This window comes from Podarcis pityusensis (assembly GCF_964106645.2).
Source record: "Podarcis pityusensis genome assembly, chromosome: 10".
Taxonomy (NCBI): Eukaryota; Metazoa; Chordata; class Lepidosauria; order Squamata; family Lacertidae; genus Podarcis; species Podarcis pityusensis.
The window spans coordinates 67,094,626-67,216,521 of record NC_138035.1 but is presented as its reverse complement, the minus strand read 5'-3'; the positions used below and the strand labels follow the sequence as shown (position 1 = coordinate 67,216,521).

At 43.6% G+C, this 121,896-nt stretch overlaps 1 protein-coding gene and 2 long non-coding RNA genes across 12 annotated transcripts in view; 2 read left to right on the top strand and 1 right to left on the bottom strand.

The window, feature by feature from the left end:
- Positions 1-5,847: 5,847 nt before the first annotated feature.
- Positions 5,848-9,345, bottom strand: LOC308486724. 3 transcript variants are annotated; one of them, XR_013991217.1, is made up of 3 exons: positions 8,865-9,311; positions 7,494-7,844; positions 5,848-6,279 (listed from the first exon to the last, which is right to left on the bottom strand). It is a non-coding gene; the product is annotated as an uncharacterized lncRNA (long non-coding RNA). The 3 variants fall into 3 exon arrangements; XR_013991215.1 differs by having other exon boundaries at positions 5,848-7,844; positions 8,865-9,345; XR_013991216.1 differs by having other exon boundaries at positions 5,848-7,844; positions 9,143-9,345.
- A 234-nt stretch (positions 9,346-9,579) lies between these two features.
- Positions 9,580-70,647, top strand: CPNE8 (copine 8). 6 transcript variants are annotated; one of them, XM_081023675.1, is made up of 21 exons: positions 9,581-9,753; positions 27,822-27,862; positions 28,773-28,819; positions 32,490-32,593; positions 33,630-33,669; positions 34,477-34,553; positions 35,327-35,398; positions 37,261-37,324; positions 39,548-39,651; positions 42,339-42,443; positions 45,960-46,001; positions 46,582-46,657; positions 49,638-49,691; positions 50,947-51,008; positions 59,375-59,421; positions 60,241-60,422; positions 60,743-60,870; positions 63,256-63,358; positions 67,015-67,072; positions 67,604-67,677; positions 68,912-70,647. In XM_081023675.1, the coding sequence occupies exons 1-21, from the start codon at positions 9,620-9,622 to the stop codon at positions 69,098-69,100; spliced, it is 1,803 nt and encodes a 600-aa protein (XP_080879801.1). In that variant the 5' UTR covers positions 9,581-9,619; the 3' UTR covers positions 69,101-70,647. The 6 variants fall into 6 exon arrangements, with proteins under 6 accessions (XP_080879804.1, XP_080879801.1, XP_080879802.1 ...); XM_081023677.1 differs by lacking the exon at positions 9,581-9,753 and adding an exon at positions 26,465-26,614; XM_081023676.1 differs by lacking the exon at positions 35,327-35,398 and having other exon boundaries at positions 9,583-9,753.
- Positions 70,648-117,997: 47,350 nt separating this feature from the next.
- Positions 117,998-121,896, top strand: part of LOC308486718 — a 48,242-nt gene continuing 44,343 nt past the window's right edge. The window contains exons 1-2 of one of the 3 annotated variants that reach the window (XR_013991198.1): positions 117,998-118,490; positions 118,633-118,750. This is a non-coding gene — a long non-coding RNA (uncharacterized lncRNA). The remainder of the gene's footprint in view (positions 118,491-118,632; positions 118,751-121,896) is intronic. The other 2 variants (XR_013991199.1, XR_013991200.1) reach the window with 2 other exon arrangements.

Here is a 121,896-nt window from a genome sequence, read left to right as displayed (position 1 = left end):
ACTTCTCCACCAGCGACAGAGGCAGCGGGGCAGGCAGGGTGCTGGCAGGGGAGCCACCTTGGGGGTTCTGCCACCTGAGTCAGTGGCCTCAACCCACCTAATAGCTTGGCCAGCCCTGATAATAATAATAATAATAATAATAATAATAATATATTTATACCCTCCCCTCCCCGGCCAAGGGCGACTAATCTCCCCTCCCCGGCCAGGGCGACTAACACCAAATATAAATTACAACAAACATAATAGAAGAAAAACACACACACACACACACACAAGTTAATTAAAATACGGCTTAAAATACAGCTTAAAATGCAGCCTCATTTTAGTAGTAGCCCATAGATCAAGACCATAAAGGGAGGAAACATCAGATATTCACCCGAGCCAGCTATCCATGCTGGTCCTACATGGGCCAGCAAAAAAAGCCAAGGGAAAATTTATATACCAAATCCCATATAAGGGGTCAGAGTGATTCTATGCCGAAGGCCAGGTGGAACAGCTCCGTCTTGCAGGCCCTGCGGAAAGATGTCAAATCCCGCAGGGCCCTGGTCTCTTGTGACAAAGCATTCCACCAAGTTGGGGCCAGGGCTGAAAGGCCCTGGCCCTAGTTGGGACCAATCTAACCTTGAGGTTCGGGACCTCCAAAAGGTTGTTATTTATGGACCTTAAGGTCATCCAGGAGAGGCGGTCCCATAGGTACGAGGGTCCTAGGCCGCATAGGGCTTTAAAGGTCAAAACCAGCACCTTACACCTGACCCTGATGTGTCTATATAAAAACAAGTGAATTGTTTCTTCAGGAGCACAGGTCACAAACAGGGATGGAGCCATAATGGCTCCTCCTATCATTTGTTTCTACTCCTGACATCCCATGAAGTTCTGATGCTCTAATGTATTTGGCAACTAGCTGCTGACATTGCTGGAAGAAAGTATGAAACCTTTCTATAATTAACTGTTAAAGCAATCTATATCAGTTTAGCATTCCAGTTTTTAAATAAGCAAACCTAATGTGCTTCTAAATATCATTACAACAGACTGAGAAATCATTAAAAACGATTAAAGTACTTTAAGTATAAATGTAAGTACATTAAACTGTAAGCCGTATTTTAGCTTAAATTCACATGCATCTCTTCCTCACAAATCAGATGGCTTTTCATTTTTATTGCTGGAATCATGCAGTTTTATGCTCAAATAAGAAAAAAAACCCCCAAATCTTCCGAGTGAAATAGAGAATTTTAAGTTCTGCTCTAAATGTAATAGAACATTCTTTCTGTAGTTTTGTTTTATTCAAGTTTATGGCAATGCTTGGAACTTTTGTTTCTTCCCAGATGTGCTTGGGGTTACATCATTAACCAAATATCATATATTGGCAAAGGTTCCAAAGCCAAAAAAAGGCAATAGTGAAGCAAACTCTCATTGGATAATCTATCATAAAACCAAGTCAGAGAAACCCAAGCTGATTTTGAAAATACTTGTGAACCGTTCTTACTGATATATTAATAATTCCTAAGTGAAACATGGATTGATGAAAAGCATCTGTATCCTTGGCTGCAGTAGTTTGGATACTGAACAGCTGGAGTTCAAGTGAGTTTTAATTTCACCATCCCTTATTAACAGATAGTTTGTGTCGCAGTGTAAACTTCATCTCCGAGTTCAGCTTTTTAAAATACTCTTTTGCAGGCTGGCTTACTCATGAAAGGTTTAAGGCAAGGATGGCCAACCTTTTGTGCCTGTGGGCAGATTTGAAAACCAGAGAAGCTATCACGGGCTCCACAGCTAAACACAAACTGCAACCATTCTATTGTCTCTAACGGAATGCTTCTTCTAAGCCTTATTCCATGGAGACAGAGGACTATGTGGGCATCAAGAGAGTGTCTATATACCAACGGATGCCACCTTGGCTTAGGGGAAGAGCTTGCAGCTTCAAATTGATTCTTTGGTGGCCAACTCTTAGAACTGCAGCTAGGGGTGCTCTGATGAGCTTGCAAGACAGTGCATGTCCTGATTCCCTGCCCCCATGCAGTTTGAAAGCATGCCGGTGCAAGTAGATGAATAGGTACCACTGTGGTGGGAAGGTATACAGCATTTCCATGTGCTCTGGTTTCTGTTACGGTGTTCCGCTGTGCCAGAAGCAGTTTAGTTGTGCTGGCCTCATGACCTAGAAAGCTGTCTGTAGACAAACGCTGGCTCCCTCGGCCTGAAAGCGAGATGAGCGCTACAACCCCATAGTTGCCTTTGACTGAACTTCACTGTCCAGGGGTTCTTTACCTTTTTTTTATTATTATCTTTTGCTCCTTGCACAGGCATATTTAATTGTTCATAAAAACAGCTGTTCGTAGAAGTGCTATTGAATAAGTACATGTGGTACAAAAACATGTTTGTGTTTTTACGGATTAGTATACTCCTGCCGACCTAACAGTTCGAAAGCACATCAAAGTGCAAGTAGATAAATAGGTACCGCTCCGGCGGGAAGGTAAATGGCGTTTCCGTGCGCTGCTCTGGTTCGCCAGAAGCGACTTAGTCATGCTGGCCAAATGACCCGGAAGCTGTACAGTGGCTCCCTTGGCCAATAAAGCGAGATGAGCGCCGCAACCCCAGAGTCGGCCACGACTGGACCTAATGGTCAGGGGTCCCTTTACCCTTTATCCCAGTGCTGAAACTAAGGGTATATAGCCAGGAATTGTGCTCAGGATGAAGCCCCCAGAGGGTGCTATTGACTCTCTCAACCCGTCAGCCAATCCACGATAAGCCTGGACTGCCCAGCCACTCCCTCTATAACTCCGAAGTGGTTTTGCTTTTGTCTTTGTTGGCTCATCCAACTTTGCCCGGGACAGACGCCCCTTCCTTCTTTCTCCCCTCACCTTGCCTATTCCAAAGGGAAGAGTCTCCCATCTCTATAAGCAGAGTTTATTGTATTTAATCGTAACTCTGTAAAAGCTTTCCGAAGTTGTGCAAAAGTCAATTCATTAAAATAAGATGTATGTTCATTGGCCTCTCTAAGTTTAAAATATAAGGGAAGAGTCCCCTCTGTGCCTGTGGAATGCCCAGGACAGCTGTGTTGAGCTGCTCTTCCCTCCCTCCCCTCATGTGCCTCTGCGCTCCTTTGTAGTGGACAGTTCCCTTTGTCCCTCCAGGACTCCCCAGCTGGGGCAGCTGTTCCCCCACCCCCTGAACATGGCCGCTCTGATCTGTAAGTCTTTAAAGAGACACGAGAAGCTTCTTTTGCACAATCCTGTGCTAAAGTTGTCAATTTGTGTGTTTGCTTTTTCACAATTCAGATCTTAGTTCCCCTGCTACTTCTTGTGGGGTGGGGTGGGGAGAAGAGGGAAATTAGACGCGAAGAACTAAAAGCAGACCGAGAAGCAAAGAACCCTGTGCTGTGGAAAAGGGAGTGAGGCAATTTCTTATCCTAGTAGGATAAGAAGGATTTGCAGTGTTTACTCATGAGTTCAGAAGTAAACCCTGGTGACTAGTGCAATGCCTATGCATGCTCTACTCAGAAGTAAGAATCGCCGAGTTCAAGAATAAGCTGTAGTGAGTTCAAGTTGCCACTGTTTATAATGGGAACGATGTCAAAGTGGTGTAGTGGTTAAGAGCGATGGACTCGTAATCTGGTGAACCGGGTTCGCATCCCAGCTTCTCCACATGCAGCTGCTGGGTGACCTTGGGCCAGTCACACTTCTTTGAAGTCTCTCAGCCCCACTCACCTCACAGAGTGTTTGTTGTCGGGAAGGAAGGGAAAGGAGAATGTTAGCCGCTTTGAGACTCCTTAGGGTAGTGATAAAGCGGGATATCAAATCCAAACTCTTCTTCTTCTTCTTCTTCTTCTCAGAAGCCAAATATTGGAAGAGAGCAAAGATGTGTGTACAAACATGCATACCCCATGTATGTATGTATGTGCTGAACTGAGTCTTTGACCTGGGTGATAGAAAGCCTAGTTTCACCACTGAAGCATGCTGCAAACCAGCCCTGTGTTCTGCTTGTTGTTCTAACCAAACAATGGCAACACTGGGTTTCTGCTTCTTAAACATTGGCAAAGAGGGTTAGGGATGAGCATTAATCTCAAAGTTTTCCACCGTGCCCTTTGGTACAATGGATTTCAGAAGTGGTCATTACTGTTCAGAGCAAGCAGTTGTCTGTTTATTCTAGTGTGTTACCCTAAAAGGGGTTCCAGCTCCAATGTCAAATGGTTTTACACTACCATGAGATCCAACTGTGCAACAGCGATGTTGCCAGAGAAAGTACTGTGCTTAAAAGCTTTAGAGAAGAATGACTTTTAGTCTGGAATGCAAAATTCATGAATGTTAGCAGAGCTTAGAAAGCAGAAGAGAATCATCTATATTGCATTATGCTTGTGGCAATGAAGCCTGTGGTGCTGATTGGCTGAACTGCTAATGGTGGCTCAGAATCTTTGTTCTTGACGGAACTGAACAACCTGCTGTCCAGATTCTGTGGTGGAAGGGGAAATTGTTAGTTTGGCTGGGACTGGAACCTGACTTCACACTGGATGGCTGAGGACTGAAATGAAGCCCTAGGAGGCAGGGAGACTAAGGAAAAGGGATCTTAGAGGCAATGACACTCAAGGAATGGTGTTTAAGAAATATAGCAATAAAAGGAACATAAAGGAAATGTAGGAAGTAAATGAAGTTTAAGGAAAAGAGGAGATAAGAAACTGAGGCATGAAGCTGCTAATAAGAGGGGAAGTGAAGAAATTTTATAACACTGGGGCTGTCTGCTGTGGCAGGGAGAGAAGAATGATAAGGAGGCTAGTCAAGAAACAAAGTGGTTAAAGGAAGCAGGACCAATTAGGCAGTAGTCTGAAAAACAGGGACCTAGGAAACAAGGGATGATGAAGACAACTGGAAAGTTGGACTGGAGCTGTGTACTACTGGCAGGGAGGAAGTGAGCAGATGGAGAGGGGAGCCGGAGAGGTCATAGGATTGCCAGAGTAGTCTGGAATTCTGCCAGTTGTGGCTTTCATTGTAGAACTGTGGCATCCCCGAGAGAGTAACATGGCGAAAGAAGCAGTGTGGTGATGGAGAGGCTGTATTTCACATTGATTTGAACTAATCAAGTCATTTTTTAATCGCAGGCCCCAAATTTCAAATTGAATGTACGCATGTATGTATATTGTCATGTGTGAATGACTGCATTTGACGTTCTCTCATATAAACATGAATATGGTGCAGAAAGCAGAACCAAGCCACTTTGAAATCAATTGCATGTTCTGGCTGATGTAGATGTCAGGACATCTTCATATATACTACTAAAAAGCACCTCTGACTCTCAAATTTGTTAATACGTACCAAGTGCATCTGCCATTAATGGGCTAATCACTAGTTACATGTAAAATGACCTTTCATATGAATTACAGTGAATTTCACAAAATAAAAGATCTGGAGGAGAGATGGAAGTAGGTGGGGGCAGCGATGGAAGCTAAAAAGATGGGATAAATAAGAGAAACAGGTGGTTCCCAGAAGAGACCTGAAGGCACATGAACTGCTGAAACAAATTGGGAGTAGCAGTGACTCCTGATTCATGTGGCTGTATGGCATATGGGATATGAGCTTTAAGGATGATAGGCAGGATGGAATGTGGAGTGTTCCTGTTCACTGTTCCAGCCAGAATATTCTATAATATTCCACTGTATTCCTGCCCCCACAAACGCAGCTTTCCATTCTCCCTCCCCAACATCATCCCATGCCCACTGTACTCAGCCCTCATTATACGCTCTGAGGGAGGTTCTCTTTTAGGGTCCCCACCCCCACCCCGCTGTCTAAAGTTCCCCCAAGCCTGCCAATTCCTTCCCTCTTTTGCAAGGATGGTATCATTTTGGCTACATAAGGACCAACAAACGGTTCTGAACTTTTTATTTCAGGCAAATCTCACAAAGCGGTTTACATAGAAATATCAAAACTATAATAAAGCAGTAAAGACAAGAAAGTAAAGAAAAAAACCAGATTCTCTCCTCCCATAGCAAGATGGTTCCTGAGAAGCACTCTGGTGGGGCCTGGGGGAGGAAAACGCCACCAGCTGAACATTGGGAACTTAAATGGGCAGAGATCCAGGCTGCTCTGTCTTCTGGTTGTTCTTGCTAAAAATGTCAAGACACACGCTAGTGCTAAAAGAGACGTCTCTCTTCTGCTTCTTCACAAATGCATATTGGATGGACCCAAGTAGTAAAACTGATCAGTTGTAGTTAGAGCTTCATTCCATATTATGAAGATTGTACATAGCAAGCATTTCCATGAAGGAACTTCAGAAGCCGAGGGAACAAGTGAAGCCCTGTAACAAAATGTCACAGTGTATCCCATGCATTTGTGTGTGTTATCTGAGGCTATGGCTGATGTGGATGGGAAAAGTTGTTGTTGTTAAAAAAAAGCTAGCTCAAAGACTGGAATCCCTGCTCTCAGAAGAGCTCTCCTACCTACCGCAGGGGTATAACTGTGAACTACACAGCAGAATTGTTTAATACAATTCTCTAACTTTTAATATGGGGATAAAAGCAATGGATAACCTGGCAGAAGTGCAAGCTACTGTTTTAGCCCAACTTGCATGTCCTAAAGTGTTTGGACAACACTGCAGGACTACCTTAACTTCTCTCCACTACAACCCCTTCTAACCTGCAATTGGAGAACAATGAACTGCATTTCCTTAGGAATTTGCATTACCAGGGTTATTTTTCAAATGTTTCACACTAATAACTCTGTTAGAGCAGAGTTAAACACCTCTCTAGTTTTCTTGGTGACAGGGATAAACACATTGGTGCCTAATACCAGCTACGTTACCATTTAGGATTTCCCCACTCATTTTTCTGAGTATTGCCTTCGGGGGAGGGGTGTCAGTGAAAAATAGCATCCCAGTGTGAACCAGGAATTGACCTCTCAACCACTCAATATTCTGTGTTGGTTGGTTATCATGGGGCTGCAGATTATTTTTGTACTTATGCATACCTCAGGGTTAAACCCCCTCCCTTCCATTTTGGCTACCTAAGAATGACCATGGGAAGATTAACTGGCATGATTATTAAATACTTCATCTAATAGTGACAGTGAGGCAGTAATCCTATGAATGCATTCAGCAAAGCAAACTCTGTGTGTGTGTCATCTTATTTCCAAATGCAGATGCACAGAAATAATTTATCAGATTTCTGTAGTAGGCTGTTACCCCTTCAAACCTTGAATAGGCTATAAAGCTCAATAAATAAAACAGGAGCAAGCAATTTTGGCTACTTTCCTGTGCCCACTTACCACTGAAGTCAATGGGACAGGCTTCTGAATAGACATGTAGGGAAACCATATTACTTGTGAAAATGGTCTTATTAATTCCAGCAGGCTCTGAAGTTGGTAACTATCGGGCTTGGGAATGGAGGTGCTTTTCTGGACACCAGCACCATATTGTTCAGGAAAAACAGGAGCAACTGCGTGGCATTTCAAAATTCAGTGGTGTCGTTAGGGCATGTTAAGACTCTGGACTTAAAAGCACATTACTTCACTTACTTCAAAACGTGGAAACCCACTCCTGCTGTGCTTGCCCCACCCGTCTGCTGAATGGGCCTGTGTTCTGTTCTGACGGCTCCTCTGTTTACATTTGAGGCGAGTCTCCTGAATAGATGCGGTGTGTGACGAAAACGGACGGCCTCCTTCCTTTCCTATCCCAGCGCTTTCGGGAAACCGATGCAGCACATTTTGTCTTTGGCAAGCAGCAGAGGAATTCCCACTGTCGATCCTGCCGCTCTCTGTTGTGCAAGCCACCCCCGCGCCGTCGTTTCTACACTCGTCCCCTGGGCCTCGCTGAACTCTCTGGGGTTATTGCGTCACACTGTTTCAGACGTCCACGTGTTCTCTTTGCTAAAAGGCAGAGAAAAGCCATTCCTTTACCATCAATGATGACTTGAATCCGGTTTTGCTGTATTTCGCACACACGCGATGCCCCTCTCCGCCCCCGTCTCATTTGGAAGCTACTCTGGAAACAACGATGCCAACAACTTCCTGAGAATGCATTTGCTCTTTAACGTGCTATTTCTATACTTTTTCTAAATTAACGTGAGATGACTCACGCATTAGGAGGTGGGGAGGAGAGCCTGCTTTTTTTCTCGGGCTAGCCCATGTTACTCTTCTGTTGTGCAATCTTTTACTGCGCTGATGCCAACTCCCCTTCATAAAGGGGGGGAATTGCACAAAAACTCCCGCGATCTGTCGGAATTTCCGCTGCGATTCCATTGACACGTGCAACAATTTCGCAACCCTCTTCGTAATGGGGGGGGGGGTGTGCATTTATTCCAAAGGGCATTTCCTGCCAAGCTGTTGGGTTCCGGCGTATCCGGGCCAAACACAAGCCAGTCCCGCGCAATGCAATCCTACGCGTGTCTACTCGGAAGTAAGCGCCCTGAGGTTCAGTGGGACTTGGGAGTATAGCGCTGCTCCCTGACTTTCGTGGGCAGCGCAGCAGCTGCTACTGCGGGTGGGGGGACACGGCACACGTGCGTGGCGGTGGGCTCTCGCAGATGCGTGTACGACGCGTGTCTGCTCGCGGAAGGCATCTACAGACGCGCGCTGAAACTCTGACGGGAAGAAATGACCGTGGCCAGTTTTAAGGTGTCACCCTCGTCGCGAACTTTAGACCTCCAACTCCTCTCTTCTTACCCAACGTTAAATGCGTTTATTCATCCTACCAAAAAAAAAAAACACCACCCCATCCCCACGCACAAATGGTAAGGCAGGTTCTGGGTTCGAATCAAACCCTGCCTCCGTTTTCGCTCGGGCTTAGGGTTCCTCTTCTCTACCGCCAAGCCTTCCTCTGAGGGGAAACCAAAGTAGGGCGTCTCTAGATCTCCGCCTAAAGCGCTCCACAGCCCAGTCAACACGCACGTGTGAGCGCAGCTCGCGGGGACAGACTGAGGAGCGAAGCGTGGTGCGCGCGTAAGCGCAGGTCTGCAAGCCTAGCTACTACGACACGGAGGAGAGCCCTTCGGGCAGGCGAAATAAAGACTGCCGTAATATTTCGCTGAGGCGAAATTTCTGTCAGGCGCGGAAGAGAACAAACTCTCCGCGCTTCTCTTCCTTTCTTCAGCGCGGATGTTTTTAGGGCGCCCTTTCGCCTGCCTTTGCTCGTGCCAGGCACCGGAAAACACAATGTGGAACTTTACGGGGAAGTGGCGGCGGCGGCGGCGGCGGCGGCGGCTTCTCCTCCTCCTCCTCCTCGCCTGAGGAAAACAAGCCTCGCGCCGCCCTCGGGGACCGTTAGGAGGAACTCCCGGTTCCAACGGTCACCGTCGCGAGGTGAGGGGGGGCTGGGGGTGTCACGCGCGGCAACCCCCCCCCAGAGTGACGTCACACACAAAACACACACACTCTCTCTCTCTCTCTCTCTCTCTCGCCCCAGCGCGCGCGCGCGCTCTTCCCGCTCGCTCGCTCGCTTCCCGCCAGTCGGCAGTCGGCGTTCCTCGTCTCCCGCCCGCTCCCTCAGAGCCGCTTCGCTCGGCCCCTCCGGTCCCCTCCCTCCTTCTCTCTCTCCGGCTTCTCCGCCCTGCCTCGCCTCGCCTCGCCTCGCCTCGCCCTGCCCGGGAAATTCCGTTAGCGCCACCTCCTTCCCCGCCTTTCTTCGTCTTCTTTTTTGTTGCCCCATGTTCGGTCCGGACAAACTCTTGGGGCAGCTGTCCAAGCTGGACAGATACGGGAACATGGCGTCCGTGGGGGATTTTAACCCGCTCAGCGCTAGCGTCCCGGCTACCCGAGTGGAGGTGTCGGTGTCCTGCAGGTGAGGGGAGATAAACAAAGATTTTTTTTTTGAGGGGGGAGGCGGTGTCTCTGTGGATATTCCTCGGTGGGAGGACAGGGAAGTGGAAGGGTCGGAGCGCGTGAGGGAAAACGCTGCTGTTTGAGGCGTGGGCGGACGAACGTGTGAACGGGGAACCATGGTTTAGTCTCGTGTTGTTGACCCCCTCCCCCCCCCTTGGCGAGAAGTGCGAGTGTGTGGGAGCGAAAGGCGTGTCGGTGGGGGAGGCGAGATCCCTCCCTGCCGTGGTGCCCCCCTGGATGTGGAATTCCCCCATGGCACGTAGGGAAGGAGCGCGGACACGTTTCTCTCCTGCTACCCCCCCCTCCCGTGTTTGGAAATCGCACTGCCCCACGAGCAACCCGGGCCTCCGTGGGATCCTGAGGGTCTGGTTTGTCTGAAAACGTGTCTCCTCCGTGCAATATGGGGGGAAACGTGGGTGCCTGCGATGAATAGCGTCTCTGCGTTGTGCCCGGGGCCCTGGAAACGGACCACGACGAAAAGAGTCCGCTTAAAATAAACATGGATCGCGACAGTAATTAAGGACAACATCCCTCTTGCAGAGGGTTGGACTAGATGACCCTCGGAGCACTTTGCAATTCTGTGATTCTTACTTGCTCTGGGAGTAGAAGGCTATCACATCTTGATCTACCTGTGGCACCTTCCCCTTCCAGAAAACGGTTATATTTTCTTAGTGCGACACACACATGCACTGTGATGAAAAGTTGTGTCCTGTCTTTCCTCTGTGCAATTATGTGGCAAAGGAAAAAGAATACGCCAGCATAATATTTCCCTTCTCTGGATGTGGTAAGGCTAAGCTGTAACTTCTTGTTCTACCTGAGGTGGCACTTGCCTTGGTGCCATATATCCTCTCCTGTTGATGATGTAGGTGTTAGACTTGCAGTGGGTGTGTAATTCCTTCGCGTTCTAGACCAGAAATTTTTCTGTTGGTGGTGTTCTCTGTGTAACTCGGGCAAGAAACTGTTCTGCCTGTCTTCCCCCACAATTTTATTTCACCAGGCTTGCTCTTCCTTGGGTGTAAGACAAGATCACATTAGGAGACAGCTCTGTACCTCTTCACCACAGTATTTCCTAGAGGTGCGTGAAATGCAGAATTTCCATTGGTGATCTCCTGGGATCGGATGGGATGACAATTCCCATCTCTTTGTAGTGGATCAATGTGGAAAATCCCTTTTCCTTTCTGAATAAAATGAATTGGATAAGGATCTGAAACATATCTGCCTCTGCAGACAACCCCCCTTCCCAGTTTGAATGAGATTAAAAAAGAGGGACAGTATTTTTCCTTGTGCTGGAGTGAATTGAGGAAGATGATGGAATTAGTGTTTGCTTTTCTTCATGCACTAGCCCCATGTGATTTATTTGCAGTGCCCTTTTGCATAATTTGTGAGCTTGCTAAAGAGCTTCCTGCTCTTGCTTTGGTAATGGGTCAGTTGAGAATTTGTAAATCAGGGTACAAGAAGACTGAATGCTATCTGTTACAGTAAGAAGTAAATTGCAGGGAAATGTTTACTGGATTATCTCAGTGCAAACATGAGAAGTGTATTGTATGCTCCTGTTACTTACTTCTGGAGACAGATTTCTTAATCACATTTATCCTGAAGTAATTGGTTTGAAATCTTGTTAAGGAGCAGGCCATTCAAACAGCTTTCTCCACACCCACCCATATCCTTTTTCCTGTAGCCAAAAATGAAATGTTAGCCCTTTAAAATACAGTCATTGTGGCATTTCAGGCAAGAGAATAGTTGAATCAAAATACTATTGAGAGAGAAAATTGAAATTGGTAGTGCATATTATGAAGTCAGCATCCTTTGTCTTTTATGGTTGCCTCTTTTTTATTTTAATAGGAATCTTTACAGAGTCTCCTATCTTGGAGCTCAAACAAAGATTCGTAACTTATTTCTCATATAACTCTTTTAATTGAAGAATATGTAAATTATTCATGTTCAGAAACATGGAAAATTCTTTTGGCTTTGATTTTTTTCTTGAATGATTATGCCTGGAGTACAATTCATTTATAGCTTCTATACATTTTCAAAGGCCTTCATCAAGAAAATCAGATGAAACGGAGTAGTCCTTTCTTATTCAGGAGTATTTTCTAGGTTTTGTAGCATTTATTTTTGAATGTTTAATGATAAAATAAACCAGGAGCTTTGTGTGTTGGTTTGCAACACAGAGGTATATTTGTCATGTCACCAAAAATAGTTAAAGACCAGTATCAAATGTTGGCAAAACATGGTGTGATCTGGTTTTTACTAGTTCTTTGGAGGAGAGTTGTCATGGAAGTCCTGGTGAAAGGCAACAGTCTCGTCTCTTTCTTTTCATGGTTGCATTTCCGCGAAAACATAATTTGATGTTCTTTAAAAATCACTCCCCCACCAAGCCTGCTTCTATAGATGTAATTTGTTTAGATTTAGAATCATGGCACTGGAAGAAAATTGAAATTCATCTGTGTCTTATACAACATTAACCCAGAATGAATACCACCTCCTATACACAGCTGCAATCACCAACTCAAGGTTAGGATTCTGTTTTCACCTGTAGCTGATTTTTTAGGTTGAAAGCTACATTTTTTACCCATTGGCATCTTGCTTGTAAGTACAAGGTATTTTCTGCTTTACATAGCCCCTACAGTGCAGGTCTCGCTGCAAATGTGTCTTGAAAACTCTTCCGTTCCAGACTGCCTTTCCTTGGCAATGTCTATGCCACTGAATCAGACTCCCTGCTTCCATCAACATTTTTTTTACTTCACAGTATACGTTAATGTATCTCATCTCATGCCAACTGTGAAACACTTAAAATACATAAATTTGACAGTATTAAGAGAATTTAATATAGATCAGTTATCTTGAGTATGTGTCTCTAGTATATGGTAACTCCTGTACTCTGGCAGCTTCCACCATGTTTGATACCTCTAACAGACTGGTACATGCATAAGGAGAAAACAGGAGGTGCTACAGTATTTTAATAAATAAGCATAGGTGCTTCCAGGATTGGGAAGATTTGTAGGGAACTTGACTCAAATATTAAAAACCAAGCAAACAGCCCATCCTTCAGAAGATAGGAGTTACCGGTCCTTTACCATTACTGTACCTTTTACCTGTACCAAATCCCAGAGTGATTGTTTTGATCTAAGTTCATAAGTTATCTGCCTGTATTTAGTTTTATTATATCTGCTGCCACTTTCTGTGGCTACTTTATTGTGACTTTAAGTTTTGTTGGCCTTAATACAGTACTGCTGAAACAGACATGACAGAGGAAATCAGTGAAGACCTCCCAATACTTAGTTTGGAATGAACTGCTATATTCTGATTTAGCACTCTCAGTGGTGAACCTTGAATAAGCAGATATTTCAGATTTATTACCAAGTATACATGGAAAGTAACAGGGAACAAGTAACAGGGAAAAGTTAATCCATTTAAGTAGCCTGAACTGTCTAGTTCTTTGATAATAAAAGTCCATAATAAGAATCTCCATGTAAATTTCTGATTAGCTACATTGGCCATTTATATCAGAGATGCAGCTTCTTTTACCATTGATACAAAAACCAATCTGTGAAGATTCTGATTTTTACTGGTCTCAGACAGTGGTGTGGGGGCCCCAGAAGGACACTTGCCCCAGGCACAAAATTCTGAAGGGCACAACCAGGTGCTCCCACAACAGGCTCCCTCATCAAGGCCGTGTGGCTGAGCTGCTGCCACAGTCCAGAGATGTGGGGAGGCAAGCTGCACCCAAGCTGGGCCTTTGGGATTGGGGCAGCAGTGGTGCCTCCCCGTGGCTGTCAAAGGGACGCCTGAGCACATCCCCCACCCTAGACCGGCCAAGAGGCGAGGTTGGGCTGGCTCAGCCAGCCTTTCACTCGGTCACACGCGCTCCCGCAGCATGCAGGCATCTCACTTTCTCAGCCTTGGCTTCACCTCCATCCAGTGGGTGACAAGCAGAGAGAAACTGAGAGAGGTAGTCTCACTCAGCTCAGTTACTTGGAAGCCCCGCTCGCATTAGGTACCTGCCATGCCAAGGTGTGGTGCAGCCTAGCTCTGAGGCAGTGTCCCAGCCACTGAAGAAACAACAACAGAGTGCTCTTCTTGCCTTTTGCTGTTGGGCAGACAGGGAAGGGGGGTGGGGAGCCAGCAGCAAAGGCAGTGCTTTGGGGCTATTGCTCCAGTTAAGCAACAGTTGCTTGGGGCTTTACTCTGAGGGAGGCTGGGTGAGGAGGGCGGCAGGGGCTGGAGGGCGGCAGGGGTGGCCTCTGGTATTTCAGGGTGTAGGAGAATAAGCAGCCCTTCAACATGGCACGCAGCAGTGGCAGAGACCTCCACAAGGGCAAGTACTTGGTGCTGCACACTGCCTTGCCGTGCACCTCCTCAGCCACTGCTATTGTGCTCTTGGCCAGCTCACCCAGCATCTCCAATACTGACCCACTGCCCCAGCCTGTCCCCTCTGCTGGATTGAGACTCTCTTACACTACCTTTTCCTCTCCCCACTTCTTCTTTCTTGCCCCCCCCCCCCATACTTTACACACTTAATGGTTTACGGGGTGCAATACTTGTCTTGCCCTGGGCACTGGCAACACACCCTCCACCACGGGTCTCAGATTCCCATAAAAATGTAGAACTTCATTCTTAGAGTTGGTCTACTTGTGGTTTAATGTCAGTTGACTGGCATAGTCGCTGCCATGCCCACAGCTCTGCAGCTTGCAGCAGCTTGGGGTGTGTGATGAAGAAGAATGCAGCTTTGCAATGGCAGCTCCCAGGCCAACACAGTGAAGCAGTCGAGCTTGGACCTGTCGTCACTTGCCAATGGTAGGACTGGCAGTTAATTAAAATACGGCTTAAAATACAGCTTAAAATGCAGCCTCGTTTTAGTAGCAGACCATAAATCAAGACCATAAAGGGGGAAACATCAGATATTCACCCGAGCCAGCTATCCATTCTGGTCCTACATGGGCCAAGGGAAAATTTATATACCAAATCCCATATAAGGGGCCAGAGTGAGTCAAAGGCCAGGTGGAACAGCTCCATCTTGCAGGCCCTGCGGAAAGATGTCAAATCCCGCAGGGCCCTGGTCTCTTGTGACAAAGCGTTCCACCAAGTCGGGGCCAGGGCTGAAAAGGCCGTGGCCCTAGTTGAGACCAATCTAACCTCCTTGAGGCTCGAGACCCCCAAAGTGGTGTTATTTATGGACCTTAAGGTCCTCTGCGGGGCATACCAGGAGAGGCGGTCCCGTAGGTATGAGGGTCCTAGGCCGCATAGGACTTTAAAGGACAAAACCAGCACCTTAAACCTAACCCTGTACTCCACCGGGAGCCGGTGCAGCTGGCTGGATGAATGTGATCCCACGACAAGGACCCTGTAAGGAGCCTCACTGTGGCATTTTGCACCTGCTGGAGTTTCTGGTTCAGCTTCAAGGGCAGCCCCGCGTAGAGCGAGTTACAATAATCAAGCCTGGAGATGACTGTTGCATGGATCACTGGGGCCAGATCAGGGCAAGAAAGGTAAGGGACCAACTGCTTAATACGGCGGAGATGGAAAAGTGCCACCTTTGCTGTGGCTGCAACCTGCGCCTCCATAGAAAGGGAGGCGTCAAAAGTTACACCCAAACTCTTGACAGATGGCACTGACACTAATTGAGCCCCCGCAGAGATGGGAGTTGGCCCCCAAACCCATGTCGTCCCAACCCAGCCAGAGGACCTCTGTCTTTGAAGGGTTTAACTTCAACCGGCTCCCACGCAGCCATCCAGCCACAGCTTCCAAGTGTCTGGTCAGAGTCAGGGCGGCCGTCCATCAACAGAAAAAGTTGGGTGTCATCAGCATATTGATGACAACCCAGCCCAAAACTCCAGACAATCTAGGCAAGGGGGCACATAAAGATATTGAATAGCATCGGGGGAAGGATTGCACCCTGTGGCACTCCACACACCAAGGAGTGCCGCGACGACAACTCCTTCCCTAGCGCCTGTTAAACCAGGTTCAGTCCCATTGCTCTTTTTCTGCTGATAGCAACATTTCCTGGTTTAGCAACTTGGGAATTAAGCATAAAAAATGGGCCTTTAATTTCTTTCAAGACAGGTGCCTGTTGTACTATATCAGCAAGAGGGAACCTGTTCAGTATTAATAGCACATTTGCCATAATAGCAAGTGTGCACATGTTATGTGATTTATGATTCACATAAAAATTAATTATCACTGGAGATGTACAAGCTCCATTGCATCAAGCTCAATCTTGTTAGGTCCAGTCGCGGACGACTCTGGGGTTGCGGCGCTCATCTCGCTTTATTGGCCTAGGGAGCCAGCGTACAGCTTCCAGGTCATGTGGCCAGCATGACTAAGTCGCTTCTGGTGAACCAGAGCAGCGCACGGAAACGCCGTTTGCCTTCCTGCCGGAGCGGTACCTATTTATCTACTTGCACTTTGACAGGCTTTCGAACTGCTAGATTGGCAGGAGCAAGGACCAAGCAACGGGAGCTCACCCCGTTGCGGGGATTCGAACCGCCGACCTTCTGATCGGCAAGTCCTAGGCTCTGATTTAACCCACAGCACCACCCGTGTCCCCATGATAACCCATAGATAATGCAAAATAAAACCATGGCTCCGGTTTGCTAGCCAGTCACAAAAATGGCTGCCAATTCAGACATTGCTGTAAACCAAAATTAGCCTTCTTAACCATAGTTTGGTATGTTTTTTGACTTGAGCCAATGAAGCAAATTTCTCATGGTAAACAGACTGCCCCCATGTGTTTGTTTTTCGAAAGCAAGAAAGCTAGAAATCCATAGTAAACATAAAATGAGGCTCTGAGTTTTATGCCATTCTTGGAAACATGTATTTAGAGCAACATACTTATATTTGACTCCAGAAACATAATGATTGAGTGGCTACTTGAATTAATTGTCTATTTCAAGGTAAATGCATTCAAATGTCAAAAATGGATCAGTTGCAGTATTTTACGTGGGTAATATTCTTAAGGTTTTGTTCAAATGTGTAATGCATGGCACTTGAGGTTTTGGTAAACACATGTTGAGATACATATTCACATTCAGCTGGCTTTTAGCTAAGGAAATAAAAATATATCTAAATAACTTTTCAGTATGATAGGCTAAGTTACACAAAGCAGAAGAAATTTAGTCTAGTGACACATTAAATACTGATTTATTTTATTGTTGCATAAGTTTTTGTGAGCCTGACACCATTTTACAAGGTACATGAAGAATTCTGTGTGTGTGTGTGTGTGTCTATACAGTATATCTATATAAAATATTTGCACACACTGAATATTTGTATCCCATCCTGGAAAGAAGTATTAAATACATGTCCCCTCTTTTCCCACCACACATTTTATCTTCATAGCAATTCCATGAAGTAGGTTAGACTGAGAGAGAGTGACAGGCTAGGATCACCCAATGACCTTAATGTCTGGTTGAGATTTAAACCTGGGTCTTATAAATCTTCCCATATACAGCACATACCCTTTTTATAGGCAGTTCTTTCAAGAACGTATGTGAATATTCTAGAAAAATATTTCATGTTTGACCTGGTCTTCCACAATTTAGTGACGGTAAGACTCCTAAATATTAGAAGAGGTTTTCTGGTTTAGACCAAAAGTGCATCTCACCACACTGATTTTATACTGTCAACATACTGGTCCATCTAGTCCAATATTGTCTACTCTAAGGGTTGCCAAGTTTTTTAAATCAGAAGGCGCATTTTGAATTTTGAGAAAGTGCTGTGGGCGCCAGCCACAAAATGGCTACCATGGTCATGTGGCATAACACAGAGTCCGAAGAAATACAGTCATTGCTCCTCTCCCTTACTGGATATCCTTATACTTGTTATGGGAGGTCACCTATGTCCTGCTGATCCTGATTGTGGAAATTTCACTATTTTGATCCCTGCCCATTACTTTTGCTGTAATAACGGAACATTTCCCAGTACCAGGAAAAAATATACAGGATGGCCACACTTTCTCTCATTCAAATACACATTCATTGCACTTGTACAAACCAGACACACATACATCTCTCTCTCTCTCTCTCTCTCTCCCTCTCCCTCTCCCTCTCCCTCTCCCTACACATATATGTGAACACACACTTCACATATATACAGTCACACATGCCTAACTGCATTTCCATCAAAACACAGAGTATACTTGAGCACCCCTACATGCTCACACATTCTAAAAAGCCCCTCCATGAGTGAAGGAACTGCTTGCTGTTAAAATAATAATAATTGTAATGTAACTGGCTCATTTAGCCACATGTGGTTATTTGGCAATGCCCCAAAGCTGGGCTGGCCCACCCCTGAGGCAAGGTGAGGTAGCCGCCTCAGGCAGCAGAATTCACTGGCACAGCAGATCCCAATGTTGATCTTTTTTTCCTGTTCCTAATGTAGAGCTTCCCTCATCCCTTCTTCAGACATCCTTCCTCCTCATTCTCAAAAAAGAAAAAAAAGAAAAAAGGGTTAAGAGCAGATATCATCCATAGTGAATATCAATCAAAAGAAGTCTTTCCTGCTACTTATCATTCATCATGTCCATCTTGTCCAACCACTTCCTTGGTTAGCTTCCTGCTTATGATGTATATATAAAAAAGATTTATCCACCACCATGTTGAATCACAGAAACGAAACAGCTTTACATACCTATTGTCTACAGTAATGTAGATTTGGCAACCGTTTTGGTTTGTTGGGTATGACCCTAAAGCCATTTTTACATTGCAAGTTAACTTCCTTTTACAGCTGTTCTTTTCCTCATTCTAGTACCCCTGTATCATTAGTTTGTTCTGAGCCAGTTCCCCTGTGCCTAGGTTTGCATGTAGAAAACGGAGTGATTCTGGATAAATCAGCAGTGTGAGGAGAGATGTATAAATAGACACCTCTCAGGTTGCCTCTGGTAAGTTGCTCCAAGCAAGCAGTCAAGGAAGCTTTAGAAAAAATGGTGTGGGTGTTTCTCTTAGGTTACAAATGTCTAACATAAATATGTTGAATAACAAAGTTGGTAGCAACTTTTATGCAGTTACTTTCATGACTGCTACCTCTGTTTAGTTTTGTAACCTGGCATCAAAGTAGTATTGTGCTGTGTTCAACTAAGTAGTTATGTTAACAGAAACTAGCACAATTCCTGCTAGTGCAATGGAACTTCCCCATTATTCTCTCCCCTGCCCCCCATTCCCCTATGCCCTCCCCAGATCTATCCCAGAGGGTTGGGACAATGCCTTTTTGCAAGGGGTGAGAGGGGAGATCATTCTATCAGACCAGCAGAAATGCTTATACTTACAGGACAATTTCTTTAGTGCCATATTGAATACAATGCAATCACCATAACAAGCAAAACACTTTAAAGAATTTGTAATATTAACTTTATTTTATGGCTATAAACAGTGATCATAGTGTGTCTTTTTCAAAGTTCAGCTGTTTGACTACAGTCCAGTCGAAAAAACCATAGCTACAGAAAACATTATTAATATACAATTTTTAATGGTGTCTTTTATCCCTAGTTGAGATTTTGGGGACTTAATGCTAAACTGTAGTTTATCATTGCATGAATGAGTCTCAGCAGGAACCGGGCTCACACCATCCCTTCTTCCCCCCTCTGACACAACTATGTGGAAGAGATTGGATGTTTCCATGTTTAAGCTAACTAGAGTTCCTGATTAAGATCCAAATTTGGGGAACTTTGGTTAGTTTTAAACAAGCCAGGATCAAACTCTGGTTTATGATCTGGTTGGTTCTCAAACCGTAGTTTGAATCGGCCTTCCTTGCATTTGAACTGATAGGAGTGATAGAAAAACTGGACAGACCTCTATATTCTGTGAAAAGCGGGATGTGAATGAAGAAACCACTCAATCCAGACAAGACAGATCCACTAATAATTAGGAATTCAGGGTCTGAGGAAGTGGTACACAGCCTTTTCTAGATGAGGTTGGCACTTCCTCTTAAAGAGCAGGTTTGTAGTTCAGAAGTACTGTTAAGTTTGGCTGTTAACGCTGAATGTTCACATTTCTTCTGGGGGAGAAAGCTCTTGTGTGCCAGCTACAAGTTTATTACCATGATCTATGTTCTTGTAAGATCCAGGGTAAATGATCTGCAGTGCATTAGGCTCAAAACTGTTTGAAAACTTCAGCTGCATCAGAACATGGCATCTAGATAACTGTCCACAACAAGTTAGTCTGAACATATTTTACCTGTAGTAAAAGGACTTCCCATTTAAGCATCCAAATAAAATAAACATTTTTCTGTAATTGGTCAGTATTTTATCAGCTTCATTCATATATATATTGCCCTTAGAAATGAACATGGATGTTAAGTGTGTGTGTGTGTGTGTGTGTGTGTGTGTGTGTGTGTTTATTCCACCCTCTGTATACAGCAACTTATAAAAGTTGTTGTATACAGTTGTTGTATATAAAAGTAATTCAGCTATCCCAGCAATCCTCTGGCCGCCAAGCCACTCTGCTTTCCTTTCAGGTCTTCTTCCTTCCTCCTTGATCCTCTTCCACTTCTGTTGCCTTCTCCTGGCTGTCCATCGCAATCTCCAGTCGTGGGCCCTTCAACCATATAGCCAGCTCCTAGCCATATATACACTTATTCTAGCCACTCTAGTCCAAACCCAGCCAAATTCAAAACTTGTACCCACCAATCAGAACATGCGGAACTTCTCATAGGTTTGATTGCATCATAGGTAGAAACCTAGTTTGGAACTACATTGAATGAAAGCTTAAATTAGGAGAAATTGTACTTCCTTTATACTTTCTTTATACTTTCCAACATTTTGTTATAGAAAGGTTGTCCTTTTCAAGTGAGCCATTATGATAATACCCTTGTTCTCACACCAAAGTTCACTGCCCTAGTGCCTCTGTCTTCCCCATAGCTGTCAAGTGTCCCTTATTTGAAGGGACAGTCCCTTATTCCAGCGCCATGTCCCGCTGCTGTCCCTTATTGATGGATGTCCCTTAAATGATGTCCCTTAAATTTCAAAGGAAGCAGCTCCTCTCCCTCCCTCCCTCCCTGCCAGCCAGGGAGGACGGAGGCTCCAACTGTGTTGCTTGGCTGTGTTGCTCACCCAATAAGAAGTCTAAGAATGACTGGGGGTTGGAGCTTGCATGCCTTGTGTGTGGCTAGTTAATGCAAGCTGAGGGGGGTTTTGAATGCTGGACGCCATTTTGTTGCACGTGCTGCTGCAAACTTTGCAGTGCAAAGCCAGGCCGGGGAGCCATCTTAAGTTGAGGCTGCATAGGCCTTGTGGTGCATGTGATTCAGATTCTATTCAGTTGAACCTCTGGTTACAAAGTTTGTTGGACAGTGTTCTCGAAGCTACCAGCATGAGTTTGACCAGACTGCAGAAGGACAGGAAGACTGGAGTGCCTGGAACAGGTGAGGCTGTAGGTCCCTTATTCTGGCTGCCGGTCCCTTATTTTCAAGGCTGCTGGTCCCTTATTTTCAAATCTGTAAGTTGACAGCTATGGTCTTCCCTTGTGTGTCATACATTGCTTGAAGACTTTATCTACCCACTTTATTTCTTTACTCAGCAAGATATTGTCTACCATAAAACTTTTATTGTTGTCATCCTCCTGCCTTGAGACCTTGTGGTGAAGGGTGGGTAAGGAATATAATTAAATAAAGAAACTGATTGCAGGGGGAAGGGAAGCTGACAAGAGCCGAGGAGGCTCTGGTTTCGATTATATCTTCCCCATGGGATGAAGGTGAAAAAAATAATGAGTATTCAAATTGGGAAGAGGTAGAATTTAGCATTGACATATGCTACAGATTTAGAGAGGCTAGAGCGCTATAGGCTAAAGTTCAAGTACCAAGGACACTTGGTGAAAGATACTACAGTATATATAAGTGTTTATTTGCTAATGCTAGAAGCTGCTGAGTCAAGATAAATGAACTGGAGTGCTTTGTCTGAGAGGACAACATAGATATGATGGGCATAACATAAGCCTGATGGAATATATTAATTATAGTTGATCCTCTAGAGACCGACAACAAAAGTAAAATAGCTGGTGTCTGTTTTTAAAAGGTGAGGCTAGCACACAGAGAGCCCCAGTAGCAGAATATTAAGTCCCATCATTAGGCAGATTAATGAAGCACAGGAATAGGCTATTAAACCTTATTTATTCTGTTTGTTCAGCTGCATAAGGCAGCTGACCCCCTTTAACTCCCTTTTCAATAAATACACTACACACTGCAAAGTAAGTTTGAAATGCTTTACTTACAGTTTCTTAGTCTCAGACATGCATTTTCCTTACACAGCAGCAATAAAATAATGCATGTAAAACACTCTTAGTAGAAATACAGCAATTATAGCTTCAGAGCCTGGAACAGGGGTCAGCAAACTTTTTCAGCAGGGGGCTGGTCCATTATCCCTCAGACCTTGTGGGGGGCCGGACTATTTTTTTTGGGGGGGGGATGAACAAATTCCTATGCCCCACAAGTAATCCATAGATGCATTTTAAATAAAAGCACACATTCTACTCATGTAAAAACACGCTGATTCCCATACCTTCCGCAGGCTGGATTTAGAAGGTGATCCGGCCCCCAGCCTTAGTTTGCCTACCCATGGCCTGGAAGGTACCAGGCTCGTCTGTCTCCATGGCTTGCAGTGAAAGGGGTGGGGGACACTGGAAACAGGCTTCACTTCCTTCCTCTCAAGAGAAGAGGAGGCATGACTCTACTGAGCCTATTCTAGCAATAAGAACTCAGTGGTCCTTAACTCATTCACATACTAGCTAGGAAATATGTATTGTTAGGTTTGTTTGCTAAAATCTCCCACACAGAAGAGGAAACTTCCTAAAAATGAGGCTGTGGAAGTTGAAAGCCAAAGTCAAGAGGGTCTAATCTCTCCAAAATATTTGGGGTTGTTTAAAATCACAATATTAGAAGCTCAGCTAGACTGTATACAACAGATCAGGAAAGGAACCACCAAGACCAAGAAAAATGTAAGTCTTGTCCAAATGAGAGAAACAGAACACAGACTTTGATAAAAGAAATACAAACAAGCAATAGGTAAAGGTACCCCTGCCCGTACGGGCCAGTCGTGTCCGACTCTAGGGTTGTGCGCTCATCTCACTTAAGAGGCCGGGAGCCAGCGCTGTCCAAAGACACTTCCGGGTCACGTGGCCAGCGTGACGAAGCTGCTCTGGCGAGCCAGCACCAGCGCAGCACACGGAAACGCCGTTTACCTTCCCACTATAAAGCGGTACCTATTTATCTACTTGCACTTAGGGGTGCTTTCGAACTGCTAGGTGGGCAGGAGCTGGGACCGAAAGATGGGAGCTCACCCCGCCGCGGGGATTCGAACCGCTGACCATACGATCGGCAAGTCCTAGGCACTGAGGTTTACCCACAGCGCCACCCGCGTCCCATTAAACAAACAATAAGGTATGCTAAAAAAGAATTTGAGGAACATATTGCTAAAAGCATGAGGACACCACCAACTTTAAAAAAAAATAATAATTGGGAGACCCGCTAGGGAGGTGGCTGGATGTTTGAATGGCAACTGAGTCAAAGGTATGCTAAAGGAGGAAAATAAGATTTGCAGAGAAGCTGTGTGTTTCCGGGTCTCATTCACAAAGTAAAAACTGACAAATAACCTGGTCCTGATGGCATCAACTCAAGAACTCAGGTGTGACATTTCTGATCTTATATCAAAAACATGTAACTTGCCTCTAAGATTAGCCTCTGTACTGAGGACTGGAAGGTGACCTGTGTAATGCCACTTTTTAAAAAAGGATCTGGGGGTGAGGAGGATCTAAGAAATGACAGATTGCTTAGTTCTAGAAAAACTGGTGGAAAACATTGTTAAAGATAATATTACAAAGCATTTTGCTGAGCAGAATCAGAATTGCTTCTGCAAAAGAAAGGGCTTATCCACACTTGCCTTTTGCCCTGCTCTTTCCAGGCAGAGGTCTATGCTTTAATGCTCCATGTCTGAGCCATTTTGTTTTTGGTTTTTGTGCTGAGCTTTCCCCATAAAAACCAGCCCTGTAAAGTTGAATAATAGTAAACGTTAATTTCGGTTTTGCACAGATTGATGTTTGCTCCAATTGAACTTTAAAGAGCAGGTTTTTGCAGGGAAAGCTCCAGAGCAAAAAATAATAATAAAAATGGGGGGGGGGGTAATAGACATGGAGCTTTAAATTGCATACCATGTCTGGAAAGAGCAGAGAAAAGATAATTTTGGATAAGCCCTTAGTTCTTTCTTACTAACCTCTTAGCATTCTTTGAGAGTGCCAATTAGTACAGCATATAGATGGTGATCCAGTTGACAATGTGTACTCTGAATACCAGAAAATGTTTGATAAAGTCCCTCACCAGACTCTTGAGTGAGCTTGTCAGTCATGGGATAAGAGGAGGGACACTCATGGAACTGGCTAAGAAACAAGAAGCAGGGAGGAAGAAAAAAACATTCAGTTATTCCAGCTGAGGGATATGGAAAATGGAGTCTCCCAAGTACAGTGGTACCTCTAGTTGCAGACTCAATCTGTTCCGGGGTGCCGTTTGCATCCCGAAAAGTCTGCAACTAGAACGCCGCTTCTGCACACACGCGTGGCACAACAGAGCACTTCTCTGCGAAGCGCGCAGATCGTTTCTGCACATGCGTGCGTGGCGAACCCGGAAGTAAACACTTCCGGGTTTGCCACGTTCATAACCCGAAAAGACGAAACATGAAGCAGACGCAACACAAGGTATGACTGTATTGGTATTGAGACCCATGCTTTTTATCTTGTTCATAAACAATCTAGAGTTGGCATTGAGAAGTGAGGTACGCAGGTTTGCTGATAGTGCCAAATTATTCAGGGTGGTTAAAACAAAAAGGGATTGGGAGGAGCTCCAAAAGGATTTCTCCAACCTGAGAGGAGGGCCATTAAAATGGCAAATGTAATTCTATGTAAGGAAGTATGAAGTGATTGATGCACATTGGGACACCTCTCCCAATTTCACATATACATTCATAGGGTCTGAACTGGCAGTGGCTGACTGGGAACGAAACCTTGGGATCATAGTGGATAGTTTAATGAATATGTTGATCCTAGTATGAGGGAGCTGTGAAAAAAGCAAATTACTTACATGCTAGGGATCACTAGGGAGGGGATTGAGAATAGAACTGCCAATATCATAATGCTGCTAAACAACTATGGTGTGACTACTACATCAACTATGGTGTGAATACTGCGTATAGTTCTGTTTGCTTAACCTTTGGTTGCAAAAGGGCAACCAATGCTCAAAGGGTTTGGAGCATTGCTGCTGTGAGGAGAGGTCTCAACATTTGAGGCATTTTAGTTTAGGGAAAAGGCAGGTAAGTGGGGACATGTTAAAAGGTAAAGGACCCCTGACAGTTAAGTCCAGTCGCGGATGACTCTGGGGTTGCGGCACTCATCTCACTTTACTGGCTGAGGGAGCCGATGTTTGTCCACAGTTTTTCTGGGTCTTATGGCCAGCATAACTAAGCCGCTTCTGGCGAAACCAGAGCAGCGCACGGAAACGCCGTTTCTTTTCCCGCCAGAGCGGTACCTATTTATCTACTTTCACTTTGATGTAGTTTTGAACTGCTAGGTTGGCAGGAGCTGGGACCGAGCAACGGGAGCTCACCCCTTCACGGGGATTCGAACCACCGACCTTTAGATCGATAAGAGACCTAGGCTCAGTGTTTAAGACCACAGCGCCACCTGCGCCCAGAGGGGGACATGTTAGAAGTATATAAAATCATTCATAGTGTGGATTAAGTGGACAGAGTGAAGTTTCTCTTTCATAAAACTAGAACTTGGGGCAGTCCAATGAAATTGAAAGCTAGAACATTCAGGGCAGGTGAAGTCCTTATTCACACAGAGCATAGTGATACTAAGAAATTTATTCCCACAAGATGACGTGATAGATGCCCACTTGGATATCTTTAAAAGAGGATTAGACAAAGGGCTATTGTGAAGGACAGACCCTGGCTCCGCCTCCTGAGTGGAGTTTCAGCCAATCAGGAAAGTAGGCAGTTAGAACTGTTAGACAGGTCATAACCGTCTCCAGGAGCCCAGATGGGGCAGGAGCCTAGATAGGGCAGGAACCCAGATGGGGCTTGTCTGTCAGAATCCCAATCTGGGCTCCTGCCCTTTCTTGTGAAGATCCTAGAAGGGGCTGAGAGTTTTTTTCTCCTAGAATAAGAGTAATTTCCATTCCTTTCTAGGAGGAATGAGTCTATTTAGAGCAGTGGTGTAGCGTGGTAGTGGGGCCGTGGGCGGGGCACAGCGCCATAGTGACCTCTGCCCACTGCAGCAGTTGGGGGGGCCACGCCCTGCCCTGTCCTGGGCTGTTGTGTCCTTCTCATTGCCCTCCAGCTTGGGGGGTGGCTGAGAAGGATGCAACAGGCATGCTCGCAGGACCCGGGGCGCCTGCCTGTTGTGTCCTTCTGTCACCCCCCAGCTGGAGGACACTATGAGGAGGACACCACAGCTCACGACACCCTCCCTGCAAGCAGCGCAGCTCGCAAAAGCAGTGCTGGGCTCGCAGGGGCCAGGACCCATGCCTGTTGCATCCTTCTCAGCCACCCCCCAAGCTGGAGGGTGATGAGAAGGACGCAACAGCTCAGGACGGGGCAGGGCGTGGCCCCCCCAACTGTTGCAGTGGGCAGAGGTCACTATGGCGCTCTGCCCCGCCCACGGCCCCACTACCACGCTACACCACTGCTCTGAATAGACTCATTCCTCCTAGAATAGAAATTGCTCTTATTCTAGGACTAAAAAGCTCCTGGCCCCCACGGTGTGCCCTGATGCGGGTGTGCTGCTGATGTTGCCTGCCCCGGGCGCAGGCAGGAAATGCTCTGCCTCTGATTCAGGGACAGGTTTAAGGTAAGAATTTTAAGGAAGTTCTTCACTATCTCTGTAAAGAGTGTCTAAAACAATGTTGGTACCTTATTAGAGTAACTTTTAAGCTATACCTTTCATTGAGGGGAAGTGTTCTAGCTTTCCCCCCAAATGTGCCTCATTCTTACTTTGATCCTCTGGGTAACGGATAAACGTTAACATGGTTTCTCCTTGCCACACCTTGCTGCTGGCTACTATTAAGAAGTGATGCCCCATGCTGATAATAACAGACCTCTCAAGTGTTCTGACAGGGAGACTCTTAAGTTTTAAAACCACCCCAAAATTGGATCATATTTATTGATGGAAGATGCTACAGCTGTCAGTGGTACTAGCGATGATGACTGATGTGCCTCCACTGTCAGAGGCAAGTGTTGTACTCAGTTTCTGCTTGTGTGCTTTTCATAGGCATCTGGTTGGCCACTGTGAGACCAGGAAGCTGCACTAGATGGTCTGCTCCAGCAGGGCTTTTCTTATGTTCTTACAGTTTGCTAGTTTGAGTGCAGCTGCAAGCTATGGTTTGTGCTATGCAGTGGTACCTTGGTTGATAACTTAATCCGTTCCGGAAGTCCGTTCTTAAACCAAAGCGTTCTTAAACCAAGGTGTGCTTTCCCATAGCAGCGGGGGACTCAATTTACAAATGGAACACACTCAACAGGAAGCGGAACATGTTCTGCTTCCAAGGCAAAGTTCACAAACCAAAACACCTACTTCCGGGTTTGCAGCGTTCTTCATCCAAGTTGTTCGTAAACTAAGCCAGGCATCCCCAAAACTCGGCCCTCCAGCTGTTTTGGGACTACAGTTCTTATCCTCCCTGACCACTGGTCCTGTTAGCTAGGGATGATGGGAATTGTAGTCCCAAAACAGCTGGAGGGCTGAGTTTGGGGATGCCTGAACTAAGCTGTTCTTAAACCAAGGTACCACTGTATTGTATTGCTGAGGTTGAAGGCAGTGTGTGAACATGAAGAACAGTAAAAGATAATCTATAGTTCAGGGCAACTGGCAGTTCCTCAACCAGTACAGAAGCTAGTTGGACTGTTGAAGCACTCTCGTTTGTGGGACCCAATATACAAGGCAATGAAGGCGGAGATCACTTTCTTTAATAATCTCTTTCAATATGACTCTTTCTGTTTAAGATCTTTAGTAGTGATTTTTAAAAACAGAACGGTAACATGATCTTTTCTTTCATGAATAGGAACCTTTTGGACCGAGACACATTTTCAAAATCTGATCCAAGTAAGTATAACATTTATTTGTTAATGAAATTTTCAATTTTCTATTCACCTCTCATAATGTTTTCTTTTAGATTAAGATGAATTATGCAAGGGACTGGATGAAAGTTTAATTAGCCAGTAATCCTTAATGATAATTTTTGCTACTGGTTCTTGTGTAAGTAAATCAGTTTCCTGGTACTATAAAGCCAGGGCTGCAATGAAGCCAACCTTGCATCCTTCTGATATGGATTTTCCTTTACCACTAACATTGAACAATTCTTTTGAGTGATGGATGCATAAATAAAAACTGAATATTTGCTAAATGAGGAGTTTAAAATAGTTTCTGTTTGGAAAATCAAGGAAAATAATGAACTTTGAAGAAAGCCTTGTTCTCCTCATTGCTAGTAGACATGCATATGCACTTTTCTTGGGCATGGTAAATAAACTAGAAGAGCCAACCTTTAATAGCAGAATATTAAATGTCTGGAAGACAAGGAGATATTTCCTCCATTGTTCTTAAATGGTTTCCCAGTTAGAAGGATATTGGTGAAAGAAGTGTCTTAAAAAAAAAAAAAAGGTTTTGTAACTTCAGCTGATAGGGCTAAAATATTCTGTAGCTGTTAAACTTGAAACAGGTTTCTTTTACTTATGGTTTGTTAGATCTGATGTATATGGTCAGGAATAACAGCTAGACTGTATGACATAGTATTCAAGTAAGACAGTGTTTGAATGCTGGATCTTATTGTGAAGTTTCATTAAACATGAAGCACGATCTCAGATGGCTTATAACTCCTAAATGGACTTGGATATCTTATGTAATATTTTAACGTATGCCTAATATCTGTAGCATTATAGCTTTGAGTATTAGTTGTAATGGAAAAGTTAAACAGAACATATGAAATTGATCACATTCTTCTTTTTTGTCCCCACAGTCTGTGTTTTGTATACCCAGGGTATGGGAAATAAGGAATGGAGAGAGGTAAAGCTTTTTGTTGTTGCATTTATATACGTATATATATGCAATATATATATTGTTGCATGCCACCCCAATCTCAGAGCAGTGCGAGATTACTAGTAACCCTAGTAATCTTACCCAGGGTTCATGTTTGCTTTGGAATGAGGTACAGAAGAGACTGTGGTTCCATTATGATGTATGGTTCCATTATGATGTATGGTTTATTTACACATCTATACAACCTGAGCCTGCAATAGAGGGATCACAGCATTTACACCCCAAGAGGGTCTTACTTCCTCCGTAGTGATAGCCTTGAACTCAAACAGAAATTGAACATTGCTCTGTCTGGCTTCCCAGCTTCTAGCTCAGGGGCCAGCAAACTTTTTCAGCAGGGGGGCCAGTCCACTGTCCCTCAGACCTTGTAGGGGGCCAGACTATATTTTTTTTGGGGGGAAATGAATGAATTCCTATGCCCCACAAATAACCCAGAGATGCTTTTTAAATAAAAGCACACATTCTGCTCATGTAAAAACACCAGGCAGGCCCCACAAATAACCCAGAGATGCATTTTAAATAAAAGGGCACATTCTACTCATGCAAAAACATGCTGATTCCCAGACTGTTTGCGGGCCAGATCTAGAAGGCGATTGGGCTGGATCTGGCCCCTGGGCCTTAGTTTGCCTACCCATGTTCTAGCTCATATCACTCAACTCTCAATGCTGCCCTTTGTCTTTCTAACTCCCAGGCAGTTCAGGGAAGGGGCCCACCCATTTGCCCTCTGGTGCCTTTGTCCCTTCACAGCACATTACCTAGGCTATCACATTATCAGGAAGCTAGTCTGGCTTACCAGGAATTAGAAGGGGGACTAGGCATACCCCCGCCCCCCCAAAAAAACCTCACAATATAAAGCAGTGCTTTTTTTGTACTGGTAGAAGGAAAAAGCTTGTAGCTTAGTTTCAATAAAAAGTGATAGCTCCAGGTTGTTAATATAGAGACTTGGGATCACATTTTTTTAAGAGCAATGCATACTGGGCTCATTCACACATCACACAGTAACATAAGTAATGCTTTAACATGAATGTGCTTAACTCACCTATTTTGCTCTTCTCTGATAATATGTGGGGGAAACAAACCATGATTCTTGACATTAGTATTAAGTCCAGTGCAGAGATTGTGGGTACAGACTAACTATGATCTGTAGAGAGGAATTGTTCTTGGCTTAATTTGGTTTGTTTCTTAGACATTCTAGTAGGGAGGAGCAAAGCAGGTGAGATTGGTATGTATGGATTACCTTGATGCGTGAATGAAGGTACTCTGTTCCCCAATCCTTGTTATACTACCATAATATAAGTTTTCTTCTTGCAAGTCATGTTTATTTACTCTGAACTAAGACCCATTGACAGCAGCACAAGTAAATATGTTCAGGTACAAATGTGTATCATTGTATTTTCTTTTTCAACGTATTCATGGTTTCCAAGGGTAAAGCCTCAATTGTAAAATTCATCAAGATGCCTGAAGGTATTATTTCAAAGCCTTCCAATTTGGAGTTCCAGAAATATTAGTATCAGCTGTAAATTTATTCATTGGCTATATTTCTTGGGTTCCCATTGATCCACCTAAGAGCTTGGATTTGCAGCATCTCTGGCAGTGACTTAGATTAATTACATTTTCTGCACTGGCTGAAAAAGCCAGTCCTGGATTGGCAGGACCTATCAATGGATAGTGGATCTATAGATGCAGGGAGGTGACATCTGACACTCTGCTTCCATTTGCTTTGTGGCACTTTTTATTTATTTATTTAGAGCACTTGTATGCTGCTCTTCAGCCAAAAAGTCTCCCGGAGCGGCTTACAAGAAAGCTAAACAAGACACTCCCTAGACACTCTGCAGGTTTACATAAATAAAAATACAACACACGAGGGGAAAAGAACAAAGCTCAAAGCTGAGGCTCCAGTTTCTAGACAGTTGTTCCTATATTGACCAGCTGGCATAGTTCAGAAGCAGGAGGTATTGTATCTCCGTCCGAGTCCCATTGCCAAGCAAGCAAGGGCTAAGAGTCTCTAACGAACACTTGTCTGAGAGCAGAATCCACATACAAAGTCAGACAGTTAGAGGTCAGGGAATCCAGATGACCACAGAGCCAAGGGTCCAGTCTAGGGATCCAGATAGCAAGCAGCAAGATAGAGCCAGGAACCACAAGTATTGTTTCCGGCATTTGACTGCTGCTGAGAGCTCTGTTTAAGAAGGCCAGAGCCAGCTGGTTCCCATCAGTGCCTTTTCCTCTTGTGTCCTTGAAGGCTGATCATCTGCAGGTAGAGTCACTCCCCCTTCAGACTGCTGTTCAGCAGGCAAAGCTACACTAGGTGCTTGATGGAGCTGGGCCTCAAGCAAAGCAGATGCAATGAACCCTGCTTCATCTCTCTCCCAGTGAGGCAGTCTGATGAAATGGCTGCCCCCAAATGACAGTTGAGGGAGAAGAGGCCTGATTTGTAGTCATAGCTTGAAGCACCTGTCTAGAATCTGTGACAACTGATGTTACTATTACTTGCCAGAGCTTTCTATCCCTTTGATGCCAAATTCCATATTTTTGGAGGCTACAGAAACACATCTCCTTAAAATGTTGGACTTCATGACTTATATTGTAGTAAGCTTAGTCAACGCCATAGCCTTAACCCATACAATATTAGGAATATAGGAAGCTGCCTTAAATAAAGTCAGGCAATTGGTCCATCTAGCACAGTATTTTCTTCACTGATTGACAGCAGCTTCCTAGGGTCATATACAGGGAACATTCCCATTCGTACATGGAGATTCTGCCAATTGAACTTGGAACCCGCTGCATGCAAAGATGCTCTATCACTGAGCTGTAGGCCGGCCCTTCCCTGGTGTATTGATTTTAGGTTTTTGTAGATGCTCCCATTTAGATTGTTCCTGATTCTGAGCTTCTTGGTTCTTATGGAGAAGATAAATTGTCCACTTTGAAATCTTCCTTTTAGCAATTAAAGTGTTCTGGGAGATTTAGAAGTTTTGTTTGTGTACTGTTTAAAAACAAATACAAGTAAAATGTTGTTAATTGGCACTTTGCTTAGAATCTCAGAGGAAAAGATTGCTTAATAGTGTCTGCTAGTTATAACGCCCTGTCCTGCATCCGCTGCCAATTCCAGATTCTGAGCAAATTAGCAGAAATTGTTCTTTCCATCTATTACTAAAGATTTTCCTTAACTCTTCATTTGTTCTGAAGCTTTACATCATGTTTCATGGCTCAAACAATGGTTTAGTTTTTAATTATTTTTATATGTAACCTCTGAAAATTTGTATGAGAAATTAATATGATGTATATACCCTATCTCTGGAAAATTTATAAAATGCAGCGTTTATTGCAATACTTTACTTCAGGATATCGGCTGCATATTTTGGAAAATGGTTTGTCTGTTTGATTTCTGTTTGGCACCTCTTAAGATATTGTAAACAAATATTGCATGATAGCTCCTGAGATCTTAAGTAAAATAAATATTGATGAAAATTACATTCATTGGGTGTTGAATAGTCTCAGGCTAGGAGCTGCTTTTAGCTAGGTCTCTTTCCCTGCCAAATGAAAACCTTATATTTTTTCATTTTTTTTGTCTTGTGTGTGCGTATGTACTTAACATATGTAGTTTTTATTGATATACTTCCCACAACATCTTATTTTACAGTTTGGGAGAACTGAAGTAATTGACAATACTTTGAACCCAGATTTTGTGAGAAAATTTATATTGGATTACTTTTTTGAAGAGAGACAGAACCTGCGATTTGACTTGTAAGTTTATTTATATACTTTGGGGTTTGATTATATTATGACAGTATATCTGATCTACAAGAATAGTTAATGAAGTGGAATTTTAAAACATTTTGACATTAGATTGTATCTTAATGTAGTGGTAAAACATGTTTCCAGTTAATTCACTACAGCAAACTATGTTGTTTCAAATTCAGCTAATGGAACTACAGTTTTCCTTGGTATAATTATTATTTTACACTATGGTTACTAAACCCGGTCAGCTTCGAGGAAACTTTTAGCAACCTTGTTAAAACACTTTTTCCAGATTGCCATCCACCCGTTAGGCCTCACCAGCACTATAACTGAAGACTTTTGTTGAAGCCTCTGCTTCAAGTTCTGCTGACCTATTTAAGTGCAGGTCTGTTTTTGCTGTTCTTTTTCCTGGAATCTTCCCCTGGCTCTCCTACCAGACATTTCCTGCCTAGCATTCCAAACAGCACATCACTTCTTCTCCATCAGTGCTCTAGAAAGGTTCTCCACTTGTCTCTTCAGCCTAAGGCAAGTGAGTCAGCTATCCCAGCAATCCTCTGGCCACCAAGCCACTCTGCCATCCTTTCAGGTCTTCTTTCTTCCTCCTTGATCCACTTCTGTTGCCTTCTCCTGGCTGCCCATAACAATTGCCAGTCATGGACCCTCCAACCATATAGCCAGCTCCTAGCCATATATACACTTATTCTGGCCACTCTAGTCCAACCCCAGTCAAATTCAAAACTTGTACCCACCAATCAGAACATGCGGAACTTCTGTTCTTTTGCATACCGAGAGTTCCATCTCCACTCCCGCCCCAAGCATTAAGGGTTAAGGTTCTGCATTGACAGCTAAATCGACGTTCACCTGAACAGACATAGAGAGTTCCGCCATCATACACATTACAATGTACATTACAATGCAAATGATGGAAAGATTACACAATACCAGCTAAAACCCAGTTTTAACCAGCAAGATTACTTCATTGTTTTACATGGGTATTTGAGCTTATAAGTAGATTAAAATATTTTGTTCTTTTTCATTTTAGGTATGATGTGGATTCAAAGAGTCCAAATTTATCGAAACATGTAAGTGCTACTTTATTTTAACCTTAAGTGTTTCCATATCTCATGTACACATTTTATGTATTTTAAGCTCTAATTATCCCTGACTGTAATTTCTGCATCTCATTGCTATTTAACTCCTACCTTACAATTTTGTCCTTTATATACATGCCACTTACGATTTCACTTCATGCATCTCATGAAGTGAGCTTGAGTCCATGAAAGCTTACCGTATATCATACCATCTGTTAGTCTTTAAGATATTACAATGTGCTCTAAATATTTTTGCTGCAATATACTAACAGAAGTGGACAACATTCAAGACAGTTGTCAATCTTCCCAGGAGTGGACATCAGCACCATTGTTTGTTTCACAACCACCATCAACAGGGTGGCCTCAGGAGGAAGTTAGCTGGTATTCCCAGCCCCTGCTAAACTCAGGAAATTATAAGTTTGCTCAAATTCTGACCCTTCACTGAACGTAGAGATTATGGGGAGTCTGTCCCCCAATATCCACACCAGTACATGAAGAAGAAAGAAACATTTTCCTCCTGCACTTCTCAAAATTTTTGTTGTTGCAGCTTATCATAGTTAAGATAGTTCTGGATCCAGACAGCGTGACAAGCTTTGGTTCATGAAAAGCAAGGTTCCAAACTTGCCCAGGTTAAGGTGCAATGCTCACTTAAGCATTAATTATGAACCATAATTGATCAGTGTGTCCAAATAAAGCCTTTAATTCTATCTAAATACTGCATTTCTCATACCCATAAGCTTACTAAGTGCAAAGTGGGGATGGGGACTTAGATTTATCATTTTCATAATAATTTTTCAGGACTTCTTGGGACAAGTTTTCTGTACGCTTGGAGAGATTGTTGGATCGCAAGGAAGCAGATTAGAAAAGTCAATCATGTAAGTGTATTCTTTTCAAAGAAACTGATGCTAAACTTCCTATATCCTTCCCACTAGCTACTGATCCTGCCTTTGGGTCTGGCAGATCCTTGTGTTCTCTGGTATTTGACAAATAAAAATTCTAGACAGGGAATGCTGTCAAGGAATGTCATTTTTTATTCACTGTTGGGTGTTCTGAATTTGTGTGGTGCTGTTTTAAAGTAAATTATAGCACTGTCTTCAATTAAGGTGAATTGCTTTTTCAGCATTCCATCATTATATAGCCTGAAATTGTAGCCACCATAAAAATCAAGTTCTATCAATAGGAAATTTGACATGGAAAATCCACTTTTTCGAGGTATAATCTAACCAAATGACACCGTTTATGAACTTGGCTTGTTTCAACAAACCATAGTTAAGATTAACCACAGTTGGTCTGGTTTCAGCTGGTTTCAGAATAGAATGACAAGCTGCAGTCAATCTAACACAGAAGCAAAAGCTTATGAGCTCTTCCCTGCAGCCATATCTAAGAAGCAAACAGTGAGGGGAGCTTGTGAGCTGAAGGCTTATTGTTGGCGATTCTCATGACTCAAAACTATGGGGTTAACATTCCATCCAAGCAAGACCATCGGCTGCAATCTTTTTTCCTCTTGCCTAAAACATAATTATGTCAAATGCAAAAATATGCATTTAGCTACCTCAGTAAAACTCCATTATATAGCCTTGTTACAAGTTCCCATTTTAAATCAGTCACTGAACTAAAGGCAATATTAAAACTCGCATCTATTTGGCAGATTGAAGCTTCCCTGGTGGAACCTGCTTTCCAAAGCAAAAATGGCCATTGGCGGCGCAAGCAGTCTGCAGAAGTGTGTATTTGTAGATGGGGGAAAGGAAGCTCCTGTGTGTGTTTGCATGTGGCTGCATAGTGCTGCATGTGCTTGCATTTCCCTAAAATGACTCTCTGGGAGCGACGCAGCATTGTGACATAGCTTTGTTCCCATTGGGACATTTTATAAGAATTAAGAAAGCTGATTGCATTAAGAATTACAGCTGTGCCACCTCTTGAAGCAGCAGTGAAACTTTTTATAAGAAAGGGAGAGAGAAAATTTAAAACTCCTGCCACTTCATCTTATCGTAACCCTTCCTGCTCCCTATGAAATTAACTAGAAATTTTATCCCCTTCCCCAAAGCCTGTTAAATAAACCTCCACCTGCCACTTCCATGAGAGGTGAATGGCGTTGTGAAAATAGAGGGCATTTCTGGCCCAGCTTTGGGCATGCTCCTTTGCATGGTGGTGTACATATTTGCATAGTGTTTGTGTGCTTTTGCATGTTGCTGCATGTTCTCCTAGGTTTGCATGTGACACGCTGCTCTAAGTAGCTATGTGAGTGCCATACTCCTGCAAATCTTTGCATGTAGTTTGCTGCTCTGTGGGTGTTGTGCTGCTGTGCCTGTTTGTTTGAGGCATTTTCCTGCATGAATTTGCATGTGTTGTGTTGCAGACCTTTTTTGCATGCTTCATGTTACTATGTGTGCTTGTATGTAGAATACTGCTAAGTGTATTTGCAGGTGATATGCCACTGTGTGTGTAAAATTACTACACATGTTTACATTTGATTTTTCTTCTGCATGTGTGTGCATGGAGTGTGCAGTTGTGTGCTGTGTACTTTACATGGGCTGTGCTTAATAGGTAGTATGCTCCTGAGTGTGTAATGTGATGCTATTTGCATGTGATGTGCCTTTTCATAGCTGTATGTGTTTGAAAGAGCGAGTGAGTGAGTGGAGCAGCCCTGACTTCACAATATTTTCTGTCTTGCCTTTGCCCGCTTCCTTTAACATTCTTCTTTACAACTCTTTTGATACTTCCTCCGTATTCACTTGATTTGCAGTCTGTAACAGTGGACTACATTGCAGGGTTGTGAAAGCCACTTTGCCAGCTATAGCCCCTCTCCCCCACTGGAGCTAAACCTCAGTGCACTACATTGTCTGGCTTTGGGGGACAAACTATGAAGGTGATAAAAGCAGGAATAACGTGCAGGCGACAGTAAAAATGGCCTTAACTTACAGATTAGTCAGATGTATGAAACATTTCCTGTATTTTCATATAGTATAGAAGCTGAGTTTTACAGGCTAAAAAGCCAAGTTTAATCTTTTAATTAAGTTTTGTGCTCCCCAGTTATGTGAGTTTTCTGGAAAATATATATAGGAAATTTTTCTGATGCCCTAGAAAGTGATCTAATTTAGCATGTTTATTTTACTTATATTTACTAAACAAAGCCGAAAATGTTGAATCTGTCAAGCATGCCTAATATTTATTTGCAGTTGACACCAATTTGTTGTTACTAATGAATGGGAGATATGGAATTTTTTTGGTGGAAAAATAATGCACCAAAAAAAATTCCTTCATCACTGATAATCTCACATTTTGTGCTCGCTTGCAACATAACACCCATAAACCAATATTTCCCTTGGTCTTTTAGCCCCAATCATAATCCTCTGCATGTTGTGGGAACACCAGAAGTAAAGACACTATGGTGCAGTGATACACTGATCCTCTACTTTCCCTATTAGTTAAGGAGAATGGCATATATTAGTACCAAAGGACTATATATGAGAGCTTGCTCAGGTTGATGGATGGAGAATGCAGAGAGGGAACTCTGGAGAGGAATGAACTGGTGAGTTTGGAATCCTTGTATTTAATTGCTATTACAATGTTGTTTTGTTACAGAGGAATTCCTGGGAAGAAATGCGGCACGATAATAATGACAGCAGAGGAGCTCAACTGTTGCCGGGTAAGTTCACATTTTGGTTTTCTTTTGCCAAAGTATATTGTTTGTCTCCTAGTTAGCAGAGAGTACAATTCAAAGTGTTGGTGCTGACCTTTAAAGCGGCAAATGGCCTCAGTCCAGTATAGCTGAAGGAATGTCTCCACTCCCTCATCTCACACTGAGATCTAGCACCAAGGGCCTTCTGATGGTTCCCTCACTGCGAGAAGTGCAGTTACAAGGAACCAGCCAGAGGGTCTTCTTGGTAGGGGCATTCACCCTGTGGAACACCTTCCCATCAGATGCCAAGGAGATAAGTAACTATACAAGCTTCCCTGCATGGGGAAGTTTTAAAATGTTTAATTATGTTTTTATGTATGTTGGAAGCTGCCCAGAGTGGCTAGGGCAACCCAGTCAGATGGGTAGGGTACTGTTGTTGTTGTTGTTGTTGTTGTTGTATTAAATCCATGTGTATATTGCTAGACTTTTAAGACTAGCTATTGCATGCTTATACAGTGGTACCTCAGGTTACAGACGCTTCAGGTACAGACTCCGCTATCCCAGAAATAGTACCTCGGGTTAAGAACTTTGCTTCAGGATGAGAACAGAAATCACGCGGCGGCAGCACAGCAGCAGGGGAGGCCCCATTAGCTAAAGTGGTATTTCAGGTTAAGAACAGTTTCAGGTTAAGAATGGACCTCCAGAACAAATTAAGTTCTTAACCTGAGGTACCACTGTAATCAGACTTTGAAGAGTAGACGTCTTGGCATTTGCTATAGAAGTAGAGCTAATCTTATGCTGCTTTAAATAATTAAATCTATTTAGGAACAACAAAGGACACAGCCTTATACCAAGTCAGACCATATATCTCAGTAATACTGTCAAACCTCGGTTTTCGAACGTAATCCGTTCCGGAAGACCCTTCACCTTCTGAAATGTTTGACAACCGAGGCACAGCTTTTGATTGGCTGCAAGAGCTTCTTGCACTCAAGCAGAAGCCGCGTTGGACGTTCAGGTTCCGAAAAGCTTACGAAAACCGGAGCATTTACTTGTGGGTTTTCGGCCTTTGGGGGCCAAAACGTGCAAAAATGGAGCCCTTCGAGAACTGAGGTTTGACTGTATTGACACTGATTGGCAGTGGCTGTCCAGGGTTTCAGACAGGAGTCTTTGCTACGTGAAGATACCACAGATTGAACCTGGGTTATTTTGCATGCAGAACATGTCCTATCTACCACTGAGCTGCAGCTCCTCCTCAAGGAATATTTTGTGTTGATGCATAGTCCCAGTTTTTATTAGTCTTAAAATTTAACAGGACTTATCATTGTTAAACCAAGTATGTATGCATGGATGCTGGAGCTAAATGCAAGGCTCGTTGTAATAAAATGGCTACCACATGTAGACAGGTCAAAATCTACATGCTTTTCTTCACGAGTAGCTGCTTTCCTTGTGGATCATTCAGGACTATTTGTTTTGCCTCCGCAATGTTGCAACAGTGTGGAGAAAACAGCATGGTAGTCACATACCAAATTCCTGGTCCTGAATGGCTTGTCACGTAGAATCAGCAGCCAGTGGGTGCAGTTCAAATAGCCTTCAACCAGAGAGGATATGAGCTCACATAAGCAAAACACCTCCCTATACATAAAAATGTGTCAGAAAAGGGTTGCTTTATTAATTCTTTTGTTCCCTTTCTATTTATTTTAGCAATTTATATACCATTTAAAGCTGTGGTTTCTAAGTGATATTTTTTCTGTTGATACAGTTTTGTGGCATTTTATGCTATTGTATTTATTTTATATATTTTTTTTAATTAACTATTATTGGAGGTTGTCAAAGAGCAGAATGGAGAGCAAATAAAGAATATCTCCTGTTGTAGAACTAATATGAATTCTAACATGATATTTGGGTAATTGCAGTGGGAGAAGGAACAAGAAATCCTTGCTATCTCTTAATTTGTAATTGAAATTTTGTTACAGTATAGCTTCAGAAGCCTAAAATTATGAATAATTTGATTAAAATATTTGATATGATGTGTGTGACACAAATAATGACTCAAAATTCATGACTGTGTTCCCATCTTGGTAGCAAATGAAAAGAAAACAAAAAATTACTTTGTAGTGCCTCTTTTTTTGGTTAGTAAAATGAAAGCAGTGTAAACTTGATGCCTAATACTTATGCAGTTTTTAATCAGTGTAAATAGTATGCTTGGTATAAATTATATACTTAATTTGTATTACACTCTTCTATTATTAGGATGCTGTACTGATGCAGTTTTGTGCTAACAAATTGGACAAGAAAGATTTCTTTGGGAAATCTGATCCCTTCCTGGTATTTTTTCGCAGCAATGAAGATGGCAGGTAGATACTCTTATTTTCTTCTATTAAACATGAAGTCTTGTAAATTATAGGGGTGACCAGGGGATTTTGTGTGTAGTGTATTAAAAGTTTCTCTTTCACAGTGCACTTGTCTTATTTTTTCTAGACTTACAAACCTCTTGTTTCAAAATACAAGTCACAATTACACTGATGAGGAGAGAATGTGTATTTCCTCCATATGCCTGCTTCAATAGCTTTTTAAACAAACCAACAATATTTCATATTTATGCAATTTTTCAAATGTGGTCTTGCTCAAAAAAATATAAATCACTAACAGATGCTTATAATGAATAACAGTGATTTGGGTATCTAGGTTTCTTAGATAAGTCTAGGTTTCTTAACTTTTCAACTAAAAAAAATCCTGAACTGAGGAAAAAAACAGCTGGAGTGGTTAAAAACAATATTTACAGTTTCAGCAGTCTTGTATCTTTAGAGATTAGAAATTGAAACAGTCCAGTGCTCTAGGGAACTCTTTGCGCAAGCACCTCTGTGCATTAAATATGCCTAAATTGCCTATTTTAGTGGGTTGGTACTGGAACAATGAGTAAGATACTGGTTTTATGCAAGAGCAATCAACATATTGAAAAGGGTAAACTAGTAATCATTATATACTTGGACTTCCAAAATACTTTTGGCATAAGATGGTGAGCCAGTAATTGTTTATGGAAAAGGAGACAGAGTTACACAGAGTTCTCATGACAGAGGAAAGTAGGCAGTGCTCCCCATATCTGGTATGGGTCTGGTGCTATTTAATATTTTTTGTTAATGATCCAGAATTTTGGGTTTGTAATAAGGCAGATTAGTTTGCAGACGACATGCTTCAACATGCTAACAACACTATGTTCTGGAAGATTTTTGGTTACTTACTCATTTATAGCAGGGGTGGCTAACCTTTGGGTCCCTAGATGTTGGACAACAATTCCCATCAGCCACAACATTTTTTGGGAGGGACAAATGTTAGCCACCCCTGACTTGCAGCCGTGGACAAATCGCTTTTCTCTCTGCCTTGATAGTATCCAAGTATATATATATAGTTGCTATACATCAGATGGCGGTGAGATGGAGAAAACTGTAAAAGAACCTATTGAAAGTTGCTTGTGGCAACACTGCTTTCTGACGGCATGTGCATCTTCATTTGCATCAGTTGGAATCCATTGTCTGGTTGGGTATGATCTCATCTGGGAACATGGCAGGAAAGAAAAGACCTGGTGTGTGCATCTTCATCTCCACTTGGGAATCTGCAATGATGAAAAACGAGACCAATCCTATTTTCATCCCTCATGATTTACTATTGGCATCCATTTTGTCTGGAGTCCTCATAGTAAGCCATAAGCCATGGTTTTCTGTGAAGGAGCAGCACACAAGTGCATGCTGCTGAATTGCTCCCCTTTTGTTCCTCCCTTGTAGAGTCAGAAGCGACAAATAGCAAGTCTTGGCTTAGTTGCAACGTGTGAACCAACACTCATGGTTTGTTTCTGACCAAACTGTAATGTTAAACCAAGGTTTCTTCTTTGCTTACTGATCCTGGCAATTTGTTCAGGAGAAGCAAATTGTGAGTGTGGTTCACATGCTGCTTGTTCACAGAATGGAGCCATTGTAAAGAGGAAGACCCAGTGAGCTGTAACAAGGCTTATTCAAGATCACTTAACCCGAAGTAGTTAGATACTTATACCCTTTAATCATCGTGTCGTGCTCATAATCACCGTGGTTTTTCCATAGTTTCATATGTGCTTACACGGATGATATGGGATTCTACTCTTGGGTTAGTGATTGTGAGCACAGAACCAGAAATGGTGAGTTTTTGGTACCACATCTAGGTGTTTGGGTCAGGTCACTAGTTGCCATTGGCTGGAGCATAATTTCACTATTTAGAACAGGCTTCTCCTGTGGCTCTGCCCTTTGATTTCCAGCAGGGAAGAGGAAATCTGGGAATTTCATTCCCCACAGACCATTGTGCATGGGAGTAGACAAGGCACCAGACATACCCTGAAATCCTTGCAGCTTTCTGAGCGTTGCAGAATGAGAAAGCAACAGACATACAAACATTGGGGGCAGGAGAGCAGCATGTTCACCGTTCCTGCTCTAGAAGCTTCTTATTGGTGTCGACAATTAAAATATTGATATTCTCTGTGTTTAGAAATATACCAGTATGAGAGAAGGTCAGTAAACAGCACCATAGCTGTTGCATCCTGGTGCAAAGGAGACAACTTGTCTTGAGGCTTTTGTTCTGTCTTCAGAGAGGTAGAAAAAAAAATTCAGGCACCTCCTCCCTGCTTTAATCCCAAACGGCAACATCTAATAATCAAGAACTCTTGCTGCAAAACATTATAAGGGAAGGAGTCTGAATATTTTCTTCCTCACATACGAAGTGGTACAATAGCCCCATCAAAGCGCCCTCCTCTGCTTGCCAGAGTTCCTCCTCCACTTCCTGCTGCTACCCATCATGTGGGCTCCATAAAAAGAAAAAGAAGTGTGGTATAGCTATATGTGTAGATTAATTTGAAAGCTGTTCGCATGACTAAAAATGAAATAGTGCTCATTTTTTCGAAAAAAAATTCTCAAAAATTACAGTGTATTCCCACTTGGTGGATTTGTTTTGAAAACTATCAAGTGGACTATAAATACCTTTAGATAAGTATTAAAATAAGAAAAGCTTGTTTGTGTTTCAGCTTTACAATCTGCCACAAGACAGAAGTGATAAAGAATACATTAAATCCAGTGTGGCAGGCATTCAAGATATCTGTCAGAGCACTTTGCAATGGAGATTTTGACAGGTAAGAGTTAAACCTTTCGTCTTAAGTAAAGTTTTCAAAGATTGGAGGTTCCTCAGTTTAGTTTAATCTTTTTAGAAGGCATAATATCAGTTCAAAACTTTAAGTAAATGTTAACATCACCATCATTCATTTAGTTAAGTGTTCATATGTAAGAGGTACATGGGGTACTGTAGTATTTTCAGTATAGTAATAGGTACCACTCTCCACAGATGATTGACAAGCAGATAAAAAGCAAACTCTCTGGAAACATGGAGCCACTGTTGCTAGTGCACTAAGAAACTAGTTACTGCTCTTTGTCACTGCAAAGCAAATACTGATGATACTGCTTTTCTCAAGAAAAATTCTTTTTGTTAAAGGTTCCTGGAGGTGTCCTCTTACTCAGAATTTATGGGATAAAAACCAGCCTACAAAGCAACTAACAGAATGTGCTGGTGCTTCCTTCCTTCTTTTTCATAAGTAGCAGTCATCACATGAACATCTAGTGAAACAGAAATGGATGGAAAGGTATCTTCCCCATCTTGGTTACTTCATTCAGTTGTTTTTATAAGTCAGATCACTGAGGCGCTTACAGACATTGCTGATGCCATCTCTGCCTCAGCTGATCCACCTCGTCTTCTGTCTTTTCCATCTTATGGGCCACATAAGAAACTGAGTGGAAGGCAGACGTTTTATAACAGTCCGATAAGGTTATATCATAACCCAGGCAAATCAAGGCATTCAGAACTAAGCAAACTAAGTAGAATCAGCAGTGGCACTTCTCAGAATGAGTTTCATGCTTGAGTTCTAGAAAACCTAATAGCATTCACCGTCTTTCCTTCATTTTCAGAGGAAAGCCCTCCCCCTTTCAAATTAGAGGGGGATTAGTCATACCAAACTTCAGAACTTTAATGATATAAATTGCCTCTAAGAAATAAATATTTACAAGACAACTTAAATACTTTGGAAAATAACCTTGCTTAATTATCTGACCTCAATATTTGCTTGAAATGGAAATGAAATAGATGCAATTAGGTTAGACTTAACTGTTGAAAGGATTGCACCTTTAGTATTCCAAAACCTTCCAACGGGGCCAATCTGTTTGAAGGCAAATTCCTTCCCAGCTCTGAATATGGAAGCCATTAAAGAACCACAGCAAAGCTAGTAATCACATAACCTAGAAAAAGAAATTGTAATATAAAACAAGCCCCAAAGCATGAATATTGAGTCCCAGGAGGCAAGCGGGAGTGACGCCTGTTCCACTCTGAAGCCCTGCCCCCATGGACTGGCCAGAATTCAAATTTGGGACTGGTGGGAACTCCCGCACTGAGATTTCCCAACTGCTGGCTGCCCACCCCAGGACTCGGTAAGCGGCCATTGTAAACATAGTTTGTGCCTGAAAACCCCTGAGCTAACTTATGACAAATGTTTATGACTCCACATGATGCTTTGCTACTTAAGAAATTTATATATACAAGTTAATACCCTCATTTGACTTGGGACTGAGCAGAAAGTCAAAACAGTGTCTAAAATAATTGATTTCTGTGGTTGACAAGGAATTCAGTGAATTTTCATGAAAAGCACCTTTCCCAATAAGACCATCACAGGACTAGAATAGGCTGCAACTTCTGCTGAAGAGACCTGCAAAGCTGTTGCTGGAATCTTCATACAGCATTATTAGCATTTTAAGAGAGATGTAATTTTTATTAACAATTCTCATCTGTAATCCAGAAGCATACACACCAGGGAATGCCATATTTTCCATCCTTTGTTTGGCTGTTGGTATATCCTGCCCTTTCATGTGATTGACTGGAGATTTTGCTGTGGCAAGGAATTTGCTCCTGGGGAAGAAAAGTATTTCTCTGAGAGTAGATCCAAGAATCCACATGTTTCCTATTACATTTTTCTTGTACTGTGCTCTTTAAGAATACCTTTCTCCTAGTTATTAGGTACACTAGCAGCAGTACTTACCGTATATCTTATTGCTACATCTGCCTGTCAATCACCCATGGAATGAGTAGTTGTTAGTTTGGATAACTGGACCTACCCTCATAGAAATGTATAGCTAGGGAAAAATCTAAATATGCTGCACTTGCTGTGACAACTTGGTTTAGTACTTATTTGTTATAGAATACAGCCTCCTTAAAGTGCCATTTTCTTACAATTGGAATATGACAAATATTTGTACCTCTCTAATCTAGATCTTAATACAGTCTGTCCCAACTGTTCTAGACTTATGATGGTTTGGTTCCATGTGCTTCAGATATCTCTGTACCACAAACAAAATTCCTTGAGATGTCCTGAGATACAGGGTGATTCCATGAAATAGAAAAAGCTGTTACTGTCAGAAGAAAATGCATAAGACAGTAATTCAGTAATTGCCAAGAGTCATTTACCATTGACAAGAATGGTATTAAATATTTCAGAGCAAAACTGTAATGCTTAGGAACATAAGTTGCCTTTTACAAAGTCATTCCACTGGTTTATCTACCTCAGTACAGTCTGCTCTGACTGGTAGTGCTCACCCACTAACAGGCCGCAGGTGGCGCTGTGGTCTAAACCACTAAGCCTCCTGGGCTTGCTGATCCGAAGGTCAGCAGTTCAAATCTACGCGACAGGGTGTGCTCCCGTTGCTCTGTCCCAGCTCCTGCCAACCTAGTAGTTCGAAAGCACATCAGTGCAAGTAGATAAATAGGTACCACTGCAGCGGGAAGGTAAACAGCGTTTCTGTTCGTTCTGGCACTTGTCAAGGTGTCCCATTGTGCCAGAAGCAGTTTAGTCATGCTGGCCACATGACCTGGAAATCTGTCTGTGGACAAATGCCAACTTCCTTGGCCTGAAAGCGAGATGAGTGCCGCAACCCCATAGTCTCCTTTGACTGGACTCAACCCTCCAGGGGTTATTTACCTACTTAACCTTTTGCTCTCCAGAGATGCCGGCTAGAATTGTTTCCCAGTCCCACCTCAGGATACTGTGGATTCAATTTGTAAATTTCGGCTTACAAAACATTTGTTCTATCATGGAGTTATGGCCAGTTGAATTTTCAATGAAAGTTGTTCCAAATCCATGGTGTTTATTCTCACTTCTTTGTTTAATGTTTATATATTCTGTGATTATCCTGATCCGTATTATCTTGTTAACTGTGGAGGAGCAAGGCTTCACCATTGTGGCACCAGCACTACAGAACTCCCTTTTCCAGGAATATGATAGGTTATTCACCTTGCACACTTTTCACAATAAAACCTACCCATGCATTGCTGGAACCTGTTGAGTGTAGTGGTTAATTTTTAAATGAATTTTTATTATTGAGGCTTTTAGATGTTATGGTGTGTTGCCTTGAGCACCTATCTGTTAGAAATGCAGCCGGAAATGCTTACAAATAAATTATATTCTCCTTTGTTTTAATCACTTTCTAAAAAAACAAATTAGATATTTAAATGAAAAATACAAGTAGTAAAGTACATTACTCATTTATTTCTGTTGACAAGTTTTTTAGTATATGTGTATAGCTTTTTCTGTGTTTTATTTGTTTCTCTTCAGAACAATTAAGATTGAAGTATACGACTGGGATAGAGATGGAAGGTAATTTTTTTATTGCACAGCATTAATTGTTCAAAAGGAATTGTATGGCGTACATACTCATAGAATATTTGGGCAGCTTTTGGAGTTTTATACCAGTTATTCCTGTGCTTAAAAGCTTTAATGTAGGAATGTGTGTGCTTGCAGGAAATAACATGAGTCTGCTGAGCCACTCCCTTATTGATTGTGCACATGGTTATTTTGCAATCTGATGTATACCAAACCTCTTCATTATGCATTTTGACACGGGAGAGGGTTTTAAAAATGCTTTTAACTCCACTTTGTGAAAAAATAACAATTCACATTTTATGGGGAAATGGTATGTAATCATGTAGATAATGAACCAGATAAAAAATATTTCCTAATGCTTGGGTTTGGTTGATAACAGGAGCCTATTAGTGAATTTCATGGAGCAATGAAAAACTTTCGAATATAAAACAGAGCGCCAAATTGTGGGGCGTTAGACAAATTCCTAAAATGCCTCTTGTACTGGGAAGTGTTAGCTAGCATTTTGTTCACACCTTGACCTACAATAATACAGCTTATCCGCTAATCTGAATTTTTGTTTGTTTTTGTTTCCTAGTCATGACTTCATTGGAGAATTCACAACAAGTTATAGGGAGCTATCTAGAGGACAGTCGCAGTTTAATGTCTATGAGGTAACAGTAGATTTTTTTATATCCTCAAGTACAGGTAATAAACATCATGAATTGTCTATGTGCCCTTTTGTAATATGGGCCAGCACTATATAGTTTAACTACCTATCTTTTAGTAATAGAAAGCAGAAAATCTGGACAAAATCCATAAGTCAAAGTGTGCGAACACACTTTCTAGAAATGCAGTCAATATATTTGTGGGTTCATTTTATAAAGATAAACACCATTTTATTATATAGCTTGAGTTTTCAACATAGTTATTGAACCTGTATACGTCGTGTAAAGGATAGCTCCCTTGGTAGAGGATGAAACTCTTAATCTCAGGGACATGGGTTCGAACCCCACATTCCTTTCTGGTGTTGTTTTTTTATTATTATTTCCACTGCTTTCTGTTCAATAGCTCAGGTACGAAAGTCAGCCTAGTTGAAAGGAATTGGGGAAGAGATGCTCTTTCCACCCCTGTCACCTCTGTACTTCCCACTCCCTTCCCACTTCCAAAGGGAGAAAAAGGAAGGGACATTAGTAGTAAGTTAAAAGTGAAATACCTGGCCAATAGCAATGTCTAGAGGTTGAGAGTGACTGAATTATATGACTGTATGGAGTTTCAAATATGAGGTGTAGCTAAGGAAAGAGGATGGAGGTGTAAAATACATGTATCAGAGGAACTCTAACCTCTGAAAAGTATATTTTTAAAATTAAGAAAAGAGCAAAGTGCAATGTTGTAAAAATAAGTAAATTTTCAATAGGCGGCAGGCCATCACATGGGTGTTTATTTGCTACCTTTCATCAAGGCAGGAAACGTTTAGAGTTGAGTTCGGCTCCTTCCTGCCCTCATTTGGTCTGTTTTTCTGTGTCATCCAGGGTGGACCTATTCAGCTCAGCTTAGCTTAGCTTTCTGTATTCTGTGGACCTTGCTTTGTAAGTTGTGTGAGTCAATGCAAAAAGAAGAGATGATAAATGATAATGTTTATAGGCAAAAATTGAAAGATTACAGAGTGAAAAATAGATTCAAGAAGATACAGATGGGATAAAGGAAGATCAACAAAAATTATATTACAGTAATCAAGCCTCGATGAAGTAAAAGAATAAGCAAGCATTTTAGCAGTATCATTAGAGATAAAAGAACATATTTTAAAAGTGTTAACCAGTTGATGATATGATACTGAATGTGCCTAGATCTGCAACCGAACTAGATAAGTGTCTGTTTTAAAAAATCACATCCAGTTTCTGGTGTGTGAAGGAGGAGATAGAAACACTACTAAGAGTTAAAGGAACCAAATAAGAAGCTGAAGGAAGAAACTTAAGAAAATCAATCTCCCAAGAAATTCAACTGAAGAAAGTGAGAAATCATCCAAAAAGAACTAAAGGAAGACATGCAGTGAGATGAGTAATTGAAGATGAGGTAGAATCAGGAACTGAAAAATATAACTCTAAATCACTAACTTGAAAATGGAAATAGCAAAAGAATGCAAAGAGAGGTTGAGAGAGCATCAGAATAAGGGTTTCATTTTAGAAAGCAGAGTACATACAGTAAATGGATAGAAGACATGAAGCAGAAAAAGACGTATCAAGAGCAGTTAGAGTGATAAGGAAGTAAAATGAAATATCAGAATTTAGGAAACCAAGTTTATACAAATATTGCAAAATAATATTATGGTATCAAAAGGAAAGGAAAGATATGATCACAAGCAAACTGAAAATTTTGTGACATTTTTCAGACGGTAAAGGAAAATCATTAATAGAAATTAAAGCAAGGATAGGAATCAGATTGGTTAAAATCCAAAAAGCACATTAGAAGATATGAATTCTAAACAGTGTGCAAGTACAGCCAGCTTCAAGAGTTTAGAAACAAAGGGCGGCAGTTATGCTAGATAGAGAAGGAAGTCTCAACAAGAGACGTAACCACAGATGACTTCCTCAAAAAGAAAAATTCCAGACTTCAAAGAGAATATGAAAACATGCAGTGAGAAAAGCAATATAGGGGAGCCATACTAAATGCAGTGCCCCCCCAACTCCTGTTATCCCTGACCATTGATCATGCTGGTCAGTGCTGATGGGAGTTGTATTCCAAAACATCTAGGGAGAACACCAACTTAGGACAGGAGGTGTCCAGGGTAGGGAATCTTCTGGGGGGGGTCACACCTGATGGGATTTACAGTGATTCATAGCTGCCAGCAAAGAAGCAGCAGATGGGTTTCAATATCTCTTGGGAATGTGAATTTAAGGAACAGTAAACAGTAAAGCTATTCAACTATTACAATTTTAAGCAATGGAAAGAGTAGCTTAGAACGGATGGCTGTATTTCATTTTCTATCTGCCCTCCCAGCAACTTCCATCTTCTACCCACCAGACTGGAAGACAACTGTGCAGAACTTATCTATCCCCTGATATCAAAGCTGACATAAATCCAAACTGAGCTCCCTTTATACTTTGCCTCTCTGCAAGCCTCACTCATTTCTTCCTGCATGCCCCTAGACGGGAACAAGGCTTCCTTTGAATGTTTCTTTCCCTGCCACCCGCAAGATTGATTCCAGTGACAAGAACTGGTGGAACGCTGTATTTTTTATTCAATCCAGTGAAGGGCTTTTTAGCTCAGCTAGTGGAATGACTGCCTCTGTTACAAGTCAGTGAGGAAGATGGGGGTGATGGAAAACAGGGAGCATTCCTTATAAAATCTTTTAGTATCAGTTTGCCCTGATGTACACATAAATGTGAGCAGCAGCAAAATGCATCTCAGGGGTCCTTGCTAGGGTCATACACATCTCCCTGTCAAATGGGTTGTGCTGGGTTAGGGAGGTGTTTGAAATGTGCGTGTAGGAAAGATGGAGTTCATTCATTCATTCATTCAGCCTTTGTTGGCATAATGAAGGTGGAGTTTAGAAGCAGGGAGCACGGCAGAGTTAAAAAAACGTGCGTCTTAACAATTTAAAGAGATTTGTGTTGACAAGCAGAAAAGTTAACGTGCCTGCATTTTCTTTTCTAGGTTATAAACCCAAAGAAAAGGGCAAAAAAGAAAAAATATGTTAATTCAGGAACAGTTAAGTAAATCATTTCTTCATTATTGTTTTTCTATCCTTCCCAGCACATATTGAAGTGAGATATATCTAAGTAAGCGTTATCTCGGCAAGGTAAAGGTAAAGGGTAAAGGTACCCCTGCCCGTACGGGCCAGTCTTGACAGACTCTAGGGTTGTGCGCTCATCTCACTCTAGAAGCCGGGAGCCGGCGCCGTCCGCAGACACTTCCGGGTCACGTGGCCAGTGTGACATCGCTGCTCTGGCGAGCCAGCGCAGCACACAGAACACCGTTTACCTTCCCGCTATAAAGCGGTACCTATTTATCTACTTGCACTTAAGGGTGCTTTCGAACTGCTAGGTGGGCAGGAGCTGGGACCGAGAGACGGGAGCTCACCCCGCCGCGGGGATTCGAACCGCCGACCATACGATCGGCAAGTCCTAGGCACTGTGGTTTTACCCACAGCGCCACCCGCATCCCTTTATCTGGGCAAGAAGTTCTCTAAATAAGACAGGTGTCGTATTATGAGAAGAACTTGCTTTTTTTGTTGTCAAACTATAGATGAGCTGGTTCATTTTCTATCGAAAATGCGCCTTCCCTGGGAATTAAATAGCCAGTGTTAAAGTTCACAGGTGAGTGCTTGAAGCTCCTGGACTGAATAGTGTTGGTTTAACTGAAGCTGATTGTGTCTTCCTGAACACTTTAGAAGTGAAGTGTAAATGGTTGTTACTTTGTTGAAACAAGGAGAGATTGTTTTTCCTGGCTAAAACTAGGAGCAAGAAAGTCATAGCATCTTTTGCTTTGTTCACAGGGCAATAGGTATAGCCAAAGCATTCTTAATTTGGCTTTGGTAATAATTTTGACCAGACTCCATGACATTTTAAAAAACTAATTCATGGGATGATGCAGCCAGTCTCTGAATGCATAGAGATACATGTGCACAGCTCAGTGTATATATGAATTGTTTGGCTCTTACAAGAGGGTTGGTAGGGGAGGTGAATTGGTGGAAGGGAATCTGCCAAGTGGAACAGCTTGTATATAAAGAGGCTGGAAGAGAAATTATGGTGGAGACTCATAGATATTGTGAGTGCTGGGGTGAGAGAAGTGTGTGGAGTGGGGTTGGGGTTACCAATACATGCCATTTCCACACAAAACCATCTTTGCTTCAGTATATTGGATAAGTTTAAAAATAATTCTGAAATACAGTACAGAAACTTCTATATTTGTGCCTGTTTTGAAGGTTGATGTTTATTACTTGTTCTGTGTCACTTGCTCTCAGGTAACGTTACTTTCCTTCCTAGTGGAAACCGAAGTTTCATTTCTTGATTATATTAAAGGCGGGTAAGTGATTCTTTTATAATACTGGTATCACAAAGGTTTTAAATTTCTTTATTTACTATTATTTGTATCCCACCTTTCATTGCAAATTCCAAATTCATTACAAATCATTCCAAGGCAGCTTACAAGTACCATGCAGTTACATATTTTTAAAACATAGTAAATAATATTATTCTATTATTATTGCCCTTCTCACAGGCAGTTGATGGTAGATCACGCTATGCAGGGGGAGGGGAAAGTCCAGCAAGAGCAGAACCACCCCCTCCTGTGAATTGATATTGCTGAGCTGGCCTTCGGTTGAAAGGTTTTCGCCTTTCAGGCAACAGCACATGACTCTTAGGTGTTTCAATGGACCAGTTTGTCACAGCTTGGATAGAAATGTCACTGGGTAGAATAAAAGATAAGGGGAACCCTCGTGATGAGTCTTGAGAAGCTGCACCAGTTCTCAGTGGGCAAAGCGTGGCGCCACTCCTCTCAGGTTACCAGCCTGCAGCGTCTCCACCCCCATTGTTCTACCCGGACACTGAGGTCCAGGGCTGATGGCCTTCTAGTGGTTCCCTCACTGCAAGAAGCCAAGTTACAGGGAACCAGGCAGAGGGCCTTCTCGGTAGTGGCACCTGCCCTGTGGAACGCCCTCCCACCAGATGTCAAAGAGAACAACAACTATCCGACTTTTAGAAGATATCTGAAGGCAGCCCTGTTTAGGGAAACTTTTAATGTTTGATGCATTACTATATTTTAATATTTTGTTGGAAGCCGCCAATAATAATAATAATACAGTGGTACCTCAGGTTAGAGACGCTTCAGGTTACAGACTCCGCTAACCCAGAAATAGTATCTCGGGTTAAGAACTTTGCTTCAGGATGAGAACAGAAATTGTGCAGTGGCAGCGCAGCGGCAGTGGGAGGCCGCATTAGCTAAAGTGGTGCTTCAGTTTAAGAACAGTTTCAGGTTAAGAACAGACCTCCAGAGAATTAAGTTCTTAACCCGAGGTACCACTGTAATAATAATAAGAATAATAAGAATAATAATTAATAAAAAATTAATCTAGTCAGCTGCCATGGCATTCCCCAGCAGGCATACTGGGGGTGGTATTTCAAGCTTCACATTGGAAGTCTTCTGGGTTTACAGATCCTGATCTAATTCCATACCAACCCTGCATACCTTCCTGTAGCCAATAAAGAGTTGTCCCCTGTTTTCACCCACACGGGTGTCTTGAGTTTTATATACCCCCGACACACTTTGCCTGGAAGGAGGGGGAGGCCTTCACAATTCACCTACCACGCAAATGGCAGCCATGCAGGTGGCAGCATCTGATTAGGATTGAGGCCATGGTACACGAGAAGGGGGGACCCCCCCCCCGTAGCATAGTACCAACAAAAGTTGCCCCCAGAGCTTCTATTTGCTGTGGGTGGAAAGCTGCTGGTAGAACAAAATAGTCATCTTAATCAGGAATGAGGCAGAAGGACATAGTGCCTTTGGTGGCCCCCACACCTGTGATTTAACAAGAAGAAGAAAACCAGACAAGAAAAATGACACATTTCACGTAATATCTAGTTTGATCCTTAGCTTTTGCTAATAAAGGTATTACCTAGTGTCAGGGAACTGCCATCGGAAGGAAGGGAAGTGAAAGGGCTCACACAGGTTGGGAGAGACTCAGCAGCTGAAGAGGGAACCAGTAGGGGGAGAGGAGCTGAGCTGAGGGAAAGTGAGCTGGAGGGATGGCTCAGAGACACTTCCAGCGAAAACAGTGGGGAGGTTTCAGGACCTCCTGTAGGGACACCCACTCCTCGCCGGAAACTGTCACGCAGAGAGTCCAGAAGACGTGTTTCCGTTAAGGAGCTTTTATGTTGGAAGCGATTCCGAAAGCAACCACTGTCGGAATCTGCCAGCGACTGACGGAGCCATGTTTAAGGGGCTCCGTTACAGACAGAGGTTTGCAAACTTGACCAAACTCTGAGGGACTAGGATTTTACACACAAGCAGCTCATCGTCCCATCACAGCATTCCGACAGTCTCCGTGAGCAGCTTGTGCAGGAGAAGGCATCATGAGCAACCCAGCCGGAACCGGAGAAGCAGGAGCTGGAGCGGGTCCAAGCCTGGAAGAAAGGTACCGGGTGTTGGAGGTCCAGCTAGCGCTGCAGACGGCGAGGCTTGAGGAGAGGAGGGCTCAGGATGCAGACAAAAAGGGGAAAGACACCCAGCTCGTCAGAAAGGTACCAGGATTGGTGCAGAAGTTTGGGGGGGAGCCCAAAGACTATCATGGCTTTCGGACAGAGATGCAATATGCCCTCAATCTGCAGTTTGATGAATTCCCTGACGAGGAATCACGAGTGGCTTTCGTGATTGGGCATCTTGAAAAGGGGGCGAGAGACTGGGTTAGACCCCTGATGGCAGCGAATAGTGACGTCCTAAAGGACACGATGAAGTTCTTTCGCGCCATGGATCTGATGTTTTCCAGCGATATTGAACAGGGAGTGGTGCGCAGACAGTTAATGGCTTGCAAACAGGGGAGCCGATCTGTCCGTGAGTACTGGACTGAGTTCACCATGTTGATCCATAAATTGGGGTGGGATCTATCGGCGGAACCCATTCAAATGCTCTTTGAAGAAGGGCTTTCTTCGGCTGTGAAAGACGAACTTTCCCGGGCGCCCAGGGCGGAGTCTATGGACCAGCTGACCAAATCAGCGCTGACCATAGGAGCGCGCCAGGAGGCGAGAGCATTGGAGAGGCGGGAAGGGAAGGGGGAACGTTGGAAGGAGTTCCGCATTCCAGACATTCCAGAGCCAACTTTCCCGCCGGCAGAGCCGATGGAAATCGGAACAGCGCGCGCGCGCGCAGTTTCAAAGCCCAGTGAGGGGGGAAAGAAGGAGGGAAAAGGCGCCCGGAAATGCTATCTCTGCCAACAGCCAGGTCACTTTGCCAGAGTCTGCCCCCAGAGGAAGGAATGGCAAGGGATGGTAGGAGCTGTGGAGGGAAGAGAGGAAGAAATACCGGAGCAAGTAAAAGCCAACGCCTGGCTGCCACCGTCGGGGCACAGCAGCCAGGCCAAAGAGCAGTGAAAGTGCCCACGCCAGAACCTCCTAAACCCGCCCTAGTGATAGAAGTGGCGCTAGAGCTGCCAAACGGACACCCTCTAAAGATAAAGGCGCTGTTGGACTCAGGCAGCTCCTGCAATTTCATGAGCAAAGAGTTTGCAGCTGAACACCAGATACAGACGATCCCTTTAAGCAACCCCCTGCAGGTGACCACGATCGATGGCAGGGAGCTGTTGGGAGGAGAAGTCAGCTTGCAGACCGTCCCAATGATAATGAAGGTGGCAAGGCACACCGAACTGATAGCGTTTAATGTGGCCACCTTGGGAGGAGCTCCCATTATATTGGGGATGAGCTGGCTAGCGTTACATGATCCGCTGGTGGGCTGGCATCAGAGAGTGGTTTCTTTTGGTTCAGCACATTGCTTAGAACACTGCAAAGAGGGAAAGGGTTTGGCAGGGGCCCAAGCCACCCTAGCAGGGACTGAAGTAACGGAGAACGTGAAGGTACCACGACAATACGCAGATCTCCGCGACGTCTTCAGCGAAAGGGAAGCTGACCAACTACCCCCGCATAGACCCTTTGACTGTCAAATCAATTTACTCCCTGGGGCACAGCTCCCTGTAGGCAAGCTGTACGCCATGTCAGACAGAGAGATGCAGGAGCTAAGAGAGTTCATTGACAAGAACCTGAAGAGAGGGTTCATCAGAGAGTCCAGGGCGGTGGGGGGCAGCCCAGTGTTTTTTGTGGATAAAAAAAACACGAACAAGCCGAGGCTTGTGTGTGACTTCAGGGCCTTAAATGCAGTGTCAGAACCAGTGGCTTTCCCTATGCCCAGGATTGACGACATTTTGACAAGGGTCAGGAAGGGAAAGATTTTTACTAAACTGGACCTAAGGGGGGCGTACAACCTGATACGAATAAGGAAGGGGGATGAATGGAAAACCACCATGTTCACCCCTTTGGGGGCATTTGAATATTTAGTTATGCCCTTCGGCCTACAAGGAGGCTCCGCGTGCTTTCAATCGTTTATGAACCACGTCCTGGGGCCTTTGCTTTACAAGAATTGTGTGGCCTTCTTAGACGACGTGTTGGTGTATTCTGAGAATGAGGAGCAGCATGTGAGAGACGTCAGAGAAGTGTTGAGCAGGCTGCAAGCCAACCAGCTGTGGGTGAAACTGGAGAAGTGTCAGTTTCATACCAAGGAGGTGGAATTCCTGGGGTATCGCCTGTCAGACAAGGGATTGGCCATGGATCCCGGCAAGGTCCAGGCGGTGCTGGAATGGAAAACACCCAAAACAAGGAAGGATGTGCAGAGGTTCCTAGGATTTGGGAACTTCTATCGTAAGTTCATCCGAAACTTTGCCCACCTGACGGCGCCCATTACGGACTGTCTCAGCAGTAAGAAGAAGTTCGTTTGGACTGAGGAGGCGGAGCGAGCATTTGAGGAACTAAAAAGGGCCTTCGCCTCGGAACAACAACTCCTGCATGTGGATTTACAAAAACCGATGAGAGTGGAAACTGACGCATCAGACAGAGCGATTGGGGCGGTGCTTCTGCAGCCAGGGAAGGAGGAGTCAGAGTGGAGACCGTGTGCCTTTTTTTCGCGAAAGCTGAACAAATCCGAGAGGAACTACACGGTGTATGACCGAGAACTACTAGCCATTCATGAGGCGTTCCGGAGATGGAGGCACCTGCTAATTGGCGCACAACATAAGGTGCAAGTGTGCACTGACCACAAGAACCTAGAGTATTGGAGGACGGCACGAGTGCTCAACCAACGGCAAGTGAGATGGGCCCAGGAGTTCTCCAAATTTAACTTTGAGATTTGTTACGTGCCAGGCCCAGAGAACATTAGGGCGGACGCTCTCTCACGCAAACCTGAATATTTGGAGGGGGAGGGAGCACCCGAAGAGAGACATGTCATTCCAGAGGACCGCTGGGTGTGTGGGGCGGCATTGGTGGGACAAAGAGAACTGGTAGAGGAAACAGAGAATGATGAATACGCCCAGAATAAGCTCAGAGGTCTTAGGGGTGAGGGAGAGGAACCAGGGGGTTTCGAGGAAAGAAATGGAGCTTTGTATTACAAAGGGGCACTGTATATCCCTGAAGGAGACTTAAGGGGGAGGGTACTCAAGCAGTTGCACGACAGCCCCACGGCGGGGCATTTTGGACAACACAAAACCATGTGGTTGGTCACCAGGGAATTTTGGTGGCCTAAGGTGAGGGAAGATGTACGGGAGTATGTAAGAGGGTGTGAGCAATGCCAGCGAGCCAAAGGGGAGAGGCGGGCACCGGCGGGGCTATTAGAACCCTTACCAACCCCAGAACGACCTTGGGAGGCAGTGTCGATAGATTTTATGACTGATCTGCCGAAGTCCAAGGGGAAAACAGCCATCATGGTGGTGGTAGACCTACTAACAAAGATGTGCCACTTTGTAGCCTGCTCGCATGCAGTCACGGCGGAAGAGACAGCGAAGTTATTTGTAGAACACATTTTTAGGTTGCACGGGGTGCCATTGAGGGTGGTCTCAGACCGAGGAAAACAATTTACTTCCAGGTTCTGGAGGAAGCTCATGAGCTTACTGCAGGTGGAGGTCAACTTTTCGACTGCCCGGCACCCTGAAACCAACGGGCAGGCGGAAAGAGCAAACGGGGTCCTCCAGCAATACCTGAGGTGTTATGTCAATGACAGAGAGAATGACTGGGTAGAAAAGTTGGCGCTGGCGGAATTTGCCTACAACAATGCCGAGAATGTGTCCACAGGGATGAGCCCCTTCTTGGCTAATTATGGGTGTCATCCCAGGGCTTTCCCAGGGGGAGAAGGGGAGAGATGGAGCGTCCCGGCAGCCGAGCATTTTGTAGAAGAAATGGAAGCAATCCATCGTCAGCTCCAACTCAACTTAGAAAGGGCGAAGGAAGAATACAAGAGGCAGGCAGACAAGAACCGAAGGGAAGGTGAAACCATAAGGGTGGGAGATAGGGTGTGGCTGTCAACCCAAGGGTTGCCGTTCAAAGGAGGTTGTAAGAAATTAAGACCCAGGAGATTGGGTCCCTTTGAGGTCATTCAACAGGTCAACCCAGTGGCTTTCAGGCTCCGGTTACCCAACCACATGAAACTGCACCCAGTATTTCACAGGTCGTTACTGTCACCGTATGAGGGGGGACGAGAAGGGATGGCCACTCGGGGACCGGTCATAGAAGAAAGGGAATGCAGCAGCCATGTGGCAGAAATCCTCGACGCCAGGTGGAAGGGGGATCAGGTGGAGTATTTGGTAGCGTGGGAAGGAGAACCGGAGTCAGAAAACACTTGGGTAATGGCAGAAGATATCAATGACGAGGTATTGATAGAAACGTTCCATCAAAGGTTCCCAAGGAAACCTCAGCCTGTGGAGAGGTTCCGGAGGGAATACTTTGGGACCACCGATGAGGAGGAGGAGTTGGAAGGATTCTCGGACTCGGAAGGGGAAGGGGAGATGGACTCTGAGGAGGAGGAGTACTTCGAGACCAGGAACCGCAACAGGTGGAGAGAAGTGTTCGAGACATCGGAAGATGAAGGAAGTTCATTCCGGGGTTTTGCCTCCTCACCGCCCGTAGAGGAGGGGGCGAGAGGGGATGAAGGGGGCCCTGGAGGGGAGGTGGATGTCAGGGAACTGCCATCGGAAGGAAGGGAAGTGAAAGGGCTCACACAGGTTGGGAGAGACTCAGCAGCTGAAGAGGGAACCAGTAGGGGGAGAGGAGCTGAGCTGAGGGAAAGTGAGCTGGAGGGATGGCTCAGAGACACTTCCAGCGAAAACAGTGGGGAGGTTTCAGGACCTCCTGTAGGGACACCCACTCCTCGCCGGAAACTGTCACGCAGAGAGTCCAGAAGACGTGTTTCTGTTAAGGAGCTTTTATGTTGGAAGCGATTCCGAAAGCAACCACTGTCGGAATCTGCCAGCGACTGACGGAGCCATGTTTAAGGGGCTCCGTTACAGACAGAGGTTTGCAAACTTGACCAAACTCTGAGGGACTAGGATTTTACACACAAGCAGCTCATCGTCCCATCACACCTAGGGTAGGGTTGCCATATTTTGAAGAAAAAAAGAAAAAGGACACATTTGCTGACTTCTACTTTTAACTATGGATTGCTATGACGACTTTACATACCCATGAGAAAGAGGATGTGTCCTGGAAAAAGAGGACATATGGCAACCTTAAAGAGGCTTTGGGATTCCCCCCCCCCATTATATACCTGTCTGCAATTTTGGTATATGTTGAATGGAGGTGATATTTATTTGTGAATTCATATTAAGTCAACCTTCCTAAGCCTAAAAACAAATAAAGGATACCGTATATACTAGAGTATAAGCCGACATTTCCAGCACATTTTTAATGCTGAAAAAGTCCCCCTCGGCTTATACTCAAGTGAGGGTCCTTTCGGCTGCTTGTTCTTCCTCCGCTGCTGCCGCCACCACCAGGTTTGTGGTGTGGTGAACCGGCTTATACTCGAGTCAATAGGTTTTCCCAGTTTTTTGTGCTAAAATTAGGTGCCTCAGCTTATATTCAGGTCATCTTATACTCGAGTATATACGGTAATTCCTTTTTAAACAATTTGCACTGTCACTTCTTAATTGTGGCCTGCTACTTTAAATTTATATGTACCCTTTAAATTGTGAGATGCTCAAGATATTTAAGCATATTGCATTAGAGAAGTTACTCATATAAGGTAGCAATTTAATAGTAAATACTGAATACTTCAATCCCGTACATGTCTGCTATAAGGGAGGCTTGCAAGGTGGCGACAGAGGAAACAAAGGCCTTTTTCAGTTGTGGCTCCCTATATTTGGAATGATCTCCCCAGTGAGGTCTGCCTAGTGCCATCATTAACATGTTTTTGGCACCTGGTAAAAATGTTAATCTTTGCCTAGGCATTTGATGGAATGTGATTATTTGCTGCCAAAGTTCTTTATTGCTATTTTATTGAATCTGTTCTATGGTTTTAATTGTAATGCTCTCCTAGCCTAGCCCCGGTTTTGTTATGCTTTATGTTTAAAAAATTGATGAATCGCTTAGACTATTTATAAAGCAAGCAGTTAAGAATTTAAAATAATGCTAATACTTGTAAGTCAGCGCTGTTGTGTTTATTGGAGCTTATTCCTAGGTATGCATGTATACAATTACAAAGTAATGCTATAGTATAACCTTTTTGATGCTCTTTGGCAGTTCTGTGTATCGTTAACATGCACATTTGTCTAAGTGACATTTTATTGGTTTTTCTTGATTTATTACTCCTCATGTAGCAACTTACATCTTCAGATTTTTTCACATTTGTCTGTTTACTTCATTTCACAGGACTCAAATAAATTTCACTGTGGCTATTGATTTCACAGCTTCGAATGGTAAGTATTGGTTTGTTTATATTAAACTGAGTATCCGCACAGTATTTGTGAACTGTTTTGGCATTGTATTTTTCATTTTGCTTGTCCTATTGTGTGGAGACTCTAGTGAGAATACGTTTTGAAGATTTGGATCCAAATATTTATGTGGAAGAAAAAGACCCTTGTGTCCCGTCCCCCCCCCCACTTTTTTGTTCTCCTCTATATTTCATCCCCCTCCCATATCCATTACAATACTGTTCAGAGGGTCTCCCAGGAGGTGCAGAAGACTGCAGCTGGACCAGGGGGCAAATAAGTTACCTTCTGTGGGCATAACTCTTCTCACAGAAATTAGGATTCAAGCCAGGAACCCACCCATTACACTCTAGAGAGGGAAAATGGCTTTCTTTAGGCAGTCTTTTGTTGTAAAAAATATTGTGTATATCTGGAAACCACAGTCACAATCTGTGGAACAAAATACCAAACTGAGCATTCTAGCTTTTTTAAAAAATAGCCGTCCATGCCACTTTTGGAAATCCAAAGCTGTTGCTAATGCAGTTTTGAAGGGCTATGCTTCAAAAAAAGTCACACAAAGCATGCACAGTTTCTTCAGCATGCCAGAAACTATGGAATTTGCCTCATTATACACCTAAATAATCCAAATAAAAAAGAATATTTGGAGCAAACACTTAAATCCAAATTCTTCATGGGAAACACACTGTATTCCATATCTGAATTAATACTTAAGACAGAGCTAGTGTGGAATCTCATATACTGATACTGTAAGGCATACTGCTCAACACGTTCACAAACCCCTCTCAACAATGTGCTTTGTTTTAACAGGTAACCCTGCACACCCAACCTCGCTCCATTATATGAACCCATACCAGCTGAATGCTTATGGCATGGCGCTGAGGGCAGTAGGGGAAATAATTCAAGACTACGATAGTGACAAAATGTTTCCAGCTCTAGGTTTTGGTGCAAAATTGCCGCCAGACGGAAGAGTGTGTCATGAGTTTGCCTTGGTAAGGAATGGTTCTATCGTTTTTAAATTTTATATATTTAAAAATTCCTCTTTGCCTGTGTTTCATGGTTCCATATATATATATATATATATATATATATATATATATATATATATATATTTGTGGATCCATTTGTGCTCAGTTTCATTAATTTTTAAGAGTATTGTAGAAAATATTGGCCTTTTTTCTGCTATATATATTTGCATTTTAATCATGAGATGTACCAGAGGTTGTGTCAGCCTCCTGCTATTGGGTAAGAGGTATACACAGCATTCCTATAAACAAGAATTAATACTTTGCCCCTGTGTTTTTCCTTATAGAATGGAAACCCGCAAAATCCTTACTGCAGTGGAATAGATGGTGTAATGGAAGCATACTACATGAGTCTAAAATCTGTACAGCTTTATGGACCAACAAACTTTGCTCCTGTTATTAATCATGTAGCAAGGTAATGGTTACATTAATTATTCTGGGGAAATTCAGCACAGTGACTTTATGCTGAGTTGATGTCAGTCACCAAAAACAAAAAGGGGGGAAATATATTAGCTGTTTGAGGGACGCGGGTGGCGCTGTGGGTTGAACAACTGTGCCATTCGGGTTTGCCGATCGAAAGGTCGGCGGTTCAAATCCTTGTGACAGGGTGAGCTCCCGTTACTCTGGTCCCAGGTCTTGCCAACATAGCAGTTCAAAAGCACACAGTGCAAGTAGATAAATAGGTACTGCTCTGGCAGGAAGGTAAACTGCGTTTCCATGTGCTGCTCTGGTTTTGCCAGAAGCAGCTTAGTCATTCTGGCCACATGAACCAGAAAAACTGTCTGTAGAGGTGGACAAACGCCGGCTCCCTCGGCCTGTATAGCAAGATGAGCGCCACAACCCCAGAGTCGTTCACGACTGGACTTAATTGTCAGGGGTCCCTTTACCTTTACCTTTATATTAGCTGTTTAACATCTTCCTAATCTCTCTAGCAAGTGGGTTGGTCCAAGGACATGTTGGGACAGCCCCATGGTTTTCATGGCAGCTGTGAAGTCCTGGGCAACCCCAGATTTAGTGGCCTCAGTGAGAGGCCAACAGCTCTGCAGGTTCTCAAGACTATATCCTAGACCACCTCAGGCAGGGGGCAAGTGGTAAAGCAACAGAATCCCTAATCTGTCTTGAGTGCCTAATGCAAAGCCACAAACACTCTAGATTGCCACTCAAGCAGACAGGATACCCGGAGACAGAGATCAAGTTCCTATAGACTAAAGTAACACCCCTTCCCTGACCCTCAAGACCTGCTCACCCACCCAAGTCTCAGTAATACAAACCAGATCAGGCTCCACATCCCCATCGACAATCAAATCATGGTTAAGGGGAAACTCTCTTAAAGTAGACCTGGCATTAAGTAAGTTCCTCTGAGTAAAGAAAGGGCTCGCACGCAGCATAACCACCAGTTGTCTGTGTCCCATTCCCACCTCATCTGGCTTGGCTTGCCCATCTTCTCTCAGTATACCTTCCCCTTCCCCCAGACCTCTGCAGTTGTGGGACTGCCAACTCTTCACAGCTGACATTGTCCTAAAAGGTAAAGGGACCCCTGACCATTAGGTCCAGTCATGGCTGACTCTGGGGTTGCGGTGCTCATCTCGCTTGATTGGCCAAGGGAGCCGGCGTACAGCTTCCGGGTCCTGTGGCCAGCATGACTAAACCACTTCTGGCGAACCAGAGCAGCGCATGGAAACGCCGTTTACCTTCCCGCCGGAGCGGTTCCTATTTATCTACTTGCACTTTGACGTGCTTTCGAACTGCTAGGTTGGCAGGAGCAGGGACCGAACAACGGGAGCTCACCCCGCCACGGGGATTTGAACCCCCGACCTTCTGATTGGCAAGTCCTAGGCTCTATGGTTTAACCCACAGCGCCACCCGCGTCCCGATATTGTCCTAGACACATGATAAAAGACGAAACAGAAGCAGAGAAGCAACAAAACAAATCTTAGGTTGATTAAACTAGATACAACTTAGCAAGATAGTCTACATCACTGAATCTACCCTAGTCATTAGATGTTAGGGAGGTGGCTGTTGCACTTCTGCCCCCTCCAAAGAAAGGGCCAGCTCTCCTTTGGTGTCTCTCCCCCCCCCGCCCCACTCCCCTGGGATGGTGCTGCCCATTTCAGCTCAGGAAAAGATACAGCCACTCCCTCAGAAGTCAAGCCCAGGCCCAGGGCTCTTAGCCAAGAAGGGGCAGGAAAGTCTCTCTGCTGGCCAGTGGTCAAAAAGGCCAGCTTTCTTGGGAGCAGAGAGTGCAGGCAGTTGTGGAACAGTACTAGGAAAGCTTACCTTCTGCAATGATGGTCTGCTGCTGCCCCCCCAAATACCAGACTTCCAGCTTGGTGATTATTGCTTATGGTAATCATAAGCAATTTAGGAGTGGAAGACTTATTTATTTTTCTTAAGGAAAACCATGAGGCCACTATTATATTGGCCCTCCCACCAAAAGCACTGCCCCAAACCCTGGCTTAGCTCAGCATGGTTTGGGAGCAAGAAAAGGATCAGGAAGGAGCAAAGCAGCTTTAAATTCTTTAAGAGTCTGCATGTTCACAAGCCCCAGGTAAATTTGGCTTACTATGTAAGCCAGACCATTGTATGCCATGCATTCTTAAATATAGATAGGTGGACTTGATAAATAAATACACCAGTTTCTAATTATGTCCTGGTTAATAAAACACACTACTACCTGTCATTTTGAATGTTTCGTTTGAGTTTTTAGTTTCTATCTGTAGTACATAGATTTAAAAGCAATCTGAAAGTTTTATATTCTCATATTAAAACTGTAATTGTGTTTGTATGTGTTTTGTTTTAGATATGCTGCCTCAATAAAAGATGGCTCCCAGTATTTTGTTCTTCTCATTATTACAGATGGGGTCATTTCTGACATGGCTCAAACAAAGGAGTCTATTGTGAATGTAAGTTATGTTTAAACTTGATCTTGAAAATACTTTAAAAGTAGAATACGTGCTGTATTTCCCACTGGGCAACCACTCATTGCCCTGGGTATTTCTGTCTCATTAACGATTTCACGTTCCTTTGTATTTGAATACCCTGACCGTTGAATACCCTGTTCTTTTGTCAAATGCACCATGGTATGTTTATTTGTTTAGGGTGGTAGTCAGCTAAGTAGATTCACTGAATTTTTTTGTAATTGTCTTTATTAAACTTATTATTAAACTAAATACAAATTTAAAATAAATAAAACAAAGGGTTAATTATTAACATGACAGACGTAGGACAGCTCAACAACGATATGTACCAATACTACGTTTCTCCTTTATATTTTCTATAATTTATATAATCTATAATTTATCAAGGTTGGTGGGGCAGGCATTAACCCTTAACACCCATTGAAATGACTAAATGAGGTTCACTAATGTCAGTAGATCTATTCTGAGTAAAACTTAGTTGAATGCCACCAGAACAAGTATCTTAAGTATTTAATAATGAATCATTTATAAACCCATATTTTCAGCCAACTATTTCAGAGCAGGATATAGCAAAATTCAGCCTAAAATGCAACAACAATAGAATAAGTTAATAGTGCACAGCCTTTAAAAGGTACCATGTTTTAACTTGGCACTGAAACATAAAAAGATTTGGCACCAGTCGTCTGAGCCCCCAGTGACAAAGCTTGATCTAGGAGCCCCTCCAAGCTGTAAACTAGCTCCTAGAACAACCCCTTCAAGAACAGGTTGTCTGCCTAATTCCAAGACCACGATACCCCAGTTTGTCAAGATTCAACTTCAGCCCTCATCCAGCCCATGACAGCATTCAGGCATTGATCCAGGGATGATCCCATATGGCCTCATCTGACTCAGATCACAGGGAGAAATAGAGTTGGCAAAATTAATATTTTTTGTCCCCTGCTGCCTTCACGGTCCTGGTTTTTGCTTAGGCATTTGGTGGGTGACAGAAGATACATATCCTGTCTTCCATCACTTAAAGCACCTTAAAACACAAAGCTCCAATCCTGTACATACTTACCCAGGTGGAATCTACACACATATTAAAAAAAGTTCTGAAAATGCTTTTTTTAAAAAAGCATTTTGAAAAATACACCGGATTTTCCATAAGGCTCATCATTGACATCTAGTGTCACACTGTATATTGCACTTAAAAAACACTTAAAACATTTTATTTGCAGCTGTATAGCTGAGTCCCCAGTTGTACTCAGTGGGACTTTTTCTCTGAATTGGTATGTATCCATTCACGTCCTTGGGGACAGTTGACATCATGCCATCAGGTCGAAATAGTGTTTCCCCCAGCATCTGAAGGCACAAATTGCTGGTGTCATGGAAAAAAAGAAAAACTTGAGGCATTGCCATGCCAACCCCAGCTAGTTTCAATTTCTCCCTTCACCAGCTGAATTGTCAGCTTCAACTCCCTGCTCTTGTTGTCAGCTCAGGCCTGTTACTTATCTTATTTTGTGGTAATTTATGTGTGTTGGTGACTCTCTTTCCTCCTACCCTTTGTCTGACTGTACTTCCTCCCCCCCAACTCAGGGTTTGAGGTTTTTTCCTTCCTTCTCCACTTGCTGCCATTTTCTCTTCTCATCTTCTTCTGCCTTTTCTTTCTCTGCTCCCTTTCTTGCCTGTTCAATATATTAAGAATAAAAAGGACCCTGTGTGTGCATTTTCTCAATCTCTCCTCCACTCACCTCTACTTCGCTGGGCTAGTTTCCAGCTCGGCAGGTTCTGGAGACGTTCTAGGGGGAGGTTAATAAGAAATAGTTTGCCCAACCCATTGGAGATTCTTCAGATTTCCAAGAGGACTCTACTACTGGTTTTATTGTCTTAGATATGGAGGAGGATTGAATGGGGAATCAGATACTGAAGAAGCCTTTTAAAGTCATTTTACCCTGCCTCTTGGTGCAAGAAAATCTCCTCAGCAACTTTAGCTAGATGGTTAAAGGCCTCCATTGCTTTAGCTTATAAAAGTTTGCATTTTTATTCCCCCAGCCAAAATTATGGTCTATTCAACTAGGGCTGCAGCTACTTTACCTGCATTTCCTCTGAATGCTTCTCTACAGGAGATTTGTTGGGCAGCCACCTTGGCTAGTCCCGGAAGCTTTATTAAATAGTATAAAGTGGGTGTTTCTGCCTTTGCAGAGGCATCCTTTGGGAGGTCCTGCTGAACCCATACACAGCCAATAGTTCATTCATAGGTATCCCACTCTATATGGTTCGGTTTGAGTATGTCCCATCAGATGCCACGACATGCTTGGAAAAGATACCAATATTACTTATCCTTGAAGGGTTCTTTTACATCCATGTAATATGGCATCAGGGTCTCACCCTTCTTCCAGACTGCCTTTCTCACTCCGCATGATTGGCTTATTTCATATTCTTTATACAATATTTGCTTACGTTCCTTGGGCAGGGATTGTCTTGTGTTTGTCTTTGTTCATGTCACTGTTCTGCTTTGGCCTCTATTATCCCAGCTTATCATCATAGAAACTGGCTGGGATTGGCATGGTAACGCCACTAAGTTTTTTTCCCAATTAGAGTACAGTGGACGCTCGGGTTGCGAACGTGATCCGTGCAAGATGCACGTTTGCAACCCACAGCGTCCACAACTCGCAGCGGCACGTCTGCGCATGCGCTGGTTGCGACCCGGCGCTTCTGCGCATGCGCAAAGCGTGATTTAGCGCTTCTGCGGATCCGCAACCGCTGAAACCCAGAAGTAACCCATTCCGGTACTTCCGGGTTTCGGTGGACCGTAACCCGAAAAACGCAACCTGAAGCGTCTGTAACCCGAGGTATGCCTGTAGTGATTTCTGCCTTCAACCACTAGGGGGAGCACCATTCCCACCTGACGTCATGTTACATGCATGTAAAAGAACCTTACATAGGTAAGTACCAATGATATCTTCTCCTTACCAGGCACCCAAAGGAAGCCTGGCCTGAGTGAGAGAAGAAGCAGTAACTTCCCTGTAGTTCTGAGTTTAGGTGCACATGCCTTTCCTTTTTCTTCCACAAACTTGGTTTAGAATAAAAAGTAACAGAAAGTGCCCTTTCTGTCTGTCCTTGGATTGAAACACATTACCATTTTTTTTGCATCTGAGACAGACGTACAGATGTTTAGCACAATTCAGTCAAACTTCAGCTGCTTCTGGTGCAGTTGATATCAGGGGTATATGCTGAGTTCTCTTCCAGGATCTTAAACCTTAATTTTGGCTGGATGGTGCCTAGTGTTTGTTTGAATAACACAGTAAAAGCAAAATAGCCAGGTTGTTGCTGCAAACAGGTAGAAAAAATTGCAAGAAAGAGAGTATATATAGATTATTTTTTCCAGCATAATTTTACTTCAGCTCCTCCCTTGCCATCAAACCGCTTTTAAACTCCCTCCCAAATAACTGAGAAAGAGGAGCTGAATCATACATATGTATATAAAATGTTTTATGGATCACAGGTATGTATTCAAATGTGATCTTTTCATCTATGATTGAAGGTAGTGTTGTGCACCACAATTAAATTGTGCATACCTGCATCACACATGATGCTGAGAGTTGCCTGTATCTTTAAATTATGTGACAGTGTTCATATATGTTTTTCTTTTTCTTTTGAAGGCTTCAAAGCTTCCGATGTCAATAATAATAGTAGGAGTTGGCCCAGCTGAATTTGACGGTGAGCATCCTCAGTTTCAGAATGCTTTTCTTGGAAGGAGGCCTCAGAATTAGGGTCCAATTCACATCATCACTTAAATGGCAATTTATCTTTCTTTTGTAGCTGATACTCCATTTTTCTTAGCAAAATGAACTCAAAGCAGCCTATGTGATAAAACATACATTACTCCATGCTCTGGTAACTTCCAGATTTGATTGAGGCTGCCTTTGGAAGATGGCATGGGAATGTTAACTGGTCCAAAACTGGTTCCCTTGAGAACTCATATAATCCCTATTTTAAAACAGCTGCAGATGTTCAGGATCTTGTGTTTGTGAATAATGGAAGGATCACATTTTCTAGCAATACAGTTGAATTGCCTAATTCAGGTGAAACACCCAAACCTAATTGCTTGCTTGTAGTTCAGAAGTTCAACTGGGCCATAAAGTGCTATGTAAATAAATAACAAAACAAAAAACTATGTGTTTTTCATATGGGCTTTGTTGAACAGATTAAATCAAACAATATGAATTCATTACTCTGTCTTTTTTTCAGCTATGGAAGAATTGGATGGTGATGAAGTAAGACTCTCCTCAAGAGGAATGTATGCAGAAAGAGATATTGTACAGGTGAGAGAAAGCACTTCTGTCTAGCGGATCTTTTATATACTTAGAGTACATAATGTATGTATGGGACGCGAGTGGTGCTGTGGTCTAAACCACTGAGCCTTGGGCTTGCCAATCAGAAGGTCGGCGGTTCGAATCCCCGCGACGGGGTGAGCTCCCGTTGCTCTGTCCCATCTCCTGCCAACCTAGCAGTTCGAAAGCATGCAGTACAAGTAGATAAAATAGGTACCGCTCCAGCGGGAAGGTAAACGGCGTTTCCGTGCGCTGCTCTGGTTTCACCAGATGTGGCTTAGTCATGCTGGCCACATGACCCGGAAGCTGTATGCTGGCTCCCTCGGCCAATAAAGCGAGATGAGCGCCACAACCCCAGAGTCGTCCACGACTGGACCTAACAGTCAGGGGTCCCTTTACCGTTACCTTTTTTAAATGTATGTATACAGGTTGGCTTGCTCTTCAGAAAACCAGGCTGGAAGGTTCTAGATAGCAAGGACAATTCAAAGTGCTGGTCACACTTTTAAAGCGCTATACAATTTTGAACTGAGGTAATTTAAGGGTGACTTTCTGATGCCTAAAACCTGCTCACCTGTTGTGATCTTCACTGCCATTCCTGCTCCATGTCCCATCACCACCAGAGGTGCAATTTGGCAGTGACCCCAGACAGGATCTTTTCAGAAGCAGCACCTAGGGTTTGTAACTTGCCTACTGGAAATTCAGTTATAAGCATTCCAGTATTATATGAAAGTAGCTTTGTTTCATCAAGTCTTTAGCATGGAGTAACATTTTCCTAGTTTGCTGTTTTGATATTTTGCTGCTCTGTATTTGTTTTTCCATATGTAGATTTATTTATGTTTGGATACTGTGATATTTTTATTTTATGTTGTATGTTAGTATGAAGGCCTTCAACAGAAAAGCCTAAAAATACCAATGTGTAATATAACCAGTGCTTTTTTCTAGGGGTACGCATACCCCTTAACATTTTGTAAATCTAAGTTTGGCCTCATTGAGGGGCAGTATTTCAATATGAGTAGGAAAATTAGAGTGCCCCTAAACATTTTTTAGAAAAAAAGCACTGAATATAATATGCATCTGCAAAAGATCTGAAATATTCAGATCATCTTACCAAGTTAAGTTTCAAAATAAATGACATCTTATTTTTAACCTTTGGCTTTCATTCTTTACGATGCCCCAACAGCAATGCTAAACAAATTCTCTCCCCCTCCCCTCCATTTCATTTCAGTTTGTACCGTTTCGGGATTACATTGACAGAAGCGGAAACCACATTTTAAGTATGGCCAGACTTGCTAGAGATGTCTTGGCTGAGATCCCAGACCAGTTTCTCTCCTATATGAGGGTGAGAGGAATCAAGCCATCGCCTGCGCCTCCTCCATACACCCCACCTATTCATGTATTGCAGACTCAGATATGAGCACTCGGAATGCGGAATGCTTTTCACAAACCATAGAGCACTGTTCAGTGCAGTACAGTGGTGCACTTTAAAGAGCCAGCGAGCTGAAGCGAAGCGTTCTTCTTTGTATGCAGTAAAGGCTTCTGGTGGCATTTGGAGCAAAATAACGTTAACTTCATATACCAAAATGTCCAACTTGGTTGCATGCGCAACTGAACAGCTTTTATGTAAGAGGAAGAAAATGGTGATGTCTGTTTCTGAGTTTCATTTTGTTTCTGACAGAATAAGCTACTATTGTCGTGTGTATTTTGGAGAAAGCACAAGTCACGGGTTCAACTCAAAAGTCCTTGTCTTTCCTGACTTAATATGTACATAAGATGTGAATGCAAATTCCTCTGTATCAATGTTTACATGTTACTACTTTTCAAACTTAACTACTTTTTATAATTATTCTTAACCTTAAGAATTTGGGATATTGAATTGTCTTCTATCTTGCAATAGTAAAATCCACAAGAGAAGCAATATCTCTTTGAATGATTGTCCAGACAAAAACGAATGCAAAACTGTGAGTAGAAATTGGGAGGCCAAACATATTTGTAGGTCTCCATAATGGAAACACCTCACTCAGGTGCTTGGTAATGAATCATCAGACGGATTTGGGAATAAGCTTCCAAGATGTGAATACTGTAAGATTTTATTTTTTTGCAAGGTATTCCAGTTTCTGAAATAACTTGTGTTTACATTTTTTAAAGAATGATTATGCTGGCATAATAAATTTGAACAACAACACAGTGTTATTCTAGGAAATGGCAGCATCAACTTTTGAGTCCTGAAATTTGACTCATGCAATGTAATCTGTAGAGTCTCTTGCATAACAGCTGTAGAGCTTTGACAACCTAATTGCTTTCTGCAGGTTATTTTATTATGAGTGACTTGATGCTCTTATGCAAATTGCCAGTTGCTGTGAGGTTTGTCTAGATGGTCCATTCAAAGGGATGCTGGCACATTTTGAGTTATCTGTTGCCACAGTCACACCGCCATATAGGGCACACAAGTGGTAATGAATTAAATGTGTTAAAATTGCACAGCTATGTTGCTTTGTGCACAACTTTGTATATAGAACTACTCAAGTATTTTATTATATATGCCTGTTCTTATCCTAATTATCAAATGTTTTTGCATGTACAGTTTTTACACGCAAAATAACACATTTTTGTGAGTATTTATGTCAAAACCTTTAATTAGAACAAATGGCCTTAAATCTCACAAATACCTTGGAAATGATTGTGAATTGCCTTCAGATACTGGAAAACATGTTTTACTTTTTTGTCAAAATTGTAATTGCCTTGTAATGTGTAGCTCTCTTATTTGACACATAACCTGTTTACTACTTTATTTACTACTATATATGTTATACAGAAAGTATTAAATTAAGGTGCATTTTTTAAGCATGAAAAGTTTTTTCTGGGAAAGTATATATACATTGCATTAATGGTATATAATCCTATGTAATACAAAATCTTCCATTTTTTAAATATATTAAAGATCCTTAAAATATTCTCATACTGGATATGACTAATCAGTTTGCTCAAAATAGCTAAATGCTCATCTTGGAAACTCATACTGCAAATATTGATCCTGCAAAAATAAGAGAGCAGTTTAGGTAGAACTAGTAAAAGTTTCTAAAATCTTCAAGAGGTTCACAACTTTTTAGAATAAGCCTATCAGTGAGAAAAAAATGTTAAAAGAAAGTGGGGTTGCAGAGATTACTGAGCATTGAACAGAACTTTTGTTTCTTGAATGAGATTCAGAGCTAGGCTAATACAGTGTGTCATTTTAGGGGATGAAACTTAATTTTTGCAAATTTCTTCTGTGAGAGGTCTTAAAAATACATTTTGGGATATGAGGAATTCAAATCTATTATTTTTGTGATTGGACAACATTTAGCTCAGTAACTCAATATGTTTGATGAAGAAGCACATAAACTCCTTTTGGAAGACCAATGAGATTTAATTTCACCTTCTGAAAATGTCAGGTAATGCTAAATAATAAAATAATGTAATATAATACAATATAATTATATAACATAACTACAAGTACAATCATAACTACAAGTACTTGGCAATCATTTTTACACACATTTTACTTACCAAGCAAAACTATTAGTTTAACCAAAATATCTTTTGAATTTCTAAATCACATTGCAGTGGAACCTCGTGTTACGTACCAACTTTTTAGCAGCCCTACTTTTTGGAATTAAGAAAAATTCAACATGCCCTACTAAGCCATATATGTCTTCACCAGATATAAAATACCTCAGCAAAGCATCTTGTCTTTCTTGATTATTCTCCAGAAGGTTCCCAAAGGGGCTTCCCTCAGATTACATGTCATGTAATTTTAAGTACTCCACTTTCTCATTTGTGTTTCCATCAGAAACAAAAAGGCAATTTTCTAATGTGTCAGCTGAAATCTTTTCTCTCATGTTCTATAATCCGATGTATGCTATAGGATGCAGAAAGCCTGTCACAAACTTCTCATATGATTTAATAATTGATTATTTCACTTAGTTCCTATGAAAACTACAGTCTTGTTATTTTAAGTCAAATAAGATGTCTGCCTCATCAGCCTGGGAAAAAAAAGCCCTTTTACTATCCATTTATAACCAGGCTTAGAAATGGGCCCGGGCGCATCATTTGCAACACTTTGTTCATGCAAGCCGCTTCCAGCTAAAGAGATATTAAATGTGTCACACCCTGAGAGGCCAAGCTTGTTATAGATTACCATGATCACTCTCAAGGATCATGATACTATGGTTGCTCAGGCTTGCATGGAAAGAATTTAAAACAACACATTTGACCTGGCATACAGTCAGGAATCAGTGCAGTGTAGAGTGGTACATTTTCATTGTTACCTAACTGAATGGAGGTCTGATGGTGTCTGAAGGGGTTACAGGTGACCATAAATTCAAACTGCATCAGGTAAAAATCTGTTCATGACTACAGAATCGTCACTGGTTCACCCAACCATGTCACTGCAGAAGACTCAATTTAAAGTGTGTGTTGTGACAGATACAATGTGGGATCTGTTAGGCGAAGTCCTTAGGCTATTTCCATCCAGGGTTGGCCCAAGACATTTTGACAGCTGAGGAGTCTCCAAGGAGCTGTACACGGCAGTGGAAGTGAGCAATGCATTCCTAACAATCCCATTTCTGTCTTGAGTTCCTAACATATCAGGTAGGATGCCCCCATTTTCTTTTTCTTTTTTTAATAATTCTTATTAATTTTAACATATAAATTGTAATACATACCACAAAACTTCATAATTTATATAATTTTTTTTTTTTTTTGGACTTCCATCAACACCTCTGATGATCCACCGTTTTGACTATTTCTTATGCATTTCTTAAATTCATATTGCCTTTAATTATTTTAACTAACCATCCTCCCCCTTATCCATTTTTGCAATAATACTCCTCACAAAACTTCTTGCAAACCTACAAATGTAGTCTGAACATCACAAATACTTTTCAAATAGTCTGTAAATTTACTCCAGTCTTCTGTGAATTTCTAGTCCCGCTGGTTTCGAATCCTTCCTGTTAGTTTATCCAATTCTGCATAGTCCATTAGTTTCATCCTCCATTCTTCTTTCGTCAATAGTTCTTCCATTTTTGGGCCAATAACATTCTTGCTGCGGTTGTTGCATATAAAAACAACTTACATTTCTTTCTATTGATATCACTTCCTACAATGCCCAGTAAAAATGCTTCTGGTTTCTTTATAAATGTACGTTTCAACATTTTTTTCATCTCATTATATATCATCTCCCAGAAGCTTTTCACCTTTTTACATTCCCACCACATGTGATAAAATGTTCCTTCTTTTTCTTTACATTTCCAACATTTATTGCTAACTTTATGCATTTTAGCTAACTTGACAGGTGTAATATAACATCTGTACATCATTTTCATCACATAGGATGCCCCCATTTTCATCGGAGAAATGTTTGAGGGGATGTCTCTTTATTTTCATCGGAGAAATGTTGGGGTGTGTGGAACAGGATGTCCCTTTTTTCATTGGAGAAATATTGGAGGGTATGAGCTGCAGAAAACTAGTCAACTACTAAACAGGAGGCCTGACCAAGGAAATTGAATTGTTCCAGATCACGGTCACTACACTCCCCTTGGCCCTCAAGCCATGCCTGGGGTTGTCAAGCCGTATTGTTACTGAACTTGTGGCTTTGGGTGTCAAGGCAGCTTACAATGAAACATTCTGAGGCGGCTACTGTATTTCCTTCTGCTTCAGCTTTCATCATCATCCTTTTTATTCGACCGTCAGTCAGAAAAAAGTACATTTTGTCAATACACAGTTAAAAACAACCAGGAAGATTTTAAAACTTAGCCAACACTAAAATGGGCTAAACAGATAGCCCCATATCAATACAGTCAATTATAGTCTTGCGATGCTTAAAAGACAATTATAGTCTTGCGATGCTTAAAAGACTTAAAAGACTTAAAAGAGAAATTTGGCCACCAAGGAAGGTATAGCTCTAGTGGCGTTATTCAGCAAGTGTAAAACCTGGTTTTCTCCGGGTAGGAAGCTGAATTGACATAGGAGTGGGTCTATAAAATTTTGTCTAAGCTCTGCATAAGAAGGGCAAGTCAAGAGAATGTGTTCGGTGGACTCAACCACCCCCATGGCACAATGACAAGTTCTCTGGGCATATGATACTCCCCTGTACCTTCCCCACAATATCGCAGAGTCAAGGACATTTAATCTAGCCGCTGTAAGAAGTCTACGGTATTCCACATAGTGGATTTCTGCAAGGTAGGGGGCTGGTATGGTCCGATAAATCTGGTCCCCTAGGAACATCCCTGGTTTTACCTGGGCTATGTCCTCTTGTCTGGCAATGTCACTCAGTCTCCGGGAGATCACAGCTCTAGCTTGATTGTACGTCATAGACTCGAAGTAAAGGAGAGACAATCCGCAGGATTGAACCTCATTAATGACCTCCCTTTCCCATGATGATTGGAAAATGTCCCTCAATATCAAGGGGGCAATACCCACTGGTTTAAAACAAAGCTTGAGCCATAGCCAGAGCTTCGTCTTCAAGGCCACATACCGTAGAGCTTGCCAGCCGACCTCTAATCTCATAACCGCACCCGCTACCGAGGGGGGAATCCTAAGGATGGCTCTAAGGAATCGCGTTTGGATAGAATCCAGTTTCAAAAAATCCCTACAGGAGCCTAAAGAGATGCCCACCAAAATAAGGGGGAGGACTTTCATTTGAAAGAGTCTCAAAGCTATCTTCACTGATTGAGCCTGATTCTTAGCATATAGAGATCTAATCTGGATGGCTGCTTTAGATGCGTTAGTTGTTATATAGTCTCTATGGGCCAGAAAAGACCTATTTGACCGTATTACTTGTCCCAGATATTTAAAGCAGTTAACCTGCTCTAGGGGGATCCCGTTCATCGACCATCGATGGAGTCTCGGTCGGACAGAGAAGACCATGATCTTGGTCTTAGTATAGTTGGGTTGGAGCTCATGCTGATCACAGTATTCATGTAGAGCTTGCAACATTCTCCTCAGTCCAATAGGGGATCTGGCAAGAAGTGTGGCGTCATCCGCATACAGAAGAACGTTCAGAGATCAGCCTGCTAATTTGGGGGGGTGCTTCTGCTTCAGCTTTGCCTGCCCCATAATATTTCTTGTGGCAACATTTTCCCAATGAAAATAGGGATGTCCTAAACAAGCTATTCCAATTGCCATTTCCTAGTCTCAGCCGTTGCCCTTTATGGAGTACTTAAATGATGATGATTGTAATGACAGCATAATGGTTGTAAGCACCAGGATCCTCATTATCTGTGTCTAATAGGAATAATGCAGCAGCAGGGGAAGGAAAAAGCCCACACTCTGGTTCACATTAATCCTGCTCTAATAACAGGGCCAGTTTCATTAGGAGTCCCGAATGCTTGCGGATAAAATCCTGATTCCTTTCCACCCTCCATCCTGGCACATCCTGATGTCACATTTCAGGCCTGCCACAATCAACAGACCACATAGGTTTCCAATGAATGACTGCGCTCCATCAGTAAGTTTTGCTCCATTTTGCAGTGACCGTACTGCTCTCAGCTGGTCCAGGATCCTGAGAAGTAAAGCTGTCGAAAGAAAGCCTGGAAGATTCTTTCTCCCCCAGGAAGGGAACATTTCCTGTGTATTTTCTGAACAATTACAGTGGTACCTCAGGTTAAGAACTTAATTTGTTCTGGAGGTCCGTTCTTAACCTGAAACTGCTGTTAACCTGAGGTACCACTTTAGCTAATGGGGCCTCCCGCTGCTGCTGCACGATTTCTGTTCTCATCCTGAAGCAAAGTTCTTAACCTGAGGTATTATTTCTGGGTTAGCGGAGTCTGTAACCTGAAGCGTCTGTAATCTGAAGTGTCTGTAACCCGAGGTACCACTGTATAATGATATTAAAAGAGAGAAGGTCTCAGAGTTGGGGACCAGTTATGGGCAGTTGTACTTCCTCTGAAGGAACATAATTTAGGGGTGCTCCTGGCTCCATCTCTATCACGAGGCTCTGTAGTGAAGATTGCCTTTTATCAACTTGGGTTGGTATACTATACCCTCCTCATACCCCCCCCCCCAACATTCCTCAGATGAAAATAGGGACATTTATCACTTCCAGCCAACTGACCCTCCTCAACCCTCCACCCCATTTTTTGTCCTCATTCCCTGCGTAGCATTTTCTATCAGAAGAAGGATGGATGCAGCCATCACCACACCAATGGGACACACAACGCATGTCCTCCACTATCCCAAAAAAACAACCTTCATCCCAATGTTACTGTATTTTATTATTTGATAGAGTTACAGAAAGAAAAAGACACGGCACTAAATATATTTTAGAAAGTGGCAAGATTAGACGCGGACACACAAATCGTACTTAAAAAAAAATCAAGACTCATTGCGCTCTGCTCCACTCCCCCTTTCTTCCCACACAGGGCTGCCCTGCCCTCTGCCTGCACCTCAGAGCCATTGCGTCACATGGAGCTGGACCTTGGTAGCAGCAACAGACCCTCCTCCTCCTCCTCCTCCCTTGCACTCCAGCAGTTGCTATGAGCTGCCCAAGGGAGGAGGCTGGCAGCAATGGTCATGAAAAGGCCATGAAGAGGCAACAGGATGCATAGCTGTCAACTTACAGATTTGAAAATAAGGGACCAGAAGCCTTGAAAATAAGGGATCAGCAGCCAAAATAAGGGATTTTAGTCAACCAGCTGAAATACGAAGTTAAAAGGGACCAGATGATTTGGGAGAGCAGCGCCGGTTTTTAGCCCTTCGTTTCCAGAGGTTGCTGCTCAAGACACCAGCTGATGAAACACTGCAATTCAATAACTACAAGCAGCAACCACTTTCCGTGCAAAACGAAGTCCAAGCTACAAAGATGCTGCTGCAGTTCTGTATCTTTTCTCTTGTGTTCCCTCTGCAGCTCTCAGTTCCATCAGGTGGAGTGGGAGGAAGGGGGGGGGGAATAGCGCCCGAAGTAAACCCGCAGATCAGACCATCTATGCTAGTCTACCACTAGCTTTCCCCCTCTATGGTTAGCCCTTGGAACACCTGCCTCCTCCTCCTCTCTCTGAACTGCTTTCTCTATGGTTGCCCTCGCTCTCCTCTCAAGACTCCTCAGCAATTCATAGACCATGCCAGGCTGCCCATCTCATCCGGGTCCTTCGGTGGCGCAGCCGCAGTACAGCCTAGTGGGAGCGACGGCGATGGGCAAAGGGGAGGCCCCAGGCAGAGACAGTTCGGCAGCCGCGAGGAGGATGGCGGCGGAAGGGCCCAAGGCTCCCGCCAGTCCCGGCGGGGAGGGGCTCCCGTGGGCCGAGGCTGGTGAGAGGAGGCCGGAGGGGGGCGGGCCGGGCAGCCAAGCAACACAGTTGGAGCCTCCGTCCTCCCTGGCCGGCAGGGAGGGAGGGAGAGGAGCTGCTTCCTTTGAAACCCGGGAAATTTAAGGGACATCATCAATAAGGGACAGCAGCGGGACATGGCGCTGGGATAAGGGAGTTTCCTGCCAAATAAGGGACGGTTGACAGCTATGATGGGATGCTCCCTTGGAACAAGCACCAGTTCATGCTCCTCCCTGAGCTTGGCTCTGCGGGTGCTGGCAGGGGGTGGGATTCGGACGTTCTGGGATCAAATCTGAAGCTGGGCTGGCTTTCATCATTCTGAGACTGCCCCTGAAAAATTGGGACACTCGGAGGCTGTGTCCCCTTTCGATGACAGGGTAGCTTAGCTGCTGTGATGGATGCACTGGTGACTTCAAGACTGAACTACTGTACAGTCACACACCTCTCTCTGTCTCCCATTCAGGTAAGCAAGGAGGCCTGGTAAGGGGTGTGGCCTGGAGAGAGGGGGTGTGGCCAAGGAGAGTCCCAAGGGACAGGCTGAGAAATCTGGATTATCTCCTTTGGCCCCCAAGTCTGAGGTTCCCCAACCAGCACTGGACATCTTTAAATCTAAGGTGGATGCAGATGTCTACTTATCCAATAAACAATTGAACCAGAAATAGCCTAAAAACAAAACCTTGTGGAGAACGTTCCATTTGTGTTCCCAAAAGTAACTCTGCTCGAGGAAAATAATATTGAGCTCAGACAAGAAAATCCCGCCTTTGGGAAAGGTTGTTCACTACAGCTGATATTATAGCCAAGCTACACTCCTGCCTTTGTCGGTGTTCTCAGTTGGCCGTGTTAAATGCTATGGCTTATGAACACTGGCAGGTGTGCAGAAATCCCGTTAGAAACCGTCTTGAGAAGCACTGAGTGTGGAATTGCTTCACCAGCTCAGTAGAAAATAATAAAGATGCTTTTCCTTTCTCTATAAGGGAGGAGGCGAGACAGTTTTTCTTTTTTAAAAAGTGTTACTTCTTAAACATAAACTCTTCGTTTTTATTTAGGGAGCCTCAAAACACCTCCTTGTGATGTTACCAGGTTCTAACTTAAGTTTTACTCATATTGAATGAATGAACCTAAGTTAATCATGTCTAGTAATTTCAGTGGGCCTACTCTGAGTAGGACTAACCTTGGCTACAATCCGCTGTATGTATCAGGTGACTGTTAATAAGTTTACTGGATAAAACTGATCACCTTACAGGAAGAATATTTTGCTATATTAAAAAAAATACGAAGAAAGTGTAACAAAAATGTCTTGATTGGGAGGTAAAGATGGGAGAGAAATTCTGCAGAGTTCACATTTAAAGTCAACTGCACCCGATTCTTGCTTTCCAAAACAGCAAACTGTTTCCTACATATGTGGGAACCCCTGACCCATAATACTTTTTCTACAAGAGTCACAAAATCCTTGCGCATGGAGAAAATCAGAGCTGAGTGAGTTGATGAAACCTGATATAAACTTACCTTAAATAGGTTTTCATATCTGTGGGCTGACAGGTAATAGGGGCATTAAATGGACGGATTTCATGATGGGTGGGTTTAATAAAGTTAAGGATGTGAAGGAAATAAGCAGCTATCCTATCTTTAAAAGACATCTGAAGCCCTGTTCAGGGAAGTTTTTAATATTTAATGCTGTACTGTTTTTAACATTTGATTGGAAGCCACCCAGAGCGGCTGGGGAAACTCAGCCAGATGGGCGGGGTATAAATAATAAATTATTATTATTGTTATTATTGTTATTATTGTTATTATTGTTATTATTGTTATTATTGTTATTATTGTTATTATTGTTATTATTTTTATTATTTTTATTATTATTATCATTATCATCATCATCATCATCATCATCATTATTATATAAGGAGGGAAAGCTTAGTTTTGACCTGACAGGTATAAGTGGTCAACTGTACTTCAGGCTGATCATCTTTCTGAAATGATCCTTTGATGCCCACCAGATGCATACTGTTTCCTGGTCTGACAGGTTACCTGAGATGATTCTCTATCATTCTGCTCATCCTTATGATTAACACCTCAATGGTACCCAAAGAGAGCTTTCATCCTTAGGTCAAAGACACAACTCTCTACATTTAGCAATCTTGTGCAGTCAAATCATTATCGACATTATCAGACTGACAGATTTGCCTAGCCGCTACAGGAAGCGTTCGGCAAACTAATGAATCTTTCACCGAAATTAGCTGCTACAGCAGCTCTGGCTCTTTTTCAGACAGGAACCGTTTCAGTTGTTTTATGATGAACATGCAGAAACTGGGAGCTGATCTTGAGTTGGGCACACTTGACTCTGCAGGAAGCATGCAAGGGAAGAGCTCCATCTGTTTTAGCAAAAAGAGACATCTAAGAAGCCATGCTTCTTACTTCGTACTAAACTACCCATTACCGGGACATCAGTCAAATAATGGCTCCTGGCCAAGGCATAAATACAATATGTATCAAAGGGGCGCACTCTGCTGAACTCACAAACGTGACAAAGGAAGGATACGCAAAAATATTCTCTTGTAAAATCTAATCGCATCCATACACATTTTTGGACATTGTTCTTTTTTAAAAAAATTAATTTTTATTTTCACGTTTTACAATAGAATCACAAATCTGATTTTACAGATCCAATTTTAAAATCCTATCTTTGAGCCCCCTACCCACTTTCTGCGGTTACTTATGTTATATCTTTCTCCACTGTCTATCCAGTTCATATCTATCTATCAGTCATCCTTTCTATTAAATAGTGGGTGGACATAGTAGACAACACAGATATATATATATATATATATATATAGATAGATAGATAGATAGATAGATATAGATATAGATATAGATATAGATATAGATATAGATATAGATATAGATATAGATATAGATATAGATATAGATATAGATATAGATATAGATATGTGTGTGTGTGTATGTATATATATGACACCTCAAGGGCATCATCAACACCTACCAACTGAATGTGGGCCTTTTGATCCATAATCTATAGCTCTGCAGCAGAGAAATAAGAAATCTCCTTTCCAGTGCTCATGGTGTTTTGCCCTCTTATTACAATGACATTCTTGCCACTTCCAGCCCTATGATCAGGTCACCCCTTGCTGTTCTGGAGGCTGGGTCAACGTCTGAGTCTTTAGTCATTCCTCTGAAAGAGAGCGTTGTACTTCTGCATGTCACAGACCAAACGCGTGGGCCTTGAATGCCAGCAATGGCCTTCCTATTTCAGGGTGTGCATTTCTTCCTTTTCTTTCTGTTCTCCATTCCACTCCCACCAGCCAAGAGCACTCAAATCATTATGTAAACAATCTATTTAGCCTATGGACAATCTGTTCTAGGAAAAGCTCAAAAAGTAATAACCCTTCTTTTCCTGCCCTCCGCCTCCTAGAACAGTCGACTGTACTTAAAGTCAGCCTCAGCAGGGTAACGCCGCTGTTGTGGCCCACAATGGAAAGTTCTATTTTTGGTGTTTCCTTCATTATTTCCATCTGGCGTTGACAAGGGAGGCTGTGCTAGGTGGAATCCCGCCGCGAAGTCCTGCGTCGGCTCCACCACTCTGCAGAACGTACCACCAGCAAGCTGAGAAGGTTGTGCGTCTTGCAGGCTTCCTCGTCAATCAATCAGTCTGGACCGCAGACAGGTCTACACCCCATGATTCGTTGGCGATTCGTTGCTCGCTTGACCTACCTTGCCCTGAGCTGCTGCTGCTGCCAATCTGGGAAGAGAGGGGCAAGGTGGCGGGGAAGCTACTCCACAGTCTCCCAGGACCAGGTGAGGAGTGAAAAGGAAGGAGCAGAAGCAGGTTACACAGGCGTAGTCTCTGCCTGAGGTCAGGGATAGGGGCTCACTGTTGTGGCAACTGCCTCATCAGGTGCAACAACAACAACAATTTATTATTTATATCCCACCCATCTGGCTGGGTTTCCCCAGCCACTCTGGACGGCTCCCAACAGAATATTAAAACACGATGAATCATTAAACATTAAAAACTTCCCTAAACATGTCTTCTGAAAGTCAGATAGTTGTTTATTTCCTTGACCTCTGATGGGAGGGCGTTCCACAGGGCTGGTGCCACTACCGAGAAGGCCCTCTGCCTGGTTCCCTGTAACCTCACTTCTCGCAAGGAGGGAACCGCCAGAAGGCCCTCGGTGCTGGACCTCAGTGTCCGGGCTGAACGATGGGGATGGAGACGCTCCATCAGGTATACAGGACAGAGGCCGTTTAGGGCTTTAAAGGACAGCACCAACACTTTGAATTGTGCTCAGAAACGTATTGGGAGCCAATGTAGGTCTTTCAAGACCAGTATTATATGGTCTCAGCGGCCACTCCCAGTCACCAGTCTAGCTGGCGCATTCTGGATTAATTGTAATTTCCAGGTCACCGTAGTGGTGTTGTACACACAAAACTGGAAAGGAGACCAAATTCCAACGAAGAGGAACTGGCAAGTGAAGTTGATGGACTACGCAGAGATGGACAAGCTGACAGGGCAGTTAAGAGAACAAGAGTACCAAAAATTCAACAACAATTGGCGTAAAATCAAAAAATATCTAGAAGACTACTGCGGCGATTTAAAATTTTTGACTGGACTAGAATGCCTCTTGTAAAGACAACTAGTAGAAACTGTGGAAAAGATGGTAAACAGAAGATTAGATACAATTGGAAAGGTATACAACATAGAATTCTATGGACCCAAGTAAGAGGTGGAAGGAAGTCCGGTGCAGACAAAGTAACAACAAGTAGATAAGCAACATAATTTTTATTTTTTGTTTACGCATACATGTTCACTGGTGTAATGTACAGAGATCTCAAATATTTATTGTAAATGTTGACGTGTATGAAAAAGATGGCTGTAAATCAATTGAAAAACCAATACATATGGACAATGGAGAAAAAAAGTAATTTCCGGGTCACCTTCAAAGGTAGCCCCACGTAGAGGGCATTGCAGTAGTCCAAGCGGGAGACAAGGAGCTGAGAGACGTAGGACTGGTGGACACGCCTTTTCCAGACTTGTAAGTGCACTTGCGACAGTTAAGAGTTGGTTCCTCACTCTGGACATTCCAGGCCTGCCAGCTCTATGACAAATGAGATCTCAAGAGATCTCACTAGAAATCGGTACCTATTCCAGTGCTGCTTTTGTGCCAGTGGCAGAGCCAGACCCCCAAAAGGTCCCTGTTTTCCAGATATGTCCCTTATTTAGAGAAGTTGTCCTGCTGATCACCAGTATTGATTGAAACAAAAATAACTTTCTCAGTAATATATTAATCTTTCTGATTGACACTCTGCCCAGCAACGAAAGTTTCATTCTATTTGCAAATTTCTTTGAATATCCTCCCAGGTTTTCAAATAATTATCTTTAAGATTTATATTCTTCGCTGTTAAGCTTACACCTAAATACTTAATCTTCTTTTCAATCTTTAGACCTGATAGTATTTTTTTACTCTCCTCATTTGTGTTTTTTTACTAGAAGCTTGGTTTTATCTTTGTTGATTTTAAGACCTGCTATTTCTCAAAAAAAAAAAAATCTCTCCTAATGCTTTCGGAATTGACTCATTTGGTGAAATCGGCGCCTATTTTAGTGCTGCTATTGTGCCGGTGGCAGAGCCAGACCCTCCAAGTGGCCCTATTTTCCAGGGGTATCCCTTATTTAGAGAAGCCGTCCTGATTTCTGATTTGATCCTGGAATATCCCACTTTTCCTTAAAGGTAAAGGGACCCTGACTGTTAGGTCCAGTCACGGATGACTCTGGGGTTGCGGCGCTCATCTCGCTTTATTGGCCGAGGGAGCCGGCGTACAGCTTCTGGGTCATGTGGCCAGCATGACTAAGCCGCTTCTGGCGAACCAGAGCATCGCACGGAAACACCGTTTACTTTCCCGCCAGAGTCGTACCTATTTATCTACTTGCACTTTGAGGTGTTTTCGAACTGCAAGGTTGGCAGGAGCAGGGACTGAGCAACGGGAGCTCACCCCGTCGCGGGGATTCGAACCGCCGACCTTCCGATCGGCAAGCCCTAGGCTCAGTGGTTTAGACCACAGTGCCACTTTTCCTTAGGATGTCTCTATTTTCATTGGAGAAATGTTGGCAGGTATGGAGTTATCCAACCTCCGAGCTGCCTGAAGGCAATCCTGTACAAGGATGTCATTTCTTAATGTTTAATATTCTATTATGTGTTTATCTTTGTTGGAAGCTGCCTGGGGTGGCTAGGACAACCCAGTAAGATGTCTGTGGGTATAAATAGTAAAATTATCACTATGGAATGGGACATCCCTATCTTCATCGGAGAAATGTTGGAGGGTATGAAGAGCAGGTGGAGTGCCCTTGGGGGTGCTGTCTCCGGGGTTTCAGCCGCCTGAGGCAGCTGCTTCATCCCACCTCATGGGTGGACCACCCCTGCCTAATAATAATAATACTGTAATAATAATGGGCATCACAAGGCAAAAAAACCAACACACAGGCTAATTTAATTTGGGTGAATGTAAGAGAGCAGAACAGGGCCATTCACACTGTCCTGCTTTTGTCAAGTTGGCCATCAAGTTTCAAATAGCACCGAAATGAACGATTTCAGAACTGCATGGAATGAATCCAGCCCAATTCCCCACCTGCCTGCCAATTGAGCCACAGATGTAAAATAAATAGAGTAGCCAAATAGGTCATGGTCAACAATTAAGTGTTTTTCCCCTAGCAACAATAACTCTGTATGAATTCTCTGTGTGCCTGCTTTGTTCAATGAGGAGGTGTGGCTCTGAGCTGGGAAGGGATCTATTTAGTAACGTTAATCTGCAGAGGCCGGCAGTAGCTTATCTGAATTTTCATGCCTGCCCCAAATTTGCTAGTTGGTGTCTTTTTAGGGTTTGCTCTAATTTATTCCACATTGATTGTGGTTTCTTTTTAAAACAAAAAACAAAAAACCTGGTTGATCGTGAATGCAGAGGCTAATAAGGAATTGGCTAGACAGAAATTAGGCCTCTCTCAATGATGAGAGGGTTGGCTGGTTAGAGGAGGGGTGGAAGGCCACAGACATATGGAAATAATGACCCCAATTACAGTTGCAGAAGAGTTCAAATAATAGTTAATGATAACGGGCAGACAATATGATTATGCTAAACTAGGAAGGCCAAAATACAGCGCTCAGAGAGGAACAAGACCAAAGCAGGAAGATACTGCTGGATGGCTTGGGAGGAAAATTTGATTTGGTACAGCAAACAGCTGCTCAGCTGGGGAGCTCAGTTGCTGGATTTGGCCCAGAAAATTTTGTCTGGATGCAGAGAACCTGCCTGTCAGGGGCTGGACTGAGGAGGAATGGTGGGGGCCGGCCCCCCTTTTCCTGAACCTTCTCAAGAACAGGAGGACAGTATAGATTTAGAACAGTGGTTTGCAGAAGGGCATATTTCAGAGGCTGCAGAGGGGAGAAGCTGGTAAATATTGGGAGAGGAACAGCAGAAAGAAGACATAGTACCAGGGGGGAGAGAGCTGACAGACTCAGTGTCCTTGAAAAGCATTCCTGACCCTCCTTCTCCCAGGGCCAGGAGGGCTTTGAGAGTAGTAGAACAGAAAGCTCAGAGGCAGAAAGCTCAGATTAGCTGATGCAGGGATGAAGTAGAATAGGAGAGGCAGAGGGGGTGGGACTCTACTTGGAGCAATGCCATTATTTAGGGAAGACTGCATTCCTTTGTCTGTCACTGTGAATATTGAATAAATTGATTGGTAAGAACTTTTATTGTCTATCTGCTTCTTGGCTGCCACCGTGGGAAGGATGGAATTCCCCGAAGCCTGCCACTGCCACAGAACATGTGGAACTGCTTGCCCCAAGCAGTTGGGTGTAAATTCCTCAAACATTGAGCCTAACAGATTAGAAATGTTGGCCATCCCTGGATGCAAGGTAGGCTATGGCATACCCTCCAACATTTCTCCAATGAAAATCGGGATGTCTTATTCCGTGTTATTATTTTTATACCCTGCCCATCTGACTGGGTTGCCCCAGCCGCTCTGAGCAGCTTCCAACATATATAAAAACATAATAAAACTATACAGGGTTGCCTTCAGATGTCTTCTAACGGTGGCATAGTTATTTACCTTCTTGCCTCAGGGGTCGCATAACTCCATACTCTCCAACATTTTTTTTTATTTCAATAGGGATGTCCTAAGGAAAAGAGTGGCATTCTAGGATCAAATCAGAAACCGGAACGGCTTCTGTAAATCTGGGACTGTCCCCGGAAAATAGGGACACTTGGAGGGTCTTATGTGGGGGAAAGACCTACATTGGCTCCCAGTACATTTCTGAGCACAAATCAAAGTGTTGATGCTGACCTTTAAAGCCCTAAACGTCCTCGGCTCAGTATACCTGAAGGAGCATCTCCACTCCCATCGTTCAACCTGGACACTGAGGTCCAGCTCCGATGGCCTTCTGGCAGTTCCCTCACTGCAAGATGTGAGGTTGCAGGAAACTAGGTAGAGAGCCTTCTTGGTGGTGACGCCAGCCCTGTGGAACGCCCCCTCATCAGATGTCAAGGAAATAAACAACTATCTGACTTTTAGAAGACATCTGAAGGCAGCCCTGTTTAGCGAAGTTTTTAATGTTTGATGTTTTATTCTGTTTTTAATCTGTTGGGAGCCGTCCAGAGTGGCTGGGGAAACACAGCCGGATCGACTGTGATTAATTTACTACTATAAATTAGTAGTAGTAGTAGTAGTACTGGGTGGTGCTGTGAGTTAAACCACAGAGCCTAGGACTTGCCGATCAGAAGGTTGGCGGTTCGAATCCCTGCAACGGGATGAGCTCCCTTTGCTCGGTCCCTGCTCTTGCCAACCTAGCAGTTCGAAAGCACATCAAAGTACAAGTAGATAAATAGGTACCGCTCCGGCGGGAAGGTAAACGGCGTTTCCGTGCACTGCTCTGGTTTACCAGAAGCGGCTTAGTCATGCTGGCCACATGACCCGGAAGCTGTACGCTGGCTCCCTCGGCCAATAAAGTGAGATGAGCGCCACAACCCCAGAGTCGGTCACGACTGGACCAAATGGTCAGGGGTCCCTTTACCTTTACCTTAGTAGTAGTATTACATGCACCAGTGCTCAGACCTCAGTCCCTGGCAGAGTGAGGTAGCTTTCATGAACGTGACTAGCCCTGGCTTGGATATTATGCACTGTGCATGCAGTTGTTCTGCCTCAGGCAGCAAAATGTCTTGGGCAGACCTTTGTGGTCACTGTGGTTGTGGTTATTACTAGTGTGGAAAGAGAAGTGGACAGTAGGACATTGAGGTTGAAAGATGAGCAGTGGAAGAGAGGGATTCAGGACCCTAGAAATGTTGCAGGCTTTGCCCTTGGTAACGGACCTTGTAGTTTACAAATACAATTCTGAAATGTTGGTTTAACAGCAGAAAGGCTCTTTCTTCTGGTGAGATGAGATTACCCAGGCTGACTGAATGCCAAGGGTGCTGTTGAAGCACACTGACCATTAAAAGCAACAGATTTACTTCTTTCCACAGATAGCAGAATATTCTCGGAGCAGATGGTATCTCTGTTTGCCAACTCAGTGAAATGTTGGCAGCTGAGCATTTCTTTAATAGCAACATCAACATCAGTTTTAGAGGTGAGTCCTTTTTTGCTTCCTTGTTCGTTGGTTTCCATGACGTCTAGAAAGCTATGACAACCAGAAAAATAGAGCAATGGTTATCATTATTTCCCTGTGACATTCTTTAAGCAGATTAAAGTTAGGGGAAGTGGAATTATTAGCTTGCATCTATATTTAAAGTAGGGGTTGTATTATTGCATAGACTGCTTCGTACAAAAAGCTGCAATTGTGGAATTACTCATAAACAAAGTTTACAAAATAAAATATGGATAACACACAACACTGTATATATTTAGAAAATGAAAATAACTACTGCCCCAAATCTTATATGTATGTGTGTGCATTCTGTCAGTGGTCTTCAAAAGTTGTTGGACTACAACTCCCATCATCCCCAGGCAGTTTAGCCAATGGTCAAGGATGATGGGAGCTGAACTCCAATGACATCTAGAGGGCCAAGGTTGAAGAGCACAGCTTTAAAGTGACCAGGAAACAGAAACCCAGGTGTAGGTATTTTTGTTGTTTAGTCATTTAGTCGTGTCCGACTCTTCGTGACCCCATGGACCAGAGCACGCCAGGCACTCCTGTCTTCCACTGCCTCCCGCTGTTTGGTCAAACTCATGCTGGTAGCTTCAAGAACACTATCCAACCATCTCGTTCTCCTTGTGTCCTCCATCTTTCCCAACATCAGGGTCTTTTCCAGGGAGTCTTCTCTTCTCATGAGGTGGCCAAAGTATTGGAGCCTCAGCTTCAGGATCTGTCCTTCCAGTGAGCACTCAGGGCTGATCTTCTTAAGAATGGATAGGTTTGATCTTCTTGCAGTCCATGGGACTCTCAAGAGTCTTCTCCAGCACCATAATTCAAAAGCATCCATTCTTCGGCGATCAGCCTTCTTTATGGTCCAGCTCTCACTTCCATACATCACTACTGGGAAAACCATAGCTTTAACTATACGGACCTTTGTTGGCAAGGTGTAGGTATTAGCAAGCCTGATTTCCAATGGCTGAAACTACCTGGAGGTGGAACATTGGTTTGTTTGTTTGTTTACTGAAAACAGGGGCTTATCTAGGGGTTGGCCAGCTTGGTGCCCGCCAAGAATGCAGGCCCAAGATGGCACAAAAATCACGCCTCTCCACTCTGACTCAGAGTGGCTAGGAGCCCAGTCTCTCATCTGCACGCTCCCTGGGCTGCTCTTCTGTAGCTCTGGGCGGCTGGGTGATATGCACAGGGTCCTCTGGGCGCCTCAGCAGAGGAATTTGGTTGGTGGTGTGGACCACTGCAGGCTCCTCTTCCCAGTTGGTTGGCAGTGCTATCATACCGTCCAATAGAACCGCTCTGTTCTGCCTTGGTCAGACCATACCTGGAACACAGTGTTACCTCAGGTTAAGTACTTAATTCGTTCCGGAGGTCCGTACTTAACCTGAAACTGTTCTTAACCTGAAGCACCACTTTAGCTAATGTGGCCTCCCGCTGCCGTTGCGCCGCCGGAGCACGATTTCTGTTCTTATCCTGAAGCAAAGTTCTTAACCTGAAGCACTATTTCTGGGTTAGCGGAGTCTGTAACGTGAAGCGTATGTAACCCGAGGTACCACTGTACTATGCCCAGTTCTGGGCGCCACAATTTAAGAAGCATGTTGACAAGCTGGAATGTGTGCAGAGGAGGGCAACCAAGATGATCAAGGGTCTGGAAACCAAGCCTTATGAGGAACGGTTGAAGGATTTGGGTATGTTTATCCTGGAAAAGGGGAGACTGAGAGGAGATATGATAGCCCCCTCAGATCCGCCACTGCCACACCCCGTGTGACCTCACAGCTTGTTTCCCGCCTGCTCAGGCTGCTTCAGCCCGCCATTGCTGCCCAACACACCCACCCCACTGCCTTATCTTTGCCGGCTGGACTCACTCCTCCTCTTCCTCCACTGTCACCACCGCCACCACCATGACAAGGCCACTGCCGCTCCAGGTTAAAGAAGGGGGATTCGAAAAAGCTACTCTAAACTGGACCTTGATTTTTCTCAACCCACCAACGGAAGTTGGCCCCGTCACTTACAAAGTAAGATCTCTGAGAGCGAACTGTCAGAGTGCAAAGATAGACTAGGCTAAAATATTTCCCACTGATTACTTACACAAGCAACAAGAAGCCAATATCTGGATCCTTTCCAACCCGATCTTTTAAGAAGTTGGAGCTACAGTGGTTGAAAAGGTATTTGCTGGGGGAACCAGCAGCATTTATTCCACTGATCCTGTCAAGTTCTCTGCAATAATTAGCCGAAATGAGAGCAAAGGTTTCCTCCCCCTGGCATGTGGAAGATGGTTGGGATTAGAGGCTAAGAGTTATCCTTTTTGAGGCTTGAGAAGGAAACAAGCCACTGGAACTGATAAACCCCTTGTCAGGGATTAGCTTGCAATACTGGCAGATAACGTTTCCTTGCCTTGCTTCCAGGGATCACTGCATTTCATTGGTCTAAGCTTGCCAGACTTAGCAAATAACAACTCTTCTTGCCCTGAACTCCATTTTTTAATTGTGGGGGGAGGGGTGTTACAGAAGAGTGACAGTAAAATACACAAAAGCAGAGATGTCGTAGTGGACCCTAAGAACAATATTGGTACAGGGTAGCCATATGATAATAAATAATAATAATATTTTTTTATTTATACTCCTCCCTTCCCGGTTCAAAAACCGGGCTCAGGGCAGCTAACAACAAATTTAAAACACTTAATTATAAAGGCAGCATAAAATACAGTATAAAAACATGAATAACAATAAAATTCAAAAATCAAAAATCAATTTGTGGGAAATAAGCATTAGATAATCCCCAGGGCTAGCTGGCTGAATTGGTCCTACTTGGGCCAGCGAGGAGGCCAGTGGAGAATTAGCTGTGGGGTCTCAGAGTGGGTGATCTTCATAAAAGGGGAGGGAAGAGAAGGGAAATAAAGAATCAGGCTGAATTCAAATTAAAGGCCAGGCAGAATAGCTCTGTCTTACAGGCCCAACGGAAGGAGGTTAAATCCTGAAGGGCCCTAGTCTCATGGGACAGAGAATTCCACCAGGTCAGTGCCATCACCAAAAAGGCCCTGGCCCTGGTGGAGGATAGTCTGACTTCCTTAGGGCCCGGGACCTCTAAACTATGGTTATTCATGAACCTTAAGGTCTTCTGTGGGGCCCTCCATGGAATTGCTACTGGGTTACAATGCCAATTGTCCTTGGCAACTGGCCGTCCAGTATGGGACTGATGGCAGTTGTGCAGTCTGACAATACCTGGAGGGCACTTTGTTGCCTTAATACCTGCTTGGCATAAGCAACGCTTCTCTCCACCTCACTCCATTGCCAGAGACAATTGCTGGGACCTTCAGGCAGAGAGTGTTATGGTAGGATGCGGGTGGCGCTGTGGTCTAAAACCACTGAGCCTCTTGGGCTTGCCAGTCAGAAGGTCGGCGGTTCGAATCCCCGCAACGGGGTGAGTTCCCCAACTCCTGCCAACCTAGCAGTTCAAAAGCACATCAAAGTGCAAGTAGATAAATAGGTACCGCTCTGGCGGGACGGTAAATGGCGTTTCCATGCGCTCTGGTTTCCGTTACAATGTCCCGTTGCGCCAGAAGTGGTTTAGTCCTGCTGGCCACATGACCCGGAAAGCTGTCTGTGGACAAACGCCAGCTCCCTCGGCCTGAAAGTGAGATGAGTGTCACAACCCCATAGTCACCTTTGACTGGACTTAAGCATCCAGGGGTCCTTTACCTTTACCTTTAACTTACTGCTTGCATGTCCGACTAGCTGGCCACTGTAAGAACAGGATACTGGATGGTGTTCTTCTCATGTGGACCTTGGATTGATTTCACAAGAGAGAAAAGGCACTTGCTGTACGCTTTGACTGCCCTCCATGTCAACAAGGAATAGTGAGATGGGCAGCTGTGGTGCTCAAGATGTGCTTCTGACTAAACATCAGGAAGAACTTTCTGAGGGTTAAAAGGTGCTCGTCAGTGGTCTCCCTCAGGAGGTGGTGAACTCTCTTCCTTGGAAGTTTTTAAGCAGAGTTGGATGGCCATCTGTCATGGGTGCTTTAGCTGAGATGGGTGGGTTGGACTAGATGACCCTTGGAATCCCTTCCAACTCTACAATTCTCTCTGTCTCTGTCTCTGTCTCTCTCTCTCTCTCTCTCTCTCTCTCTCTCTCTCTCTCACACACACACACACACACACTTAAAATACTCATTTTACATCCTTAAGATATCAATGACTTCCCTTCTTCCATGGTTCATTTTACATATCATAAATCCCTGCATATTTTACAAAAACTATACCATTCAGCATTCCATTATTGCATCCATCAAAACTTGTTTACACTGTGGAATTTATCTTAATGCTGCCAGCGTTTTCAGCTGTATACAATTATTTCCCATATATTCAATAAATGTTTCCCAATCTTCTTTAAACGTATGTTCTTCTTGTTCTCTTATTCTGTATGTTAAGTCTGCAAGTTGTATATATTCCGTCAACTTAAGCTGCCATTCTTCTTTGGTTGGGACCTCGCTCGTTTTCCATTTTGGGGCTAACAAAACACGGGCCGCAGTAGTGGCATACATAAATAACCTCTTTTGACACCTGGGAATTTCAGTCTGAATTCTCCCCAACAGAAAAGACTCTGTGTATTTTTTTGGGGGGGGGGAGTACTTTTAAACTTTTTTTTCCCAATTCATTATGGATCATTTCCCAATACTATATCCTTTTACCCTTTTACAAGTCAACTCTACGATTCTATGATTCTGTGTTGCTGGACTCCAGCTACCATCTGTCCCAGCCAGTATAGCAAATGGTCCTGGATGATGGAAATAGTAGGTTCAGGGGTTAAGGCTTAAGTTGTGATGCTAGGCTAGATTAGGTGAGGTCAGGCACAGGCTGGACAAGATAGACTCTGCAAAACTGCTGTGTGCTTAGGATCTGCACTTAATGGTGGAAGGTTAGATTGTAATGAGTGGAAAATAGATTTAAAATTTACAGATTGTTCTCTTTTAAAAGAAAATTATATGAAAATGATGTATAGATGGTACATAACACCAGTACAGATAGCAAAAATGTACAAAACCGGGTCAAACGCATGTTGGAAATGTAAAGAAGAGGAAGGGACTTTTTATCATATGTGGTGGGAATGTAGAGAATTTTTTAAAAAATGGGAAATGATATACAATGAATTGAATAAAATGTTTAAAATGGCATTTGTAAAAAAGCCAGAAGCATTTTTGTTAGGGATTGTAGTACAAGACCTGCCAAGGAAAATAAAGAATCTGTTTATGTATGCTACAACAGCAGCAAGAGTCTTGATAGCACAAGGATGGAAGAATGAGGAAACCCCGACAAAAGAAAAGTGGCAAGAGAAATTGATGAACTATGCAGAACTGGCTAAACTGACATACAAACTGCGAGATAAGGACAACTGTGACTTCAAAGAAGAATGGGAACTCTTTACAAATTATCTAAAAAGACAACAACATGAACTGGACTCCTTGGCAGGTTTTGAATAAACATACACAAATCTATTGATGGCTAATATAGAAGATAGATAATATAAGGATTTATACAATTTTACAGTATGCAGAGAAGAATATGTGTTGAGAAATCAGAGAGAGGAGCTGAGGGAAGTCTTGCGGGGGGAGGGAGGAGGGGTTTGTTGGGGAGTTGGGGGGGGAAATAATGAGGATGATATGTTCTGATATTTTGTTATGTTGTAATTGTTAATTAATTTTTTAAAAAAAGATTGTAATGAGTGGTGTGCAGAGAATTTCTTTGTAGGGGAACAGTTTGGGTCAGAGGTGCCTGCTTGTAGGGCGCAGTTGGGGGAGTGACGTCACAATGTCACATGCGGGAGCATTGCATCTCCCTTCCTAATCTGGACAGAAGCTTGGGGGGGGGGCTGGCGTTAACATATGAGAGTGCTGGAGATGAAATAGTTAAAGAAGTTACCCAATCAGAACCCAGGGGGGTGGAGTCAGAGGGACTATAAAACCCGCTCTGGGAGGGGCGAAGGGAGGAGTTCGTTGGGAGCTGGGTGGAGTGGGAGTGAATTGGGATAGAGTCTGTGGGTAGGTTGAGTTAGTGTAGCGAAATAAGCTGAGTCAGGAACAGTTAGGAGCTAGGAAATATCTGAGAGGTGGTTTAGTGAGTGAGAGCAGGTAGCGGAAGTTATAGGTCTGGATAGGCACCCCATGATTGTAATGGACCGATACCGTTTGTGAAACCACACGCTTGTTAAACTGCAATAAATAAACAGAAGTTTACGTTCCAATTTAACCCTGACTGGACTCAGTATTGTACCAGGTAGGGCCTGGGTGGTGGCAGTGAGAAATAAAGTGGTGGCACAGGGATCAGGTGACGGTGAAACGTCCAGGGACCCTGTGTGATCGCCATAGGGGGTGTTAGAAAGCAACAAAGAAAGAGGGGAAATTAAAGAAAGAGAAAGAGAGAGAGAGAGAGAGAATTCAGAAGGTAAGGTAACCTTTGTTGGGTGTCATATTGGAGTTGATGAAGTTTCTATAGAGAGGACAGATGAAAAATCAGAAGTCCTTTACCTTTTATTTCTGTCTCACAGATTTCTGGCTTTAATTGAGCATTCAATGAGTGGCCTCCCTCCCCGCCCCCCATTACATTCTCCTGTCGTCAAACCTGGGGTCTTTAACAAGTTACAACTATATAAGATGTCCTTTTCATTTCATTTCAGCTAATTGATGCAATAAATTACAGAGTCTTTACGTTGGCCAGGTGCCAACTACTAATGTAATTAGGTGTGGGAATTCCAAGCACTTTCGAGCATTAATGTGTCACCATAAATAATGCAGAATTGGAAGCTGCTTGGATTTTTGCTGCATCCGGATACGTTCAATATTGCATAGATTAGTCCCAAGATTGTATTGATTCTTGCAGCGTTCCTGGTACCAGCAGAGCCAAGCAATGTTCCCATTTTCTTGGCCAACGTCCACAGAAAAGCATTGGGATTTTATCATCTAGATGTTTGGTGGCACAGTTCTGAGTGCATTCAACTTATGTAAATAACCAGGCAGCTTGCAAGATGATGCAAGCCTTTTCGCTCTAAGGATGGTAACCATAGTATTACCTATAATTTGCAAGCTTAAAATATAAATAATTTCATGTTTCTACAGGGGGAATAGGGAGCGTTGACAGGCAAAGACCGAAAGGTCAGAGAGAAGATCTTGTCTTAGTTTTTAATTAATGAATGTGTGTTCAGATTTATTAATTTATTTGAGCATTTTCATTCTGCCTTTTAGGGCAAAAAAAAAAAAATCCTTTCTTGGGAGGTTCAGAGATACAATAAAATTTAGAATACATATTAGTTGAAATCCCAGCATAAGAGCACTTGACTCTAAGACAATATAATACAATACAAGTATAATACAAGAGTTGATTCGTTGCAGTGTTTTGAGCTCTACTCTGAGCCCTTCTGTTTCTGTACTTTCCCCACCAAAATGCCAGAATGGGTTTCTGATTGTAGTCTAGGAACATACTGGCTGCAATTTCAGAGAACCATACACAGAGAAATCTTTGTGTGCAGCTGGTGCTTTTGTTTACATTGGCGTGGCTGCCACCCCCCCCCCCCGGGCCACTACCAAATGCAACCCCTATTTTACACACATGGGATTGGAAATGTGGCTTGTTTATTGGAAGAGACATCTAGAGGCCATGTGTGGTTCAGTTTGCAAACTCAGGTGAACATAGGTGCTTGAGACCCAGTGATGCTCAGTTGTTGAAGAAGAGTTTCCAGAGCTTAAACCTGCCAAAAAGTTCTCAATTAAGATGTGTGGGGACTAAATGTGATTACTGAGAGCTTTGGCAAATGAACTCTACACATGCTCAAGAATATAACATATAAAATGTATTATATTATGGTGAAATTGCTGTGCAAATAGATGCATTTTAGGCAAAACTGCATGCAAAAAGTATGTCTATTTCCCCCGATAATAATTTATTAGTTTTCAATTACAATAATCCAATAATAACCTCATTATAACAATGGCAAATTATAATACAATTACTAATGCCAATCATTCAGATGCCAAATTATACAATTTAGGTGGCACACCCCCCCCCCCCCCGTGTGCTAGAATTGATGGTTTGGTTTACTTTATTTCTGCTCTCCAAAATCTTACTAATTTCAATTACACTCCAGTCGAAATAACAATCCCTTTTACAACAACTGCAATTTTAACGATTCCATTCGTATTGACACATTAAATGATTTGTGAAACTACAGGAGAAGCATTCAACAGGGGCAAAGGAAGGCTAACCAGCACCCAGTGCAGGGTGTCGGGGGGGCAGGGCATGCGCTGTGGGGCGGTTTGCTGATGGCGCCGCTCAAGCGCCGTACGGATGGCGGTGGGATCCCTCCACCGCCGCTGTAGCCGCAAGTGGAGGATCCTCCGCAGGCAGCTGTGACAGTGCAATGGCGGCGGGACGAGCCCCCCGTGGGGTGCCTTCTTGTCACCCCCCCCTTAGAGATGGCACCCGGGTAAGACCCCCCTTCCTCCACCACTGGCATTCAAACTACAGGAAACAGTAAAGGTAAAGGGACTGTTAGGTCCAGTCGCGAACGACTCTGGGGTTGCGGCGCTCATCTCGCTTTACTGGCCAAGGGAGCCGGCGTACAGCTTCCGGGTCACGTGCCCAGCATGACTAAGCCGCTTCTGGCGAACCAGAGCAGCGCATGGAAACGCCGTTTACCTTCCCACCACAGCGGTACCTGTACTTGTACTTTGACTGTTTGTCTGCAGACAGTTTTTCCGGGTCATGTGGCCAGCATGACTAAGCCGTTTCTGGCGAACCAGAGCAGCGCACGGAAACGCCATTTACCTTCCCGCCAGAGTGGTACCTATTTATCTACTTGCGCTTTGATGTGCTTTCGAACTGCTAGGTGGGCAGGAGCAGAGACTGAGCAACAGGAGCTCACCCCGTTGCGGGGATTCAAACCGCCGACCTTCTGCTCAGCAAGTGCTAGGCTCTGTGGTTTAACCCACAGTGCCACCCACGTCCACCTAAAGGTTATTAAACTTATAAATGTTTGTGGATTGCAATCCAGCTACAATCTACACTATATGCAATTTTAATATATTGATCCCTATGGGTAACCAAAAGATTACGTTCAAATAAATTCTTATGCACTCCTTCGTATAACACATAACTGATATATGGAATTCACTGTCACAAGGTATTGTGATGACCACCAGCTTAAAGGGAAAGGAAAAGGTACCCCTGACCGTTAAGTCCAGTTGCGGACGACTCTGGGGTTGTGGTACTCATCTTGCTTTACTGGCCGAGGGACCCAACGTTTCTCCGCAGTTTTCCCCGGTCATGTGGCCAGCATGACTAAGCCACTTCTGGCGAACCAGAGCAGCACACGGAAACGCCATTTACCTTCCCGCCGGAGCAGTACCTATCTATCTACTTGCACTCCCCGCCATGGGGATTCTAAAGGTTGTGTTCCACATGGAAGGGATGGTGCTAAATTTCTTACAGCTGGATGCCCTCCACCTCATTTTTCCCTGCACTCCAAGCTCAGGTGTAAATATGTGAATAAACCATATTTCTTAAAGCTACGACAATCTCTGCAGTCTCTTCAATTCTCCAGACCCTGAGTGAGTACCTGGGGGTAGCACCCAATTTTTGTAACAGTATGTTCTGGTGCTCAGTGTCTTCATTTTGGGGTTTTGATTTGATTTACCAGGCAACATGCAGAGGTTTATCATGTTTTGCTGGAGTTATCACAAAGGATAAAGACTATGGTTCCAACCTTGGCATTTGTTACTCCTGAGTAATATGGTTGGTGGAGATTGTGCACGAGCTTGTATGCTACGTAACAGTTTAATTGACATCTATATAATTTTATGACAATTTATAGTGAATGGAATTGAAGAAATGAAGCAGCGAATTCATACCATGTCACATTGGCATTGTTTTGTTATTTTTTTATAACGCCAAGTTCAAAGAAGGGAAGCGAAAGCATTTTTCAATGCCATTAGCTGTTAACCTGAACTGCCGCATGGGCTCCAGACCTTGAGCAATGCCTGCTAATGCACATTTCTCCTCTTGACATTTAAGGAATATACTAGGGGGTAAATTAAATCTTAACTCACTTTCGCAATTGATGCTTTCAGAGAATGAATGTCAACAGGTGAAAAAAATAGCTTCCATATATATATATATATATATATATATATATATATATATGCAATAGAAAATTGTACGTTTCATAATCAACACATAGGCCCAATTCAGACATAGTTTGAAATTATGGTCCTCTGCTTTGTGGGGAAGACTGCATTTTGCTTTAAACTAACCACTGTTTCCCATGAATTCCAAACCAAGGGAACTGTGGTTTGTTTAAACAATGGTTGGAGAACAATCCAAGACCTCAAGGAATACTTTGACCCTGACTTGTTCTCATTAACCGTACTTTAAGCAAACGACCGTTTCATGAATTCCGATGTCACAGGGACTGTGGTTAGTTTAAAAGCAGCATTGGCATGTGATAAAGCCAGTGAGGGAGAACGCGCTAGCTTGGGGATCCCTGCAGCATACTCAAGGAGCAGGAAACCATGCTTTCTCCCATCCAGAAAAGCGCAAGGAGAAAGCAAGACACTGATGGGTGATTGAGAGAGGGTAGCATTCGCCCTGCTTATTTAGCCATAGAGGTCTCAGGTTTGAATTTCTTGAATTTGACTCCCAAGATTTTGATAAATGAAATGGGAATTCCATTTGAGCATTCTCCTGCACAGTCAACATTACACGGAGGAAGAGAGCAGGGTACATCATGTACCCCCTGTCCACATGTTTGGAAAGGTCTGCCGCAGAGAGACTGCTCTATGTGCGCAGGCTGTCCCCGTGATTGAAAAACCTGGTGGTGCCACGTTCTCAATGAGGGAGGGGAGCCTATGCATGTTGAGCAGGCCCCACACTTCAGGCCTCCCCTCAATGTGTGCGCAATGGAAAGTGGGGCTGACAGACACAGCCCTGCCCTCTTTCTTCCAACCATTTTCACAAGGTGGAGGTCAATGACTAAAAGAGGGATCTAGAAGCCAGAACACCCAGCCAATTAATGTAAACCTGTGTCTGGGATACCATTTCCCCTAAGCGATCTCTTTCATGTTGTGATAAATGGAGGGTTAATCTAGCCCACCCGAAGGTAATCAGAAGCAACTTGCGGGAGGTATCATTTTAATTACAGCTCTTGAGCATCATTTCAGTGCTCTAGTTGCATTGCCTAGGGGGTTGTTTGTCATATTTTTTTTAATGAAAGATGTGATTAAAGTTTGTTGGTCAGAGAACATTATCAGAATTTTAAAGCAGACAAAGGAAGGAGATTGTGAATTCAGTCTCATACACACTTAACTAACGGCAAACCCCATGGAACTATTTATTATTGTTTATTAATTTTTATGGTAAGATCTCAGGGAGGTCACAGAATAAAATACAAGGTAAAAACACAAGGAAATAGCTAAAACAACAAAACAATGCCACCCTTCCCACAAACATATTTAAGAATATTAATCAGCCAAAGGCTGGGGGTTCTGTTCCTGACCCCCAAGCGTGTTGGCGGAGCATGCCCCACCCCCAGCCCATTCCACCCCATTTTCGGGCAACTTCTGGGTCATCAGCAAGAAGCTCGTGTGTGATCGCGCATCCATCGGATGCGCATAAAATGGTAGCTGCCTATAGTCACTTTGGATGTGCAAAACATGGTGAGATTTATTTTGACTGAAGCTCTTGCCTGACTGCAAGTCATGGTCTCCAGTTTTTCATAATGAATGGAGATGAAGAATTCCTGAAAATGAGGGACTAAAAATGCTGTGGCGGGAGCTGTTCACCCAAGAGCCCCCCAGAAAGGGGACAGAAGAAGATGACTTGGATCCCAGATCCTGGTGGTGGGACACTGAAAAAGGGATGAGATGGGAGGTGCTAGAAGCAGGGGGGTTGAGCGATCAAGGGGGGCTGGTCAGGAGAAGGAGGGTCTTCCAGAGCAGGGTTAGAGACTGAGACTCACAGTGACAGCACAGACTCAGATCGAGGGGTAGCAGGAGAGTCTGAGTCCTGATGGCTCGCCTCCCCTTCTGACACCTCAAACTAGGAGAGTCCTGCACATTGCTGAGCAATGGGCCAGAAAGGCCCGGAGGATGAGCTTGCCCCATCGCCTTCGTCTGCTTGGGAAGGATCTAGAGTGAAAGGCTGGAGGAGGAAGGATCTAGATTGAAAGGCTGGAGGAGGAAGGGCAGAGCTACTGGTCAGTTTCAGTCTTAGCTGGAGTAAGGCTAACCAGAAAATAAATAAAGAGCTAATTGCATTCCATGCCTGTCCTCTGTGTGCCTGCCCTGTGGTGGACCTGCCTCACCGACAGCTCCTTGACACCCTCCCAGCTCTCACCTGGGATATTTCCTTTCTCCTCCCAGCCTCTCACCCTGGGTGGCCTGTTGTGGAATTCTACTCAATATTGATCCAGAACGGAATCCAGTGTATAGTTAGCAGAGTAAAAACTTAAACACGTCGCAGGATTCTCCCCCAAAATAGACCAGAGGCAATTGTATTTCATCCAGCAGAACTTTACTGCTACCAAAGGCAAATAAGCATAATGGTCACAAATCCAATACATTCAGGATTGGCACTGGCCATAAGAAATCCAGTTGCAGCCAACTTAACTTAAACTTACAATAACTTAAAGGTAAAGGGACCCCTGACCATTAGGTCCGGTCGTGGCCAACTCTGGGGTTGCGGCGCTCATCTCGCTTTATTGGCCGAGGGAGCCAGCGTACAGCTTCTGGGTCATGTGGCCAGCATGACTAAGCCGCTTTTGGCGAAACCAGAGCAGCGCACGGAAACGCCGTTTACCTTCCCGCCAGAGCAGTACCTATTTATCTACTTGCACTTTGACGTGCTTTCGAACTGCTAGGTTGGCAGGAGCAGGGACTGAGCAATGGGAGCTCACCCGTCGCGGGGATTCGAATCCCCAACCTTCTGATCGGCAAGTCCTAGGCTCTGTGGTTTAACCCACAGCGCCACCCACGTCCCTACAATAACTTACAATAAGTCTAAAACCTTAACACTAAGCATACCATGTACAGAACACCACTCCAGAAGGAAGAGAGATAGAAAGTGAAACCCACCCTCCTTCTGGCCTTACTTTTATAGTCAGCATGACCTTGACAGAAGAGATAAGAGAACTGGTTTAAGCCAGCTGTACTCAGCTTCTCTGAAGGAATAACCCAAACATCACGAACCTTCTGCTTGTTTCTTTCACACTGAGAAGCTTCCAGAACCCTCCCAAATTAATTAGAATAGGAAAGATCTCTACACATCTGAAACTGTTCTTAAACTGAGGGACCACTTTAGCTAATGGGGCCTCCCGCTGCCGCCGCGCGATTTCTGTTCTCATTCTGAAGCAAAGTTCTTAACCCGAGGTACTATTTCTGGGTTAGTGGAGTCTGTAACCTGAACCGTCTGTAACCCGAGGTACCGCTGTACTAAGAAATGCAAACTGAAATGCCCAACATTTCTCTGCTTCCCACCCAGGGTCCCTCCATCAACCATCTCCCACCCCCATCAGTGTACAACCCCAGACCTAAAAAATACTGTTCTTCTGATACATGGGCTAAATGTGAAATCATCTCCAGGAAATGTCCAGTCTGACTGCATGGTTATTTGAAAATCTAGAGATATGCCAGCCTTCTCTGTGTCGGGCTGAGCCTGCCTGAGAGAAGGGCTTCTGCCAGAGCTGGCAATGAGTAGAAAGAACAGAACTTAATAAAAGAGGACAAGGTCTCTGGAAAGCCCCAACACGGAGCTTCATAAATGAGCTGGTCACTGTCGTTGTGTTACCAAGAGATCCCACTGCGTCTCCCTGCGGCATTATTTATGAATCAAGGGAGAACTGCAGATTATCGTGCCAGGGACGTCTTGAAGGAGGAATCTGAGGATGACTCAAACATCCTCAAACAACCTTATACTGAATTAGACCTTTGATGCTCCTAGCTTAGTACTCTCTCTCCCTCTTCTGGCTGGCACCATGCTAACTGGGTTCCATTTAAGTCGGCACAGGTGGAATTGTGGTAGGGATCGAACCCAGGATCGTTCATATGCAAAGCATATATTGAGCAAGAAGATAGATACATATTTAAGTTACAGGGAACCAGGCAGAGGGCCTTCTCGGTAGTGGCACCCACCGGATGTCAAAGAGAACAACAACTACCAGACTTTTAGAAGACATCTGAAGGCAGCCCTGTTTAGGGAAACTTTTAATATTTGATGCATTACTGCATTTTAATATTTTGTTGGAAGCCGCCCAGAGTGGCTGGAGAAGCCCAGCCAGATGGGTGGGGTATAAATAAATATATTATTATTATTATTATCATTATTATAGACCAATCAATGCTCTTGGCGGCGTTGAATGGACGCTACGGCGAAGTACATTATGAAGAGAGACTTTGTCTCTGTGGGCAACCCTGTGTGGAAGACCTGTGCCACTATTTATTGCGGTGCCCATTATATATAGACCCAAGAGACCGATTCATAAAACCCCTGTTTCCAAATGGAATAGGGTGGAAAGGGGGAAATGGCTGCTGAGTGATACTGATGACTTTGTAACTTATAAAGTAGCACTCTATTGCACTGGCAGCTAAGAAGATCAGGAGGAAAGAACTAGATAATATAATGGTCAACTGCAAAGGAGATTCGGATATTTAATTTGGCACATTTTACTAGAGAATCTTCTGCTATTCTATTTTATGCAACAAACAATCTTAGTAGTTGTGACCGTGGTTCATATTGTATGTGTGGTGCCTGATGGTTTTTATGGTTATTGCTGTTTTTCCTTTTGTTATTTTTCGGAATGATGCCATGGCCTACGGCTAGCACAATAAAAGTCTATGACGATTTATGTGAGAGACACGGCGCTGCACATGGGATGTGGCACAGTGTCGGGCATGGTGGTCTACTTTACCTTACTCATCATTCGACAGATCACTCTTTTTCCCAGGCTGAAAAAGAGCACCCTAAAAGAAAACACCCCTTCATGGATCACTGCCTTGCCATGGCGAAGGGACTTGAATAATTCAGAGAAGCTGGAGGAAAGCAATGACAAACCTAGACAGCATCTTAAAAAGCAGAGACATCACCTTGCACACAAAGGTCTGTATAGTTAAAGCCATGGTTTTCCCAGTAGTGATGTATGGAAGTGAGAGCTGGACCATAAAGAAGGCTGATTGCCGAAGAATGGATGCTTTTGAATTATGGTGCTGGAGGAGACTCTTGAGAGTCCCATGGACTGCAAGAAGATCAAACAGATCCATTCTTAAGGAAATCAGCCCTGGGTGCTCACTGGAAGTACAGATCCTGAAGCTGAGGCTCCAATACTTTGGCCACCTCATGAGAAGAGAAGACTCCCTGGAAAAGACCCTGATGTTGGGAAAGATGGAGGGCACAAGGAGAAGGGGACGACAGAGGAAGAGATGGTTGGACAGTGTTCTCGAAGCTACCAGCATGAGTTTGACCAAACTGCGGGAGGCAGTGGAAGACAGGAGTGCCTGGCATGCTCTGGTCCATGGGGTCACGAAGAATAGGAAAAGACTAAACGACTAAACAACAACAACAAAAAAGAAAACATGGTTGGTTATCCTGAAGAGGAGGCACTCCACACTAAGACCTTTTGCTGCAAGCCAGACTAATTAACACAGACAGTTAATTACTACTGTCTGTGTACATGTTTCATTGCAAAGGAACATAAGAAAAAAGGACAGGTTCCTTTCCCTAGGAGTTAGTAATCTAAAGCTTGATAGGACAGGGAGACAGGAAATAGAGGGGAGGAGAGACAAAGGCAAGATGTTGTTGTTGTTGTTTAAAGGGATGATTTAACTCAAAACATTCATCTGCAATTAGTGCTGCGCGCTTAAGTTAAATGAAAAGCAATGGTATTTAATACATTTTTTAAATAAAAAATATTTATACTTTTCAAATATATTTATACTTTTCACTGGTTTTACAATCATTTTGACATTTTAAAACTTGACTTCCTTCCCCCCTTTCTGCGGTTCCTTAAATGTATTTTTAATATCTTCTGCATATCCAAATTAACTTCTCATTTATTTCTCTTCTTTATATGCATACTCTTATATAGCTGCAGGTGATTCCTGTCAGTGTTTTTATCTGTTTACAATTTATCTGTAAATATTCAATAAACCATTTCCATTCTTTTATTTAAAAAAAATTGTTATATTGATTCTTATTCTTCCGGTAAGTTTTGCCATTTCCGCATATTCCATAAGTTTTTGTATCCTTTGCTGAGACTTCTTCTCCTTTCCATTTTTGGGCAAGTAGCATTCTTGCTGCTGTAGTCGCGTGCATGAATAAATTTCTATACAATTTAAGTAGTTCTATCCCTATCATTCCCAAAAGAAAGGCTTCTGGGGTTTTTTTACAAATGTTATTTTAAACATCCTTTTCATTCCACTGTATATGGTATTTAATACATGTCATTCTTTTTGAAGGCGGAATAAATGATAGTCTTACACTGTGCATTCCGTGACATTTTATCACAAGAACACACAATTCTGCAGGAAGCCTGGTGCAAAGGGTATTTCAGAGTTGGTGTAATTGGAGTTGGAGCTATATTATACTTTCTTCTTACCAGGCTTTCTTAATAAATCGGGGACTTGGGAAGCAGGCAGTCACTGTCAAATAACGAGCGTGAGCGGCAATAATTTAGGATCCAGACAGCAGTCACGAAATTAAAAGACGCCTGCTCCTTGGGAGAAAGGCGATGGCAAACCTAGACAGCATCTTAAAAAGCAGAGACATCACCTTGCCAACAAAGGTCCGTATAGTTAAAGCTATGGTTTTCCCAGTAGTGATGTATGGAAGTGAGAGCTGGACCATAAAGAAGGCTGATCACCGAAGAATCAATGCTTTTGAATTATGGTGCTGGAGGAGACTCTGGAGAGTCCCATGGACTGCAAGAAGATCAAACAGATCCATTCTGAAGGAAATCAGCCCTGAGTGCTCACTGGAAGGACAGATCCTAAGGTGAGGCTCCAATACTTTGGCCACCTCATGAGAAGAGAAGACTCCCTGGAAAAGACCCTGATGGTGGGAAAGATGGAGGGCACAAGGAGAAGGGGACGACAGAGGACGAGATGGTTGGACAGTGTTCTCGAAGCTACAAACATGAGCCTGACCAAACTGCGGGAGGCAGTGGAAGACAGAAGTGCCTGGCGTGCTCTGGTCCATGGGGTCACGAAGAGTCGGACACGACTAAACGACTAAACAACAACAAAATGTTAACTCTAGAAGGAGACAGAAGAAATGAACTCCTGCTGTGCCTTATCGTGCAGTCTTCCCAACTGACATCCTACTGGGGATGTGATGTGCTAAATCTCCAGGCTGACTCAGTGCTACCACTCTTGCAAAAAAACAAAAAACAAAACCCTCCCAAGAAAAGCCACATTGATCCTAGAGATAAGTAGGTGCTCTCAGAATGCTGTAGAGCAGGGTTAGGCAACCTAAGGCCCAGGGGCCGGATCCGGCCCAATTGCCTTCTCAATCCGGCCCGCGGATGGTCCAGGAATCAGCGTGTTTCTACATGAGTAGAATGTGTCCTTTTATTTAAAAGGCATCACTGGGTTATTTGTGGGGCATAGGAATTCGTTCATTTCACACACACCCCAAAATATAGTCCAGCCCACCACATGGTCTGAGGGACGGTGGACCGGCCCACGGCTGAAAAAGGTTGACCCCTGATGTAGAGCAAGGACAATGATTCCCTCTATTTGTGAAATTAAACATGCCTCTCCAGCACTCTGTCTGACCATTCTGAACTATCTGAACACTCCATCGTCCCCATAAATTCTCTGCCATGTGAACCTTGGTGGTTCCTTGTTGTTGTTCCTTAGAAAACAAATGGATGTCGAGAGGGTCCCTTTAATGGTCAAAGTTGTTGTTGGTCTTTTTACAGCACACGTGTGTAGAATTGGCATTTTTAGAATGGTTTTCCCCAAGAGCTTAGGAAGCTTTCCAGGCAATCCTGAAGTCTTGTGGCACTTTGAAGCCTAGAAAATGCACACTGTCCTAGGTTTTTGTGGACTCTTGCCATGATATATATATCTGTTAGCCTTTAAGGTGCAGTTGTTGTTATTATTAATAATAATAATAATAATAATAATAATAATTATACCCCGTCCATCTGGCTGGGCTTCCCCAGCCACTCTGGGCAGCTTCCAACAAAATATTAAAATACAGTAATCCAGGGCTGCCTTCAGATGTCTTCTAAAAGTCTGGTAGTTGTTTTTCTCTTTGACATCTGCTGGGCACAGGCGTCACTACTGAGAAGGCCCTCTGCCTGGTTCCCTGTAACTTGGTTTCTCACAGCGAGGAAACCGCCAGAAGGCCCTCAGAGCTGGACCTCAGTGTCTGGGCAGAACGATGGGGGTGGAGACGCTCCTTCAGGTATACTGGACCGAGGCCGTTTAGGGCTTTCAAGGTCTTTCAAGCTTTGAATTGTGCTCGGAACCGTACTGGGAGCCAATGTAGGTCTTTCAAGACCGGTGTTATATGGTCTCAGCAGCCACTCCCAGTCACCAGTCTAGCTTCCGCAATCTGGATTAGTTGTAGATTCCTGGTCACCTTCAAAGGTAGCCCCACATAGAGTGCATTGCAGTAGCTATTAGATTCGTTTTTGCTGCAACAGACAAACATGGATACAGGTCACGTGAAACAACAATGAGTCGAAGCAAGGTACCAGCATCTGCAGAGGAGGAACCCCAAGCTTTTCAGAAGCACAAATAACAGAACTGAAGTCAACCTACGGCAGATATATGGAAGGATGACCCATTGCCTCATTCCTTCCTTGCTAGAAGTGTACCGTAGGGGGAAACTCAGGAAGAAAAGAGAGATTGTGTTTCAAGTACTACTGAATCCTGTGTGTGTGTGTGTGTGTGTGTGTGTGTGTGTGTGTCAGAGAGAGAGAGGTTGTGCACACGCAACATTAAAAAGTAGATAAAGTTACAGCATAAAAGTCAGTAATATTTGTTAAAAAAGCCAAAGTTGATAATATACTCCAGAGAAAAGCTTTTTCAGTGAATTAAAATCGCCCCTCATGGGAAATGCAGGAACGAAAAGTTATAGAATGGCAGCGAATTGGTTTCCACTTCCATCTGAATACTAATCTTCCTGCTCTGGAAAGGAAGAAGTGAGACTGATGGAGAATAACATTCTATAGTTACTAGCGAGAGTCAGGCTGGTGGGATTTCAATCATAAAATGAACTCTACTGGAACAGACAGAATTTAAATGTGAAAGCACCTCTCACCCACAAAGACTGCCATTTCTGCAGTTTTCAATTGGGAATTCCTCTGTGCTGCTCTCAGTTGGTGCTGTGCTCTTCTCAGGGTAAAACCTCTCACCGTCCCAATTTTAAAACATCTGGTTTCAGATCATTTGTTGTGCTCACATGAGAAAAACTGGGACTCAGAATGGTTGGTGCCACCCCTCTTCACGTAGGACTCAGCTGTTGTTGTTGTTTAGTCATTTAGTCGTGTCTGACTCGTCGTGACCCCATGGACCAGAGCACGCGAGGCACTCCTGTCTTCCGCTGCCTCCCTCAGTTTGGTCAAACTCATGCTTCGAGAACACTGTCCAACCATCTCATCCTCTGTCGTCCCCTCCTCCTTGTGCCCTCCATCTTTCCCAACATCAGGGTCTTTTCCAGGGAGTCTTCTCTTCTCATGAGGTGGCCAAAGTATTGGAGCCTCAGCTTCACGATCTGTCCTTCCAGTGAGCACTCAGGGCTGATTTCCTTCAGAATGGAGAGGTTTGATCTTCTTGCAATCCATGGGACTCTCAAGAGTCTTCTCCAGCACCATAATTCAAAAGCATCCATTCTTCAGTGATCAGCCTTCTTTATGGTCCAGCTTTCACTTCCATACATCACTACTGGGGAAAACCATAGGTTTTACTATACGGACCTTTGTTGGCAAGGTGATGTCTCTGCTTTTTAAGATGCTATCTAGGTTTGTCATTGCTTTTCTCCCAAGAAGCAGGCGTCTCTTAATTTCGTGGCTGCTGTCACCACCTGCAGTGATCACGGAGCCCAAGAAAGTAAAATCTCTCACTGCCTCCATTTCTTCCCCTTCTATTTGCCAGGAGGTGATGGGCCCAGTGGCCATGATCTTCGTTTTTTTGATGTTGAGCTTCAGACCATATTTTGCGCTCTCCTCTTTCACCCTCAATAAAAGGTTCTTTAATTCCTCCTCACTTTCTGCCATCAAGGACTCAGCTATACAGCTGCAAATATAACTTTTAAGTGCATTATACAAATGTGACACTAGATGGTGATGGTGAGCTAATGGCAAATTCAATATATGTTTTTAAAACTTTTTTTTTTTTTTAAAAAAAAGCATTTTCACAGCATTTTGTATATGTGTCTAGATTCCACCTGAGTTTAAGCAACATGTTAAATCGCTTCTCCACTTGGAATGACTAGGCAGCCTTGCAAAATACCTGATGAGAGGAAATTCTGCTTGTGTGTTAGCAAACTAGGCCCCAAATCATCCATAATGTAGAGCAAGCAGAATTGAACCCTCTCCATTTCCATAACCGAGTACAGTCAAACCTTGGTTGTAGAACGTAACCCATTCCGGAAGCCTGTTCATTTTCAAAATATTCGACAACTAAGGTGCAGCTTCTGATTGGCTGCAAGAGCTTCCTGCAAGCAAACGGAAGCTGTGTTGGATGTTCAGCTTCTGAAAAATGTTCGAAAACCAGAGCATTTACTTCCGCGTTTTCGACATTCAGGAGCCAAAACGTTCCAAAACGGAGGCGTTCGGGAGACGAGGTTTGACTGTACACCCAGCGGCGTAGCGTGGGTTGTCAGCACCCGGGGCAAGGCAAGTAATTTGCGCCCCCTAACCCCTAACCTGCCGCCGCTGCCAGCTTCTTCTTGCTGCTGCCTGGTCTGGTCTGGTGTGGTTCTCTCCCGCGCTCAGCGCTGCGCTGGGCGGCCGCTGCACTGTCCCTCCCCCAGATAGTCCCTCGCTCTCTCTCCGCACCGCACGCCTGGCACCCACCCCCTCCACAGTGGGCGGCGACCCAGCGGCTCGGATCGGATTAGCACAGCCAGCACTGCAGTGAGAGAGAGTGAGTGAGCCAGGTAGGGGCAGAGAGCTGCGAGTGCGAGTGCGCCCCCCCAGATGTTGCGCCCGGTGCGGCCGGCCCCCCCTGCACCCCCCACGCTACGCCACTGTGTACACCCACCCAGCTAGACTCACTTCAGGTATTGGAGCCCAATGGAGGGGGGAGAGGAGTTGAAATATCAGTATGTAGGAAGCTCCCGGTCTAGCTCTGGGTTTTAGAGGCTCACTGTCCTCTGCTAGGTCTATTTTTATGTTGAGGAATCTCTAGTTGCAGAATTAACTGGTATCAGTTGCAGGCGACAACAAACCACCATTGACAATTCCCCCACTTTTCTTGCTGGGTAGCATTGTGGGAAATTAAAGTAGTGCTCCTCATTGGGCTACTCTGGGAAAATTTAAAATGGCGACTCACAGAGCAAGTGTTATCGCCAGTGCGCTCTGCTGTGGCCCGGCAACTTCCAGAGGATGCCACATGGCGATGCCGCACATCACCTGCAGGAAGAATGGGGCGCAGGTTTCTGTGCCAGTTTTGCTCCTTAACTAAACTATAAGGGTAGACCAAGGTTTAAACAAACTGGTCTGTCACAGTCATGTCCAGTTTCAGCCTTAAATTCAGTTCTCTGCATTCCTGCAGCAATCTGCAAGCTTTTTAAAAAAATAATAATAATAATAAAAATTCATCCACATTTTACTGCAGATTTCTCGTAAATTGCCTAATGCATAGCTGTCAACGTTTCCCTTTTTTTTAAGGGAAATTCCCTTATTCCAAATAGGATTCCTCACAAGAAAAGGGAAAAGTTGACAGCTATGGCCTAATTTACCCATTTCCGCCATTCCCCTAATATAGTGCATCTTCAATTATTGTCACAAAGTACATATGTGTTTTTTTATGCACACATGGACATGTGTTTTTGTACATATTTTGTACACATTGGCTGGAGTACCACGCTGCAAAATTCAGAGACATGCCCATTTCAAAGGAAGGCTGTGTTTTGGTTTGCATAGCATTTGGGGAAGTATGGATTTGGTTCTCCTTTAAAAGTGAACTTAATCAAATCTCTCTCCTTCATTCCTTGCTGTGCTCCTAGCAAGCATTTTGAAGGGGATTGCTTAAACCTTCACCTCCATGTTTTGCTTCCTGAAAAATAGCTGGCAACCTGACCTCTTGGTGGCTCTGTTTAATATAATACTCTTATCCACCGCTGGGTAGGGTTGTTGCTGTTATTCTTCTTCTTCTTTAGATATTCTTCTTCTTCTTTAGAAGACATCTGAAGGTAGCCCTGTATAGGGAAGTTTTTAATGTTTCGTGTATTATTTCACTGGTCAACAACAAATTTCTTGTCTGTGTTTTTTCAGTTGATTTAGGATGAATCTGATGCGCTGAATCCAAAAATCACATTGGTTTTGCTCGATCAGGTCAAGTTTTTGAGCTATGTCCACATGTCTTTTTTTACGTTTTGTTCACATGTACGCTTGTGTGGAGCATTTTAGAAGAAGTTGGTGGGGGTAAAATGCCATGTCGAATAATTGTTTTGATTGGAAATTATTATTTTAATGACAAGAAGTATTCAGGTCCAATAGTTCTGGGTAATTATGTCGAAAAGGGATCAGTTTGAAGTCATAAAACCTCGAAATCTTCCATAAATTGGTGCGGCTGGGATCAACAGAAAGAACCGGAGCAGCCTCAAGTATCCTGATCTTCAATCAGCACATTGTCCTGTAGCTCATTGTGATGAAATTCCAGTGCCTATCTTCGGAGAACTTCAGTGTTGCCTCCAGTGTTGAAGGACATGAAGAAGAAGAAGTGGTTCTTGAAGATGATGCTCCACATCCATTTTCCCAAAAGGAGTTGAATGATCTAGTTCGTGACCTCAGCTTGTCAAAGGACTCTGCCGAACTGTTGGCATCCAGATTGAAGGAAAAAAACCTCCTCTCTGACAGTGCTCACATCAGCTTCTTCCGCAACAGGCATCAAGAGTACCTCCGTTTTTTCTTGGAAGAGAAGGACTTGGTGTACTGTGCAGATATTGCGCAGCTTCTGCTCAAGCTTGGAGTGCCACAGTACGAACCCAACGACTGGAGACTGTTCATTGACAGCAGCAAGCAATCACTGAAATGTGTTCTGCTACACAATGGCAACCAGTTTGCCTCTATACCCCTGGCTCACTCGAGTACACTGAAGGAGAACTATGAAGCGGTGAAGTATGTGCTGGAGAAAATTGGTTATGATCAGCATAAGTGGTTTATTTGTGTTGACCTGAAGAGGTGAACTTTTTGTTGGGACAACAGTCTGGCTTCACCAAGTACCCATGTTTTCTGTGCATGTGGGATAGTAGGGACCGTGCTCAGCATTACATGAAGAAGGACTGGCCTGTGCGGGAGGAATTGGTGCCTTGCAAAGAAAGGAACGTCATTAATGACCCTCTGGTGGACAGAGACAGAATACTCTTCCCACCACTGCACATCAAACTCGGCTTAATCAAGCAGTTCACCAAGGCTCTGGACAAGGATGGTGACTGCTTCACTTACTTGTGCCAGGCTTTTCCAGGATTGACCATGGAGAAGTTGAAAGCCGGCATCTTTGACGGTCCTCAGATCCGTCAGCTCATCAGAGATCCAGAGTTCGGAAACTCAATGAACGAAGTGGAACTGGAAGCGTGGAAGGCATTTGTTCTGGTAGTGAAGAACTTTCTTGGCAACAATAAGGCCAGAAACTACGCAGAACTTGTCAACAACATGCTGACTGCTTTCAGAAACCTGGGCTGCAACATGAGCGTCAAGATGCACTACCTATTTTCACATATGGACCGGTTTCCTGAGAACCTGGGTTCAATGAGTGACGAGCAGGGAGAGAGAGTCCATCAGGACATGAAAGAGATGGAGACCAGGTATCAGGGTCGTTGGGACGCAGTCATGATGGCTGACTACTGTTGGACTCTGAAGAGAGACCTCCCTGCCACTGAGCATTCCAGGAGTTCCAAGAAATGGAAGCTCTAGCCCTGAAGTTTGAAAAATGGTGAAGCAACATGAAATTTACGTGTACTTACCTTTATCAATTCCCACCATTCAGTTTACAGTAAACCTGACCTGATGGAGAGAAACGGGTGACATTTCTTGATTCAGCAGCGCAAAAATACCCTAAATCAGTTGTAGAAATCTAGACAACATTCAAAAAGTAAAAAATTGTTGCCCAGTATTATGTTTCTGTATATGCTGGAAGCCACTCAGAGTACCTGGGGAAACCCAGTCAGATGTGCAGGGTACAAATAATAAAATTGTTGTTGTTGTTATGGTTTGAAAAACTGCATGAAGAGCACAAAAAAAAATCCAGCCATCGCAGCCTCTCCCGTTGCTGCGTCTCCACACAGAAGAAAGATTTCACCTCTAGAATTTCTTCTTGGCATGCAATTGTTTAAAGAGCAGGCGCCTCAAGTGGAACAACGCTACCTATGTGAAAGTGAGCTTTTGCTTTCAAACCTCCAGACTTCAACACAATGTTTCCCACACAGTTTTGTCTTCTTCACTTTGAGAGGAAGCAGATACGCAAAGATTGCCGCTGAACTAAAGTAAAAGATGAGGGAATGTCAAGGCAGCAAAGCAGGTGTCAACGTTGAGAATGTATTGCCAGAAAACGCTGTTGTTTTAAGTGACAAGTTCTTTTGAGGCATCATATTGAATGATTTGGAAAACCTGCTTTATCTCTGACAATTACACCATTCTCCCCCTTTTCTCCCCCTTACCTTTCCTCACCGTTTGCCTTTCAAACAATTTGGCTTCTTCCCAGATTCCTCCACAGGAGCCTCCTTCCTTCCTCAATCTGTGTGTGCAGGGGGCTTATGATAATGCAGTGAAAATTAACCAGCGACTCATGGAATGAGCCGTACATTCAAATCTCCTGATGTTTCCACTTCAAGCACTGATAACTTCTTTCCTTATTTTTCCTCCTCCACCTTTCTTTCCCCCACATTTTAATGAGCCTTATTTCAGTCTTTTGTGTTAAATTGTAAAAGATTTGCCTCTGAAAAGGAAGCCATTAATAGTGCTATTGTGTGACACCAGGAAGACCTGCCACGCTTCGGTTCTATGAATAGAAAATGCAGAAATCTAGCGAGGTCCCCAAGCTTTTCGTTCCCAAAGGTAGATTGCTTCATTTATGGCCCGAGCCCAAGATTGGAAGCCACAGTTTTTTCAACATGCTGGTGAATGACTGCAAGGATAACAGGAATCGTGTGGCTGCAACACAGAGCAATGACAATAACTTTACACATTACAGTGGTACCTCTGAAGTTGAATGGAATCCATTCCGGAAATCCATTCGACTTCCAAAATGTGCGGAACCCAAAGCATGGCTTCCAATTGGCTGCAAGAAGCTCCTGCAGCCAATTGAAAGCTGTGGAAGTCATGTTGGACGTTCATGTTCCAAAGAACGTTTCAAACCGGAACACTCACTTCCGGGTTTCCAGTCTTCGGCAGCCAAAACGTTTGACTTGCAAGGCGTTTGGGATTCAAGGTATGACTATACTTGGGAGTCCTTCGAGACATCATTTTATCATGCATACATGTTGGTTTGTGCTCATAATGGGGTGATTATAAATAATCTTGCTTTCAATACTGCTTGCACCTGCAAAAGTATTGGGGTGGACATCCTTTTCTGGGACCCTACATTCAAATTCTTATTCACACACCTCCTTGCTGACCCTAGTAGGACCAACTTGGCCAGTTAGCCCTGGTGATCATTCAATGTCTACTGACTGGAGTTCCCTCCCCCCGAAAAATGATCCCTGAATTTTTGAATTTTATAGATATTGATGCTGCATTTTATGTTGTACTCTATGCTGTTTTATGCTATTTTTAAGTCGCATTTTAATCAGTGATTTATATTTGCTGTTAGCCGCCCTGAGCCTGGTTTCTAACCAGGAAGTGTGGGGTATAAATAAAATATTATTATTATTATTATTATTATTATTATTATTATTTCTGATCAGTGCATATGCTGTAGCTTCTTGCTAAAATCATGTAACTTTTCATAATGCAAATGAAATTATCCAGATGGCATCACAGACTTACCTCTAAGTAAATATGCATAGGATTGTGTTATTAATATGTTGTTCAATTGCTGCTGAATGAGTAAAGGATGGTGTTGATACAGTGGTACCTCGGGTTAAGAATTTAATGCGTTCTGGAGGTCTGTTCTTAACCCGAAACTGTTCTTAATCTGAGGTACCACTTTAACTAATGGGGCCTCCCACTGCCGCCGCACGGTTTCTGTTCTCAGCGGAAGCAAAGTTCTTAACCTGAGGTACTATTTCTGGGTTAGCGGAGTCTGTAACCTGAAGCATCTGTAACCTGAAGTGTCTGTAACCCGAGGTACCACTGTACAAGGTTAGGTAATGTGTCTGAAGAGGCCCATAAGATCAAGATGTCAATTATGGATATGCCCATCCTCCGGTTTATGTCAACTCTTGCAGCTTTGCCAAAGATGGAATTTGCCTATATTAAGAAGAAACTCGAGACGACTATGTTAAACTACAGTACCAAATCAGTGCTGCTTCTAATAAACTCGACATAATTCTTCATTTCCACAGCAATAATGGCTCCATAAAGACTATTGAATCATTTCTCATTCTGAATCAGTGTTCATTCTCTTCCAGCTCTGTAACCAATCATACAATTTACTTATTGAAATTTCTGCTGTACTAGACAATGTACAAAATACATTTGTGGGTGTGTGTGGAAGAGCAAATATGCCTGTGCTTGCAACTTTAAATGAATAATCTCTTACTTCTCCTAAGTGGGAACATTCCACGTGTCGCCTTCCTTCCCTACGAAAACGAGGCCTTTAATAATGGGGAAGAACAAACAAAGGCACAGAAGATTCGGTTATTCACAGTATTGTTTAGATTAGGTCTACAGAGATGCTTTCAGAGAGAGGCATCCGGGCTGTTTCCTCCATATGTGTAAATCAGGGGCAACCAGAACTTAATGGGAGCCAAGATTTGGCTTTGGGACACCATACCCTCTAACATTCCTCAGATGAAAATGGGACAATTCACATTCCTCCCCAACCCTCATTTTTTGGTCATGTCTTCCGAACATTTCCTATCAGAAGAAGGGCGACTGCCACCAACAACACACCAATGGGACACGACATACACACCCTCCACCGTCCTGAGAAAACCCCTAATCCCGATTGTATTTTATTTTATTCTTTGGTAGATTTACAAAAATTAAAAAGACTCACATTAATAAATATTTTTTAGAAAGAGCCAAGATTATTTCCCCCCAAATTATTTCTATTAATTTTCCAAATTATTACAAATCTAACCAAATTACTTAAATTTAATACAATTTCTTAAAATCAGATTTCACACTCCTGTTGCAAACATATGTTGACCATTTCCTCCCATAGCCGCTTCATCTCTTGTTTAATGTCCAGTTGTCATCCTTCACTAGTCATTGTCCATTCTTGCAGCTGACCACATTTTTTTCATCCTTACAAAAAGCACCTCTGTTACATCTTATAAATATAAAATCCATTTCCCATGTGCAGTCCTTCATATACATTGTTGTTTCAGACCTGGTGTGCTGGGAGAATTAATTACTACCTTCCCTTGTTCAGTTCTTTGCAGTGTTTATCTGGATGGGACAAGGTCACATTCCATTCCTTCCACTGTTTACTGACTAGCGCAGGGGTCAGCAACCTAAGGCCCATGGGCCAGAAGCTGCCTACGGAGGCCATTTAACTGGCCCACGAGCCACCCCCGAACCAAGCCGCCCGCTCGGTGAGTCCCCATGCTAAACTGGTGCAGTGCGGCGCGGGGACTCTCCCGTGGCTCCGGAAATAGCTTCTGCGCATGCCCAGATGCCGGAAATCGCGTCTGCGCATGTCCGTGGTACTGGAAATTGCTTCTGCGCTTGCCCAGATGCCAAAAATCGCTTCTGCGCAGGTGCAATTTTCAGCGTCTGAGCATGTGCAGAAGTGATTTCCGGCGCCACAGACATGCGCAGATGCGATTTTTGGCATCGCGCTGCACCAGTCCACGGAAGTGATGCAGCCCATGCTCAGTAAGCCTTGCTGACCCTTGACGTACGAGCTGCGGCCATAAATAACTCCAGTCTCCACCATTAAAATTCTACTCTGGAGTTCTTCCTCGGCACACCGTTGAAAGCAAAATCTCTTCTCAAATTCGGCCTCTTGCCAGATCGAAAGAGGCAAGATTAGAGGTGGATGCACAAAACATTTAAAAAAATAAATCAAAGACTCATTGCGCTCCGATCCACTTTTCTTTCTTCCCGCCCAGGGCGGCCCTGCCCTCTGCCTGCCCCTCAGAGCCAGTGGGGCATGCAGGGTTGGGCCTCAGCAGTGGCAGCTGCTGCTCCTCCTTGCTTCCAGCTGCGCAAGGGAAGAGGCCCACAGCAGTGGCCACAGAGAGGCCACGCCGGAGGATGCTGCTACACAGCCGCCACCACTCATCCTCCTCTCTGAGCTTGTTGGCGGTGGCTCTGGCAGGGGAAATATTTATTTACTTGATTTTGTACACCACCCTTCATCACAAGATCTCAGGGCGGATTGCAGGGACATTCTGGGATCAAATCAGAAACCAGGATTGCTTTCTCAGTTCCGGGACTGTCCCTGCAAAATTGGGACACTTGGAGGGTATGGGATACATGGAGTCCAGAAACGCCCCTGGAGATGTCCAGAGCATATATTTCTCACTGCAATGTTCCTGGAAATCTACCTTCTCACTGCCCCTAACTGTGTAACCAGCTACATTTTATCAGTTTCTTGCTATTCTCCTAATAGATCAATGCTTGAAATAGTTGAATATCTGGCAATATTTGAATATATGTTTTTAAGCTGACCCCTTTTGGTTTCCGCATGTGACAGGAAGCATGTCTCTTTCTCAATGGGCATCCTTTCCCCCAGCAATATGAATAGCAGAAGGACCATATGTTGAAATAAAAGAAGCTTGTCCGTATTATTCCCTCTGTGATAGCTAATCTGCCTACCCTTTCCAATGTGCGCGCTCTCTCTCTCTCTCTCTCATAGTTTTATATTCTGCTAATTGCTTCCAGGCCTTTAGGGGGTTGTCATGAAGACGTACAAAGCGTTGATAGCTTAACTGTTAATTAATGTGGTAGAATAACGGTTGAGGTGAAGCACTGAACTGTCAGAAAGAAGAGGTTAAGTTGGGTGCATAAAAGCCACAAGAAGGTAAAGACGGGAGAGTTATCACTCCTGATTTATGGCTTCATCTTAAGAAAAATGAACGGCACTGCCCGATTTCAAACATGAAGCAACCAAAATGCCTAAGCTCATCACACAGTTGCTTCCTAAATGAGGGTACTGACTTCAGCATTTGCACAGGAAGTTGGAAACCAAGTAGTTTTGGTAAACCGTAATTCCCTAGGGCAACAGGTAAGCATGGAAGGAAATGTCAATTGTGGTTCTCTTAATTTCTATCCCCCCCCCCCCATTTTAAATTCAGGTTTCCACATTTCAACAATATTTATTAGACATTCTACTAATAGAAATGACTCAAAGCAACACATAATACATTTTCACAAATAAATTCATCTTTATGCATGCTTTCTCCTAATGTATGCATTTTTGGGAACATTATTTCGCTAGAGGAGTACATCGCAAAATTCAAATACGTACAAAAGTGGAAGGACGGCTGTGTTTCAGTTCTCACATTGTTTTGGAAGGTGTGGATTCAATGGATTTGGCTTTAAATGCCAACCAAATCAAATCCCTCCCCCATCCCTAGCAGCCAGAGAGTCTCGCTGAAGTTGTTGGACTGCAATTCCCATCATCCTTGACCATTGTCCCTGCTGTCTGGGACTGATGGGAGCAGGAGTCCAACAACATCAGAATAGCTACCAGTTTCGCACTCTTGCCCCACCAGGAAGTGATAGCAAGTGGGATTCGTCACCCTTTTGAATCCTGGAATTTTAATGTTCCGAGTGTCATGAACTGGCAGGACACCCAGGAAGAGGAAGGGGATCCCAGCTGAGGAAGGGGAAGAGGAGCTACTCAGTGGACATCAGAGAACATCAAAGGGTCAGCTGACAGTTCATGGGAACCAAGGGAAGTGGACACATCACCAGAACCGGAAGTGCCCCCTTCTTCACAAAAATGACAGTCTCTGAGGCAATGTGAACAGCAGGAACTACACTTTAAGAGACAGAGAGAGGTGAAAGAAGACAGCCCAGCTTACTAGCTGATCAGGGAAGATCATGGGACTCGCTAGGTCTGGGGGGAGGTTTGTGGTCACTAAGCTGGACTGAACTCAGGGCAGGTGAAGATCATATGCTTCATTAAGGAGAGAGACACAGCTACTCAGCTGAAGCAAGCTCAGGTGCATTCAATAAGATTGGGAGGAATAAAAGCAGAAGGAAGGCAGAGTCTGCTCAACATTCACCATTGATGGACCATGGCTTGACTGTCTTGGGATCTCCACCAGACTGTGGTTCCAACCCTGGATCTTATTCAGAGACGGGAACCTGGCCTTAAAGTTTGAATTTGAACCTTTCTCATTGCATTGGACCTGAACTTGCACTCAGCCATTAGACTATCTGATTCCTCTCCACCGTTGTCTTTGGGACTGTGGTCAATAGAACTTTCTACTTAGTGCACATGGCAAGCAGCATAGCCTATTGGGAGTAAACTTTGAGTATGCTGGGGCTCAGGACACAAAGAGACCTTGGAGGTCATCTGGTCCAGCAATGGGGACCTGTGGTCCTCCTGATGTTATTTGATTACAAGCCCCATGCTGGCTGGGGCTAATGGGAGCTGGCGACCTATAACATCAGGGTGGGGCACAGTTTCCTGAGTTAGATCTGGGACGTGTTGTTATGCTCCGTCAGTGCACATATGAGCAGCAAAAAAGGTGGAGGGGGTTGGAAGACTTTCTGTATTTTTCATTCTCTGTTCCTGACAACTTACCAAGAGGGTAAAATTCTGTCAGGCCAGCAAAATACTATCTGCCAAGCATCCCTAAATTCTCCCTATTGCAGTAGCGCTTTGTTTTCACATTTCCTCCCAAAATCCCAGGTCAATATTCAAGATGTCAGCAATTAGAACATATGGTTATAAGGAGCAATTAAAAATGATCCACATACACCCCTTATTGTTCAGTCCAACAGTGGGTGAAATGATAACAGATATGGGGAAGGAGGGCAGCGATGAGCTGCTCCTCCTGGCGCCACAAGCGGGCAAAACAGGGTGGCAGCGCTGCTACTGTCCTGCGTGCTCCACTTTTGGGGGGCAGCAGAGGCTTTCTGGAGGAGGATTGGGGCCTGAAGGGGGTGCAGGGGGCAGGCAGCGGCCTTGGCAGGCCTCCCCGGCAGCCCAGGAAATCGGCCTATGTGAGGAAAATGAGACTAGGCCGAGTAGATTCGGCCTTGCCTTGCGTTGGCCCCGCCCCCAACCCAGCTGGCCAATCGGCTGCATCCAGCAGGCGAGGCGAAGGCAAGGCCAGGCCTAGTCTACTCGGCCTAGTCTCAATTTCCTCACATAGGCCAACTTCTGGGACTCAGGAAGCCCAGCGCCGGGTCCCAAACCACCTCTCAGGGGGTAGGGCAGTAATTGTTCTTGATAATTTTGTCGCCCACCCCCCTCCGCGATGACACCTGGGGCAGACCGCCCCCCCCATTCGCCCCTGAAGGCAGACTGGATTCTCCGGATATTTCCCCCTTCCCCATGAAACAACAATCACACCACCTTGCAAACGGTAAAAAAACAAGATTTACTCGCTCGGAATACTGGTTGAAGAGTAACGGGTGCAGCAGCTTTAAGGCAGACTTAAAATGGTGATTCGGTTACCAAGACCTACCTTAATACAGTTTTTGGTTTGTTTGTTTTTTAATTATTAGATTTTCCACCTTAAAATGGGGTCTGAGGATTGGCATGCAGATTGTTCTTCACATTTCTGGTTCGGTGATCCGATGAAGAAGAGGAAGAGAAGAAATGGGCTGGGGTGTGCCCAGGCAGGTAAGAGAATATATCTGTTTCTCTCACAGAGTTCTCTCTAGCAAATTTACAAGGAAACTCCTATCATGTGCCTATCGAGCAAAACACGAATCGTTGGTTTGTCTGCATTGTAAATATCCCACAATATCTAGATGCCTCTGGGAAAATTAAGATTGTGAGCGACTGGGTTCTTTGCAGTACCCCCAGCTGCTTTGGGGGCGAAAGGAAAGATTTTTTAAATAATTAAAAGGGATGATCTTGGGTTGGCACAAAAGACCCAGGATTTAGCCTTTCTGGGCCCTTACGGTTGCCCCCTCTCTTAAGACAATTTCCTTTCTAAAGCTTAGGGAAAGCCTATCTCTGGCTGGCTTGGGAGCTATCAAATTGTATGTGGGAACTATGGTAGATCGCATCTATTGCGTATAATCCATTTCACTAATAAATAATACAGAGCTCCACATGGTTCTCCAGAATGAATTATGCTGTAGTATCAGAAGCTATTTCCCCAAAGGTCATTTAACAAACTGTTGAAATAAGCATCTTCAGCCGAGTGGATGAATTTCATGCAATTTGCAATTGCACAAATACGAATTAGAGTTGTTTGTCAAAGGGACTGGCTATTCAGAAACGGGCTATTCAGAAACGATTTGTGAATCTGAAAAGCAGGGATTGCTTTTGGTCTAAGTTAAGGAAATCATTGAAAACCAGCGGCCACCTTTTGCAGGATCTGCGCATAGGGAAATGCATAGAGCATGATCTGGTTCACATGAAGCACTTTTAAATCTCACCGATTTCCATGGGGGAGAGGGACTGCAAGTGCTTCATCTTGACCACGCAATAGTTTTCTGCACCAGATTTCCTTTCCAGGGACAGTCCTGGATTTAAAGAAGCCGCCCTAGTTTCTTAGCCAGTGTGGTGTAGTGGTTAAGAGTGGTAGTCTCATAATCTGGGGAACCGGGTTCACTTCCCCGCTCCTCCACATGCAGCTGCTGGGTGACCTTGGGCCAGTCACACTTCTCTGAAGTCTCTCAGCCCCACTCACCTCACAGAGTGTTTGTTGTGGGGGAGGAAGGGAAAGGAGAATGTTAGCGGCTTTGAGACTCCTTAAGGGGAGTGAAAGGCGGGATATCAAATCCAAACTCTTCTTCTTCTTCTTACTTGATCCTAGACTTTTCCACAGGACGTCCCTATTTTCATCTGAGAAATGTTGGAGAGTATGGAGTTATCCGACCCCCTGAGCTATCTAATGGCAGCCCTCTATACAGAAATTTGTTAATGGTCAATGTTTTATTATGCTTTTATGTATGTTGGAAGCTGCCCAGAGTGGCTGGGGCAACCCAGTCAAATGAGTGGGGTATAAACAGTAAAATTATTATTATTATTAAATTAAATAGGGCATCCCTATTTTCATTGGAGGAGTGTTGGAGGATATGGGTTTCTTTGGGAGTACTCAAACAAATAAAAGGTAAAGGACATGGGTGGCCCTGTGGTCTAAACCACTGAGCCTCTTGGACTTGCTGATCAGAAGGTCAGCGGTTTGAATCCCCCAAAGGAGGGAGCTCCTGTTGCTCTGTCCCAGCTCCTGCCAACCTAGCAGTTCAAAAGCACACCAGTGCAAGTAGATAAATAGGCGCCACTGTAGCGGGAAGGTAAACAGCGTTTTCACTCCCTCTGGCTTCTGTCACGGTGTCCCGTTGCGCTAGAAGTGGTTTAGTCATGCTGGCCACATAACCCAGAAAGCTGTCTGTGGACAAATGCCGGCTCCCTTGGCCTGAAAGCGAGATGAATGCTGCAACCCCCTAGTTGCCTTTGACTGGACTTAACTGTTCAGGTGTCCTTTACTCCCCCCCCCCTTACTCAAACAAATCAGATTTTGCTAGTGCTTCCTTTGCCTTACAACGTAGTTTTTGCATATAGAAATATATATCTTCTTCTTTGGCGATCACTCGTAGCCGAGTAAGATTGTCTTCCATAAACATGGTTTTAACAGTGAGTCCGTAAGTGACGGTGGAGGCCAATTCTGGATCCACACGTCCTTCCACAGTGGGGACATTAGTTTCCAGGCGGGAGTTGATCACAGTGTGGATTTGCCAAGCGTGCCTTCCTCTTAGCAAGTTTCTCCCTTGCGTCCTGAGTTCGAGTGTCTTCAAAGCCCATGACACCTTTGGTAAAGGCTGTTCTCCAACTGGAGCGCTCGCAGGCCAGTGTTTCCCAGTTGTCAGTGTTTATATTACATTTTTTTAGATTTGCCTTGAGAGAGTCTTTAAACCTCTTTTGTTGACCACCAGCATTACACTTTCCATTTTTAAGTTTGGAATAGAGTAGTTGCTTTGGAAGATGATAATCAGGCATCCGCACAATACAGTGGTGCCCCGCAAGACGAATGCCTCGCAAGACGAAAAACTCGCTAGACGAAAGGGTTTTGCGGTTTTTGAGCTGCTTCGCAAGACGAATTTCCCTATGGGCTTGCTTCGCAAGACGAAAACGTCTTGCGGTTTTTGCAAGTTTGTTTCCTTTTTCTTAACACCGTTAATACAGCTGCGACTTGACTTCAAGGAGCAACTCATAGAACGCGGTGTGGTAGCCTTTTTTGAGGTTTTTGGTGATTTTTGAAGCTTTCCAAAACTTTTCCGACACCGTGCTTCGCAAGACAAAAAATTCGCTAGACGAAAAAACTCGCAGAACGAATTAATTTCGTCTTGCGAGGCACCACTGTATGACCAGTCCAACGAAGTTGATGTTGAAGAATCATTGCTTCAACACTGGTGATCTTTGCTTCTTCCAATACACTGATATTAGTTTGCCTGTCTTCCCAAGTGATGTGTAAAGTTTTTCGGAGACACTGTTGATGGAATCTTTCAAGGAGTTGGAGATGATGTTTATGGTTCATGTTTCACAAGCATATAGTACTGTGATACCTCAGGTTAAGTACTTAATTCGTTCCGGAGGTCCGTACTTAACCTGAAACTGTTCTTAACCTGAAGCACCACTTTAGCTAATGGGGCCTCCTGCTGCTGCTGCCGCGCCGCTGGAGCATGATTTCTGTTCTCATCCTAAAGCAAAGTTCTTAATCTGAAGCACTATTTCTGGGTTAGTGGAGTCTGTAACCTGAAGCGTATATAACCTGAAGCGTATGTAACATGAGGTAACACTGTATACCCTGAGGT

What these genes read in the sequence shown, in the direction of transcription:
- CPNE8 (XM_081023675.1), top strand. Translation starts at nt 9,620, where the DNA reads ATGTTCGGTCCGGACAAACTCTTGGGGCAGCTGTCCAAGCTGGACAGA. An exon ending in CGCAGCAATGAAGATGGCAG is followed by an intron (nt 39,652 to 42,338) that starts GTAGATACTCTT and finishes TTTGTGTTTCAG; the next exon opens with CTTTACAATCTGCCACAAGA. An exon ending in TGTGTCATGAGTTTGCCTTG is followed by an intron (nt 60,423 to 60,742) that starts GTAAGGAATGGT and finishes TTTTCCTTATAG; the next exon opens with AATGGAAACCCGCAAAATCC.